Source organism: Bufo gargarizans, chromosome 6 (genome assembly GCF_014858855.1).
Source record: "Bufo gargarizans isolate SCDJY-AF-19 chromosome 6, ASM1485885v1, whole genome shotgun sequence".
NCBI classification, from domain to species: domain Eukaryota; kingdom Metazoa; phylum Chordata; class Amphibia; order Anura; family Bufonidae; genus Bufo; species Bufo gargarizans.
The window spans coordinates 254,298,623-254,442,801 of record NC_058085.1 but is presented as its reverse complement, the minus strand read 5'-3'; the positions used below and the strand labels follow the sequence as shown (position 1 = coordinate 254,442,801).

Genomic DNA, 144,179 nt, shown 5'->3' with positions numbered 1-144,179 from the left:
AAACCCAACAAACCGGATGGCGGAAAGACTTCCGACGGTGGGCCAATGGAAGACCCTGATGAATCATGCAATGAATATGGAAAAAATAGTGTATGTACATAGAAAGTGTCCAGGGAAATTCCAGAAAGTGTGGGGGGAGTGGTGTTCTTCGAATCACTCCTTACAGTCTATGCATTTGCATTCCGTATCGGAGGATCCCAATGCACCGGGTGTCTGAATACTGGTCTGCAGGTCCGTAACACTTATGGATGCTATGTTGTGGTAATATTGTTGGTACTTACCTAACGCACTATGTATCATGACTGTATTGTGTGGAGTTGGTGGCTCCCCTGCGTGGGCGGCCACTGCTCCGGAATGTGATGAACCATGCTTGTTGTTAAGCTTCAATAAAACGAGTTTAAAAAAAAAAAAAACAACAAACCATTTTTTATACCTTCACAAACTTCTATCGAGACTTATACAGATCTAATATAACGGTTTCCGAAACGGAGATAGCCACATATCTAGAAGAGATTTCCTTCCCCAAGCTTACTACATCTCAAAGTACCCAATTAGATCAACCTATATGCTTGGAGGAGGTACTACAGGCTATAGCAGATCTCAACAATGGGAAATCCCCAGGCCCAGGCGGGCTCCCCAAAGAGGTTTATGCTAGGTATTCGGAGGTACTATCTCCCCAACTGCTGACCACTTTCCACTCGGCTTTGGAGATGGAGCACCTACCGGAATCACTTAGGGAAGCCACAGTAGTACTTCTACTCAAACTGGACAAAGATCCTCTAGACTGCAGGTCCTATAGACCCATAGCACTACTAAACGTGGATTATAAAATCCTAACCAGAATTTTGGCCACTTGCCTTAACTGAGTAATCCTCTCATTGGTTCACGAGGACAAGACAGGCTTCATGCCAGGGAAATCCACTACAGAAAACATAAGAAGGGTACAGGTGGTGACACAGCTGGGACATTCTATGAACGCAGACTGGGCACTAGCCTCACTGGACGCAACCAAAGCGTTTGATTCCATAGAATGGCGATATCTGATTGGCTGTCTTATAAGTTATGGATTTGGACCGCAGCTCCTCAGATGGGTCAACAATCCGACCAGTAAGCTATTGGTCAACGGAGAACTGTCAGACAGCTTCCACCTTTATAGAGGGACGAGACAGGGCTGCCCCTTATCGCCACTCTTATTCGCCCTGGCAATTGAACCCTTGGCCTTTAAGGTGAGGAGTAGTAATATAACCGGATTAACCATGGGGGAGAGGGAGTTTTGCATAGGATTATACGCTGACTACATGATTCTATATCTGTGATCACCTGACTCGACTCACAATAATGTGGTGAACCTGATAGATGAATTTGGGAATTACTCAGGCCTGAGAATTAATTGGGAGAAATCGGTGTACATGCCACTGGGCAGAGCAGAATGGAGTGGACCCTCTCAAGTTTCTCAGCTGAAAGTGGTAGTGAAAATCATTATACTCCCAAAAGTTCTTTATGCTGCTCAGCACCGAGATGCATATACCCAAATCAATTTTCAAAGAACTAGATGCCATAACTAGGATATTTATATGGGGTAGATCCCGACTCCTACCAACATGCATGCTGAGCCCACTATATACTTCTCCTGGAGCCAAATGGCTACTGCCAGTAGCTATTTGGCTCCAGGAAAAGTATATAGTGGGCTCAGCATGCATGTTGGTACTTGCATCCCTGGATCCGATGAAAGCTGTAATGGCACCGGACGGGGTTAAAAGCAGAGTGTGCTTGGCGTGCATGCTGTACCTGCGCTCCCTGGACTTTGTGTGGCTGTCATGGCCCATAACAGGTAGGAACTAGTGTTAGGGACCACTCATGGAGGCGATCTTGACGTGGTGAGTGGCTTATTACGCTTTGGCCAAAATGAACACCAATGCCTCATTCAACATCCAGCATAGAGGCAGGGCAGAGTGCTGGTTGCAGAGTGCGATTGCATTTGTGTTTTTGCGTTTGTATCTGTAATTCGCCATAGTAATGTGCACCTGCATACAGGGTTGTGCGGGCTGAACCCCCCACATTTTTCTCATTGTTAAAACTGTATTATGAATACTTTGTTTCATGTACCATGTAATTCGGACCATAAAGGTCTTGGACCTTCCATGCATACTTTGAATTTGACAACATAAGGGTATGATGATGTTGTATTCCTATTTTTGTTACTAAAGACAGTTTAAAAAAAAATTAAAAATTCTAATGTGCACAGATTTAGAAATTTTTTAACTCCATAGGAATATATGATGAATTATTTATGATGCATATTTTCACGCAAATGTATTCTGCTACATGTGCAGGCACCTTTCCAGAGAGCGGTATAGTAATAGTAGGACAGAGTAGGGAATATGGATTTCTTTAAAGCTTGGGTGACCTTTTGATTGAAAGAAGGTCTCATAGGTCTTGTAATGTAACTACTTCATACACGCATCTACAATGTCACTACAAATCTAATCACATTTTTGACACAATGATTTGTAGTTCTCATATGCAGCCACCAGGGGTAGACAAAAGACTTAAAATTCGTCTGTCATTGGCAAGTCTACTTCAGTCACTGGCACACAATTAGGGTCTATTCACATGTCCGTATGAATGTTCCGGATCTGTTCCGCAATTATGCGGAATGGGTGCGGACCCATTCATTTTCAATGGGGCTGGAAAAGATGCAGACAGCACACAGTGTGCTGTCCGCATCCGCATTTCCGGTCTCTGGCCCCGAACTTGCGGTCCGCGGCTCCACAAAAAATAAATAAATAGAGCAATCCTCTATATAGTGCCGGCCATGAGCGGTGTCCGCAATTTTCGGACCGCAAAACACTACGGACGTCTGAATGGACCCTTACTAAGGCCTGCTTCACATTTGCAGTAAACAATTCCGGCAGGCTGTTCCGGACGGGAATAGCCTACAGGATCCGTGAATACTGGGCGGTGTCGAGATACTGCCTGGCACCACTCACTATAATGGGGACCGGAGGAGATCCGGCCGCAACCCAGCAAATAAGCCGAGAAGCGACCGGACGAAAGCTGCTGCACACAGCGGTATTTGTCAAGCTGCTCCTCGGCATATTTGCTGCTTTGCGGCTAGATCTCTGTCAGTCCCCATTATAGTGAATGGGTCCGGACGGTGGGTAGCGCCCGGTATTCATAGATCCGACAGTCTGTTCCTGGCCAGAACAGCCTACTGGATTTGTTTATCACAAAAGGCCATACTTAATTATACCTAGATCTTGTGATAAAATGTACTCAATTTGGTTAAGAAAAATCCATTGTACCTGGCTCACCAAGGATGTGTGGCTTAGCAACAAAATGTAGCACAAAATTCTATCACAAGTAAGCCTACCAATAAGTGGTATCAAAATAGACAAAATGGTCTATTTATACACTAAATTTACCATCCAGCCTGAGCAACTGTGATCAGTTTGGCTCATCTGTAGAATGTCTACGTTTACACTATATCTACAGGATTAGTAAATCTATCCCATTTACAGATCACAATGACTGATCCGGCCATAAAGTCAGTGTAAACAAAACATAATTCTGTTTGATGTGTTATACCACACACAAATAAGTACAGATAATGCAGTATGTAACCTGTAGAACATCACAGATATCTCCTAGTGATAATGTCAGGTGATATCAGTTGTCCTGATACAGAAAGTGAACCGAGCTTCATAATATGACGGGGTGATCCATGAATTAACACTATCCTCTGGCTAGGTCAATATCAGATCACTGGTGGTCCGACTCCCGAAACCTCAGACGATCAGATGTTAGAAGAGGCCCAGAGCTCCGTGAGCACCACAGCCTCCTCCTAGACTATATATGTCACCATACATCGGTCACGTGGCCTAGTTGGAGCTCAGCCCCATTGAAGTAAATGGGGCTGAACTGCAATACCAAGCACAGTCGCTATACTATGTACAGCGGTCGCTTTGATGATGATGGCATTGTGCTACCTCTGCCTGCCTGCCTCTGATAGGTTCAGGCCTAGTACCTGTGGTTTATGAGCGTGAACGGCAGGGCAGGGAGACATCAGCAGCATTCAACTGTATTGTTATCCTGAGGACAGCAGTACAGATAAATTTTGAGAGGTCCTAGCAATTAGCAAGGAAACAATGCTGGATGCTACAGCAGTCCAGCGTACCCTCTCACCCTTGGGGTATACGTGCTGCAGGTTGAGAAGCACTGTCCTAATGGACACATTATTGACAGATATCAGTCCTAGAGGGCCTCTTTGGTATGTAGTGGAACAAGAGGTAGGCAGTATAAAAGCCAGAGAATAATTAAATATTAACTTCTATAGGAGAATATTGTGCAACAGATATAACCAAATGCTCCTGTGGTAGGAGCACAGCTGTCAATTAAAATTAATATCTGGTGTTAAAGTCGTTGTCCAGTGTCAGGATATTGATGATCTATCCTCAGGATAGGTCATCAATATCAGATGGGTGGGGGTCTGAGACCCGAAACCCTGACGATCAGCTGTTAGAATAGCCCAGTGCGTTGTGAGCTCCTCTTCCTAGGCCATGTGACATCACTGTACATCAGTCACATGGCCTAGTTGCAGCTCACCCCCATTGAAGTTAATACCAAGCACAACCGCCAGCTGTGCTCACCAGACGACAGCAATAGCTCACTGAAACAACTGATTGGCGTGGGTGCCGGGAATCGAACCCCCGCTGATATTGATGACCTATCCTGTTCCTGTCCGCATCCAATCCACATTTTTTGTGGATCGGATGCTGATCCATTCATTCCAAAGGGTCGCAAACAAGGTGCACAGCACACCGTGTGCTGTCTGTATCTGCACGTCTGTTCCGTGGCACCGCACCGCAAAAAAAATAAAAATAAAATAGAATATGACCTATTCTTGCAGACAAGGATAGGCAATTTCTACAGAAGTTAAAAATAAATGGTAGCATGCACTCAGCTGGGATCTGTGATTTGCGTATCTGCAATTTGCGGACCGGAAAACACTTATGGCCATGAGCATGAGCCCTAAGGCCCCATGCACACGGCCGTGTTTCACAGCCGTGTGCGGCCGTGGAACCGCGGCCTGGATCCCTCCTGAGAGCAGGAGAGCACGGCGTCACTGGTTGCTATGACGCCGTGCGCTCCCTGCTGCCGGCACAGTACAGTAATACACTGGTATAGATCATACCAGTGTATTACTGTACTGTGCCGGCAGCAGGGAGCGCACGGCGTCATAGCAACCAGTGACGCCGTGCGCTCCTGCTCTCAGGAGGGATCCAGCCCGCGGTTCCACGGCCCGCACACGGCTGTGAAACACGGCCGTGTGCATGGGGCCTAAGGCTGGGGCAACACAGCAACATATGTCAAGCAGCATCAAATCTCAAAAGTTGAGCCACCAGAAACATTTATGTAACTTGTCTGCAATTTGCTGCTGGGCAACTATTTCAGAGCTGTGATTGGCTTAGGCCTCTTTCACACTTGCATTGTTAATTCGGGTATTGACATCTGGTCGTGGATCTCAAAACCAAAATTAAACAGATCTGTTTTTATTTTGCACATCAGGATGCATCCGTTCTGTTAGGATGCAGTGGTGTGAAATCAAAAGGGATCCATCACTAAATACATTAAAAGTCAATAGATGGCGGATCAGTTTTTTTAGGCTCCTAAAAAAAACGGATCTGTCACCATTGACTTACATTGCTTTTTTTTGTTGTTTTTTTTCTTCTTCAAAATAGTTACAAAACATTTAGAAAAAAAGAGCTTACAAACATAGATAATGAATGTTAATACAATCCTAACAAACTGATGGACAGTAAAATTAACCCCTTAAGGACACGGCCATATTTCACCTTAAAGGGCTTCTGTCACCCCACTAAACAGTTTTTTTTGTGTACTTATAATCCCTATACTGCGATTTATCCATACATAGATTTAGTTAAAAACGTACTTTTATAATATGTAAATTACCTGTCTACCAGCAAGTAGGGCGGCTACTTGCTGGTAGCAGCCGCATCCTCCTATCATAATGACGCCCCCTCCGCATGTTGATTGACAGGGCCAGCAAACGGGATCGTTCTCTGCTGGCCCTGTTTGCATTCAAAATCTGGCGCCTGCGTCACATCTACACCTGGCGCAGGCGCATTGAGGATGGAGCGGCCGAGCGAGCGTCCGCCTCTCAGTGCGCCTGCGCCGATTGAAGATAGGTACGGCGCAGGTGCCAGATTTTGAATGCAAACAGGGCCAGCATATAAAAATATGTTTAGTGGGGTGACAGAAGCCCTTTAAGGACCAGGCCATTTTATGCAAATCTGACCAGTGTCACTTTATGTGGTGATAACTTTAAAACGCTTTGACTTATCCAGGCCATTCTGAGATTGTTTTTTCGTCACATATTGTAAAAAAAAAAAAAAATTTTAGTTATAAAAAAATACAAAATTTACAATTATTATTACTTTACATTCCCCATATGTCTACTTCATGTATGGATCATTTTGGGAATGCTATTTTATATTTTGGGGATGTTACAAGGCTTAGAAGTTTAGAAGCAAACCTAGAAATGTTCTCAGAAATTTTCAAAAACCCAATTTTTAGGGACCAGTTCAGGTCTGAAGTCACTTTGTGAGGCTTACATAATAGAAACCACCCAAAAAAGACCCCATTCTAGAAATTACACCCCTCAAGGTATTCTAAACTGATTTTACAAACGTTGTTAACCCTTTAGGTGTTGCACAAGAGTTATTGGCAAATGAAATTTGAGAAGGTACGTAGGCCTCCAAAAATTTGGCCCCGAAGTGATCGATGACCGGCCTGATTTTGTACAGGCGGTCATAGGCAGGATCACCTCGTCGGGGGGGACATGCTGCATTATATGCATAATGCAGGCATTTCCGGATGGCCTCAAACCGGGAGCGTGTCATGGCCGTACTGTAAAGTGGGGTTTGGTAGAGGACGTTCCCACTCCAGTACAGCCTGGCACTAGGTTTTTTGACTAGGCCCATGTGCAGCACGAGGCCCCAAAATGTCCTCATATCGGCTGCACTGACCGGGGTCCAGCCACCGGTCCTAGCCAAAAAGGAGCCCAGGTTTTGATCGACGAACTGTTGGGCGTACAGGTTCGTCTGCTCCACCATTAGATTTACCAGTTGGTCACTGAAAAAAAGACTAAAAAAGTTGTATTCAGTGAAGCCCACTGTGTAAATCTGGATTCCTGGTTGTCCAACAAAATCCAGAATCACAGGCTCAAATCGCTCTGGGGTACACCAGCCAAGTTCACCTGCAGGGGGCTCAGGTGGACTGACCTGGTGGGCCGGAAAACTAGTACGAGCCCCAGAGCTGCTCGTACTAGGGTGGGCCACAGGGCCCCTAGCATGGGGGTCCCCTCGATCCGCCTGGAGGCGTCTTCGCCGCCGTGGAGGCTCATCATCGCTTGATAATGAGGAGGATGCGGATGACAAAAGGACATCCTCGTCCTCACTGGGGCTCTCGGAGGCAAGGAGGGCGTATGCCTCCTCAGCGGGCCATAGGGGAGTGTGTGTCTGCGTGTGTGTAAATCTTTATTAGGTGTGCATGTGTGTGGGGGCACGGGTGTTCCCAGACTTTTCCCTAAACCTAACAGGGAAAAATAACAAAAAAGAAACTAACACAAAAAAAAAGCCCCAAAAAATGTGAAAAAGAAAAAACGAATTCTAACTCACTGATCAGCCGTCCGAAGCTGATCAGCAGTGGGGTGGGTGATACACTAACTGTGGCCGGACGCTAAAGAGTGGGGGTGGGGGGGGGGAATTTGCGCTTGCACACCCCCAAAGAAGGGTGAAAGGGGGGAGGGGCAAGCTGCAGCACCCCTGGGGGGGTCTAGGGTCACACAGCTGTGCTGTGGACCCCAGACACCCTAAGAGGATAATGCAACAGTAAAAACCTTAACTCTCCCTGCCTGAAGTAAACTTTTCCCTAACCTGTCCCTAACCTAGTGTTTCCCAACCAGTGTGCCTCCAGCTGTTTCAAAACTACAACTCCCAGCATGCCTGCACAGCCAAAGGCGGAGGATCGAAAGAGGGGGTGCTGGGCACAGATCAGGGGGTGCACTGTGGAGATCGGGCAGCAGGCTCCTCTCTCTGCGAAGTCCAACGGCCGAATGGAGGTGGAGAGGAGAGAACGGGGGAGATAACCCCCGCCCGCCCCGTGCAGCCAATCAAAAGAGATCCTGTGAGGTGATGTCACAATCACCTCACAGGATCTAAGGATGGTGATTGGTGGTGTATTATCACACCACCGATCACCATACTGTTCCGGGTTATCGGGTCACCAGAGACCCGAATAACCAGGAAACGCAGCAAACCGCAGGTCTGAATTGACCTGCGGTTTGCTGCGATCGCCGATGCGGAGAGGGTCACAGGCATTGCCCCTAGGCATTGTGCCATCACTCAGTTCCGGCGTGGCGGTGATCGGAACTGCACAGGACGTACGGGTACGCCCTGTGTCCTTAAGTACCAGGACATCAGGGCGTACCTGTACGCCCTGTGTCCTTAAGGGGTTATATATAGATCTGTAGATTCTGACCTATTATATTTTATCCCATAATCCCACCCAACCCCCTTTTTGGCTGCTGTCGCTGGTACCAAGGACTCCGCCCCCCCCACGAGCTCATCCTAGTGCAACCCAATTGTGATACCCCATGAACAAAGAATAGACAATCCGCCTTAATTCTGAGACAAATCAAAAAAATCTAACAAAAACCCGTTCACATACCGTCTCTCCTCCTCGTCTCGACTTTATTTGGCACATAGTCAATCTCCACTTCAAGCAGCCCTTCAACCATGTTAATTGGACACCAGAAGAAAGAGAATTCTCTGGTGTATAAAAGCCCAAAATTGCGGACACCATGTCCGGGGCAGAAGACTGGGGAGAGTCCCTTTGCAAGGCTATAAACACCTGCTCTCAAAACCACTTTATCATACTACACTCCCAAAGATAATGTATATATCCAACATTGGGACTGCCACACTTCTGGCAAAAGAGCTCCCGGCCTCTATTCTTAGGAAACTTAGCCTGCATTTGAGGTGTACATTGTTTTTAGTGACAGATCAGTTTTTATGACCGGATACAAAACTGCAGCTTGCAGCGGTTTTGTGTCCGGTCACAAAACGGAATGTTGACGACATCCACATGCATCCGGAAAGGATCTCTTCTGTCGGATCTCAATACCGGAAAACAACAATGCAAGTGTGAAAGAAGCCTTAAAGAAACAACCGAGTTGCAAAAAAGTCACAGGCAAGTGCCATAAATTGGCATGTTGCACTAGATTAGCATTGTGGTCTATGATGGCAAAGTCACATGTGACCTGCGACAGAAAATCCAACAATGTTGGACTTTCTGCTATTGTTGTGTTGCAGTTTCGGCATGTTGCACTGCCACACCGTTGACAACATTGACAATCGTTAGATACAATGTCGTGCAACGTATGTTGCCGTGTAGCTCCAGCCTAAATCTGGACAGGACTCCTAGAAGAGACAGTGAGAGTCCTGCTTGCTCCACCCACTCAGGTTTCCTTATGAAAACTGCAGAAAAAACACAGTATAGTTGCAATACATAAATATACCAGATAGACGGTCATACACACAAAATAAAAGTCAGCTAAAAAGGCAGATTTGTACCAATTAAACTGTTGATTTACTATTATATGTGAGCTATCGTTCGTGATGGCCAATCACTTGTCACTTTCTGCAAGTGCCTTACACTAAAAAAAAAAAAAAAAAAAGGGTATTTATTGCCCATACTTGCTCCATTAATTTGTATGGGATTAACAGCACTATCTATGTCAGTCCCACAGAAATGAATAGAATGATACCTGTGCACTACTGCTCCATGTAGAGAGGGAACTTGGACACTCCGTTCTCGGGATCCTGTGGATAGGTGATAAATATTTTTCATAGGATAACCCACTTTAAGTGCATCTCTACTACTATGTGTGAACATACTCTTAGTGTACAATGCATTCGTGAAGTCGTCAAAACCTTTCACTTTTGTTCACATTTTGTTCTGTGGGTGCCTTGTGCGAAAATAAATTTTAAAAAATCTGGTTTTCCCCATCATTCTGCACTCAACACCCCATAATGAGAAACTGAAAACAGACACACTCCTGTCTATATAAGGCTTCACAGCTAACAATGCATATCAGAGCAACAACCAAGCCATGAGAAAGAAAGAACTGCAGATACAGGATTGTGTGGAGGGACAGATCTAGAGAAGGATACAAAAAATTCTGCTGCACTGAAAGTTCCCAAGAGCACAGTGGCCTCCATAATTATTACATGGAAGATGTTTGGAACAACCAGGACTCTTACTACAGCTGACTGCCCCACTATACTAAGTAACCAGGGAGATGGGCCTTGGTAAGAGAGTGGACCAAGAACCTATTGGTCACACGGGCTGAGCTCCAAAGATCCTGTGTGCAGATGGGAGAAACTGAGAGGTCAACCATCGCTGTAGCACTCTACTAATCTGGGCTTTATAACAGAGAGACCAGAAAGACGCATATTATCAGTAAAAGACACATGAAAGTCTATCTGGAGTTTACAACAAAAAAACACCTAAGGGACACCCAGACTGGGAGAAATAAGATTCTCTGGTCTGATGAAACCAATATTGAAAAGACTAAACTTTTTGGCCACAATTCTAAATGTTATGTCTGGAGGAAACCAAGCACTACTCATCACCTGCTCAATGCCATCCCCACAGTGAAGTATGGTGATGGCAGCCTCATGCTCTTAGGGGTTTTTCAGAGGCTGGGACAGGAAGACTGGTCAGGTTAGAGGGAAAGTTGAATGGATCGAAGTACAGAGATATTCTTAAATGCATTCTTCATACCAAACAACAGAACGATATGCAGTGTACCCTTATCGAAATAGCAGATAACAGGGAACAGTTATATTCATCTCTTTGCATCCTAGCAGAGGCAAGAATGAAAACCTCAACTATGTTAATGTAGACATCATAAGAATGACAATAAAAAGGGTACAAAACCACATTGGAAAACACAAGGCAGGAATAAATGTACATGTGGCTTTTTTTCCTGAAACAATGGCTGTGGAGCTGCTTCTTTTTTCCTGATTCTTAAGAAAGAGGAACAAGAGAATGTTCCTTAAATTACTTCTGTATAAAACCACACTGTATGAAAACTCACAGAGCGGCATGCTTTATCGCATATTTTATCTTTACCATGAGAGAATATGGTGCCTCTTTGGTGGAACAATATAGCATGCAGCACTATATTTGCAAGTCATAGTGACAGATCTCTCTGTGGATACCATTATATGTCAATGGGGACTGTCATGGAACAAAACCTGTAGAGCATTGTGGACTTTTTATAAATGGAGTCATACCAACAGCCTAACAGAGTGAAGGATTTTTTCATTCTCCTTACAGAAGTACAGGACAGGACCAGAAATTTCTGAAAGAATTCTATTGCATGTTTTGCACATGTTTCATAAATAAGACTAGCACTAGCCATGGTGTATCATTTCAGCACCATGTCTATGGTAGTTTTTATTAAAATGGTTGTCTACTCCTTTACTATTAATGGTCTATCTTCAGGATAGGCCATCAATAGGTGATCAGCAGGGGTCCGAAAGTCCACACCCCTGCTGATTAGCTGTTTCAGAGTAGCTCCGCTGCTGGAACTACATAGCTCCGTCCCTTGCGCAGTGGATGGAGTTTGTAATTGCATTACTGCTCCCAATCACTTCAGTGGGAGCAGCACTGTATAACCAGATCTGTCCACAACACAATAGACGAAGCTATGTTGTTCCAGAGCTGACTTACGACACAAGAACTACTGCAGTTGAGCAGGGTACAAGGTGTTAGACCCGTGACGATCAGCTATTGATGGCCTATCCTGAGGATAAACCATCAGTAGTAAAGGAGTGGACAACCCCTTTAATGTACTCCAAATGCAACAGTGATATGAGTATAATATGTGATAAATGGATCATGCACATGGCCACATTATAGCTCCAAAGAATATACAAATTATATGGAGCTGTAATACAACACCAATATAGGTATATGGGCCTCAATGTCCATACATATGCCCCCCATTTTATACAAAAGAATTATTGTATGAAGGATTTTGTATGAATCCAATACAAAAAAAATCAGAACATAATACTTCATATAGATAAATGTAAATAGGCACACCTCCTACTGGAATGATATGTCAGAATACCCTATGCGATATCAAAACATCTACCCAATTTATTAGATACAAATTAAAATAAAATAATGTATACAGTATACAAGTAGAACAAAAAGAAAGATAAAAAAATATAAAAATGTATAAAATAATGATCTTGAACAGATAGATAGCGATTGTAATTTACATGACACAATAATAATTCATCCTAATCCATTTCATTCCTAAAAAAAATCTTCTCATATAAAAGTCCAGTGATGCCACCAAAACAAACACACTAGATGTTAAATTCCTAGGATATAATTGATGTTTCCTGGTACTCAGACCTCATGATTCATACAAAAACTGATATAATTGAGTTCATATTAATTAATCTGAATGCATGATTTGCAGAGTAAGAGATGGTTTGTAACAATGTTTCAAAGGGGTTCAAAATAGCAAAGTGTCCGATCCATATATTTTAGGTGGTTAAAATTAATATAGTGGCAGTCTGTCACAGGAATAGAGCTCCAATATTTGTCTGTAACTGTTTGAATGTAGAGATTATATTGAATGGCTGCGCAACACAGTGCTTAACTCAATAGTTGCTTGAAGGCAGAAGCACTGATAGCTGTGAAGTTTCGTGACAGAGCGCTTAGGCTACTTTCACACTTGCGGCAGAGGAATCCAGCAAAACGTATGCCACCTGATTGCATTTTAAGGCCCCATGCACACGGCCGTGTTTCACAGCCGTGTGCGGGCCGTGGAACCGCGGCCTGGATCCCTCCTGAGAGCAGGAGCGCACGGCGTCACTGGTTGCTATGACGCCGTGCGCTCCCTGCTGCCGCCGCAATACAGTAATACACTGGTATGATCTATAGTGACGCCGTGCGCTCCTGCTCTCAGTAGGGATCCAGGCCGCGGTTCCACGGCCCGCACACGGCTGTGAAACACGGCCGTGTGCATGGGGCCTAAGACGGATCAGGATCCTGATCCGTCTTAAAAATGCATTGCAAGAACAGATCCGTCTGTCCGTTTGTCATACAGACAAATGGATCAGTTTTTTAGATTTTTCTTCACATTTTAAATGTGCTGCGCATGCGCAGACCAGAAAGACGGATCCGGCATTCCGGTATTTTGAATGCCTTATCCGGCACTAATACATTCCTATGGAAAAAAATGCCGGATCTCGTATTCAGGCAAGTCTTCTGTTTTTTTGGCCGGAGATAAAACCGTAGCGTGCTGCGTTTTTTTTATTTTGCCTGATCAGTCAAAAAGACTGAACTGAAGACATCCTGATGCATCCTGAACTGAATGCTCTCTATTCAGAATGCATGGGGATAAAACTGATCAGTTCTTTTTCGGCATTGAGCCCTTTGACGGAACTCAGTGCCGGAAAAGAAAAACGCAAGTGTGAAAGTACCCTAACCTTTGAGGCTTGTGCGGAGCGGGGATCGACTGTGGGGCTGTGCCCTCACCCCTATCTTGTAAGTGTGTCCTTATCGCTCCTTTCTATTGCTGGTAGCAGTCTTCCAACCTTCAGCGCGCCTTCATATACACGTCCAAGTTGGTTATGCTGTGTTACATAGTTGCATCAGCTGATTACGTTGAAACAAATCTCTTTTATAGCGATGTCGACATCAAACGTAATTTGACATATACACCGCCAGACGCGTTAGGGAGCTTCGGCTCCTTCCTCAGTGGCTATCTGGCAGTATATATGTCATATTACGTTTGATGTCAACATCGCTATAAAAGAGATTTGTTTCAATTAATCAGCTGATGCAACTACGTACCAGCAATAGAAAGGAGCTGCAAGGAGCGATAAGGACACACTTACAAGATAGGGGTAAGTGCACAGCCCCACAGTCGATCCCCGCTCCGAACAAATCTCAAAGGTAAGCGCTCTGTCACGAAACTTCACAGCTATCAGTGCTTCTGCCTTCAAGCAACTATTGAGGTAAGCACTGTGTTACACAGCCATTAAATATAATCGCTACATTCAAACAGTTACAAACGTACCTGACAAATATTGGAGCTCTATTCCCTGACAGACTGCCACTATATTAATTTTAACCACCTAAAATATATGGATCGGACACTTTGCTATTTTGAACCCCTTTGAAACATTGTTAACAAACCATCTCTAACCCTGCAAATCATGCATTCAGATTAAATCATATGAACTCAATTATATCAGTTTTTGTATGAATCATGAGGTCTGAGTACCAGGAAACATCAATTATATCCTAGGAATTTAACATCTAGTGTGTTTGTTTTGGTGGCTGAAAAATCGCGCATGTTCCCGCAACGCACCCGCACCTTTTCCCGTGTGAAAGAGGCCTAAAAGGCCAAATCTGTGCAAAGATGTGGATTCATTGTCATCTTCTGTCAGGTAGTCACACGTTATGATGGCAAAGGCAAAAAAACTCTCCCTTTTTGAAAGTGGTCGGGTTGTTGAACTGCATAAGCATGGTCTCTCACAGCGCGCCGTCGATGCTGAGGTGGGACGCAGTAAGACAGTCATTTGGAATTTCTTAAATGATCCTGAGAGTTATGGAACAAAAAAGTCAAGTGGAAGACCCCAAAAAATTTCACCAGCACTGAGCCGGAGGATCCAATTAGCTGTCCGTCAAGACACTGGATGGTTCTCGACCCAAATTAAGGCCCTTACTGGTGCTGACTGCAGCCCCATAACCATCAGACAGCATCTGAGACTGAAGGGCTTCAAAAACAACAAACGTCTTCAAAGACCTCGTCTCCTTGAACGCTACAGAACTCCTCGTTTGGACTTAGCAAGAGAGCACCAAACATGGGACATTCAAAGGTGGAAGAAAGTTTTATTCTCTGATGAGAAAAAATGTAACCTTGATGGTCCTGATGGTTTCCAACGTTACTGGCATGACAAGCAGATCCCACCTGAGATGTTTTCTACGCGCCACAGTGGAGGGGGCACCATAATGGTCTGGGGTGCTTTTCCTTCAGTGGAACAATGGAGCTTCAGGAAGTGCAGGGGCGTTGGCTATGTCCAGATGTTGCAGAGAGCATTCCTCATGACTGAGGGCCCTCGTCTGTGTGGTAACTACTGGGTTTTTCAACAGGACAACGCTACAGTACACAATGCCCGCAGGACAAGGGACTTCTTCCAGGAGAATAACATCACTCTTTTGGCCCATCCTGCGTGTTCCCCTGATCTAAATCCAATTGAGAACCTTTGGGGATGGATGGCAAGGGAAGTTTACAAAAATGGACAACAGTTCCAGACAGTAGATGGCCTTCGTGCAGCCGCCTTCACCACTTGGAGAAATGTTCCAACTCACCTCATGGAAACGCTTGCATCAAGCATGCCGAAACAAATTTTTGAAGTGATTAACAATAACGGCGGAGCTACTCATTACTGAGTTCATGTTTGGAAGTTGGATTTCTGTTTTGGGGGGGTTTTGTTTTTTTGGGAGGTGTGGTCCTAAACTTTTGATCAGCTGAAAAACAGCCTGTTTCAGTTTATTCGTTGTTTTTATTAAATTGAATGCTCCAATTTTTTTTTGGTCTCACTCCCATTTCTTCTTGTTGTATGTTGAAGCTCTACTTGGAACCTTGTTAAGATCCAGCCATGCTAAATATGATTTTTTTGCAATTTTTCAAGTGGTCTTAAACTTTTGATCAGGACTGCATGAGAAGGTTGTTTTTAGGAATGAAATGGATTAGGATTAATAATTATTGTGTCATGTAAATTACCATCGCTATCTTTCTGTTCAAGATCATTATTTTATACATTTTTTTCTACTTTCATACATTATTTTATTGTGATTTGTATATAATAAATTGGGTAGATAGCTATATATATCTGTATATAATACCGGCGCTGGCATACAGAGAGGGTGGGGAGGGTGAGGATTATTACATGTATATGCACAGGACGCTAATTACAAGATCTTTACCTGTTATCTGATGAATAGTCGTTCCGTGATGTGGTGTGATCCCGTTGTTACAGGAAGCGCTGTATAGATCTGATGAAACGCTTCTTGCTCTAACTCTTACCTAGCACTCTGCCCCGGCCAGTAGCTAGCGCACACGTGGAGGAGACTGCAGGGATGAGTTCAGGAGCGTCTTCGTGTGACGTCCCCTGTAAAATGTGCAGAAATTGTAGGACGACTAGACAATATAACCCCATTTTGGAAATAGGAGATGATCCAACCACCTACAAAATAAAAAATTATATCACCTGTGACACCAAAGGGGTAATATATTTCATCAAATGCCCCTGTCAGAAAATCTATGTGGGCAGAACTAAACACCAAATGAAAATTAGAATACAGGAGCACATCAGGAATATAAATAAAAAATTTGATGGACACCCATTATCCAAACACTATACAGAATATCATGGCAGTTCATTCACAGGTTCAATCTTTGGCGGTATTGAAAAAGTTAGAACAGATATGAGGGGTTGTAATTATATCCAGCAAATGTCACGCTGTGAAAGTAAGTGGATATTCAGATTAAATAGTCTGGCACCAAAGGGCCTAAATCAGGAAATCAAGTTATTTGCATTTAAATAGAGACATGGACCCCATATAACAATGGGCTGGGATAGCGTAAAGTGAATAGTGGTGTGCCCCTAGGTTCCTGACCAGACACTGCAGGAAAGATTATGGGAATGGAAAACCTATTTAACCCCCAGGACTTTAACCAAGAACTATCCCTGACGAAGGAACCCGTAGGTTCTGAAACGCGTTGGATGGAAATTTGTCCTTTGGAGGCACCCAGAGCGAAGTTGTGACGTCACACGAAGACGCTCCTGAACTCATCCCTGCAGTCTCCTCCACGTGTGCGCTAGCTACCGGCCAGGGCAGCGTGCTAGGTGAGAGTTAGAGCAAGAAGCGTTTCATCAGATCTATACAGCGCTTCCTGTAACAACGGGATCACACCACATCACGGAACGACTATTCATCAGATAACAGGTAGAGATCTTGTAATTAGCGTCCTGTGCATATACATGTAATAATCCTCACCCTCCCCACCCTCTCTGTATGCCAGCGCCGGTATTATATACATATATATATAGCTATTAGCCACCTATTTAAGGTGAGAGCAGGTTGGACACTCACCCCAATACTAGGCAGCGGCAAACAAAGTGATAACATCAGCTTCAGAGATATATCTAACGGCAGCGCAAGTGTCTCTGTTCATCATAAACTAAATTGGGTAGATGTTTTGATATCGCATAAAGTATTCTGACATATCATTCCAGTAGGAGGTGTGCCTATTTACATTTATCTATACTTTATTCCTTCGATGGTTCCCAAACAGATAGTGCACCTGCCATATCTCCTTTGTGTATAGTGTGAGCCACGCCAGTTGATTACAATTCATAATACTTCATATGCCATATGTACACAGGTATACTTCTAGCAGAGAATACCTGCCTTCATATAGCACCTGATGCAGTTTATACAGCAACACGTGATTCTGCAGTAATCATAAGGCCGAAATACAACTAAAACCCACCTAAAGTCAAGGTCTGAGCTCTCCAGACTGAACATCAGTAGCACTCCTCACAAGTGTGCAAGGTTATATCCATTTGCGCATATCCTGGCATACATAGCAACCCTGCAGGAAAAGAAAATGGCATCCACTTTTACACATCGGTATATCACAGATATGCTCTCCACGGACAGCAGTTGTATTTATTGGTTTTAACCCCCTAATTGCTTTGTTTGAGCTCTGAGAAAAGGATATAACAGTTGAGCCTAAGCAGAGCTCAGGGAGGAGGGTGAGGGGAAGAGCTGCTTTAACCCTTCATATCTCAGGCTCTGTAGGAGATAGAGATATGGAGCTGATTGATATAAGAGAGGGAGATAGCTAACGTTCCCACTAGAGTCATGAGAAAGATTGCTTTTTCTGTGCTATTGCAGGTTGTCAGCTCTCTCAAGGCCCCCTCACCTCCCACAGGCTGGCTAAGATCACAGCCAGCAGTAGAGGGAAAGACGCTTCATGTCTCATGCTCTGTAGGCCTTGCTTATATGCTGACAGTCTAAGCTTCAACCCCTTACCAAAGCCATGTTTTTTTTTATTTTTCTGTTCACATAGACAATTGAGGGTTTGTTTTTTGCATTGTATATTCTAATAGCACCATTTACTTTTCAAACTTCTTGGGGACATATGACGTACCGGTACGGCATGATGTGCTGGTACTTAAGGACACATGATGTACCGCTGCGTCATGTATAGTTCCGATCACTGCCGCATGGCGGGCGGTGATTGGAACCCGGTACCTGCTGAAATCAATCAGCAGGCACCGTGGGACAATGCCCAGGGGGGTCCTGTCGGCGATCGCAGCAAACCGCAGGTCAATTCAGACCTGCGGTTTGCTGCGTTTCCGTGTTATTCAGGTCTCTTGATGACTCGATAACCCGGAAAGGATGGTGATGTGATAATACACCACCGATCACCGTCCTTAGATCTAGCGATGATGATGAGCCCCCAAGGCGGCGGAGATGCTGCCAGGCAGATCAAGGGGACCTCCATGCCAGGGGCCCATGCTAGTACAAGCTCTGGGGCTCGTACTAGTTTTCCGGCCCACCAGATCAGTCCACCTGAGCCCCCTGCCGGTGAACTTGTCTGGTGTACCCCAGAGAATTTTGAGCCCACGATTCCTGATTTTGTTGGCCAACCAGGAATCCAGATTTCCACAGTGGGCTTCACTGAATATGACTACTTTAGTCTTTTTTTTCAGTGACCACTTTGTAAATCTGATGGTGGAGCAAACGAACCTGTACGCCCAACAGTTCATTGCTCAACACCCGGGCTCCCTTTTGGCTAGGCCTGGTGCCTGGACTCCGGTCAGTGCAGCCGAGATGAAGAAGTTTTGGGGCCTCGTGCTGTACATGGGCTTATTAAAAAAAAAAAGTGTCAGGCAGTACTGGAGTGGGGACGTCCTCTACCAGACCCCACTCTACAGTATGGCCATGACACGTACCAGGTTTGAGGACATCTGGAAATGCCTGCATTATGCAGATAATGCAGCATGTCCCCCCCAAGGTGATCCTGCCTATGACTGCCTGTACAAAATCAGGCTGGTCATCGATCACTTTGGGGCCAAATTTGTGGAGGCCTATGTACCTGGAAGGGAGGTCGCTGTTGATGAGTCTCTCATTGCTTTCAAGGGGAGACTCATTTTCCGCCAGTATGTTCCCTCTAAGCGGGCGAGGTATGGCGTGAAGCTGTACAAACTTTGTCAGAGTACCTCAGGGTACACTTACAAGTTTCATGTGTATGAGGAGCGAGATTCCCTTATTCCATCCCCAGAATATCCCCCCACTCTGGGTGTTAGCGGGAAATTTGTGTGGGACCTTATGCACCCACTGCTAGATAAGGGTTACCACCTGTACGTGGTACAGGCGGGAGTACCTCAGGAACTGGAGGCACCCGGATCGTCCCTGGCCAACACTTTCCAGGTGTGGTCCCCCAAAAAAGGTGCAGAGTGTGTCCCAGGAGGGGGATACGGAAGGACACCATCACTCAGTGTGACACGTGCCCCGATCATCCGGGCCTCTTGGTTGCTTCAGGGAGTACCACACTTCGATGGAGTACTAAATTTATAATCTCCTTCCCCAATTTAGCCACTGACTATTGAAAAAAAAAAAAATATGGTTTTCAGACTTGAGACACCCAAAAACATTTTTTCCCCCAAAATTATATTTAGTAAAACTAAAATAAATTTAAAAAGTTGACATATTAGGTATCGCCGCGTCCGTAAGAATCTCCTCTATAAAAATACCCTATGACCTTACCCCCCAGATTAACACGGTCAAAAAAAAAACGGTGCAAAAAAAGGTCTTTTTTTGTCACCTTACATAACAAAAAGTGCAATAGCAAGCGATCAAAACATCATATAGCCCCCAAAATAGTGCTAATAAAACCGTCCTCTCATCCCGCCAAAAAATGAGCCCATACCTAAGATAATCAGCTAAAGAAACTTTAAAAAAAACTGACTCTTAGACTATGGAGATACAAAAATTATTATTTTTTGTTTATAAAAGGATAATATAGTGTAAAATAGGGCTGCACGATATGGAAATTTTGTGCGATTGCGATTAGGGCCCTAAAAATTGCGATACGGTATGCGATGCGATATTTTAAGGGAATTGTGCTAGAGATCTATTTGCTTGGATTTTCAAGGCAAAAGCACACACAAATTACTGATAATGCTGAAATGTAGTTATGCTTAACTCAAGAACTGAAATGCACAGTGTTTTTCAAAATAAAACATCTTTTACTAAATTAAATAACATTTGCATTACTGCAAAAGTACAAAATACAAAACTTGCCATTTTCTTAATAGCACTGCACAGAACAGATAAATAAAATAGAATAAATAAAAGTACATTTGTTCATTAAAATAACGACTTGCCTCCAGCCCCTCCTCCCTCCCCATACTGTAACTGATGTATCGCCGGCCGCGCTGTGCAGCATAGCGTCCGGCGATACATCCGTGTCAACCACGTAAAAAGTCAACCATCGCTTTATAAGGCGCACTGCCATTTTCCCCCTACTTTTGGGGGGGAAAAGTTTGTCTTATAAAGCGAAAAATATGGTAATATAATTGCAGCATTTTTGGGTCGGCCAATTGGCGATTGCGATATGGCAATTAATTGCGATTGCTTTGGCGATATATTGTGCAGGCCTAGTGTAAAACATAAATAAATGTAAAAAGTAGACATATTAGGTATCGACGTGTCTGTCAGAATCTCCTCTATAAAAATACCCCATGACCTAACCCCCCACATTTTCCATTTTAATCAATTTTTCCGGTAACAAAGCAAGGGTTAACAGCCAAACAAAACGTAATATTTATTACCCTGATTCTGAAGTTTACAGAAATGCCACATTTGTGGTCGTAAACAGCTGTATCACTAAAAGGCAGGGTGCAAAAGGAAAGGAACGACATATGGTTTCTGGAAGGCAGCTTTTGATGGGCTTTTTTTTTTTTTTACATCATGTCCCATTTGAAGAACCCCTGATGCACCCTAGAGGAGAAACTCCATAAAAGTGACCCCATCTAAGAAACTACACCCCTCAAGGTATGCAAAACTGATTTTACAGGGGGCGTGGCCTGCACGTTGATGGCGCCGGCCGCATAGCGCTTCTGCTCCGGGCTTGACCGCTTTCCAGCAGCTCACAGCTATTACTCCTGAGCTCTAAAGTGACCTACAGTGGCTGCAGGCATGGGGAGAGTTCGGAGGCGTCCTGCTCCAGTGAAATTGACCGAGTTCTTCGGCAAGCTGACGCCAGCGGAGCCCAACCGGAGTGGGACTCCACCTCAGGCAGGCGCGCCGGCCTCTCCGTCGGGAACGCCATCGCCGCCTACGCATGGTACTGCAGACAGACAAGGGCCTGTGCGAGATTCCCTAGATGGCTCCCAACTTAACGCAGATATTATGCGCTCCATGCTGGAGAACCTGCGCTCCTCAATGAAAGAGGACATGATGGGAATGCTGAAAGACCTCCGAAAGGACATTCAGAGTATTGGGGAACGTACGTCCCACCTGGAGGTCAAAATGGCCGAATTCGCGGCTTCTCATAATACCCTCATCGATGCCCAGGAGGCTATGGAGGAAGACATCGCTAAACTCACTGCTAAGCTGCAGGACCTGGAGGATCGTCACAGACGAAAAAACGTTAGAATACGTGGGGTTCCTGAGTCTGTGGAGACGAATGAGCTGGAACACCTCCTACAGCAACTGATTAAAGCAGCGTTGCCTGAATCCACTGAAAGGGATTTGATAATCGACCGCATTCATAGAGTGCCTAAGCCCAAGGGGCTCGATCCGTCTCTACCACGCGATGTCATCGCTAGGATCCATTTTTATACCATTAAGGAAGCATTCCTGAGGGTACTACGACAGAACCCGACCCCATCGGAAGAATTTACCGGTATTGCGGTTTTCACTGATCTATCGGCAGCTACCCTTGCGAAGAGGAGAGAGTTTGCGCAGGTTACTGCAATTTTGCGGCAAAAGCAAGTAAAATATCGATGGGGATTCCCGGTAAAGTTACTGGTCACTTATAACGGCGGCCTGCAGGTTTTCAACTCGCCGCAGACGGCCAACCGACGAATGATTGAATGGGGCCTTATCACTGAGGACTCTCATCGGGCAAAAGAACCTGCCGCAAGACCAGATAAGATCCCTCCGGACTGGGACGTTGCCTGATGAGTGAGTTTAACCCGATCGGGAGTAACCATTCTATTGTTTGTATTTGTTGGCGGTAGCCCGCAGCGGGGAGCTTATTTCTCTGCCCTATCTGGACTCTACTGTTCGGTCCTTGGACCGTGTTCTTATTGGTCGGGCTAGTTAAGCCTTGCTGACCATGTTGTATTTCCATTTTCTTTGTTTTCTTTTCCCTATGTATTGTTTTTCTTTTCTTTATTCGGTTGGTTCCCGTGAGTATGATATGTTTACTGTACGCCATGTATGTGCTCGTTATGAGGGCGGGTATGGGAGAATGGTGCAGCGTATGTTAAGGGTACTTGTCTGTATAACTAATGGGGGTTAAAGTCTTCTCTCTTAACGTGCGGGGACTGAACACTCCGTTTAAGCGAACGCAACTTTGGTCTGATGCCCTGAAGGCTAAATGCGATGTGCTTTTTGCTCAGGAGTCGCACTTACTAGAGAAAGATGCTTTTAGATGTAAACATAAAACTTTCCCTGTGATCTATCACTCACACTCTAAGAAGAAGAGGAAAGCAGGGGTGTTTATCGGTGTGAGATTGTCAATTGCTTTCTCCCTGAAGAGATGTGTGAAAGACACTGCAGGGAGGTACGTTATTCTGATTTGTACACTGGATGGGAATCCATTTACATTGGTTTCAGTTTACGCCCCCAATGTCGGACAGTTGGCCTTCTGCAGGAGGTTGTTCAACAAGGTGGAAAAAATGGCGGTTGGGGAGGTGGTAATGGGCGGAGATTTTAATGTCCCGATTAACTCTGAATTAGACTGCAGGTCAGTGCAGGGGCGTAGGCGCCTGGAGTTACAAACGACGCTATATGAATCTGCTTTCCATGATATATGGAGGTACCAACATAGCGACGAGAGAGACTATACTTTTATTTCCACCTCACATCTATCTCAGTCTCGTATTGATTATATTTTGGTGTCCAAAGGCCTCCTGCATAGGGTCATCAGCGCCGACATTGGGGGAGCGACGTGGTCTGACCACGCCCCTGTGAGTATTGTTATTGAGGACGGTCTCCCTAACCCTCCCAACCCTCAGTGGAAATTGAATACCTTCCTTCTTAAATGCCCTGAAAGAGTTAAAAATAATTACAGACACATTGAAAGAGTTTATGCAGTTTAACGATATTCCTGAGACTAGCACGAACCTCTTATGGTTATCTCATAAGGCGTTTATACGGGGAATTCTGTTGCAGCTTGCGGCTAGATTGAATAAGAGCAGGCACTGCAGTCTGCAGAAAAGGCCCATAAACTCAGCAATAACCCCTCAACATTAGCTTCTCTGCAGGAGTGTAGGAAGGCGCTCAGAGCCATTCTTCTATACCGGCAGGAAATGGGCATGAAACGTCTGCACTCTAATTTTTATCACTCGGGTGATAGAGCAGGGGCACTGCTGGCACGTAGGTTAAAGAGCAGAGCAGCTGCGGCTAGGATAACCACATTAAAATACAGAAGTAGTGTATACACGCATCCCCAGGAAATTGCAGACGCCTTTGCGTCGTATTATTCTTCCCTATATAACCTAAAGTCAGATGATAGCACGATACAGCCGTCGTCTGAATTAATAGCACAATTTTTAGACTCTATTAAACTCCCCACAGTGTCTGCGGATGCATTGGCTGCATTGAACAGTCCAATCTCAGACACGGAAATTCTTGCGGCAATTAAGGCCTCACCGTCCAATAAAGCCCCGGGGCCAGATGGGCTCCCAGTGGAGTACTATAAGACTTTCCGAAGTACGCTGCTCCCTCACCTGGTCAAGCTGTTTAACACATTCATGTCTACAGGGAATGTTCCGCCAGAGATGTTATCAGCCACGGTAGTTACCTTGCCTAAACCAGGGAAGACCCCAGATGCCCCCGAGAACTTTAGACCAATCTCCCTGCTGAACGCAGATCTGAAATTGTTTGCTAAAATAATAGCCTCTCGTCTCAATGTAGTTTTGCCTGCTCTGATTAAACATGATCAAGTGGGCTTTGTGACAGGAAGGCAATGTAGGGATGGCACAAGACGGATGATTGATTTAATTCAGATTGCAGGGTGGTCCAGGGCCCCCACGATTTTTGTCTCTCTGGATGCTGAAAAAGCGTTCGATAGAGTGCACTGGGGGTTCCTGGACCATACCCTTCGGAAATTCGGATTTGGAGGGCATATACTTCAGGCAATTCTGGGGTTGTACACATCACCTACAGCAAAAGTGTTAGCATCGGGTTTCCTGTCAGCGCCATTCCAGATTACTAATGGGACTAGACAGGGGTGCCCATTATCACCCCTGATATTCGCACTAGTGATGGAACCCCTGGCGGAAAAAAATTCGTACCTGTGCTCGGATCTCGGGAATTAAGGTGGGGAAACAGATGCATTCTATAGGGTTATATGAGGATGACGTTATCTTGACGCTCTCTGATCCTTTAACGTCGCTTCAGGCGGTTAATGAAATCTTGGACCAGTATTCCTCGATATCGTATTACAAGCTGAACGTTGGCAAAACTAATGTCTTGCCCATCAATGTGCCTGTAGACTTACAGCAGGAATTATGCGGGAAGTTCCCCTACAATTGGAATGCTGAGTCAATACGATATCTGGGGATTGAACTGACAAGCTCATTGGCAGAACTGTTGCCTCTTAACCTTAAGTCCTTGAGATCCGATATACAGAAGGATTACTCCAATTACAGCAAAGCTACTCTTTCATGGATGGCAAAAATTAATACAGTTAAAATGTTGGTTCTGCCAAAGATATTATACATCTTTAGATGCATTCCCCTAAAAATTCCTAAATCCTGTATTAAGGAATTACAATCGGATATGCTCCACTTTATTTGGGGAGGTACCCGTCCAAGGATTAACAAAAAAGTGCTCTATCCAGCCCTGCACGCGGGTGGTTTGGGTGTCCCGGACTTATATAGCTACTATCTGGCCAGCCTATTGGATCAGGCTATGGAATGGTGGGCGCCTAAAACGTCTCACGGGTGGCTTAGCATTGAGGAGAACTATGTCAGAAGGAGATCCCTAAAGTCAATTTTGGCGGCTTACTTGTTAAAACCCTTCGTATTCTCTATGCCCTTAAGTACGATGCAAGCAACCATATTTGCATGGACCCATGTTTTCAAACCTAAAACATCCTTTCCCTTGGAGAAAAAGCATCTTCCCATCTCGGCTATTGAATATCATATCCCTACACTTCAAGTCACTAGTTGGCTTAATTGTGGAATTAATTCACTGGGGGACCTATTTGACCGCTCCACTCTGAAAGCGTTTGAGACACTACACTACACTTATTTGATCCCAAATTCCCTCTTTTACCAATATTTACAATTGCGGCATTTCCTCTCCTCCCTCACAGTTGGTGGGGAGGGGGATGAGTGCAAGACACTAGCTAAATTGTTGGAGGGGGGAACTACCTCTCACTCCAGCCTTTCATTCTGGTACGTGTTTTTGCTGTCCTCAGGCAAACATTGCAAACAACCTTTTATGGTTAAATGGGAGGCTGAAATGGGGAAGGAATTCTTACTGAGAGACTGGTCGGATGCTATGAATTGGTCCATGAAGTGCATTAACCATACTGAGCAGAACAGGAAAGTCCAACTACGCTGGTACCTCACACCGGATAGGTTGGCCCATTCTACCCCTGGCTACTCTCCGATGTGCTGGCGGGGTTGTGGTCAGATAGGTTCCCCATTCCACATGTGGTGGACATGCCCCAATCTTACTGAATTATGGGGCTCAGTCTCTAAGGTTTTGGCAGAGACATCCGGGATTGAAGACATATTAACTCCTGAGTTGGCAGTTCTGGGTATAGGACTAGGGAACATACCTATTGAATTTAGAGGAGTAGTAGCACATGTCTTGTTTGCTGCGAAGAAAGTAATCGCTCGCCAGTGGAAAGATGCTAGGTCTCCATTAATTAATGATGTTATCAAAGCAGTGAATTTTCATATGCTTTGTGAGTTCACATTTGCCACGTCGGTGAAGGAAAGGATAGCGTTACACAATAGGTGGTTGTGTTGGTTGTCCAGCCCATTTGCAGATACTCTGCCTCACTACCTTCTTTAATCACGCTCTATGTATGTATTCATGATCATGCTCCCTGGGGCGTGGACATCCGAGATCTGTCCCTTCCCTTTTCGATGCAAGAATATGACTGTCTGATAATGTACGTTATTGAGATGTTCTTTGAACAAAGTGTCATATGCAGCACCACTAATGTGAGGGGAGGTTATTGTCTCTACTATTGTTATTATACATGGCTAGTGCAGTTCCATACTGTCTGATTGTCATATTATTAGTACTCATATGTGGAACCCCTTTTGTTTATTATTTGTCCCTGTTTCTGTCTGGATATTATTATTTATGTACATTTTTCTTTCTGTAACTTGTCACTGTGTTTATTGGAAAATTATCTTCAATAAAAAATGTTATTGATTAAAAAAAAAAAACTGATTTTACAAACTTTATTAATCCTTTGGGTGTTCCTCAACAGTTTATGGCAAATGGAGATGAATTTCCGAATTTCTATTTTTGGTAACCTTACCTCACAAAAATGTAATATAGAGTAACTAAAAATCATATGTACCCTTAAAATAGTCCCAACAAAACCGCCACCTTATCCCGTAGTTTCCAAAATGGGGTAACTTTTAGGGAGTTTCTACTGTAGGGGTGCATCGGGAGGCTTTAAATGGGACATGGTGTAAAAAAAAACCAGTCCATCAAAATCTGCCTTACAAAAACCACACAGCGATCCTTTCCCTCTATGCCCTACCGTGTGGCCGTACAGTAGTTTACGACCACATATGGGGTGTTTCTGTTTGGCTGTTAACCCTTGCTTTGTTAGTGGAAAAAATTGTTTAACCCCTTAAGGACTTGGCCAATTTAAGTGCTCATAACTTTAAAACGCTTTGAATTACCCAGGCCGTTCTGAGATTGTTTTTTCGTCACATATTGTACTTCATGACACTGCTAAAATTGGGTAAAAAAAGTTAATTTTTTTGCATAAAAAATAAAAATTTTACCCAAAATTTTGAAAAATTAGCAAATTTCAAAGTTTCAGTTTCTATACTTCTGTAATACATAGTAATACCCCCAAAAATTGTGATGACTTTACATTCCCCATATGTCTACTTCATGTTTGTAGCATTTTGGGAATGATATTTTATTTTTTGGGAATGTTACAAGGCTTAGAAGGTTAGAAGCAAATTTTGAAATTTTTCAGAAATTTCAGGTTTGAAGTCATATTGTGAGGCTTGGATAATAGAAACCTCCCCAAAATGACCCCATTCTAGAAACTACACCCCTCAAGGTATTCAAAACAGTTTTTTCAAACTTTATTAACCCTTTAGGTCTTCCACAAGAGTTAATAGCAGATTGAGAAACAATTTCGAAATTTCAATTTTTGGGAAAATTTTCCAGAAAACACCCCATATGTGGTCGTAAACTACTGTTTGGCCGAACGGGAGGACATAGAAGGAGGGGAACACCATATGGGTTTTGGAAGGCAGATTTTGCAGGACTGCTTTTGTTTATACCATGTCCCATTTGAAGCCCCCTGTTGCACCCCTAGAATAGAAATTTCAAAAAAGTGACACCATCTAAGAAAGTACACCCCTCAAGGTATTCAAAACTGGGTTTACAAACTTTGTTAACCCTTTAGGTGTTCCACAAGAGTTAATGGCAGATGGAGAAACAATTTCAAAATTTCTATTTTTTGGAAAATTTTCCAATATAATCAATTTTTTCCAGGAGTAAAACAAGGGTTAACTGCCAAACAAAACTCAATATGGGTTGCCCTGATTCTGCAGTTTGCAAAAACACCCCATATGTGGTCGTAAACTACTGTTTGGCCAAACGGAGCACATAGAAGGAGGGGGACACCATATGGGTTTTGGAAGGCAGATTTTGCAGGACTGGTTTTGTTTATACCATGTCCCATTTGAAGCCCCATGCTGCACCCCTTGAATAGAAATTTCTAAAAAGTGACTCCATCTAAGAAAGTACACCCCTCAAGGTATTCAAAACTGGGTTTACAAACTTTGGTAATCCTTTAGGTGCTCCACAAGAGTTAATGGCAGATTGAGAAACAATTTCAAAATTTCTATTTTTTGGAAAATTTTCCAATATAATCAATTTTTTCCAGGATTAAAACAAGGGTTAACTGCTAAACAAAACTCAATATGGGTTGCCCTGATTCTGTAGTTTGCAAAAACACCCCATATGTGGTCGTAACTACTGTTTGGCCAAACGGGAGCACATAGAAGGAGGGGAACACCATATGGGTTTTGAAAGGCAGATTTTGCAGGACTGGTTTTGTTTATACCATGTCCCATTTGAAGCCCCCTGTTGCACCCCTTGAATAGAAATTTCAAAAAAGTAACTCCATCTAAGAAAGTACACCCCTCAAGGTATTCAAAACTGGGTTTACAAACTTTGTTAACCCTTTAGGTGTTCTACAAGAGTTAATGGCAGATGGAGAAACAATTTCGAAATTTCTATTTTTGGGAAAATTTTCCAATATAATACATTTTTTCCAGGATTAAAACAAGGGTTAACTGCCAAACAAAACTCAATATGGGTTGCCCTGATTCTGTAGTTTGCAAAAACACCCCATATGTGGTCATAAACTATTGTTTGGCCAAACGGGAGGACATAGAAGGAGGGGAACACCATATGGGTTTTGGAAGGCAGATTTTGTAGGACTGGTTTTGTTTATACCATATCCCATTTGAAGCCCCCTGTTGTACCCCTAGAATAGAAATTTCAAAAAAGTTACTCCATCTAAGAAAGTACACCCCTCAAGGTATTCAAAACTGGGTTTACAAACTTTGTTAACCCTTTAGGTGTTCCACAAGAGTTAATGGCAGATCGAGAAACAATTTAGAAATTTCTATTTTTTGGAAAATTTTCCATTTTAACCCTTACTTTATTACTGGAAAAAATGGGTTAACAGCCAAACAAAACTCAAAATGGGTTGCCCTGATTCTGTAGTTTGCAGAAACACCCCATATGCGGTCGTAAACTACTATTTGGCTAAACGGCAGGACATAGAAGAAGGGGAACGTCATATGGTTTTTGGAAGGCAGATTTTGCTTGGACTGGTTTATTTACACCATGTACCCTTTCAAGCCCCCTGATGCACCCCTAGAGTAGAAACTCCATTAAAGTGACCCCATCTAGGAAACTACGGGATAAGGTGGTTGTTGTTTTGGGACTATTTTAGGGGTAAATATGATTTTTGGTTGCTCTATATTACTCTTTTTTGAGGCAATGTAACAAAAAATTAAATTCTAAAATTGTTTCTACATTCGCTATTTAGTTTTGTGGAACACCTAAAGGGTTAACATAGTCTGTAAAGTAACTTTTGAATACCTTGAGGGGCGTAGTTTCTTAGATGGGGTCACTTTTTTTGGAGTTTCTAGTCTAGGCTACATCAGGGAGGGGGGGGGGCTTCTAATGGGACATGGTGTAAAAAAAAAAAAAATGTCCATCAAAATCTGCCTTCCAGAAACCGTATGGAGTTCCCTTCGTTCTATGCCCTGCCGTGCGGCTATATAGCCATTTACGACCACATATGGGGTGTTTCTGCAAACTACAGAATCGGGGCAATAAATATTTAGTTTTGTTTGGCTGTTAACCCTTGCTTTATTACCGGCAAAAAGGATTCAAATGGAAATTTTGCCCAAAAATTGGTGTTTTGGCACCGTTTTTATTTTATATTTTTAACACCGTTCATCCGAGGCGTTTGGTCAAAAGTTATTTTTATAGAGACGACTTTTACGCACGCGACGATGCCCAATATGTATGGCTCTCAGACTTTGGAGACACTAAGCAGGCATCCTAAAACTGCGGCCCTCCAGATGTTATAAAACTACAATTTCCACCATGCCCCGCTGATGGCTGTAGGTTGTCTGGGCATGCTGGGAGTTATAGTTTTACAACATCTGGAGGGCTGCAGTTTGAGGATGCCTGCACTAAAACTTATATTTTTTGGGGAAATAAAAATTGTTTCCGTGTCTCCAAAGTCTGAGAGCCATAGTTTTTTATGTTCTCTAGTGGACTGTTGGGGATTATAAAAATGTAGTACTCCATGGAAGTGTGATACTCCCTGAAGCAATCGATAACGCAGAGGCCCGGATGATCGGGGCACGTGTCGCACTGAGTGGTGGTGTCCTTCCGTATCCCCCTCCTGCGACACACTCTACACTTTTTTGGGGTTCGTCCCTTCTTTAGGGGACCACACCTGGAAAGTGTTGGCCAGGGACGATCCGGGCGCCTCCAGTTCCCGAGGTACTCCGGCCTGCTCTTTCTCGGTCCGAAAAGATCAGGGCCTCGAGGACTCCCTCATAGAACTGGAGGAATGTCCCTGTGCTGCCAGCGCTTCGGGATAGTACAAAAGAGTTGTACATGACAACCTGCACCAGGGGGGTCTGGGGTCTGATAGATGGATCAAAGAAAGTTTTGAATAAAAGTGAATTTTTTTTTTTCCTAACTTTTCCCTTCTTTCCCTGTCTAACGGTGCCTCTCCCTCACTGACCCTAACCTACCTGGGTGGCGATGGGTGCAGGAGGGTGATGGATGGCGATTAGGGGGACTCAGGGGCTGGTGCTGGACGATGCTGCCGGGTGCTCGTGCAGAACAGGAAGAGGAGGGGAGAGAGGAGCGCAAGAAGTTTGAATCTCGCGCCTCTCTTCCCTGCACCAATCAGCACCCTGGACAGCAGTGTTCAGCACCAGGGCCAGCACCGCCTCTCCAAATCTTCGCACTCCGATTGGTGGTGTGTAATCACGCCACCGATCGCAGTCTTTTTCCAGTTCATCGGGTCACAGGACACCCGAATGGACCGTAAACGCAGAAAACCCGATTTAAAGTTAGGACGTACCGGTACGCCCTGAGTCCTTAAGGACTCGGGAAATAGGGCGTACCGGTACACCCTGCGTCCTTAAGGGGTTAATACAGAATGCTTAGTAGAAGGTTAAAAAAAATAAACAATTAACTCACCTCCTCCAATTGATCGCGTAGTTGCGAGTCTCCTGTTCTTTCTTCAGGACCTGTCAAAGGACCTGTGGTGACGTCCATGTGGTGATGGATCATGTGATGTATCATGTGATGAGCACAGTGATGTCACCACAGGTCCTTTGACAGGTCCTGAAGAAAGAACAGGAGATCGGCAACAACGCAATCAATAACCTTCAAATGACATTCTACTAAGCATTCTGTATTAAAGAATGCTATTATTTCCCCTTATAACCATGTTATAAGGGAAAATAATACAGTGAATATACTTTCATCCTAGTAACCATGAGTGAAAATTGCACCGCATCTGCACTTGCTTGCGGATGCTTGCGATTTTCACGCAGCCCCATTCACTTCTATGGGGCCTGCGTTGCTTGAAAAACGCACAATATAGAGCATGCTGCGATTTTCATGCAACGCATAAGTGATGCGTGAAAATCACCGCTCATGTACACAACCCCATAGAAATGAATGGGTCCGGATTCAGTGCGATGCGTTCCCCTCACGGACTTGTGAATGGACCCCTCAATAGAACCGTACTATCCTTGTCCGTAATGCGGACAATAATAGGACATGTTCTATTTTTTTTTTGCGGAATGGAAATATGTAAACATAATGCACACTGAGTACCTTTCATTTTTTGCAGACCCATTGAAATGAATGGTTCCGTATACGGTCCGCAAAAAAAACGGAACGGACACGGAACGGCCCCCTGTGGATGTCACTGTCAAAGGGGTGGGGTGCTGTGGGACTCATCGTTAAAGGGGCAGGCTGCTAAAAAGGTCAAAGTTAAGGGGGTGGTGTGCTGTGGAGGTCCCATTTTAAGGAGATAGGGCACTGTGTGTGGAGGGGTCAGTGTTAAGGGGTGGGGGGCTGTGGAGGTCACTGTTATAGTGGATACTGTCGATATCTTTAATTGACACACACAAACATTCAATGAAATAGATAAAATATACCCGAACTAAGCCGGGTCCGTCAGCTAGTATACATATATGTGTGAGGTACATTCTCCTCTGTATATATACATATATGTGTGAGGTACAATCTCCTCAGTATATATACATATATGTGTGAGGTACATTCTCCTCTGTATATATACATATATGTGTGAGGTACATTCTCCTCTGTATATATACATATATGTGTGAGGTACAATCTCCTCAGTATATATACATATATGTGTGAGGTACATTCTCCTCTGTATATATACATATATGTGTGAGGTACATTCTCCTCTGTATATATACATATATGTGTGAGGTACAATCTCCTCAGTATATATACATATATGCGTGAGGTACATTCTCCTCAGTATATATACATATACAGTACAGACCAAAAGTTTTGACACACCTTCTCATTCAAAGAGTTTTCTTTATTTTCATGACTATGAAAATTGTAGATTCACACTGAAGGCATCAAAACTATGAATTAACACATGTGGAATTATATAAATAACAAAAAAGTGTGAAACAACTGAAAATATGTCATATTCTAGGTTCTTCAAAGTAGCTACCTTTTGCTTTGATTGCTGCTTTGCACACTCTTGGCATTCTCTTGATGAGCTTCAAGGGGTAGTCACCTGAAATGGTTTTCACTTCACAGGTGTGACCTGTCAGGTTTAATAAGTGGGATTTTTTGCCTTATAAATGAGGTTGGGACCATCAGTTGCGTTGTGCAGAAGTCAGGTGGATACACAGCTGATAGTCCTACTGAATAGACTGTTAGAATTTTTATTATGGCAAGAAAAAAGCAGCTAAGTGAAGAAAAACGAGTGGCCATCATTACTTTAAGAAATGAAGATCAGTCAGTCCGAAAAATTGGGAAAACTTTGAAAGTGTCCCCAAGTGCAATCACAAAAACCATCAAGCGCTACAAAGAAACTGGCTCACATGCAGACCGCCCCAGGAAAGGAAGACCAAGAGTCACCTCTGCTGCGGAGGATACGTTCATCCGAGTCACCAGCCTTTAGAAATCGCAGGTTAACAGCAACTCAGATTAGCGACCAGGTCAATGCCACACAGAGTTCTAGCAGCAGACACATCTCTAGGCCTTTATGGTAGAATATCTGCTAGGAAACCACTGCTAAGGACAGGCAACAAGCAGAAGAGACTTGTTTGGGCTAAAGAACACAAGGAATGGACATTAGAACAGTGGAAATCTGTGCTTTGGTCTGATGAGTCCAAATTTGAGATCTTTGGTTCCAACCACCGTGTCTTTGTGCGACGCAGAAAAGGTGAACGGATGGACTCTACATGCCTGGTTCCCACCGTGAAGCATAAAGGAGGAGGTGTGATGGTGCTTTGCTGGTGACACTATTGGGGATTTATTCAAAATTGAAGGCATACTGAACCAGCATGGCTACCACAGCATCTTGCAGTGGCATGCTATTCCATCCGGCTTGCGTTTAGTTGGACCATCATTTGTTTTTCAACAGGACAATGACCCCAAACACACCTCCAGGCTGTGTAAGGGCTAATTGACCATGAAGGAGAGTGATGGGGTGCTACGCCAGATGACCTGGCCTCCATAGTCACCGGACCTGAACCCAATCGAGATGGTTTGGGGTGAGCTTGACCGCAGAGTGAAGGCAAAAGGGCCAACAAGTGCTAAGCATCTCTGGGAACTCCTTCAAGACTGTTGGAAGACCATTTCAGGTGACTACCTCTTGAAGCTCATCAAGAGAATGCCAAGAGTGTGCAAAGCAGCAATCAAAGCAAAAGGTGGCTACTTTGAATAACCTAGAATATGACATATTTTCAGTTGTTTCACACTTTTTTGTTATGTATATAATTCCACGTGTTAATTCATAGTTTTGATGCCTTCAGTGTGAATCTACAATTTTCATAGTCATGAAAAAAAGCTCTTTGAATGAGAAGGTGTGTCCAAACTTTTGGTCTGTACTGTATGTGTGAGGTACAATCTCCTCAGTATATATACATATATGTGTGAGGTACATTCTCCTCGGTATATATACATATATGTGTGCAGTACAATCTCCTCAGTATATATACATATATGTGTTGAGATACAATCTCCTCAGTATATATTGTGACACAGTGAGGGGTTGTGTCTGGCAAGGCAGGTATTTTCCTCCCAGCATATGCAGCTGAGCTGGTTTCCAGCCAGGTGAGGTCAAATACCGGACTGGAGTTTAAGTGCAGGTCCGGGTTTTGCCAGCACCTGGCTGTCCTTAAATAGGCAGCTGGGCTCAGCAGAGATGTCTCTGTTTTTGGGGATCTGAGGATTTGTGCCGTGCTGGAGGGCTGAGAGACACAGGGTGGGGAAATTGGCCCCCTAAAGCCTGCTGTGGACTACTCGAGGCAGAACTGCCAGCAAGGTGACTTATGTTATATGAACTTTCCATTGTGTGTGAATTAACACCAAGACTGTAAAGTTACGTGCTGTTTTGCGCAATTGCCTCAATTGTGAATAAACACTGATGTTTTGAGTTAAGAACTTGTATTTTGCCTCTGTACTGTGCCCGCTTACCCTATCTACCAGAGCGAAACCCCACAATTGGTGGAGGATGCGGGCAAAAGCAGTGAGGTTGGCGTGAACATCGATATTTTTGGTTTCTGCATTTTTCAGGCACGGTTGTATGACGTACATTAAACCAGCTGTATTACAACCAGTGCCCCACGACAAAAAGGAGGCTGTTGTTAAGGTCCTCATGGAGGCTAATCTGCAGCAGCGAGAGACCAACCTGCAGCAACCCAAGGCTAATAAGCAGCAGCAGGAGACTAACCAGTTGCTGCTACAACACGTGATGGCTTTGCAGACAGCAGGAGCAACCCCAATCGTCCACGATGCCCGGAAAGCAGTCCGTGCCGCGATTCCTAAGATGAACCCCGCAGATGATATTGAAACCTACCTGGCGGTGTACGAGAAAGTGGCCATCAGGGAAAAGCTACCCCGTGACCAGTCGACTAAGGTAGTCACTGCATTCCTGGCATCCGATTCCCAGCGGGTGTATTTCGACTTGCCGAACGATCAAGCCTGCGAGGACCCAATATTATGACTTACTCTACCTCTTGCAAAGTGGCTACAGCATGATGTGTTGAGTCCCACAGCTATTCTGGATAGACTACTGGCTGATATGTTCTGGAGGGCTCTGCCACCCCTTCTCCAACACTGGCAATGCCCTAGAAATGGTGGACCTGGTGGAGCACTACAAGGCTACTAAGACTGTTACAGGGGGTTATTGGAGGGGGGCAGTCAAACCCCGTAAATCTTCACCCCAGACCCGGCAACTTGTACCAACCAAACCCACCCGGGGTGTACCCTCTACGGACCTGGCTCCGATAGTCTGCTGGCTGTGTCAGGAGCCGGGCTATGTAAGAGCTGACTGTCCCCATCAGGTGGAACCCATGAATACTAACTATGGCTACCGTCAGTCGCTATATGCCAAGAAGCTGTGTGCAGCAGGTACCCCAAAAACTCTAAACCACCTGTGACAGGTGGAGGTAGGAGACACTCCAGCGGAGGCTCTGCTGGACTCAGGTGTCCCTAGTAAGGGCTCCTCTGGTACAGTCAGCAGAGTATACTGGTGGGAAAGTCAGGGTCATGTGCATCCATGGAGACTTAAAAGACTATCCCACCGCCCTGGTCTCTCTAACCACAGGGGCTGGCAGATGGACTCACAAAGTGTCAGTTGCCCCAAATCTACACTACAAACTTATAATAGGGAGAGACTTCCTAGTACTGTGGCCTGCTATGAGACAGGGGTAACCCTAGCAGAGTGGCCCGGCTCAGGGGGGAGACCAGAACCCTGGGAACCTGAGACCGAAGGGCCAGCGGTAGGGGTGACCGCCACTTCGGTGGAAGAGGGGGAGACAACCCCGCTAAGTGGGATGGTGGGAAATGTGGAGGACTTGCCGCCGGGTCCTGAATTGGCAAACCTCAATGTCTACAGGGATCATTTTGGTACCGCCCAACATCGGGACCCAACCCTATCTCGCGCCTGGGAAAATGTGTTAATAGTAGATCGTGAACCACAACCTGAGGCAGAGTCAATGCTTCCCGTTTTGTAATCACTGATGGTAATTGGCAATTGATCCTTTCTAATGTATATAATGTATCACTGAGGGCAAGGACCTAAAACTTAACTTTAGCTATCATCTGGTCACACAGTTGGCAGATTGAGAGTTTGTATTAATTCTACTCGCACCTCAAGCGGCTTGGTATGTATGATCCCATTTGGTATCTAATGGAAACAACACAGGACGCAGTGATGCAGGTAATATCAGTCCATGCATTGTGTCACAGTATGACTGTCAAACAATTGTGATTATGGTCTCATTGATTGGTTTGTTTATAACCCCTCTGTTTCAAACTCAGTATTTCATAAATATATGGTGCATGTAATATTAGTTCCTGCTCTGTTGTATAGTATGAATGCTAAGGGACTGTGACTAATGTTGTTTCTATCTGTTGGTTACAACTCTGCCGAATTGTTTTGCCATAAACTCTGTATCTTAGGAGTACATGTGTGTACCACTGGTTCCATTTTTGTGTATTTTGCCCCTATATCAATGCGCTGTTAGTCCATTAAGAGACAGCACACTTTTTCTGTATTGACCCATTTAGGTATTGTCCCCTGATGAACCCTCTGTTGCATTAAGAGGGGGAAACAAGGGAGGTCGGGGGTGGCGAATATTAGGAAGGTACTGGCTACATTGGACTGGGTCGGGCGCCGCCCTCAGCCAGCCTGGGCCCCTATTTTGTTGGCTTTAGATGCAGAAAAGGCTTTTGACTCAGTGCGTTGTGACTGGTTGGGGGCGGTGCTAGACAAATTCCAGATTGTTGGGGATGTCCGTACTTTTTTGGGAGGTCTTTATTCTAGGCCGGCTGCGCGCATTCACACGGGAGGTTTTTTGTCTCGGGTTTTCCCCCTTCAGAGAGGGACTAGACAGGGCTGTCCGCTTTCCCCCCTTCTTTTTGACCTAGCCATCGAGCCTTTAGCCAGATTTCTAGAGGATTCTGACTTATACAAGGGCATTACCATAGGCAAGAAGGAGGTCAAACTAACCTTGTATGCTGATGATCTTTTGATTTTCATGGATACCCCCCAGCGTCACTTGGGCCCCTTAATGGAGTTTCTGAGTTCTTTTGGGTCCTTTTCGGGGTATAAAATTAACTCGTCTAAAAGTGAGATTCTTGAGCTACACGCCGCTAACCCACCGCAGCTTTGGCGGGATGCCGGTCTCTCTTTATCTGTTGTTAAGAAACAGGTTACGTACTTGGGGGTCAAAATCGGTAAGCTCCCGGGGTCACTGTATTTGCTAAATTATCCTCCCCTCATAACGAAAATAATTTCTGAACTAGAGAGATGGCATTCACTCCCCTTATCTCTGCTGGGGAGATGCCAGCTCATCAAGATGATGAGTTTTTCTAAGCTGCTCTACCCTCTCCAGACGCTTCCGATCCTACTGAAACATACAGATGTCAATGCACTAAATAAGGCTTTTACCAAGTTCTTGTGGTCTGGCAGGCGCCCTCGTATCTCTCTTTCGAAGCTTATGCTATGGAAACCAGAGGGAGGAGTAAAATTCCCGAATATACGGGGATACAATCTAGCATGTCTCATGCGTCACGTGTCCGACTGGGTACACGACACAGATCTTTTCTCTAATAGGGAGGTGGAACAAAACCTGGTTGCCCCATGGAACTTGGTGTCGTGCCTTCACTCTAACCTGTCTGCATTGCCTGGGGATATTAAATCTTCGCTTTTATTGAGAGATACGATAGCAACCTGGAAGGCGGTTAGGAAGACATTTAACTTGCCTCATGCAATCTCCAAATGGATGCCGTTATGGGGTCATCCGGAGTTCCCTTCCGGAACTAGTTTGAGACCTCCTGAGCTGTGGATATCTAGGGGTTTGACTAGGGCGGAACATCTGATGCATCTGGGAGACAAACGCTGGCTGACTCCAAAAGAATTGAAGGAAAAATACGCTCTGCCGGATTCCCATTTCCTGCAAATAATGCAGATTGTGGGTTTCTGTTCACATAGATTGCGTGATTTGTCGAGGGAAGCGACCAAAAATTCCTTCGATGAAGTCCTCAGTTTCTCCCCCCAAACGGTTTCATTCTCTAGGCTGTATAGGGCCTTCTCAGGAAATTTCACGAAGGTCAAGGCTTCCACACTTTTTAAGAAATGGGAACACATCACCATGGATGATGAGATTGGGGTTAAGATCCTGGAAGGTTGGAGTAAGGTACGCCAGTGCGTGGTAGGTGAGACTTGGCGTGAAACCTTTTTCAGGATGATGCACCGGGCAATCTATGGTTTTAACTTTCCGGCCTCTCCCCAGTTTCCGGATCGTATCACACATTGTCCCAATTGTAAGTTGGCGGCTACGGATTTCTGGCATGGCATTTGGACGTGTCCTGAGGTTGTCAAATTCTGGGCCGCTGTGATAGATTATATTAAGAAGAACTGGTCGGTGGAATTGTCTATGGAACCCCAGGCCCTGGTCTTTCATTATATCCGCCCGGTGAAACAGACTCGGATCCCGATTTTGTTGCACTCAGTCTTATTAGTAGCCAAAAGAGTCTTGCTCCAAAGATGGCTTACAGATGCCATGCCAGACATTCCTGATGTGGTCTCTGAATTGAAAGTTCTTTTGGGATTTGAAAGGATTGAAGCGTCTAGGCACAAAGAAGGTTCAGCTTCCAAATTCTTTAATAAATGGCGTACTTTTATTGCCGCGCACTTTAGTCCGCCAGAGACTAGGGAATTGGTGAAGCCCTTTCAGTATACCTCGTGGTATCTTAAAGCTTCTCTGGGTAATACCCTGGGACCCCTGGCAGTATAGTCCTGCCTCCCCCCCCCCTCCTCCCCCCTATTTCTGTCCTTCCCCCCTCTTTCCTTTCTTTCTTTCTGGTTTTTATTTGCTTTTACTTCTTTCAGAAAAATTGGAAAATGCAGTCAGATTCATGTATACTATACTCATGTTCCTCATGTAACAGTTTGTGCCCCCTGGTTTTCTCTGGAACCCATGCGGGGAAAGTGTGTGTAATGATTGATATGTGGGTACATGACCCGTGCCTTGTTTCTTTTTGATGAATCTGCTTCAAATAAACAGAATTTAAAATAAAAAAAAGAGGGGGAAACGCGTTGGAACCTGTGAAATTGGGATATATCTTGTAGCAGGGTCTTTTCAAGGACAGTTCAGTCCTATGTACGCGGACAGAGTACACCTACCATTAAGGTGTATCTCTGGGCTGAGCAGCTGTGGAGGGAAAGTTTAGGGATAGTTATTCCCTGTATCCCAGTTTCTCAGTCTTTTACCGCCCCTCGTTTACCGTTGATAGCTTTCTACGCACCAATTAGGATGCTTTATCCAAGTTGTCATTTTATTTTATTGTAATTATAAAAAAAAGTTACGTTTTAGATCCTTGCCCTCAATGATACATTTCCCCGTTTTGTGGTTCATCAGGATATGTTGTATCGGGTAAACCAACTACGGGGTGAGCCTATTGAACAGTTGGTGGTCCTTAAGGCTTATTGCAAGCTTGTGCTAGATCTAGCCCACCAACACGTTCTCGGGGGTCACCTGGGGCTGCAGAAAACTCAGGATCGTATTCTACAGTGGTTTTACTCACCCAGCATATTTAAAGTGGAAGAGTTTTGTAAGTCTTGCCCGACCTGCCAGATAACTAGTCCCCAGCCACATTTCCGTAGTCCCCTAGTACCTGTCCCGAATATCGAAGTACCGTTTGACCGAATAGCTATGGACCTCATAGGCCCTGTACCGAAGTCCGCCAGAGGGCATCAACACATCTTAGTCATTCTAGACTACGCCACTCGGAACCCGTAGGTGGTGCCACTGCGACAAACCTCAGCCAAACTCATAGCTAAGGAGTAAATCGAGATGTTGAAAAAGGTAGTGTCTAAAGATGGGAGGGACTGGGACCTCCTTCTGCCCTATCTCATGTACACAGTGCGAGAGGTACCCCAGGCCTCTACTGGGTTCTCGCCCTTCGAACTGCTATATGGCAGACAAATAATATAATATAACAAAAACAAAGACAGGTGCACTCTGCGGTCTTAAGCCCTCAAACTGGTGTTAAAATTGAGAGATTAGCCAACATGTTCTACATGAGGACATGTCTGAGCCTGAGCACCGCGCCAAGGTTTCTCAAGTAGCTCAGGACCTAACGCTAAACCTACCTGGGTCGTATGGGCAATACCAGGAGCCAGTGGTGGAGGGCTGAGAGCCACACGGTGGGGAAACAGGCCCCCTAAAGCCTGCTGTGGACTACTGCAGGCAGAACTGCCAGCAAGGGGATTTATTTTATTTGAACTTTCCATTGTGTGTGAATTAACACCAATACTGCAAAGTTACATGCTGTTTTGTGCAATTGCCTCAAGTGTGACAGGGCTCCAGATGGCGACCAAAATGGTCGCCAATGCGACTTCGAATTTACAAATAGCGACAAGCCTTTTAAGTCTTGTCGCCATTTGCGACTAGACCCGCCGCCGCAGCTCTGAATACAGCGGCGGGGCACAGGAGCTGATAGTTCTCTTCCCCGCCGCAGATGTTCTTCTCAGCAGCGCAGTGGAGGAGTCTCTCCCTCCCCCCTGTGCTGCCGCCGCCAATAAGAAGAGAGACAGGAGGAGGAGGGGCTGTGGCAACTGCGCCACCAATGAAGATAACTGACCTGTTAATACAAATACAGGAGGCAGGTGCCGGAATCAAATAGCCGGCACCCGACCTCTATGACAGGGAGCTGCGATCCGCGATCTGCGGTACCCCCCCACCACCCCAGTATAATAAACATTGGTGGTGCAGTGCGCCCCCCCAACACCCCAGTATAATAAACATTGGTGGCGCAGTGCCAATGAGGGTTAAAACATTTTTTTTTTATTAACTCACCTCCTCCAATTGATCGCGCAGCTGCCGGTCTTCTGTTCTTTCTTCAGGACCTGTGGTGACGTCACTGAGCTCATCACATGGTCCATTACCATGGTGATGGATCATGTGATGTACCATGTGATGAGCACAGTGATGTCACCACAGGTACTTTTGACAGGCCCTGAAGAAAGAACAGGAGACCGGCAGCTACGCGATCAATTGGAGGAGGTGGGTTAATTTTTATTTATTTTTTTAACCCTTAATTGACCTTCTACTATGCATTCTGTATTAAAGAATGCTATTATTTTCCCTTATAACCATGTTATAAGGGAAAATAATACAGTGAATAGACTTTCATCCTAGCAACCATGTGTGAAAATCGCACTGCATCCTCACTTGCTTGCAGATGCTATGCGATTTTCACGCAGCCCCATTAACTTCTATGGGGCCTGCGTTGCGTGAAAAACGCACAACATAGAGCATGCTGCGATTTTCACGCAACGCACAAGTGAAGCGTGAAAATCACCGCTCATGTGCACAACCCCATAGAAGTGAATGGGTCCGGATTCAGTGCGGGTGCAATGCGTTCACCTCACGCATTGCACCCGCGCAGAAATCTCACTAGTGCTGCAACGATTAGTCAATGTAATCGATAATAATCAATAACTGGATTCGTTGCCGACGAATCCAGTTATTGAATAATCGTCCGATTCGTTGCTATGCGGGCGGTTTACTTTAAGTCACTGAATCTTTATTTTACCTTACAATGACGCTCCAGTAACAGGCACCGGTGTAACGTCACTCATTCATGTGACGTGCCTGCTCCGCCTCCTTCATTCATAAAGTGGGCGGAGCAGGTGCATCACGTAAGTGAGTGACGTTACGCCGCCGTCCGCTCTGCCTGTTACTGGAGCGTCATTGTAAGGTAAAATAAAGATGCAGTGATTAGTCTGCTGTGAGCAGCAGGGCCGGGGCTGTTATGGGGAGGGGGATCGGTCTATGGCACTGCTATGGGGAGGGGGGATTGGTCTATGGCACTGCTATGGGGAGGGGGGATCGGTCTATGGCACTGCTAGGGTAGGGGGGATCGGACTATGGCACTGCTATGGGGAGGGGGGATCGGTCTATGGCACTGCTATGGTGAGGGGGATATGTGCACTGTTATGGGGAAAGGGATCTGTGCACTGTTATGCCCATAACAGTGCACATATCCCCTTCCCCATAACAGTGCACATATCCCCTTCCCCATAACAGTGCACATATCCCCTTTCCCATAACAATGCACATATCCCCTTCCCCATAACAGTGCACATATCTCCCTCTCCATAACAGTGCACAGATCCTCCTCTTCATAACAGTGCACAGATCCCCCTCTCCATAACAGTGCCACCCACAGATCCCCCTCTCCATAACAGTGCACAGATCCCCCTCTCCATAACAGTGCCACCCACAGATCCCCCTCCATAACAGTGCCACCCACAGATCCCCCTCTCCATAACAGTGCCACCCACAGATCCCCCTCTCCATAACAGTGCACAGATCCCCCTCTCCATAACAGTGCCACCCACAGATCCCCCTCTCCATAACAGTGCCACCCACAGGACCCCTCCATAACAGTGCCATCCACAGATCGCCTCCATAACAGCGCCACCCACAGATCTCCCCATAACAGCGCCATCCACAGATCCCCCCCATAACAGCGCCATCCACAGATCCCCCATAACAGTGCCATCCACAGATCCCCCCATAACAGTGCCATCCACAGATCCCCCCCATAACAGTGCCATCCACAGATCCCCCCCATAACAGTACCATCCACAGACCCCCCCATAACAGCGCCATCCACAGATACCCCCCATAACAGCGCCATCCACAGATCTCCCCATAACAGCGCCATCCACAGATCCCCCCCCATAACAGCGCCATCCACAGATCTCTCCATAACAGCGCCATCCACAGATCTCCCCATAACAGCGTCGTCCACAGATCCCCCATAACAGTGTCGTTCACAGATCCCCCATAACAGTGTCGTCCACAGATCCCCCATAACAGTGTCATCCACAGATCCCCATAACAGTGCCATCCACTACTTGTTTTATTATGGCCTTTGAACATAATTTTTCAAGTAAAATCATATAAACCTCTTTGTTCTGTAATTTTGGTGCTTTTTCCCGATTAATCGATTAAAATTATCGACAACTAATCGATTATTCAAATAATCGTTAGCTGCAGCCCTAAATCTCACCCATGTGGAAGTGGCCTAAGGGTGAATAGGACAAGGGTTCCAGCCCCTAAGGGGGCTAATAGTAAGTAAAAAAAACAAAAAAAAAACAAACAAAAAAAAAACAAAAAAAACACTAAGGCTACTTTCACACTTGCGGCAGTGTGATCCGGCAAGCAGTTCCGCCGATCTGGATGAGACTGAAAGCATTTGTGAGACGCATCCGGATGCGGATCCATCTCACAAATGAATTGCAAGAACGAATCACTCTCTCCGCTTGTCATGCGGGTAGACGGATCCGTCTTGTATCTTTTTACACATTTTTACCGGTCTGCACATGCACAGACCGGAAGGACGGATCCGGCATTCCAGTATTTTGAATGCCGGATCTGGCACTAATACATTCCTATGGGGAAAAATGCCGGATCCGGCATGTCTTCCGTTTTTTTCACCGGAGATAAAACCGTAGCATGCTACGGTTTTATCTTTTGCCTGATCAGTCAAAACGACTGAACTGAAGACATCCTGATGCATCCTGAACGGATTAGGCCTCTTTCACACTTGCGTTGTCCGGATCCGGCGTTTAGCTTAAGGCCGGATCCGGATCAATGCCTTTCAATGGGCATTCATTCCGGATCCGGCCTTGCGGCAAGTCTTCAGGATTTTTGGCCAGAGCAAAAAGCGCAGCATGCTGCGGTATTTTCTCCGGCCAAAAAACGTTCCGTTCCAGAACTGAAGACATCCTGATGCATCCTGAACGGATTTCACTCCATTCAGAATGCATTAGGATAAAACTGATCAGGATTCTTCCGGCATAGAGCCCCGACGACGGAACTCTATGTCGGAAGAAAAGAACGCAGGTGTGAAAGAGCCCTTACTCTCCATTCAGATAGCATGGGGATATACCTGATCAGTTCTTTTCCGGTATTGAGCCCCTGTGACGGAACTCTATGCCGGAAATGAAAAATGCTAGTGTGAAAGTACCCTAAAATATTACGTTTAAATCCCCCCTTTCCCAATTTTACATATAAAATATATAAACAATAAATAAACATATTACCGTACATAGCGCTGCGTCCGAAAAGTCCAAACAATTAAATTATAAAAAAATATCTCCTATGCGGTGAGCGCCGTAACAGACATAAATAAATAAAAACCATGCGATTTGCCATTTTTTTGTCACCTTGTCACCCCAAAAAATGGGATAGGACTGTTCTATTAAGGGCCGAACATTTCATAAAATGCGAAAAGCACGCGACTTTTTTTATTTTTTATTGCGTGGTATTGAGTATCGCAATACTTTTTTATGGTGACGAAAGCGAATCAAAATTTTGGTATTGAAACAACCCTACGCCGATCTGATACAGTCAAAATCCTCAATATCGGCCGATAATATCGGTAAAACCGATAATCGGTCGATCCCTACAGTACAGACCAAAAGTTTGGACACACCTTCTCATTCAAAGAGTTTTCTTTATTTTCATGACTATGAAAATTGTAGATTCACACTGAAGGCATCAAAACTATGAATTAACACATGTGGAATTATATACATAACAAAAAAGTGTGAAACAACTGAAAATATGTCATATTCTAGGTTCTTCAAAGTAGCCACCTTTTGCTTTGATTACTGCTTTGCACACTCTTGGCATTCTCTTGATGAGCTTCAAGAGGTAGTCACCTGAAATGGTTTTCACTTCACAGGTGTGCCCTGTCAGGTTTAATAAGTGGGATTTCTTGCCTTATAAATGGGGTTGGAACCATCAGTTGCGTTGTGAAGTCAGGTGGATACACAGCTGATAGTCCTACTGAATAGATTGTTAGAATTTGTATTATGGCAAGAAAAAAGCAGAAAGAAAAATAAAAAAAAAGTAAAGAAAAACGAGTGGCCATCATTACTTTAAGAAATGAAGGTCAGTCAGTCCGAAAAAAAAGCATGCCACTGCAAGATGCTGTGGTAGCCATGCTGGTTCAGTATGCCTTCAATTTTGAATAAATCCCCAACAGTGTTACCAGCAAAGCACCCCCACACCATCACACCTCCTCCTCCATGCTTCACGGTGGGAACCAGGTATGTAGAGTCCATCTGTTCACCTTTTCTGCGTCGCACAAAGACACGGTGGTTGGAACCAAAGATCTCAAATTTGGACTCATCAGACCAAAGCACAGATTTCCACTGGTCTAATGTCCATTCCTTGTGTTCTTTAGCCCAAACAAGTCTCTTCTGCTTGTTGCCTGTCCTTAGCAGTGGTTTCCTAGCAGATATTCTACCATGAAGGCCTGATTCACACAGTCTCCTCTTAACAGTTGTTCTAGAGATGTGTCTGCTGCTAGAACTCTGTGTGGCATTGACCTGGTCTCTAATCTGAGCTGCTGTTAGCCTGCGATTTCTGAGGCTGGTGACTCGGATGAACTTATCCTCCGCAGCAGAGGTGACTCTTGGTCTTCCTTTCCTGGGGCGGTCCGCATGTGAGCCAGTTTCTTTGTAGCGCTTGATGGTTTTTGTGACTGCACTTGGGGACACTTTCAAAGTTTTCCCAATTTTTCGGACTGACTGACCTTCATTTCTTAAAGTAATGATGGCCACTCGTTTTTCTTTACTTAGCTGCTTTTTTCTTGCCATAATACAAATTCTAACAGTCTATTCAGTAGGACTATCAGCTGTGTATCCACCTGACTTCTCCACAACGCAACTGATGGTCCCAACCCCATTTATAAGGCAAGAAATCTCACTTATTAAACCTGACAGGGCACACCTGTGAAGTGAAAACCATTTCAGGTGACTACCTCTTGAAGCTCATCAAGAGAATGCCAAGAGTGTGCAAAGCAGTAATCAAAGCAAAAGGTGGCTACTTTGAAGAACCTAGAATATGACATATTTTCAGTTGTTTCACACTTTTTTGTTATGTATATAATTCCACATGTGTTAATTCATAGTTTTGATGCCTTCAGTGTGAATCTACAATTTTCATAGTCATCAAAATAAAGAAAACTCTTTGAATGAGAAGGTGTGTCCAAACTTTTGGTCTGTACTGTACATGTGTGAGGAACATTCTCCTTAGTATATATACATATATGTGTGAGGAACATTCTCCTTAGTATATATACATATATGTGTGAGGTACATTCTCCTCTGTATATATACATATATGTGTGAGGTACGGTGAGGTACATTCTCCTCTGTATATATATACGTGTGAGGTACATTCTCCTCAGTATATATACATATATGTGTGAGGTACATTCTCCTCAGTATATATACATATATGTGTGAGGTACATTCTCCTCAGTATATATACATATATGTGTGAGGTACATTCTCCTCTGTATATATACGTGTGAGGTACATTCTCCTCAGTATATATACATATATGTGTGAGGTACATTCTCCTCAGTATATATATATATATGTGTGTGTGTGTGTGAGGTACATTCTCCTCAGTATATATACATGTCTGTGTGAGGTACAATCTCCTCAGTATATATACATATATGTCTCAGGTACTCTTTTCTCAGTATACATATGTATATGAAGTAATTTTTCCTTAGTATATATATATATATATATACATGTTTGTGTAGAGGTGTTGCTTTACTACTACAGTACACCGACATCTCGTGGCCGCCACGGTTCCATAGACGGTTGAGCAGTTACCGGGCAGATCAGTCACTACAGCTCCCTTCAGGCCGCCGCCACATCCGGGTACGTAACTCCCCCCGCGCCCAGCTCAGATTGGTTGTGGCACGGGCGGAAGTGATGTTGTGGTGACCGGGGAGGTGGGAGTGCGCGCTTCCGGCTGCGTGCAGTGGTGTCAGGCGGCGGCCGGATCGGACCCATAGCGGCCAGAAATGGACATAGAGCGGGAGTTCCAGGAGGCGGACAGGAACAACAGCTGGAACTCCGTGTACCAGGTGAGGAGGCCTGGGGCCTGGCAGTCACATGACGTTCCCACTGCACCTGGTATGTTACACATTCCTCCACTGACAAGAAGGGGTTAATGACTGACAGCTGTCAATCACCCTGCAGCTAGATGATGCCCACGTCCAATCCCCACATGTCACACATCGGTACCCCCTGTAGTTATGTAGTATTCACACAGCACACACTGTACCGGAATCTCACCGACTGCAGGAACTATAATAAGTGTTACACCATGACAGTGACCTGTGTTAACAGTAATAATATCGCTGTTATTGTACTGTATTAATTGTACAATATCACACACTGGAAACGTAGTAACAGTGTAATAGGACTGAAGTGGAAATGTACTGTGATGGTATAATATTACACACTGGAGATATATAGGTAGCATATCACACTGGAAGTGTACTGTAATAACTGCACACTGCATATGTACTATAATAATGGTATAGTATCACACATGGACATTTATTGTAATAATGTAACACTGGAAATGTATAATAGTAATGTCACATACTGGAAATATACTGTAATGGTTTATCATACTGGAAATATACTGTAACTGTGCATAGTTACAGACTGAGTGTGCTGTAATAATGGTATAATATCACAGACTGGAAATGTACTGTACTAATGTTATAATATCACACCCCGGATATGTAATGATGGTATACTAACACAGACTACAAATGTTATGTAATATAACACTTATAGCGCCCTGTAATAATGGCATAATGACACAAATATAAATATAATGTAATCATCGTATAACATGACACATTGTACCGATATATACTGCATGCACTGTAATAAGTGTAATATTATTGACAGTGTACTGTAATAGTGGTATAATATCACACCCTGACAATTTACTGTAATAACGGTTTAAGGTCACACATTGGGGATGCACGGTGGTAGTGGTATAATGAGAGACTGGAAATGTTCTGTAATAGCGTCTTACAACACGCTGGAAATATACTGTAATGGTATAATATCATACACTGGTCTCATTACACCATAATAACAGTATAGTTTTACATGGTCCTTATACCACATGCATATAACGCACTAAGATAATTCTATTACACACTGCTGTTATAACTTCATTTCAAGCCCACACACTTGTAGTACTGCACACACTTAATGCAGAGTAATAACACACAGCATACTGAGAACGTACTGACATAACCGTATTTATATTGCACACTGATGTATTGGGAAAATGTTATATCACAGGCTGATGGGCTAGTTTAAATAGTTTACTGCAATAACAATCTCGTACTTTTGGTGAACTGCAATGCTGATAATGTGCCGTAATAACGCTGTTTTTATAACACACATCATTCTGTTATTACAGCATTTTCCACATTCGTGGTGTACTGTAAAAACATTCACACGCTGATAGTGTACTGTAAAGTTATGTAAGGCACAGTTACTGTAATAACGTTCTCACACACTGCTACTGGTCTCCTTATACTGTAACAGTGGTTTTTATGGCACACATTATTGTTATATTATCCACTGATATAACTGGAGTGTTATTATAGTATCATTCAGTAGCGGGATCTGGTAGGTGGCGGATTATTAAATGCGCTTGATTAAGGCCCCATTCACAGGTCCGTAATTTAGTTCCGCATATTGTAGAACGGAATTGCGGACCCATTCATTCCTATGGGGCTGCCCGGATACGGAATTGCGGACCTACATTTCCGGGCCCGCAATTCCGTTCACGAAAAAAATAGAAAATGTCCTATTCTTGGAATAGGCATATTCTATTAGTGCCGGCGATGTGCGGTCCGCAAAATGCGAAACGCACATTGCCGGTGTCTGTGTTTTGCGGATCCGCAAAACACGCTACGGACTTGTGAATGGACCCTTGCAGTGATAATGCAATTTTAAACCTCCAGTTGTAAGGAGAAATTATTGTATATTACTCTACAATGCTGAAATTGCAACGCCAAAAAGGAAAGGTTGTGGAGTTACGGAAATCACATGATCCATAGACATGTTAATGATATGCAAGTGCTAAAAAATGGAAACAAAAGTACTCAAAGCATCTTCATTTGTTCAGTGCAGAATATGAGTTCGACATACAGAAATACAGGCATTTGCACACCTGGCATGCTATTATTGAGGTTTTTAATGGTTGTCTGAGGTATGATCTGCCACTCTGAATGCAGTTGGGCACGCTAATCATCAAGATCTGCTGCTGGCAGCTCCCTTTGCAAATGCTGACAAATTACGTCCCAGATGTAAATGGATGGGAAACAAGTTCGTATACACTGCAGGCCATGGTAGCATGTTTAGGCCACAAATGCTGCTCACAGTAACACAATCAACATGAAGCCTGGCGTTGTCCTGCTGAAAATGGCTCCTGGGCTGGCACACTTTGGAGAAATGACTGTGCCACTGCTTCCATGACCAAATCATTGTAACACTAGCTGTTAGTGTACCTGAAATGAAGACTGGAGGGGTTTAGGCTACGCCTTAATCCTGGGAGTAGGGCAGGTGAGACGTTCCCTTGTGAAGGACTCTTCATGGCGTTGTGCATGTGGTCTCCAGACCAGCTATCATTGCATTTGAGACAAAAATGGGACCATCGCTGAAGAGGACAGACCTCCATTTCAGCCCCCATAGCTGTCTTGTCAGCCTTTGCGATCAGTGGCGCAAAGTCAGTGGAAAAACTGTATCTGGACGTCTGGCTCATATCCAGTGTTGAGCATAATGCCTTCTGGTGGTTTGTTTAGACCAGGCATGCTCAACCTGCGGCCCTCCAGCTGTTGTAAAACTACAACTCCCACAATGCCCTGCTGTAGGCTGATACCTGTAGGATGTTCGGGCATGCTGGAAGTTGTAGTTTTGCAACAGCTGGAGGGCCGCAGGTTGAGCATGCCTGGTTTAGACAATGTTTGCTGCCCTAGGCCTAGGATCACTTGCAGCACAGAATGGATCACTAAGCGCCATTCTTCTAATCAGATGATCCATCATAGAGGTTCCCCTCTGTGCACCTTCTTGCTGTTACTGGGACCTGAAAAGTTAAGCAGTGCTGACATCTCGGCCTAGGTACATAGCATTCTGCCATAGTGATAAACCAAGGTCTCTTAATTCAAGGTTTCTGTCATTCTCGGTCTGTGACAAGTGGCGATAACTGGCACGTCAACAAACGGGAGGCATCGTACAGTCATCCCACATGACCTAATCTGAATATTGAGGTTTCATGTGCCTAAAAAACTTTGCTTTTGATATGCTTTTTATGCCCCTCGCAGATGATGCAGATTGGAGCTAGGTGCTTGAAAATTTGATCATCTGCAGATCTTAGCGACACCTAGTACTTCCTCGATTTGCATAACCTTACGGCTTGTCCTTCTTGGTGTTACAATTTCAATGTTGAGTAGTGTATAATTGATCACTAGAGGTTAGTCTCCTCCTGATCAGTCAGAACAGTGATGTCTTGGTGGCATCATCCCGATTTAATATTTGTGTGTGGACGTCGGTATAGTTAGTGATTTGGTTCTACATAAGGTCTCCACTACAGCACCCGGTATACTAATGCTATTGTCCCACACCATCCTAAATATATAAGAATGTTATGATGTCACACACTGCAAAATATATAATAATATTACGTTACACACTGTCTGAAATATATAATAATGTCACACGTTGAAATATATAATATTGTTATATCACACACTGTCCTTCATGTGTAATAATGTTATTATATGTATAATAATGTCACACTCCATTCTCAGTGTCTAATCACGTTGTTGCGTTATATACTGTACAATAATGTGATGTCTCACAGTCCTGAGAATGCTATTTTATTATGTCACTTACTGCCCTGAGTATATAATAGTGTTATTACGTGACGTACCATCCTGTGCATATGGTATTATGTCACACGTGCCATCCTAAGCTTATAATAATATTACGTCACACACTGTCCTGAGCGTATGTTATTTGCTGGGCTGAGCGTATAATTGCCATATTACATCACACGCTATTCTGAGTGTAGAATAATGTTACTACCTCACATCTCCGGAGCATATAATCATTCTTCCAACATTGAGTGTTGATATTGTATCATGTTTTTTTCATTGTCCGCTGCTTATTTAGAGGGGTTTATGTTGTAACAGCTAACATCTTTGGTCTGTGTTTGTATAAGGCTACTTTCACACTAGCGCTTGATCGGATCCGTTCTGAACGGATCTGATCATATTAATGCAGACGGGGGCTCCGTTCAGTACGGATCCGTCTGCATTAATAACTTAGAAAATTTTCTAAGTGCGCAAGATGCCTGAGCGGATCCGTTCAGACTTTCAATGTAAAGTCAATGGGGGACGGATCCGCTTGAAGATTGAGCCATATGGTGACCTCTTCAAGCGGATCCGTTTCCATTGACTTACATTGTAAGTCTGAACGGATCCGCTCGCCTCCGCACGGCCAGGCGGACAGCTGAACGCTGCAAGCAGCGTTCAGCTGTCCGCCTGTCCGTGCGGAGGCGAGCGGAGCGGAGGCTGAACGCCGCCAGACTGATGCAGTCTGAGCGGATCGGCTCCATTCAGACTGCATCAGGGCTGGACGGAGGCGTTCGGGTCCGCTCGTGAGCTCCTTCAAACGGAGCTCACGAGCGGACCGACGAACGCTAGTGTGAAACTAGCCTAACTTGTCTTTGGCCGTGTACTGGTGTAGACTGAATTTTCCTACAATCCAGTATATTACTGGGAGTGAGTGAGGTCAGTGGCGGTGTTGGTCCGTCGCCCCGTGTGGAGTCCGGTATTGTTTCTTGTGTTTTGTCATCAGATACTTTGTCATCTCCATTCATCATCTCCCCTGAAGGTCTGTGCACATCAGGATCCCTTTGCCTCTTTTGTTGAGGCATCCGGCCGACTCTACCACACATCAAGTAATCTCAGGTGACCGGCTGGTTAACCCTTCACATGCTAGCAGCGACATAGGCAGGTCACAGCCTATGCAAAATTCAGCAATAGGCAACAAGGACATGCACAAGTAGTAGTGTCATTGGGCACCCACAGTTTGGAGGCCCCTCCTATAGGTTAAAGGGGTTATCCCACTTTGCGTTTTTATACTTACCTGCTGCCACCGTGCGTTCACTTCCTGGATTCTGGCTGGGGGCGGGCTTCATCTTGATTGAAGTCTTCTCCCGGCCGGGCCGCGCGCTGGACTGAACGTGCACGCCGCCGCGCATGCCCCATGGTGACTTATTTCTGGCCAGTATAGTACAGAGCCGGCGTGCGCGTTCGCAGCTCTGTACTATTCTGGCCGGGAAGAAGTCACCGTCGCGCATGCACGTTCAGGACAGCGAGCGGCCCGGCCGGGAGAAAAGAAGGAGTCTTCTGGGCAAGCGCGACCATCGGTATTTTGGAGAGGAGCGGTGGTCGTAAACAGGGGAGACCGAGTCACAACAATAAGGTAAGTGGGGATGAATTTTATCCTAATCGGTGGGAATTTGTTAATAAAGTATATTTACAAAAATGATCACTGTCAAATCATTAACAGATTTAACAGTGATCATTATGATGGGATAACCCCTTTAATGAGTTGTCAGTATGTCCCTTGCTCCTGACCAGGCTGCATTCACATAAATGTATTTTGTTTTGGTGTCCGCTCCGTTTTTTTTTGTTTTTTTCCGGATTGGATGAGAACCCATTTATTATAATGGGTCCACAAAAAATGCGGACAGCTCGCTGTGTGCTATCCGCATCTGTATGTCCATTCCGTAGCCCCGCAAAAAATGTAGAGCATGTCCTATTCTTGTCCATTTTGCTGACAAGGATGGGCATTGTTACAATGGATCTGCAAAAAAACTGATGCAACACAGATGTCACATGGACGTCATCCGTATATTTTGTGAACTGCAAAATACACGCGGTCGTGTGAATGTAGCCTAATATTGTGTTGTGCAGCCAGTATTTCACTAAGGCTTCATGTAGGGCTGCATTTAAATCGAGTAATTCGACACAAGAAATTGGATTCGTTTGTGTCACGGGACCACAGAGTGGGATTGAAGCGATTGCAGCCGACACTCTCCATACCAGTATGACAATCCCTCAGGCAGCTGCTCTCAGCCAATCCCAGTGCTTCTCTCATATATATACCTCATGTGAGAGCAGACATAACAGGCCCACTGACTGGTTAGGCTACTTTCACACTAGCGTTCGGCTGTCCGCTCGTGAGCTCCGTTTGAAGGGGCTCACGAGTGGACCCGAACGCTTCCGTCCAGCCCTGATGCAGTCTGAATGGATGCGGATCCGCTCAGACTGCATCAGTCTGGCGGCGTTCAGCCTCCGCTCCGCTCGCCTCCGCACGGACAGGCGGACAGCTGAACGCTGCTTGCAGCGTTCGGGTGTCCGCCTGGCCGTGCGGAGGCGTGCGGATCCGTCCAGACTTACAATGTAAGTCAATGGGGACGGATCCGTTTGAAGATGCCACAATATGGCTCAATCTTCAAGCGGATCCGTCCCCCATTGACTTTACATTGAAAGTCTGGACGGATCCGTCCGAGGCTATTTTCACACTTAGCTTTTATATGCTAATATAATGCAGACGGATCCGTTCTGAACGGAGCCTCCGTCTGCATTATTATGATCGGATCCGTTCAGAACGGATCCGATCGAACGCTAGTGTGAAAGTAGCCTTAGTGGTAAGACGAATGCTGATTGGCTATAAATGGATTGGTGGCGGGGCTTAGCACAGCCAGTTAGTGTAGTGGTTTCTGGTTAGTGTGGCTTGCTGTACATTAGTGGGACTGGTGACTACCTGCAGTGCATCACCCTGTGTGCTGTGTGGGCCCTAGCTGCTGTCATGGGGTTGTCACTGTTACTGCCCGAGGTAGGTGATGCTTTGTGTTTGCATCATACAATAAGCTATAGTTAAAGAAGTAACCTGTGGTCTTAAGTGCACTACAAAGCCCAGCAAGCGCTCAGCTATTTATGCCATGCAGACACTGAACAGATATTGTATTGGGGGGGGGGGGGTGTTGACCCTTGCAGTATAATGTCACCATTTGCCCCACCCCATGCAGTATAATGTCTCCTTGGCCTCAGCCACCCCAGTATAATCCTCCCCATGTAGTATAATGTCACCTTGTCCCCAGCCGCCTCATACAGTATAATGTCACCTTGTGGCCCCATGAGGTAGAGTGGAGCTGAAGGCACGGGGGGGGGAGGGTGAGCTGATGGCACAGGGGGATAGTGGAGTTGATCGCACAGGGGGAACGAAGGGTGTTGGGAACTGATGGCACGGGGTCTGATGTGTTTTTATAAAAGAAAACTCTATTAATTCATTTCTTCTTATTAGAGTACTTGATTAATCGTAAAAAAAAATTATTGGTAGAATACTCGATTACTGAAATAATCGTTAACTGCAGCCCTAGCCTCATGCTTATGAACATATTTTGTTTCCGTGTCCGTTATGTGTGGTTTTTTTTTTTTTTTGTTTGTTTTCGGATAGGATGTGTATCCATTCATTTCAATGGGTCCGTCTGCTGTCGACATCCGTATGTCCGTTCCATAGCCCCGCAAAAAAAGATAGAACTTGTCCGTTTTTCAGACACGGTTAGGCGTTGTTACAATGGATCCGCAAAAAAACAGATGCAATACGGATTCCCAATGGACGTTATCTATATTTTTTGCGGATCTGTGTTTCGCAGACCGCAAAACACATACGTCATGTTAATGTAGCCTAAGGGGTAAAACTTTATGCAACCTTAACAAAAATTCCAACACCGTCACAGTTCTTGAAAGCCTACAGCTTTTACACCCCTAGGGAATCATTGAGGTCACATGACAGCTATTTCGCTGCACTGTCTCTAGTCCAGGCATGTCCAATCTGCGGCCCTCCAGCTGTTGCAAAACGACAACTCCCAGCATGCCCTAATAGCTGTAAGCTATCCAGGCATGCTGGGAGTTGTAGTTTTGCAACAGCTGGAGGGCCGCAGTTTGGACATGCCTGCTCTAGTCCATACTGAGGGCAGGTCACATGACACTGAAGCCTCTTCAGTCTGACCCTTCAAGGGGTATTTAGAGGGCCGACTCGGTTTTGTTGTCGTTGATATCTGCCCATTGTATAAGATCATGGGGTACACGCCTCAGATGTGTTGTGTGTTGGACCATTTTTACATAGTTTTGCTCCTCTTTTTGGGTGGGCTTAGTTTTTACATCTCGGTTATTGACTATCTTTTCATTGATTGCACTCGTCCTGCGCTTGCGCTGTGACATTGATTTTCTTTAATGGATTTTACTCAGCACGACTGTGACAGTGATTCCGGTCGGTCGAGTTACGGCCCCATTGAGGTCTCCCCTCAGTGCTACTTGGGATGTTCAGCTGAGATATGGCCCAGTCTATTAATGGCTGGTATTGACTGTGTGTCCCAGGTGAGTTCCTCGTGCTGCAGCGCTCTGCTGCTCCCGTACGGGAACATTGTCCGCAGCTGCTCATTATTTGTGTATGTGGCACATGGTATCTTATTTATGCAGTTTGGTTCTCCTAGGGTGATTAACTGGTTTGTGCCAAGTTTATCAGTGGTTAAAGGTCCAGACCTCCTGTCAGAAGAGCTTTGGTGCCTATACTTCTATAACATCACTTTCTGCTCCAGAGTCCCTATGATAATGCAGATTTACCAGGAAGTATTGTCATGGGGTACAAAGGCGCAAGATTTCACCCTCTGATCACTCATAAGTATACTTTAAAGTTACTCGCACATGATGCAGATTACGCATGTTTTTAGACAAATCTCACGTACAAGTTGCTTTTTTCTTGTGTGTGGAAAGTGACCTACTATGTGGACTTTGAAATCCGTAGTATGTCAGTTTTTGAGCAATATTTGGTGCTGATTTCACCCTTATCAATGGAAGGGTGAGATCTGCGGCAAAATTGCGCCAAATCCATATCAAAATCCGTAAACAACACGTGGATCTGGTGCAGAAACACACATGAATACACAGAAATTTGTGTGCAGGTAGCATAAAAACTATTTCCTTCAGTCAATAGTTTAGCCTGTGTTTACATTTTCATTTTGGAGATCCAGCTGTTGTCCCACCAATACCTGACATTTATGGCAGAAGGCAGCCAGATCACCGCCGGACCTTATTGCAGTCAATGGGGATCCGACTGTGAAATGGAGGATCCGGCAGGCTGCTCTTTGCCGAAACAGCTTGCCAGATCTCCTAACGGTGATGGGAACGAAGCCTCATTCGGCTATTTGAATATTATCTCTGTGATAACCAATAATGACTGTGATTATGGTGCCCATAAGGACCGCCACCCAGCTTTCCGCAGAGCCCGAATTACCTTTTCAATCTGTGCTGTACTGCACATTAGTTCACGATTTTTATTTATGAACTAGGAGGCTCAGAATGAACATTTATTAGCTCCATCCAGTGCAGTGGAATTGTATATGGAATAGGGGAAGATCACAGAAGAAAGAACATATGGTATAAAATGAAGCTGGGATTTAGTGGGGATTTTGATGTTTGGCAATCACATGATTTTTTTGACACGACAGATGATTGATATATATTAGTAGGGAGTTCAGGGCAGCACACCTTGTGAAGCAGCTTTGTAGCGATGGGTGCCAGCGGTATTGCACTTAACCAAAGTGATGATCAATAGAATAAATAAATACACCGACCGAAACGTTGCATGGGTGAATAAAAGGATCCCACTATTTTCACCTATAGGAAGTGCTGCGGTGTATTTGTTTATTATATTTATATATATATATATATATATATATATATATATATATATATATATACAGACGTGGACAAAATTGTTGGTACCCTTTGGTCAATGAAAGAAAAAGTCACAATGGTCACAGAAATAACTTTAATCTGACAAAAGTAATAATAAATTAAAATTCTATAAATGTTAACCAATGAAAGTCAGACATTGTTTTTCAACCATGCTTCAACAGAATTATGTAAAAAAATAAACTCATGAAACAGGCATGGACAAAAATGATGGTACCCCTAACTTAATATTTTGTTGCGCAACCTTTTGAGGCAATCACTGCAATCAAACGCTTCCTGTAACTGTCAATGAGACATCTGCACCTCTCAGCAGGTATTTTGGCCCACTCCTCATGAGCAAACTGCTCCAGTTGTGTCCGGTTTGAAGGGTGCCTTTTCCAGACTGCATGTTTCAGCTCCTTCCAAAGATGCTCAATAGGATTGAGGTCAGGGCTCATAGAAGGCCACTTTAGAATAGTCCAATTTTTTCCTCTTAGCCATTCTTGGGTGTTTTTAGCGGTGTGTTTTGGGTCATTGTCCTGTTGCAAGACCCATGACCTGCGACTGAGACCAAGCTTTCTGACACTGGCTAGTACATTTCTCTCTAGAATTCCTTGATAGTCTTGAGATTTCATTGTACCCTGCACAGATTCAAGACACCCTGTGCCAGACGCAGCAAAGCAGCCCCAGAACATAACAGAGCCTCCTCCATGTTTCACAGTAGGGACAGTGTTCTTTTCTTGATATGCTTCATTTTTTCGTCTGTGAACATACAGCTGATGTGCCTTGGCAAAAACTTCGATTTTTGTCTCATCTGTCCACAGGACATTCTCCCAGAAGCTTTGTGGCTTGTCAACATGTAGTTTGGCATATTCCAGTCTTGCTTTTTTATGATTCGTTTTCAACAATGGTGTCCTCCTTGGTCGTCTCCCATGTAGTCCACTTTGGCTCAAACAACGACGGATGGTGCGATCTGACACTGATGTTCCTTGAGCATGAAGTTCACCTTGAATCTCTTTAGAAGTCTTTCTAGGCTCTTTTGTTACCATTCGGATTATCCGTCTCTTAGATTTGTCATCAATTTTCCTCCTGCGGCCACGTCCAGGGAGGTTGGCTACAGTCCCATGGATCTTAAACTTATGAATAATATGTGCAACTGTACTCACAGGAACATCTAGTTGCTTGGAGATGGTCTTATAGCCTTTACCTTTAACATGCTTGTCTATAATTTTCTTTCTGATCTCTTGAGACAGCTCTTTCATTTGCTTCCTCTGGTCCATGTCGAGTGTGGTACACACCATATCACCAAACAACACAGTGATTACCTGGAGCCATATATATAGGCCCAATGGCTGATTACAAGGTTGTAGACACCTGTGATGCTAATTAGTGGACACACCTTGAATTAACATGTCCCTTTGGTCACATTATGTTCTGTGTTTTCTAGGGGTACCATCATTTTTGTCCATGCCTGTTTCATGAGTTTATTTTTTTACATAATTCTGTTGAAGCATGGTTGAAAAACAATGTCTGACTTTCATTGGTTAACATTTATAGAATTTTAATTTATTATTACTTTTGTCAGATTAAAGTTATTTCTGTGACCATTGTGACTTTTTCTTTCATTGACCAAAGGGTACCAACAATTTTGTCCACGTCTGTATATATATCCTGCCACTGAGCATTGCACAGTTATGACTGTACCTTGAACATGATCAGGAGACTTCCCCTTCTGCAGGGGATCCGTTGTTGCCATCCTTGTGTGGTCACACACCGGATACTGGTGATGACCCTTCACGCTGCTATTACGTAGTAATGTTGCAGTCTGGTGTTCCACATTGTCGACATTGCTGATGATGCAACGTTCCTCGTGGTATCGTACAGGAAATTGGATCTCTATGATTGCACTGCTACACCAGGAGATGATCCGTATTACAGTACATGATAAAGAGTGGGGGCATGAAAGCTGAAACAGTGGTCATGCTTGCACACTATAGGAAAAGGCACTAGCCTATGTGAGCTCCCCGGGCCTCAGCCACCAGAGAGGCCGGCACTTTTTCGTATAGGGTACAGGCCACCGCTCATGCTCGTAACTGTGGAAATGAGCAGTGTATAATGTGATGGAAAAATGAATCCAGCCAGCAAAGAAGGCAATATGGATAATAACAATACATTAGTAAGTGCCTTGTATTAACTTTCTCTGCATAATAAATGCCATTTGCTGAAGTGACACAACCTCTTTAAAGGAGCCAAAACTAATCCAGGTCAAACTCGAAAAATTTGAATATCTTGCAAAACTTCATTTATTTCAGTAATGCAACTTAAAATTAGAATATTGTGAAAAGGTTCAATATTCTGGGCTCAAAGTATCACACTCTAGTCAGCTAATTAATCCATACCCCCTGAGCAAAGGGTACCGGAGATTGTGACTTTGGGGGTTTCAAAAGCTATAAACCATAATCATCCAAATTATAACAAATAAAGGCTTGAAATATCCCACTTTGCATGTAATGAGTCTCATATGTTAGTTTCACCTTTTAAGTTGCATTACTGAAATAAATGAACTTTGCACGATCTTCTAATTTTTCGAGTTTCACCTGTATTAGCTTTACTATAATCTGTTTAACGGGGTTGTCCAGGGTGAAACTATTATGGCAATGGGCTCAGGGTGGGTTAAGAATTGAATGGATACTCTCCTCACTCACTCCCATTGCTGCCGTTCTGATGCTACATGGGTCTGCACTGCATCCAGTGATTGTCTGAGGGGGGATATCCAAGCATTGGAAATGGAAGTGGTGAGCAACGTGAACTCTGGCAACGAAAGGGATCAGTGAGCCAGCTACCACCATTTATTTTTTTGCTGGAAAACCAAGGGTACATTCGCACAACCGTATGTATTTTGCAGTCTGCAAAACATGGATCTACAAAATACTGATGATATCCATGTAATTTTTGCATTCATATGTCTGTTCCGCAAAAGATAGAACATGCCCTATTCTTGGCTGCAAATGCAAACCATGGACCCATTTGAAGTCAATGGGTCCGCAAAAAAAAAAAAAAAGATGCAGCGTGGACGTCATCTGTATTTTTGTGTGAATGTACCCTTATTTTGCTTTGAGTTGAAGACCTGAGTTATCTGAAGCCCATCATACACCATAGGCTATTATTGGCTGACATGTGCTTCTGGGTCCGTTTGGTCGTGACGCAAACGATGGAGCACCATGCAGCCTGCACCTTGATGCGGATGGAGCACCATGCAGCCTGCACCTTGATGCGGATGGAGCACCATGCAGCCTGCACCTTGATGCGGTGTGCACACAGCTGCTGTATGATATGCGATCCGCAAAACAGACACGGTCGGGTGTTTGGGGAGTCTCCGATTTGATGTCCGTACAAATGATCGGGTGCTTTGAATTTTAACACCCGATTGCTTTGTTCTCCCAGGAGAAGAGCAGCCACCAGAGGTGTATGGCAGCGGTTTTCTCCTCTCTCTTTATTGAAAGCGTATACACACTTGGCCAAACCAAGTATATGTGTATGGCAGGAGAGTCAGGGGAGAGTGCATGGATGCCTAATGATTGCTACAGTGTATGCTCAGCAACCAGACCTCATCTCAGGCTGCATTGTCAATGCATTTTTTATTTATTTCTTTTTTTGCAGTAACTTAGGGTAAGGGCTCATGCATACGACCGTATGCCCTCCAAGACATACGGTCCGAGAGCGGGCCATATGTCCTAGAGTGACATATATGGAGCGCACAGCATCATATGTTACTATGATACTGTGCGCATCGGGTCGCCCGCGAGGTTATTGTCCTGCACTTATATGGTCATATGAGTGCAGGGCAGTAGCCCCACGGGCGGCCCGAGGCACCCAGTTTCATAGTAACCTACGATGCTGTGCGCACGATGTATGCCGCTCCAGGACATGTGGCCCGCTCACGGACTGTATGTCTCAGAGGGCATACGGTCGTGTGCATGAGCCCTAAGAGTCATCCCACAACAGCACGGGTCGCCCACTGTAAAGGGGGAATATTAATTACCAATATTTATGCAAATATCAATACTTAATATTCATAAATAAGAGTCGTCTATTTATACCTTTATTAAAGATAACACTTTCGCTATGCCTTAGGCCTCATCCGTGGCCGTTGTGCAGTTTTCCGGTTTTATTTTTTCGTGGACCCATTGACTTTCAATGGGTCCGTGGAAAAGTCGGAAAATGCACCGCTTTGCAGCCGCATCCGTGATCCGTGTTTCCTGTCCGTCAAAAAAATATGACCTATCCTTTTTTTGACGGACAACGGTTCACGGACCCATTCAAGTCAATGGGTCCATGAAAAAACACGGATGCACACAAGGTTGGCATCCGCGTCCGTGGTCCGTAGGCTACTTTTACACAGACGGATCCGCAGATCCGTCTGCATAAAAGCTTTTTCAGAGCTGAGTTTTCACTTTGTGAAAGCTCAGATCCGACAGTATATTCTAACACAGAGGCGTTCCCATGGTGATGGGGACGCTTCAGGTTAGAATATACTAAAAGAACTGTGTACATGACTGCCCTCTGCTGCTCCCCTGTAGTTAACTCATTGGTGGCCAGTGCGGCCCCCCCCCCCCCCTGTAGTTAACTTATTGGTGGCCAGTGCGGCCGCCCCCCCCTCCCTCCCCTGTAGTTAACTGCGAGCTGCGATGTCTGTGTCCGGCCGGGAGCTCCTCCTACTGGTAAGTGACAGGTCTGTGCGGCGCATTGCTTAATGACTTGTCACTTACCAGTAGGAGGAGCTCCCGGCCGGTCACAGACATCGCAGCTCGCAGGTAAGTATAATGCTTCTACAAATTGCTAAGTAACCATGGCAACCGGGACTGCAGTAGCGTCCTGGTTGCCATGGTTACCGATCGGAGCCCCAGCGATTAAACTGGGACTCCGATCGGTACTCTCCGCTGCCACCAATGATAGGGGGGAGATTTTAATTAGGAGGGGGAGGGAGGGGGGGGGCCCACTGGCCACCAATGAATCTACAGTACTACAGGGGAGGGAGGGGGGGGCCTGCCCCCTGCTGCCTGGCAGCACCTGCCAGGCAGCAGGGGGCAGTCATGTACACAGTTCTTTTTAGTATATTCTAACCTGAAGTGTCCCCATCACCATGGGAATGCCTCTGTGTTAGAATATACTGTCGGATCTGAGTTTCACGATCTAACTCAAATCCGATGGTATATTCTAACATAGAGGCGTTCCCATGGTTATGGGGACGCTTCAAGTTAAAATATACCATCGGATTTGAGAAAACTCCGATCCAATGGTATAAAAGGGACTCCTGACTCTACATTAAAAGTCAATGGGGGACGGATCCGTTTGCAGTCGCACCATATTGTGTCAATGTCAAACGGATCCGTTCCCATTGACTTGCATTGTAATTCAGGACGGATCCGTTTGGCTCCGCACGGCCAGGCGGACACCAAAACGACTCTTTTTTTTCATGTCCGTGGATCCTCCAAAAATCAATGAAGACCCACGGACAAAAAAAAACGGTCACGGACCTACGGACCCCGTTTTTGCAGACCTTAACCCCTTAAGGACACAGGACGTACCGGTACGTCCTGACTTAAAATCGGGATTCCGGCGCCGCGGGGGTTAATCGGAACGGGATGCCGGCTGAAATCATTCAGCCGGCATCCCGTAACAACGCAGGGGGGGGGGTCATTTGACCCCCCAGTATCGGCGATCGCAGAAAACCGCAGGTCAATTCAGACCTGCGGTTTTCTGCGTTTCCGGTCCATTTGGGTGTCCTGTGACCCGATGAACCGGAAAAAGACTGCGATCGGTGGCGTAATTATACACCACCAATCACAGTCCGTGCATTTGGAGAGGCGGTGCTGGCCCTGGTGCTGAACGCCGCTGTCCAGGGTGCTGATTGGTGCAGGGGAGAGAGGCGCGAGATTCAAACTTCCTGCGCTCCTCTCTCCCCTCCTCTTCCTGTCCAGCACCCTGACCGTGCAGCATCGTCTAGCACCAGCTCCTGTGTCCCCCTACTCGCCATCCACCACCCTCCTGCACCCATCGCCACCCAGGTAGGTTAGGGTCAGTGAGGGAGAGGCACCGTTAGGCAGGGAAAGAAGGGAAAAGTAAGTTAGGAAAAAAAAAAAGAAAAAGTACTTTTATTCCAAACTTCCATCTATCAGACCCCTCACCACCACTTTTTTTTTTTTTTCTGCGTGCGCTGACTGGCTGGCACTTTTTAGCGTCCGTCCACTGTTAGCGCATCGCCCGCCCCACCGCTGATCAGCGTTGTACCGCTGATCAGCAAGTTTTAACTTTTTTTTTTTTCCTAACACTTGCCCTTTTTTTTTTTTTTTTGCCTTTTTTAGTACGCGAACACCCGTTGCCCCCACACACACGCACATATAATAAAGTTTTCCACACACGCACACCTACACGCACACACACCCATGGCCCGCCGGATGTTCTTGGTCGAGGAGGCATACGCCCAGATTGCCTCCGACTCTGAGAGCCCCAGTGAGGATGAGGATGACCCCACATTCCTTTTATCATCAGCATCCTCCTCATCATCATCGGATGACGATGAGCCACCAAGGCGGCTGAGACGCCGCCAGGCGGAGCCAGGGGCCCCGCATGCTAGGGATCCTGTGGCCCACCCTAGTACGAGCCGCCCTGGGGTTCGTACTGGTTTCCCGACCCACCAAATAAGTCCACCGGAGCCCCCTGCCGATGAACTTAGTTGGTGTCCCCCAGTGGACTTTGAGCCTGAGATTCCGGATTTTGCTGGCAATCCTGGAATCCAGATTCCCACAGTGGGGTTTACTGAAATAGACAATTTTTTATTTATTTTTTTTCAGTAACCCACTGGTGAATTAGATGGTGGCGCAGACGAATCTGTACGCCCAACAGTTTGTCGCTCAAAACCCAGGCTCATTTTTGGCTAGACCCGGTGGCTGGACGCCGGACATTTTGGGGCCTCGTGCTGCATATGGGTCTAGTCCAAAAACCCAGTGTAAGGCAATACTGGAGTGGGGACGTCCTGTACCAGACCCCACTGTACAGTATGGTCATGACACGCTCCCGGTTTGAGGCCATCCGGAAATGTCTGCATTATTCCGATAATGCAGCATGTCCACCCCGAGGTGATCCTGCCTATGACCGGCTGTATAAGATACGGCCGGTCATCGATCACTTTGGGGCCAAATTCATGGAGGCCTACGTACCTGGAAGGGAGGTCGCAGTTGATGAGTCTCTCGTTGCGTTCAAGGGGAGACTCAGTTTCCGCCAATATATTCCCACAAAGCGGGCGAGGTATGGCGTGAAGCTATACAAAATTTGTGAGACTACCTCAGGGTACACTTACAAATTTCGTGTGTACGAGGGCCGAGATTCCCGTATTCAACCCCCAGAATGTCCCCCCACTCTGGGTGTTAGCGGGAAACTCGTGTGGGACCTTATGTACCCACTGCTGGATAATGGTTACCACTTGTACGTGGATAACTTTTATACCAGCATTCCCTTGTTCAGGTCCCTTGCCGCCAGATCCACGTTCGCTTGTGGGACCGTGCGGAAAAATCAACGCGGTCTCCCTGCCTACCCCCTCCAGGTACCTATCCCCAGGGGTGAGACCCGTGCACTTACCAGTGGAAACCTGTTGCTGGTCAGGTATAAGGACAGGAGGGATGTCCTTATGCTGTCCACAATCCACGGTAACAGCACCACCCCATACTGGAAAGAAGGGACGAACCCAAAAAAAGTGCAGAGTGTGTCACAAGAGGGGGATACGGAAGGACACCACTACTCAATGTGACACGTGCCCCGATCATCTGGGCCTCTGCGTTATCGATTGCTTCAGGGAGTATCACACTTCCATGGAGTACTAAATTTTTATAATCCCCAACAGTCCACTAGAGCAGTGTTTCCCAACCAGTGTGCCTCCAGCTGTTGCAAAACTACAACTCCCAGCATGCCCGCACAGCCAAAGGCTGTCCAGGCATGCTGGGAGTTGTAGTTTTGCAACAGCTGGAGGCACACTGGTTGGGAAACACTGCACTAGAGAACATGAAACGCTATGGCTCTCAGACTTTGGAGACACGGAAACAATTTTTCTTTCCCCCAAAAATATTAGTTTTAGTGCAGGCATCCTCAAACTGCGGCCCTCCAGATGTTGTAAACCTATAACTCCCAGCATGCCCAGACCACCTACAGCCATCAGCAGGGCATGGTGGGAATTGTAGTTTTACAACATCTGGAGGGCCGCAGTTTTAGGATGCCTGCTTAGTGTCTCCAAAGTCTGAGAGCCATACATATTGGGCATCGTCGTGTGCGTAAAAGTCGTCGCTATAAAAATAACTTTTTACCAAAAGGCTCGGATGAACGGTGTTAAAAATATAAAATAAAAACGGTGCCAAAACACCAATTTTTGGGCAAAATTTCAATTTGAATCCATTTTGCCGGTAATAAAGCAAGGGTTAACAGCCAAACAAAACTAAATATTTATTGCCCCGATTCTGTAGTTTGCAGAAACACCCCATATGTGGTCGTAAATGGCTATATAGCCGCACGGCAGGGCATAGAACGAAGGGAACTCCATACGATTTCTGGAAGGCAGATTTTGATGGACATTTTTTTTTTTTTTTTTTTTTTTTTTTTTTTTACACCATGTCCCATTTAGAAGCCCCCCCTGATGTAGCCTAGACTAGAAACTCCAAAAAAGTGACCCCATCTAAGAAACTACACCCCTCAAGGTATTCAAAAGTTACTTTACAAACTATGTTAACCCTTTAGGTGTTCCACAAAACTAAATAGCGAATGTAGAAACAATTTTAGAATTTAATTCTTTTGTTACATTGCCTCAAAAAAGAGTAATATAGATCAACCAAAAATCAAATTTACCCCAAAATAGTCCTAAAACAACAACCACCTTATCCCGTAGTTTCCTAGATGGGGTCACTTTTATGGAGTTTCTACTCTAGGGGTGCATCAGGGGGCTTGAAAGGGTACATGGTGTAAATAAACCAGTCCAGCAAAATCTGCCTTCCAAAAACCATATGACGTTCCCCTTCTTCTATGTCCTGCCGTTTAGCCAAATAGTAGTTTACAACCACATATGGGGTGTTTCTGCAAACTACAGAATCAGGGCAACCCATTTTGAGTTTTGTTTGGCTGTTAACCCATTTTTTTCCAGTAATAAAGTAAGGGTTAAAATGGAAAATTTTAAAAAAATAGAAATTTCTAAATTGTTTCTCCATCTGCCATTAACTCTTGTGGAACACCTAAAGGGTTAACAAAGTTTGTAAACCCAGTTTTGAATACCTTGAGGGGTGTACTTTCTTAGATGGAGTCACTTTTTTGAAATTTCTATTCTAGGGGTGCAACAGGGGGCTTCAAATGGGATATGGTATAAACAAAACCAGTCCTGCAAAATCTGCCTTCCAAAACCCATATGGTGTTCCCCTCCTTTGTGCTACCGTTCGGCCAAACAGTAGTTTACGACCACATATGGGGTGTTTCTGCAAACTACAGAATCGGGGCAACCCATTTTGAGTTTTGTTTGGCAGTTAACCCTTGTTTTACTCCTGGAAAAAATTTATTATATTGGAAAAATTTTCCAAAAAATAGAAATTTCAAAATTGTTTCTCCATCTGCCATTAACTCTTGTGGAAGACCTAAAGGGTTAATAAAGTTTGAAAAAACAGTTTTGAATACCTTGAGGGGTGTAGTTTCTAGAATGGGGTCATTTTTGAGAGGTTTCTATTATCTAAGCCTCACAATATGACTTCAAACCTGAACTGGTCCATAAAAAGGATTTGGGATTTTGAAGATTTCTGAAAAATTTCAAAAGTTACTTCTAAGCCTTGTTGTAACATCCCCAAAAAATAAAATATCATACCCAAAATGCTACAAACATGAAGTAGACATATGGGCAATGTAAAGTCATCACAATTTTTGGGGGTATTACTATGTATTACAGAAGTAGAGAAACTGAAACTTTGAAATTTGCTAATTTTTCAAAATTTTTGGTAAAAATTGTATTTTTTTATGCAAAAAAATTAACTTTTTTGACCCAATTTTAGCAGTGTCATGAAGTACAATATGTGACGAAAAAAACAATCTCAGAACGGCCTGGGTAATTCAAAGCGTTTTAAAGTTATGAGCACTTAAAGTGACACTGGTCAGATTTGCAAAAAATGGCCTGGTCCTTAAGGTGAAATAGGGCCGTGTCCTTAAGGGGTTAAAAAAAAACCGGCCGTGTGCATGAGGCCTTATGCTAATCACTAAACTAGCTGCAAGCACCTAACTGAGCTAGCTACCGCTAATAACAACACGTTACACAGTAGGTACAAATAACACACAGTATTTATTAACACCTACAGTACACAACGCACGCAATGTGCTAACAATACAGTACTAAACTACACTACACAATCCCAAATTCCACCCACAAACTAACTATACAGTACACACACATACATTAGCAGCCCACCCAACCTGGACTAAAAACTATCCCTATGAAAAAGGGTTTAAGGTGGCGCTGCAAGGGTAAATGCAGGCCACAGACACAGGGTTGCAGGGGTTAACTCAGAATAGGGAGCAGCTGCTCCTATAGGGTTAGGGTAGGGTGTTGGTGAAGGGTAGGGGTACAGCAGGCAGGGGAATAGTAGGGGTTAATGGTAGGAACAGGGGTAAAGGTGGAACAGGAGTAGGGGTATATAAGGGTTAAGATAGGACAGGGGATTGGTGGTTCAGGGGGATGTGGGATAGAATATAGGCAGATAGTGGGTAGAGGTAGTGGTGATTGTTGGTGGGATAGCGGTATGCGGAATAGGATAAAATGAGGGTTAATCGTTGGTGGGATAGTCGTATGGGGAATAGGATCGTTGGTGGGATAGTGGTACTCGGCCCTCCAGGTATGCTCGTTGTCCAGGGGGGATCCTCTTCAGGGGGGGCAGCTCGGCTCTTCCTTCTCCCAGTTCTATTGAATCGGAGTTCTTTGAAGCATGCAGGATGACTGGACTCTTGTCCGGTAATTCTGATGCAATTAACCAGATGGCATCAGTGTGAATGCTTGGGGCACATTCACACTGATACCTCTGGTTTCAGGTGAATCAGGGGATATCACACGGAGCCTATGGACTATAAGGGGGCACATGTATAAGGAGATGGATGTATAAGGGGGCACATGTATTCCCCACAGAGGCCACAATGAGCTTAAGGACAGATGTGTGCAGATGTTGGGCACATCATCCTATAATGTGCCTATCTATGTATGCGTATATATTATACATGCATGCATGTGTTTGCATGTATGTATATATCTCAACACCCACCAAAGGAATAATCATTGCAGCGTCCACCATCTGTCATAACGGATTCTTACATAACCCCCAACTTGAAACACAAGTTTGCTCATCCCTATAAAGCAGCAGCAAAAATCTCTTCACTGTCCTTATTGTTGGATGCATTGTGCTACTGCAGGTGAAATGCATTATTCACAGACAGCAAGTGGAGCTCTTGAAAAGTTGTGGTTTTATCATATGATGAAGCTTTATTTATATAAAAGCAGAAAACGTTTACTGTAGATTACAGAAGAGGAATTCCATCTGATAATTATCTGATATACCATAGCTGAATGTCACGTAGTATCATGTGTGACCGGCCTGTGAGACAATGGGGAAGATTTATCAAAATTGTTGCAAAGGAAAACTGGCTTAGTTGCCCATAGCAACAAATCAGATTGATCCTTTCAATTTCCAAAGGAGCTTTGAAAAATAAAAAGGTGGAATCTGATTGGCTACTATGGGCAGCTAAGCCAGTTTTCTTTTGCACCAGTTTTGATAAATCCCCCTCATTGTCCCCATGGCGTTGGCTTTGCACTTGCGGCCTCTTGGACTGAGGTCAGGAGCCTCTAATATGGGAATGAAACAGCCTGTGCATGCACCGATGTGAGATGATTGTCAGATCCCATAATTACCACACATAGATTCCTTGTAAGATTTATTGCGGATTCGTTGTAAGGCTATTTTCACATGTGCGTTTTCAATTCCGCTTTTGAGATCCGTCATAGGATCTCAATAGCGGAAGAAAATGCTTTAGTTTTGTCCCCATTCATTGTCAATGGGGACAAAACTGAACGAAACGGAATGCACTAAAATGCATTCCGTTCTGTTTGGTTGCGTCCCCATGGCGGACAGAATAACGCTGCACGCAGCGTTTTTTCTGTCCGCAATGTAGTGCCGAGCAAGACGGATCTGTCCTGACACACCATGTAAGTCAATGGGGACGGATCCATTTTCTCTGACACAATAGAAAACGGATCCGGCGTGGCTGTAGAAGACATAATACAACCGGATCCGTTCATGACAGATGCATGTGGTTGTATTATTGTAACGGAAGCTATTTTGCAGATCCATGATGGATCCTCAAAAAATGCTAGTGTGAAAGTAGCCTAAGTTGTAGATTTAAGAAAGTCCAAGTATTTTATGGGAATATCTCCGTCTTTTTTTTATTTCTGGATGGTATTTATACCTATGTGTCAGTAGAACACAGCAATAGGTCCGCCACTAATATACAGAGCAGAAGGTCTATTAGGTGATCACTTACAGATGGGGAATGGGACCTAGTTAGGGATGCTGAAGGCGTGTACACGCTGATCAGTTTGTAGGGACATGCCCTTCTGTTCTGCATCAAGCTTAATAACCTTTAAAGGTGAGTGCAGCGCCTCATTCCCTGGGTTTGGCCTCTTTTGAAGTCTTGCAGTTGGTGTGGAGCGGCGTATGTCGGCTTTTATTATGACTCCTCTGTGCTGGTAATTGAGTCTGAACTTTCAGGAGGCACAGATGTGGGGTCATCAGGATGCTGAGACATTGCCGCCTGTCATCACCTGTAGCTCTGTGCCAGTAATGCTGGTGATGGCACTTCCCATGTGTCACCTCTCCTGCTTCCTCTACACGCAGGGGGCGTCTTGTAGTAGATATTGCGCCGCCATGATTGCTTTTTATAAACCTATATCTAAAGTGTAATCTATATACCATAAGAAGTCCCACTATATCCATTGCTTTAAAGGGAACCTGTCACCTCCTAAAAACATCCCAAGCTGGCAGCAGTACCTGAGAGTAGCCAGCAGCAGGTTTGTAATTATCCTTTTCTTCCTGTAGGTAGTTAAGCAGAAGCTGCAAAAGCGATATATAATCCCCTGCCGGCGCGCTTCTCCAGTCAGACTTGAAGTCACTGTAACCACGCCCCCTTCCCTGCCCCTTCGCTGTGACTCAGAGCTGCAGTTCGGCAAAGCCAGCCGAACTGTCTTGCATAAGCGCTGTCAATCACAGCAAAGGGGCAGGGAAGGGGGCGTGGTTACCGTGACTTTAAGCCTGACTAGAGAAGTGCACCGGCAGGGGATTAAATATCGCTTTTGCAGCTTCTGCTTAACTACCTGCAGAAAGAAAAGGGTCGTTACAAACCTGCTGCTGGCTACTCTCAGGTACTGCTGCCAGCTTGGGATGTTTTTTAGGAGGTGACAGGTTCCCTTTAACCGCCTCCGGACCGCCTAACGCAGATCCGCGGTCCGGAGGCGGCAGCTCTGCGCAGAGTGACGCATATACGCGTCATCTCGCGAGAGCCGTGATTTCCTGTGAACGCGCGCACACAGGTGCATGCGTTCACAGGATCGGAAGGTAAGACACAGGATCTCCAGCCTGCCAGCGGCGATCGTTCGCTGGCAGGCTGGAGATGCGATTTTTTTTTTTTTAATCCCTAACAGGTATATTAGACGCTGTTTTGATAACCGCGTCTAATATACTCTGATAGTCCCTTTTGCTTGGATCGACCACCAGAGGACACAGGTAGCTCAGTAAAGTACCACAAAACAACACTACACTACACCCCCCCTGTCACTTATCAACCCATGATCACCCCATATAGACTCCCTGATCACCCCCCTGTCATTGATCACCCCCCTGTAAGGCTCCATTCAGACGTCCGTATGATTTTTACGGATACATGGATCGGATCCGCAAAACACATACGGACGTCTGAATGGAGCCTTACAGGGGGGGTGATCAGTGACAGGGGGGTGATCACCCATATAGATTCCCTGATCACCCCCCTGTCATTGATCACCACCCTGTAAGGCTCCATTCAGACGTCCGTATGATTTTTATGGATCCACGGATACATGGATCGGATCCGCAAAACACATACGGACGTCTGAATGGAGCCTTACAGGGGAGGTGATCAATGACAGGGGGGTGATCACCCATATAGACTCCCTGATCACCCCCCTGTCATTGATCACCCCCCTGTAAGGCTCCATTTAGACATTTTTTTTGGCACAAGTTAGCGGAAATAGATATTTTATTTTTATTTTATTTTTCTTACAAAGTCTCATATTCCACTAACTTGTGTCAAAAAATAAAATCTCACATGAACTCACCATACCCCTCACGGAATCCAAATGCGTAAATTTTTTTAGACATTTATATTCCAGACTTCTTCTCACGCTTTAGGAGCCCTAAAATGCCAGGACAGTATAAATACCCCACATGTGACCCCATTTCGGAAAGAAGACACCCCAAGGTATTCCGTGAGGGGCATATTGAGTCCATGAAAGATTGAAATTTTTGTCCCAAGTTAGCGGAAAGGGAGACTTTGTGAGAAAATACAAAAAAAAAATCAATTCCCGCTAACTTGTGCCAAAAATAAATAAATTCTATGAACTCGCCATGCCCCTCATTGAATACCTTGGGGTGTCTTCTTTCCAAAATGGGGTCACATGTGGGGTATTTATACTGCCCTGGCATTTTAGGGGCCCGAAAGCGTGAGAAGAAGTCTGGGATCCAAATGTCTAAAAATGCCCTCCTAAAAGGAATTTGGGCCGCTTTGCGCATCTAGGCTGCAAAAAAGTGTCACACATGTGGTATCGCCGTACTCAGGAGAAGTTGGGGAATGTGTTTTGGGGTGTCATCTTACATATACCCATGCTGGGTGAGATAAATATCTTGGTCAAATGCCAACTTTGTATAAAAAAATGGGAAAAGTTGTCTTTTGCCAAGATATTTCTCACCCAGCATGGCTATATGTAAAATGACACCCCAAAACACATTCCCCAACTTCTCCCGAGTACGACGATACCAGATGTGTGACACTTTTTTGCAGCCTAGGTGGGCAAAGGGGCACACATCCAAAGAGCACCTTTTAGGATTTCACAGGTCATTTTTTACACATTTTGATTTCAAACTACTTACCACACATTAGGGCCCCTAGAATGCCAGGGCAGTATAACTACCCCACAAGTGACCCCATTTTGGAAAGAAGAGACCCCAAGGTATTCCGTGAGGGGCATGGTGAGTTCCTAGAATTTTTTATTTTTTGTCACAAGTTAGTGGAAAATGATGATTTTTTATTTTATTTTTTTCTTACAAAGTCTCCTATTCCACTAACTTGTGACAAAAAATTTAAAATTCTAGGAACTCGCCATGCCCCTCACGGAATACCCTGGGGTGTCTTCTTTCCAGAATGGTGTCACTTGTGGGGTAGTTATACTGCCCTGGCAATTTAGGGACCCTAATGTGTGCGAAGTAGTTTGAAATCAAAATCTGTAAAAAATGGCCGGTGAAATCCTAAAGGTGCTCTTTGGAATGTGGGCCCCTTTGCCCACCTAGGCTGCAAAAAAGGGGCACACATTCCAAAGAGCCCTTTCGGACTTCACCGGTCATTTTTTACAGATTTTGATTTCAAACTACTTCTCACGCATCTGGGCCCCTAAAATGCCAGGGCAGTATAACTACCCCACAAGTGACCCCATTTTGGAAAGAAGACACCCCAAGGTATTTTGTGATGGGCATAGTGAGTTCATGGAAGTTTTTATTTTTTGTCACAAGTTAGTGGAATATGAGAGTTTGTAAGAAAAAATAAAAATCATCATTTTCCGCTAACTTGTGACAAAAAAATAAAAAGTTCTTTGAACTCACTATGCCCATCAGTGAATACCTTAGGGTGTCTACTTTCCGAAATGGGGTCATTTGTGGGGTGTTTGTACTGTCTGAGCATTGTAGAACCTCAGGAAACATGACAGGTGCTCAGAAAGTCAGAGCTGCTTCAAAAAGCGGAAATTCACATTTTTGTACCATAGTTTGTAAACGCTATAACTTTTACCCAAACATTTTTTTTTTATCAAAGACATGTAGAACAATAAATTTAGCGAAAAATTTATATATGGATGTCATTTTTTTTTGCAAAATTTTACAACTGAAAGTGAAAAATGTAATTTTTTTGCAAAAAAATAGTTACATTTCGATTAATAACAAAAAAAGTAAAAATGTCAGCAGCAATGAAATACCACCAAATGAAAGCTCTATTAGTGAGAAGAAAAGGAGGTAAAATTCATTTGGGTGGTAAGTTGCATGACCGAGCAATAAACGGTGAAAGTAGTGTAGTGCAGAAGTGTAAAAAGTGGCCTGGTCATTAAGGGGGTTTCAGCTAGGGGGGTTGAAGTGGTTAAAGTGCGTTTGTATCGTTTTAATGTGTGCACCTCAGCTGTGCGGGTCACTGTACTTTGTGAATCTGCACTACTCCCTTCTTGCTGATGGTTTCACAAGTGTGTAATGTTATTGACACCTGTATGATCGTCTCATACCCACATCTGAGACTCTAATCTGCCTTGTGTTATATCCCTGAGCCGTACCCCAGAAATCCCCCCGCCTCATGTAATGCTCCTTAACTATATACCAAAATCCTCTCTGCCACATGTAACATCCCCAACCAACATCCCAGAATCCCTCTGCCTCATGTAATGTCCCTGACCAAAAACCCAGAATCCTCTCTGCCCGATGTAACGTGCTTGACAAGCATCCCAGAATCATCTCTGCTCCATGTATCATCCCTGACCCACATCTTAGAATCCTCTGTACCTCATGTATCGTTCTTAGCCCATACCCCACAATCCTCTCTGCTTGTGTCAGTGTATTACACCCTGCATGAGGTTATATTGTGCTCAGACGCTCCTTAAAAAATCTTTTATCCTCCATGAATCATTGTGAGGGGCCTGTGTCAGAACCTGCTCATACATCAACGCTCCTCACACACAGCAAGTCCAGACCCAGCAAAGCAGTCCCTATCCTGAGGGTAATCTCCTATTTTCATGGCCTGTGTGTGTGTGTGTGTGTGTGTGTGTATATATATATATATATATATATATATATATATATATATATATACACATACACATGTACTCTGTCCAAAGATCCCACACTACTTTCTATCCTGAATGGTATTGAAAATCTTTTTGGAATTCCCATCCTGTTCCCTCTCATCTCGCCTTAACTGTAGGTTTGCATTTAGTTTATGAAGCTGGAGGTTCGGGGTGCACAGAGCTATAGTTCCTTCCCAGATGGGATTATGTATTGTGTGTAATAGCCATGACCATCTTACTTGAAAACATGGGTAGTTTTTACCCATCAAGCAGTGTGTTGTCCTGGGATATTGTGGAATGATTACCTTATGATCTGTTCAGTTATCACCCAAATATGAGAGGAATTCATCTTGAGGCCATTTATTCTCTCTCAGGTGATCTAAATTTAAAGGGATTGTGTCACTTCAGCAAGTGGTATTTATCATGTAGAGAAAGTTAATACAAGGCACTTACTCATGTATTGTTACTATTAGGGATGAGCGAATCGACTTCGGATGAAACATCCGACGTCTATTTGCATAAAACTTTGTTAGAATACTGTACGGTGCGGGAGCGCCGTACAGCATTAGAATGTATTGGCTCCGATGAGTCAAAGTTATTACTTCACGAAGTCTTGAAAGACTTTGCGTAATAACTTCAAAAATTCATTTCTACAGTAAAAAAAACTTTCACCGAACTCTGGTTCGGTTCCAAGGTACCACTTGGTACTGATCCAGAGTTCGGTAAAGTTTTTTTTATAGTAGAAATTAATTTTTGAAGATTCCTCTTGGTATACTTTGAGGCAGTAAGACTGACTTAAACAGGTTTTCCCACAAAAAATATTCTACAGTTTTCAAACCAGCACCTGGCTCTGAATACTTTTGTAACATGTTATTAAAAATTTAGCATAGCCACTGAGTTATTCAATAAAATGTATCTGTATAGCGCCACCTGCTGTTTGTTTGTTTTTTTATTTTTTTTATTTCTTTGACCTGCTCACTGAGAAGGCCACACATGCTCAGTTTCATCCTTCAACTGCCTCCTGAGCTGTGATAGGGAGAACATGGACACGCCCCCTGAGCTCCAGCAGAAAAGACACTCCCCCTGAGCTTTCAGCATGATATAAATCTAGCAGAGAAAATAATGTGGATCCATGTGAGGTACAGGGCTGGGCCTAGATTTGTTAGGCTACTTTCATACTAGTGTTTTGGGTTTCTGTTTGTGAGATCCGTCATGGGCTCTCAAAAGCGGTTCAAAACGGATCAGTTTTGCCCTAATGCATTCTGAATGGAAAAGGATCCGCTCCGAATGCATCAGTTTGCCTCTGATCATTATCCATTCCGCTCTGGAGGCGGACACCAAAACGCTGCCTGCAGCGTTTTTCTGTCCGTCCTGAGATGCAGAGCTAGGGCTGGGCAATAAACCGGTATTAACGATATACCGCGGTATTTAGAAACAGCGATATTGTAATTTCTTAATTACTGCTGTATTTTAGTGACGTCATAGGGGCAGACACACGTCACAGTGCTGAATGTCTCTATAACGTCCGGCGTACATTACAGCCGGCACAGTGGAGAAGGAGAGAGTCCCTCCCCACTGTGATCCGGCTGCCGCTGCACGACCAGTCAGAAGGTAATAATAATGAGGAGGAGGAGAGGGGCTGTGGCCACTGCGCCACCAATGAGAATTGCCCTCAATTCAAATATAGACTGCGTGTGCCGGCCGTATCCCATACCCGGCACCCGGTCTCAATCACAGGAAGCGGCGATCCTTTGAACCGAGGCATTTACCCCTCAAATGCGGCACCTCAGGGGCTAATGGGCACGGTTCAGGCGGGATCCCTGTCATTAAGGCCGGATGCCGGCTGTGTGATATGGCTGGCACCCGCAGTCTATATTTGTATTTATGAGAATAATTACATTCATTGATGGCACAGTGCGCCCCCTTCATACCCCAGTATTATAAATTATAATCATTGGTGGCACAGTGCACCCAAGCCCCACTTATAATCATTGCTGGCAGTGGCTACAGGGTCCCCTCTCCTCTTCATTGGTGATGCAGTGGCAGCTTCTGAGCATTGAAATCTCAGGGCTCCAGTCGGTTACCATGTCAGCCAGGACGCTACTGAAGCCCTGGCTGCCATGGTAAAGTCCTAGATCCTATTGGGGTGAATAGGACAAGGGATGAAAAGATCCCAGGTTCTAGGCCCATAAGGGGGCTAATAGTTATTAAATAAAGTAAAAAAAATGTAATTTTAAATCACCCCATTACCCACTTTACATAAAAAAATATATATAAACAATAAAATAAAATAAATTGGGTATTGCCATGTCCGAAAAAGTCCAAACTATTAAAGTATAGAAAAATATCTCCTATGTGGTGAGCGCCGTAACAGGAAAAAAAAAGTAAAAAACACTTTATTCTCCATATTTTTTTAGTCTCCTTCTCCCCTAAAAAATAGGATAGGACTGTTCTATTATGGACTTTTTTTGGCATTTAATTTTTCTTTTGCGTGGTGTCGAGTATTGCATTACTTTTTTATGGGACGAAATTGAATCAAAATTTTGGTATTGTGACAACCCTAGTCATGGGAGTATAAGTCCTTTAGGTCACAAGGAAATGGCATCTAGTGTCTGTAAACCCCCAGGAGACTGGCGCTGGATAACAGTCACTGCACTCTGGGGGCTTCTGCACAGACAGGCCGGGGCTGAGAACAGTCGCTGCACTCTGGGGGCTGTTGCACAGACAGGCCGGGGCTGCGGTAATATGTCTGTAGTGTGTAGGGACTAAGACCCATATGGGAAGCGCCAGTCTTTAGTAAATGGCCCCCAATGTTTTATTTGACTGAAAAGCATCTTAATGATGCCATGGTGCCCTTCCTGACAATGTGCACCTATAATGGGCACACTCTGAACAAACCACTTATCAGGGTTTTCCACTAGGATGTCCAATTTCCTATGGGAACGGTGAAGATGGCTGATCGCTGCTATCTCCACCACTCCTATAGAGAATGAATGAAGCAGCAGAGGGGACGGCCGCTTCATCAGATTTGGGGGGAACGGTGATCAACTAAGAGATATTACTGCATGGGGGCATCAAGGAGACATTATAATCTATGGGGGCAACAAGGAAATACGAGTACAAGTTTTGAGGTTTTTTTTTTTTCTGGTTTTTTTTCCGTGGTTTTTGCAGACCACAAAATGGATACAGCAATGTGTATGAGGCCTTATAGGGAGAGCTAATGCAGAAGCTGCTGCTGTGCCCAGTTCTTCCATGAAAGGGTTATTTCCATGGTCCTGGGATGAAGAGATTATTTTCTCTAACCCAGTACCAGCTCCTTACCCCCTGGCAGCGCAGTCATCCTCCGGTGGCAGAAGCTTGTCCTTCCCTTCTGTTTTCCCTTGGGTTAATATTTGACTTGAGCACATTAGAATTTCTGCAAAACCCATCGAGTTTGACCGTGTGAAGCGGCTAGATCCGGAAATTAGGGGAAGAGGTTGCACATCTGCTGTGTGTGGGGGAGAGGATGTTCTGCCGCACACTTCAGAGAAGTCTCTGACCTTTGCTGGCACAAAGGTCACCAGTAAAGTTGGAAGGAAGCTGCCGGGTACTTGCACTTTCACTGCAGAGAGGCTGGTAGTGGAGCTTGTGAGTGAAAACGAGATCACCGGTCATCTGCAAATGTGCAGCAGTCACTGGACCTGTAACTTCAGGAGTTCGTAGTCCTTAGGGGATACTCAGTAGAGTTATGTGAACATTGCAAAGAATAACAGATAAACATTTAAAGGGGACCCGTCAGTTGGCTTACACCCCCTAAACCACCACCCCTGTGTTTTTGTGCCCTTTAATGGATTTAGCATCATGTCTAATATTGCATTGTATAAAAACTGTTAAAATCATCTTAGTGCTGTATGCATATTGCCTGCTACTTGTAATGTGAGTGCTGCCATACTGGGAAGTAGCCATGACTAGTGGGCAAGCGCAGTGCACTTCTCTTGGCCTCACCTGTGCATTCGCTGAGTACATCTTGCTTCACTGCTCATGCCTAGGAGATACGGCTTCAGCCTGGACTGTGTGACTTTATGGCACCACCCAGATGACTTGACGCATGTACTGTGCATATGGCACATGGATGATTCCAACTTTTTTTTTTTGCTTGTGATATCATACAGGTGATGTGAAAGCGTGATGCTAAAGCTATTAAAGAGCACAGCAACATAGTCGAGGTGGTGGATTAGGGGGTGTGCACCTACTGAGAGGTTCCCTCCTGTTACCACAGCGGATAATAATGTCAGTATTCTTTGACCATTATTTCATTCACTGTCTATGGGAATGCAGAGTATTGGGTTCAACTATAGTAATCTCATCATGTAGTGAATTGAGCATTGATCACAAAGAAGTATCATCATGGGCTCCCATTTTCATGATCGGGGGTCCCAGTAGTGAGATTCCCCACAGTCCTGCATTACTTGTCTTCTGGATAGATGATGCACCAGTGCTCCAGACTAAAATAAATACCTAGGAGCCATTGGCTACTAAACGGAAAAATTGAGTCACCAAATTTAAATACATATAATTATACCGTATGTTGCATGTAGCCTGCACTACACTGTATGTTGCATGTAGCCTGCACATACAGTACAGACCAAAAGTTTGGACACACCTTCTCATTCAAAGAGTTTTCTTTATTTTCATGACTATGAAAATTGTAGATTCACACTGAAGGCATCAACACTATGAATTAACACATGTGGAATTATATACATAACAAAAAAGTGTGAAACAACTGAAAATATGTCATATTCTAGGTTCTTCAAAGTAGCCACCTTTTGCTTTGATTACTGCTTTGCACACTCTTGGCATTCTCTAGATGAGCTTCAAGAGGTAATCACCTGAAATGGTTTTCACTTCACAGGTGTGCCCTGTCAGGTTTAATAAGTGGGATTTCTTGCCTTATAAATGGGGTTGGGACCATCAGTTGCGTTGTGGAGAAGTCAGGGGGATACACAGCTGATAGTCCTACTGAATAGACTGTTAGAATTTGTATTATGGAAAGAAAAAAGCAGCTAAGTAAAGAAAAACGAGTGGTCATCATTACTTTAAGAAATGAAGGTCAGTCCGAAAAATTGGGAAAACTTTGAAAGTGTCCCCAAGTGCAGTCACAAAAACCATCAAGCACTACAAAGAAACTGACTTACATGCGGACCGCCCCAGGAAAGGAAGACCAAGAGTTACCTCTGCTGCGGAGGATAAGTTCATCCGAGTCACCAGCCTCAGAAATTGCAGGTTAACAGCAGCTCAGATTAGAGACCAGGTCAATGCCACACAGAGTTCTAGCCGCAGACACATCTCTAGAACAACTGTTAAGAGGAGACTGTGTGAATCAGGCCTTCATGGTAGAATATCTGCTAGGAAACCACTGCTAAGGACAGGCAACAAGCAGAAGAGACTTGTTTGGGATAAAGAACACAAGGAATGGACATTCGACGATTGGAAATCTGTGCTTTGGTCTGATGAGTCCAAATTTGAGATCTTTGGTTCCAACCACCGTGTCTTTGTGCGGCGCAGAAAAGGTGAACGGATGGACTCTTCATGCCTGGTTCCCACTGTGAAGTATGGAGGAGGAGGTGTGATGGTGTGGGGGTGCTTTGCTGGTGACACTGTTTGGGATTTATTCAAAATTGAAGGCATACTGAACCAGCATGGCTACCACAGCATCTTGCAGCGGCATGCTATTCCATCCGGTTTGCGTTTAGTTGGACCATGATTTATTTTTCAACAGGACAATGACCCCAAACACACCACCAGGCTGTGTAAGGGATATTTGACCATGAAGGAGAGTGATGGGGTGCTGTGCCAGATGACCTGGCCTCCACAGTCACCGGACCTGAACCCAATCGAGATGGTTTGGGGTGAGCTGGACCGCAGCGTGAAGGCAAAAGGGCCAACAAGTGCTAAGCATCTCTGGGAACTCCTTCAAGACTGTTGGAAGACCATTTCAGGTGACTACCTCTTGAAGCTCATCAAGAGAATGCCAAGAGTGTGCAAAGCAGTAATCAAAGCAAAAGGTGGCTACTTTGAAGAACCTAGAATATGACATATTTTCAGTTGTTTCACACTTTTTTGTTATGTATATAATTCCACATGTGTTAATTTATAGTTTTGATGCCTTCAGTGTAAATCTACAATTTTCATAGTCATGAAAATAAAGAAAACTCTTTGAATAAGAAGGTGTGTCCAAACTTTTGGTCTGTACTGTATATATCTACAGCAAGGGAGCTATGGAGCCAGCAGATCTCAGGCACTGTACATGCACAGAGCAGCCTATACCATCCCATTCTTGTGTACAGGGAGGAGAAGCCTCTGTTCCTCCTCGGCCTCTCCAGAACCAATAGACCCAATCGGAGCTGCCACTACAGTGAACGCGCGGCGTACCCCCAGCACAACACCTACCCGCCTGTCCCGCACCAGTCCTGGGAACACACAGCTACAGCAGCAGGACACAGGCGATGCTGTCACACGTCCAACTAGGGGTTAACCACGGCCTGTCAAGGTCACATAACTAATACACGCCCCCTTTCACAGTCAGGGTCACGGCCTCTTAAAGAGGCCAGACTCTGCTCGTGCTGATGATACTGCAGAACACCTAGAGGAGCCCCGCATCGGCGATCATTGCTGCAGAGCGGCTCCTGATGTGAACGATCCTGTCTCCCGTGATTGAACTGCAGAGTTGCAGCAGTGGGTCTAGTAGTCGCAAATGGCAACAAGACTAAAAAGTCCTGTCGCCATTTGTAAATTCTAAGTCGCATTGGCGACCATTTTGGTCGCCATCTGGAGCACTGTGCAGGTTGTTCATTTACCAACCCCTCTAACGAACTCGTGGATGATGTTATTATTGTATCGGCTACAGACTTTGTGGTCAGACTGCTGCTCACCAGCCTTGCCATGACACTAGGGCTGCTGTAAACGATTATTTCAGTAATCAAGTATTCTATTGATTATTTTATTTTTTTACGATAGAGTAATCTCATAAGAAAAAGTGAATTAATAGACTGTTTTCCTTTATAAAAACTCATCAGACCTCCTACACCCTTTGTTCCCCCTGTGTGATCAGCCCAAGTGCTATAGCGCCTAGTGCCATCAGCCCTTCCATGCCATCCATTGCCATATCCCCCAGTGCCATCAGATCAGCCCGTCCGTGTCCCCCAGTGCCATCAGATCAGCCAGTCTGTGTCCCCCTTCAATGTCATGTCCCCAGCTCCAGTTAAATAAAATGCTTACCTTTCCTGTAGGGGTGCCGCTCCACAGCTCCTTACTCTTCTTCGCGCGCTGCACTGGATCCTGGCGTCACGCAGCGTCGGGTCATAGTGCGTGCTTACGTGCACTTTGACCTGACGATGTGTCAGGATCCAGTGCAGCGCGGTACGGGCCGGCAAGTGACCACAGAGTGGTAAGTAATAGCAAGCGCTTCACTCCCGCTCCGTGGTCACATGACACAAATGAATCCTTGATGCAAAAAATTTACATCGATGATTTTTGTGTGTCAAATTACTCAATCAAGTAATCGTTTCAGCCCTACATGACACATCTTATTCCACCTTCAAATAATAAAATCCCATAAGATCCAAGAACAGAAGACTATGGCTGTGATGTACTGTTCATGCCACTGTGACTGCTGAGACCTGTGATTAGCTGCAGTGGTCACAGGACCAAGTTGCTTCCTAGTCCTGTGGGGACCATAAGTGGCTGTGAATGGAGCAGCAACGGGACTGTGGACAGGGGAGTGGCTTTTATTATTCAGGGGGACAGGGGAGGACCCCAGGGGTTCTCGGCCCTAAGACTGGACAATCCCTATAAAGCCTAACATTGTGGCTGCCTGTAGCAGCCACTAGAGGGAACTAGGGAGCTTACTGCATACCGTGTCATTACTGAGTGCAGTAATACACTCGTATACGAGTGTATTACTGTAGCAACCAATGACACCGTGCGCTCCTGCTGTCAGCAGGATGGCAGGCCGGGATACCACAGACCATTCACGTCCATGTTCCACGGCCGCGTGCATTCGGCCTAAAATAGTATATAGTAGGCTTCTATGCTAGAGACGACTGCAGGTTGTCAGACTACAGAGCACGCCGTTTTCTGGCTTTTAGGGAAAGCTGCTGATAAACTGAAGTGTGAATGGTAGTATTTACTTTATGGGTCTGTGTGCTATGCAGGTACAGTCCAGATAGCAAACGGGCGGAAATTCCCATTGTCTGAATTGGGTTTAAAGGGCATCTGTCAGCAGATTTGTACCTATGAGACTGGCTGACCTGTTACATATGTGCTTGGCATCTGATGGCATCTGTGTTGGTGCCTTGTTCACATGTGCCCACATTGCTGAGAAAAATTATATTTTAATGTATGCGAATGAGCCTCTAGGAGCAGCGAAGGCGTTGCCATTACACCTGAAGGCTCTGCTCTCTCTGCAACGGCTGTGCCCTCTGCAGTTTGATAGGGTCAGACAGTGAAAATGTCATCGCGCCTCGCCCTGTCCATTAAAGTGGAGAGGGTGCAGCAGTTGCAGAGAGAGCAGAGCCTTCAGGTGTAATGACAATGCCCCTGTTGCTCCTACAGGCTCATTTGCATATATTAAAACTTCATTTTTCTCAGCCATGCGGGCACATATGAATATGGGACCAACACAGATGCCATCAGATGCCAAGCGCACATGTAACAGGTCAGCCAGTTTCATAGGTACAAATCTGCTGACAGATGCCCTTTAAGTCAGGAAAGCATCTAGACATTTCTGTGTTGGACCGTGCTGCTGTTTCTTCACTGAAAAAAAAACTTCCTTCCAGCATCAAACCATTCACATCCCTGGACATAGGGGAAAACACCAAACTTCCACGTGTAAGCTCCTCTTATTCAACACACTTCTGTGGAATCTCAAGAGGGCGCACCGATAGTGAAGTACTGATAACTCAGGTCTACTAAAAGTGGTTTATTGTACTCCAAACAAATTCTTTTAAAAACGCATATCAAAGTTGTTAAGACACTAATCGTCCTCCTGCCCAACCCGGGTTTTGCTTTCGCGTTTCATCAGGGTCGGGTATCCAACCCCTTATGGGGATGTCTTAAATTCGGTAAAAGTGTACCACCCTTTTTTTTATCCTCCACCAATAAATGCTTATACGCTCTTTAAAACACATACGCATAAAATATTTTATATATATATATATATATATATACACACACACACACACACACACACACACATAAAATGCCAGTATACCATCATTTAATAATTTGAACTAAGACAAAATAATCCCTATATTAATAATTCTGTCTAATACCCAGCCTAAACCCAAAAATAACTGGCAAGGGACTATCTTCCCATACTTCTAGTTTTATTCAAAAGAACTCTCCAGCATCATCTACCACGTGATCTGATCATGCGAGGGGTTCTGCCCTATCAATAACTACACATCTCCCATTCATTAAAAGATCCACGCTTCCAACTCCAAAGTAAATAATCCTGGCATTATGTAGCCCTCGGCGGTACATTCAAACTAAGCAAGGTCTTCTTAGATATACATAAGTATATTATGAAATCAAACATTGCCAAGTACCATATTAATAAGCAGGCACCTCCCCTCAAAAATGCAGAGCGTGTGAATGGAATCATTCACACTCAGCTGTGTAATAAATTAAGATTTTTTTCCCCAAAAACTGGGACAATGACTGTATCGAGGCTTTCAAAAGAGGAATGTTAAGAGAATTGGAGAATTTAGATACGAGACCCAGACAACATAATTTGACTAGTGAAGAAAAAAATGGCATTAAAAAATCTTGAAAAAAAACACTAATATTGTGATAAAACCTGCGGATAAAGGAGAGGGAGTGGTAATAATGGAGATGCAGAGATTGATATTGGATGAAAAGACATATCGAATCCTGAGAAATAATCCCCTAATTGAGTTTAAAGGGAAGATGTATAAGCTTCTTCGGGAAGGTTATAAAAAGGAAGTCATAAAAGAAGAACTTGATTATCTGGCGATTAAACACCCCAGTGATTTATGACCTTCCTAAAATTCATAAAAGATTGCAAATCCTCCCCCCCGGAGACCCATCATTGCAGGGATTAATTCTTTAACAAGCAGACTGAGTACGTTGATTTTTTTTTATATTTTTTTCTGCAGAGATATGTAACACAGGTTCCATCATATTTAAAAGATTCTAGAAGTGTCATAGAACTGGTTGATAATTTAGGGATTAGTAGTGCTGATAGGTGGTTGGCTACAGCAGACGTAACCCTCTATATGATTTCTCCAAAAACTCTGGGTCTCAGAGGGGTGGAGGAAGCATTGACTGGGGATCCCCTTATGAACAACCTGCAAAAGAAATGTATTTTATATTGCCTAGATTTTTGTCTCTCATAATTATTTTATTTTTAAAAACACTTATTATTTACAGTGCACTGGGATGGCGATGGGGGCGAAATTCGCCCCAAGCTTCCCCAATTTATTTATGGCCCTCTGGGAAAAAGAGAAAATCAGTCCTATTTTTTATTTTTTTATTTTATTTTTTTATTTTATTTTTTTACGCAGAAAGGGGAGTTGATATCGTGGCGACTCTATATTAACAGGCAATCATCGATATAGCAAGGGGAGAGGCAAGGTCTGGAGGAATTTATTTCATAACTGAACATGAATGATTGCAATCTCCGATTCACTATTAATATCAGCGCTACTTCAGTAGATTTTCCTAGATTTTCCTGGTAGATATACCATAATTGCACAGAAAATAGAGATTTTAGAGATCAGAGTCAGGTTATTAAGGAGCGCTTTTTGGAAAAGAAATATGATGAAGAAGTTTTAGATAGATACAGTAATGATATAGAAGGGGGTGTAAAATTAAAAGAACAAAGGGCTACAAAGAAAAGTAAGGATTTTAGGTTCACCTTTCTCACTCAGTACAACACTAACATGGGTTTACTTAAAAACGCCATTCGGACAAACTGGGGTGTCTTGAAAAATGACCCTATTTTGGGAAAAGAAAACCCAAAATGTCCAGAGGTAATTTTTTATTTTTTTTAAAGCCCTGAACCTCAGGAATCGCCTGGTATATAGTGCGGCACCTCTAACTACTGTGTTGAAAAAAGGGAATGTGGCCTCTGCCTTCCATGCAAAAATAGAAGTAAAGAAAATTTAAAAAGAGAAGTGATGACAGTTTGTTCCAATAAGAAAGATCAGTTGTTTTTTTTAAATAAAAGGTAATCTCACATGTGAAAGCGCAGACAAGAACACTTCAGAAACATCAAGAAAGGATTATAGACACATAGTGTCTCCTTATTTTAAGAATGCCCACCGAAAGGATTAGCCTTCACTGATATAGAATTGGTGAAAGCGCATGAGCGGGGATGGGACTCCATGGCGCACGTTAATCGAAAAGAGGTAGAATGGATGTTTAACCTAGTTACGCTCCAACCGCAAGGGCTGAATGTTGAGTACGATTTAAAACGCTGCTTGGTTTGAATGCACCGCGAGCTACACAATGCTGGGATTATTTACTTCGGAGTTGGAAGCGTGGATCTTTTAATGAATGAGAGATGTGTCGTTATTGATCGGGAAGAAACCCTCGCGTGATCAGATCACGTGGTAGATGATGCTGGAGAGTTCTTATGAATGAAACTAGTGAAGTATGGGAAGATAGTCCCTTGCAAGGTATTTTCTGGTTTATGCTGGGTATTAGACAGAATTATTAAAGGGGTATTCCAATCACAATGATCACTGTTAAATCTTGTAATGATATTACAGTGATCATTTTTTGTAAATATAATGTATTAGCCAATTCCCACCCTTCTAGATAAAATTCTTCCCCATCTTACCCATTGTTGTGATTGATTCTGTTGTCTTAGTTCAATTTATTTATTAAATGATGGTATACTGGTATTTTGTATAAATATAATTTTATGTGTTTTAAAGAGTGTATAAGCTTTTATTGGTGGAGGGTAAAAAAGGGTGGGACACTTTTACCGAATTTAAGACATCCCCGTAAGGGGTTGGATACCCGCCCCTGATAAAAACGCAAAAGCTAAACTCGGGTTGGGCAGGAGGACGATTAGTGTCTTAACAACTTTGATATGCTTTTACAAAGAATTTGTTTGTGAGTACAATAAACCACTTTTAGTAGAGTTATCAGTACTTCACTATCGGTGCGCCCTCTTGAGATTCCACAGAAGTGTGTTGAATAAGAGGAGCTTACACGTGGAAGTTTGGTGTTTTCCCCTATGTCCAGGGATGTGAATGGTTTTATGCTGGAAAGAATGTTTCTTTCAGTGAAGAAACAGCAGCGCGGTCCAACACTGAAACGCACGGATTGACTTTTGTGAACTTGACCCACTTCACATTTGTACCTGCAGCGCTAACAATACAGGCAACGTATTTGAGGGAAACTTTTATTATAAGGAAAGCATCTGGAATTTTCCCCTTCATTCACTGTCACGATTGGCCTTTTATATTTCCAGCGAAGTGTGTTCAGATCTATTTTCGGATTCCTCATTTCTCAGGTTATTTTTTTTATATTCTGGAAAATAAGAACATTCACTTCCCCCAAACTTGGGGAGAGCTTCTGTGTTTACTGCTGCCTCCCAAATAATCACTGTACATTGTTTATAAAGAGCCTAATGGAAAAATAACATCCAGCTGCTTAACCCCTTCAGGACCCTGCCATTTTTCACCTTAAGGACCAGGCCATTTTTTTTAGTAAATCTGACATGTCACTTTATGTGGTGATAACTTTAAAACTCTTTTACTTATCCAGGCCATTCTGAGATTGTTTTCTCATCACATATTGTACTTCATGACAGTGGTAAATATGAGTCAAATTTATTTATAAAAAATACCAAATTTACAAAAAAGTTGGAAAAATTAGCAAATTTCCAAATTTCTTTTCCTTTACTTTTAAAATAGATACTAATACCTCCAAAAATAGTTATTACTTTACATTCCCCATATGTCTAATTCATGTTTGGATCATTTTGGAAATGTCTTTTTTTTTTTTGGGACGTTAGAAGGCTTAGAAGTGCAGAAGCATATCTTAAAATTTTTAAGAATTTCCAAAACCCAATTTTTTAAAGGACCAGTTCAATTATTAAAGGGAACCTGTCACCGGGATTTTGTGTATAGAGCTGAGGACATGGGTTGGTAGATGGCCGCTAGCACATCCGCAATACCCAGTCCCCATAGCTCGGTGTGCTTTTATGCTTTTATTGTGTAAAAAACCCGATTTGATACATATGCAAATTAACCTGAGATGAGTCCTGTACGTGAGATGAGTCAGGGACAGGACTCATCTCAGGTTAATTTGCATATGTATCAAATCGTTTTTTTTAAACAATAAAAGCACACAGCTATGGGGACTGGGTATTGTGGATGTGCTAGCGGCCATCTAGCAACCCATGTCCTCGGCTCTATACACAAAATCTCGGTGACAGTTTCCCTTTAAGTCACTTTGTGGGGCTTGCATATTAGAAACCACTCATAAATCACCCCATTTTAAAAAACTACACCCCTCAAGCTATTCAAAACTGATTTTACAAACTTTGTTAACCCTTTAGGTGTTCCACGAGAATTAAAGGAAAATGGGAATAAAATTTTAGATTTTAAATTTTTATCTACCGTATTTTTCGCCCTATAAGATGCACCGGCCCATAAGACGCACCTAGGTTTTTGAGGAGGAAAATCGGAAAAAAAATATTTTGAACCAAAAGGTGTGCTTTTGGTGGGTTTTGAACTAATTGTGGTCTGTGGGTGGCGCACTGTTATGGGGGGATCTGTGGGTGGCGCACTGTTATGGGGGGATCTGTGGGTGGCGCACTGTTATGGGGGGATCTGTGGGTGGCGCACTGTTATGGGGGGATCTGTGGGTGGCGCACTGTTATGGGGGGATCTGTGGGTGGCGCACTGTTGGGGGATCTGTGGGTGGCGCACTGTTGGGGGATCTGTGGGTGACACTTATGGGGGGATCTGTGGGTGACACTTATGGGAGGATCTGTGGGTGACACTTATGGGGGATCTGTGGGTGGCTCTTATTGGGGTCTCTGGATGGCACTGTTATGGGGATCTGTGTATGACAGTTATGGGGGGGATCTGTGGATGGCACATATATAGCATCTTATGCTATGTGTCATCCACAGATCCCCTCCATAAGTGTCCCTGTAGTAAATGACCCTCAATACAGGGGGTGGGGGTCGCATCTGCTTTTATAATGACAGCGCGGCCCGTGCAGTGACTGTTTTCTACTACAAAGGCCCCGCTCACTGTATAATCATATCTCTAATAGTTAATTGTTATGTATATACCGTAATCGCATAATCAGCGCCTGTATACTTACAAGCGCTCGGTAGGTAGCAGAGAGGCGGGAGGAGGCAGGCCAGGAGGACGGTCGCTGGCAGCGTGAGTCACTACGTCATGCGCCCACGCCGCCTGCTTCATTCATAAAGTGGGCGGCGCAGGCGTGTGACGTAGTGACTCATGCTGCCAGCGCCCGTCCTCCCGGCCTGCCTCCTCTCTTCTCTCTGCTACCTACCGAGCGCTTGTAAGTATACAGGCGCTGATTATGCGATTACGGTATATACATAAAAATTAACTATTAGAGATATGATTATACAGTGAGCGGGGCCCATGTAGTAGAATACAGTCACTGCACGGGCCCCACTGTCATTATAAAAGCAGATGCGACCCCCAGCCCCTCCTCCCTCACAGCTGATACGCGCGGCATCTCGGCGGGTGTATCATTGAAAATTCGGCAAAATCAGCAGCATTCGCCCTATAAGACGCACTGCTATTTCTCCCCCCAAACAAAACTCAAAATCTATTACCCTGATTCTGGAGCTTACAGAAACACCCCATATGGGCTCAAAAAATGATGTATGGGCTCACAGCAGGCTTAAGAGTGGAAGGAGCACCATATGGCGTTCTGAGGTCCCCAGAAATTAAAAACCCTAAGAAGTGACCCCATTTTGGAAAGAGCACCCCCGTACGAACATTTTAAGTGGTGCAAAGGGTACAGGTGTCTCGCAGAAGGCAGAAACACTTGTTAAAGGATTTCTAAGCACACATGTGTGAAAACGAAAATTTACTAGCAGACCCCAATTTGACTTTCACAAGGGGTTAAAGGGAACCTGTCACCTCAAAATTGCATATAAAACCGCCAGCATTACTTTATAGTAGCCACCAGTCTGTTATTAATGATGTGTTTGATCCGGTAATCTGATGCTCCATACATGACAAAAACGATGTTTTAATCGCCATCAGCGCTTTCTCGCCAGTCAGTCTGAAGTCAAGGGGGCAGCAGCCTTCTTGCTTCAAGTCAAGATAAGCACTGCCCCTAACCATCCCCTCTTCTGTGTGATTGACATCCTGCAGTTCGGCCTGGGATCACGTTAGTCTCACTCATGCGCGGTGCGCTCCTTGTTACTGCACGATCCCGGCTCCCGCAGTTAGCTGGGTTTTATGAACACACCGCGCATGCGTGAGACTAACACGATCCCAGGCCGCACTGCAGGATGTCAATCACACAAAAGAGGGTATGGTTAGGGGCAGTGCTTATCTTGATTAGAAGCAAGGAGGCCGCTGCCCCCTTGACTTCAGACTGACCAGTGAGATAGATTAAAACATTGTTTGTCTTGTATGTAGCATCAGTTTACCGGATCAAACGCATCATTAATAACAGACTGGGGGCTACTGTAAGTTAATGCTGGCAGATTTGTATGCGATTTTGAGGTGACAGGTTCCCTTTAAAGGAGAAAATGCATCCCAGTATATGTTCCCCATTTTCTCCCCATTCAGGAAACACCCCATATGTGCTTGTAGCCTGCTGTATGGGTGCACAGCAGGCAAACAGCAAAATATGGATTTTGCTGGCAGGCCTGAATTGGCAGACATGCATTTTAGGTGCCATGTCGCATTAAAAAAATTCCTGAGGTCCCCAAGAAGTTACCCCATTTTGGAAAGAGCACCCCCGTACAGGTGTTTCACAGAAATGAATATGTAGTGGTTGGTGAGAAAGTGAATCTGTAAGCTATGCGGACTAAATCGGAGATATAAGGTGGTAAAACTACAGGGTACTTCATGGGTGAAATTAAATTATTACTCCATGGATGAGTGGTAGAGTTTAAAACACTCCTGCATGCACAGGCCAGGTTTTTCAGGGCAGGTTTCGCATTGGTAAATGGTGTCTTTCCTTATCCCCCTTTTGGAAAACACCCTGCATCTTTTTTGGGTCCTTCCCTTCCTTGCTCTCTGGGGGACTTGACTTGGAAAATGTTGCTTTGGTACAACACGGGCCTCATGACTTCCTGAAGTACTGGGACCCGCCCCTGCCTGGCTTTGAAAAATTAGGGCCTTGATAACCACCTCTTGGAACTGAAGGGAAAGTTCCTTTGTGGCCTGAAGATTGAAATAGATTCTACGCATTGCACATTGCCACCTGTACAATGTGTACGGCCAGCTTTTTGTACCACACATTAGTTTTTGGTGTGGCACTGTAGGGCTTCTGAAGTTGATCTGAAAGATCCACCCCTCCCATGTTCCTGTTGTAATCCAGGATACAAACTGGTTTGGGGGTAGTGGTTGTGGTACCTCGTACAGGAGCAGGGGAGCTGGTGTTAGTGTGAATGGTGGTCAGTACAAGGACGTCCCTCTTGTCCTTGTACTTAACCACCAGCATGTTCTCATTGCGGAGAGCCCTACTTTAACCCATTCTCATTGGTTGCCCTGCCAGGGATCTAGGGAGGCCTTTCTGATTTTTGCGCACTGTGCCGCAAGCCAAGTACCTCTGGCAGTTGGGGACGTGAATAGGGGTATGCTGGTATAATAGTTATCCACATAGAGGTGGTAACCCTTATCCAGCAGTGGGTTCAGAAAGTCCCACACAATCTTCCCACTAACTCCTAGGATGGGGGGCATTCTGGGGGTTCTATATGGGAAACTTTCCCTTCGTAAATGCGGAACTTGTGGGTGTACCCAGAGCTACTCTCACAAAGTTTGTACATCTTTATGCCATACCTTGCCCGTTTGCTAGGCAGGTACTGGCGGAATCTAATCATCCCTTTGAAGAGTAATAGGGACTAGGGGTGGGCGATATAGGCGATATGAATTTGGGCCACGATATGGATTTTCGCCATATCGCCTATATCGCCGGACCGCGATATGATCGCGCGCACCATTTTCTCCTGAGCCGGCCGGCACAGCGGAGGGAGGAGGAGGAGGGAGTCCCTCCCTCCCCGCTGTGCGCGGCTGCCGCTGAACACTAATGAGGACAGAGTAGGAGGAGGAGGGGAGGGACTGTGGCCACTGCGCCACCAATGAATGTGCCGGCCATATCCCACAGGGTCCCCCTCCCCCCCCCCCCCCCCCATCATTGGTGGCAGTTTGCAGTTCCGATCGGAGCTCCAGCAGTGTAATGCTGGGGCTCCGATCGGTTACCATGGCAGCCAGGACGCTACTGAAGCCCTGGCTGCCATGGTATGTTAGTGAGTAGAGAGCAGCGCATTATACTCACGTGCGCTGTGGCCGCCGGTCACTCCTTCTTCTGTCTGTGCGGCGGATTTCTAATGCTTACAGCATTAGCAATGCGCCGCACAGACCTATGAGAAGAAGGAGCGGCCACGGCGCACGTGAGTATAATGCTGCTCACTAACATACCATGGCAGCCAGGGCTTCAGTAGCGTGACTCCTGGCTGCCATGGTAACCGATCGGAGCCCGAGCATTACACTGCTAGGGCTCCGATCGAAACTGCCACCAATGATGGGTGGGAGGAGGGGGACCCTGTGGCCCCTGCTACTAATGATTAATACTGGGGAGGGAGGGGGGGTTGCGTTACCAGAGGGGCAGATCAGAGGGGGAGGCAGATCAGAGGCTGGGGGAGGCAGATCAGAGGCTGGGGGAGGCAGATCAGAGGCTGGGGGAGGCAGATCAGGCTGGGGGGGCAGATCAGAGGCTGGGGGGGGGGCAGATCAGAGGCTGGGGGAGCAGATCAGAGGCTGGGGGGCACATAAGAGGCTGGCGCCATGGTCAGCTCCCTGCTGTTGTGTGCACATAGCACAGGGCAGCAGGGAGAGTGTAAAGTCCTATTCACCCTAATAGAGCTCTATTAGGGTGAATATGACAAGGGTTCTAGCCCTTAAGAGGGCTAATAGTTAATAAATAAAAAGTAAAAAAAAAAAGTTTAAACACCCCCCCCCCCCCCCCATATAGAAAACAATATATCGCAATATATATCGCACATGCTTAAAATTATATCGCAATATAGATTTTAGGCCATATCGCCCACCCCTAATAGGGACTCATCTACACAGACCTTTTTATCAGGGTTGTACACCTCAGCAAACTTGGTGTTAAAGTGGTCAATGACAGGCCTAGCTTTGAACAGACGGTCAAATGTTGGGTCGTTTTGGGGTGGGCACTGTGTATGGTCATTGTAGTGTAGGGATTTCCTAATCGACTCAAATCGCTTCCGGGTCATAGTGTTACTGTAAATTGGAGTCTAGTAGAAAACGTTTGAACTCCTATATTGTCTAACGTTTGGCTTCTTTACAATGTCTATATGCAGCAGGATTCCCCAAAACTTCATCTCTGCTGCACTTACTGGGGTCCAACCTAGGGGTCTAGCATATGCCGATGTAGGGTTCTGATCAATGAATTGTTGGGTGTATAAATTGTTTGAGCCACCATTACATTTACAAAATCTTCAGAGAAGAAGATTAAAAAAAATATGTAGCCTGCACTGTCTATCTGTATTCCGGAGCTGCCCTTAAAATCTGTAATTTGGGGCTGATAAACGTCAGGGGGTGGGGTCCATATGGGCTCACTCTAGGGGGCTGCCTCAGCTGTTGTTCTGGGGCGGCTTCTAGAGGGTACCTCATCAGATGATGATGATAATGATGGAGTACAGGAATGTGGCATCCCCTTCTACCTCACTGGCAGACTCAGTATCTGAGGCAAGCATGGCGTATGCCTCTTTAGCTGAGTATACTCATTGGGATAGACGGGCTATTTTTATTTTACTACAAAGAAAAAATATGTGGGATTCAGCTTGCACAACCCTGTATGCAGGTGCAGATTGCTATGGCGAAATACATATTTTTTCTTTGTAGTATATATTGGAGGCGTGGCGATCTCCAAGCAGTCATGCACACCTGACCAGTTAGTATGCCCTGGAGGCTGGTTTTAAAGTCAGTATAAAACTGAGTCTGCTTATATAGCACCTACCAGTAGCCATTTGGCTCCAGGAGAAGTATATAGTGGGCTCAGCATGCATGTTGGTACTTGCTTCCCTGGATCCGATGAAAGCTGTAATGGCACCGGACGGGAATAAAAGCAGAGTGTGCTTGGTGTGCATGCTGTACCTACACTCCCTGGACTTTGTGTGGCTGTCATGGCCCATAACAGGTAGGAACTAGTGTTAGGGACCACTCATTAAGGCGACCTTGACGTGGTGAGTGGCTTATTACGCTTTGGCCAAAATGTACACCAATGCCTTATTCAACATCCAGCATAAAGGCAGGGCAGAGTGCGATTGCATTTTGTGTTTTTGCGTTTGTATCTGTATTTCGCCATAGCAATCTGCACCTGCATACAGGGTTGTGCGGGCTGAATCCCCCATATTTTTTCTTTGAAATATGAAAGAGTCTTGAGCATACCCCTTTAACTCACTGCGCCAAACACTAAACAGGACGGCGCAGGCGCAGGATTTTACTTTCAAAGTGCAGAGCAGAGATGTCCATCAAACCAAAATGGGTGTGCCGAACTGTGAGGAGACGGAGCCTCTAGGTTTTGTACTAATGTATTATAAATGTAAATTATAAATTAATAAAGCCCTTAGTTGGTAGTCAATTTATAATTTACATTTATAATATACTAGTGCCAAATGCCAATCAAAGAAAATCGGGGAGGGTGAGTATCGGAAACGCTTTCTGCACTGCTTCCCAGCTCCTGGCACCCGATGCATACTAGTGCGCTCTTCCATAATGGAAGCTTTATACGCATTATCAGTATATGGGCAAGGTTAGATACTGATACCGATAATGTACAAAATCCTAAATATCGGGCGATAATATAGGTACTTCCGATATCAGTTGATACCTAATATATGAGAGAGATAGTTAACTACACAAAAATAAAATAAAAAAATCTGCACAGTAAACTGAGCAGACCAGTCAGAAAAATGGATGTTTCTGATCAGCGCTCAGCAGGTGCAGGACGCACGCACACAGGTATTATGTGGGTGCAAAAATCGACACTGGCACATCCTAAAATTGATTTCCATTTAACGCTAAATGTATTTTTACACACAAAAAAAAGAAGAAAACGGAGCACAAAAGCGATATATTGTAGGGAGTTCAGGGAAGCACACCTTGTGAAGCAGCTTTGTAGTGATGGGTGCCAGCGGTATTGCACTTAACCAAAGTGATAATCAATAAAAATAAATAAATACACCGCAGGAAGTGCTGCGGTGTATTTTTTTTAATTAATATATATATATATATATATATATATATTATAATATAATATAATTCTATGATTCGCTCTGGTAGTTAGGACTAGCAGATGCAGTATAGAGGTAAAGTACACAGTTCTTGAATCAAACAGCAGTGTTTATTCACACATTGGTGTATAACAAAATACAGATAAGGTGTATCACAAAACACAGGTGGTTTGGTGTTTGTTCACACACAAGGAAGTCCATAAACAATAAGTCAACTTTTCTGCTGGGTGTTAGTGTTAATTCACAACCTGTTAGCAGTTCAGCCTCATCAAATCCATAGGTGGCCTCTTCGCCTTTAGGTCCCTTTCACACGAGCGTGATTTCTGCGCCTGTGCAATGCGTGATGTAAACGCATTGCACCCGCACTGAATCCTGACCCATTCATTTCTATGAGGCTGTTCACATGAGCGGTAATTTTCACGCATCACTTGTGCGTTGCGTGAAAATCGCAGCATGTTCTATATTGTGCGTTTTCCACGCAACGCAGGCCCCATAGAAGTGAATGGGGCTGCGTGAAAATCGCAAGCATCCGCAAGCAAGTGCGATTTTTCACGCACGGTTGCTAGGAGACGATCGGGATGGAGACCCGATCGTTTTATTATTTTCCCTTATAACACGGTTATGAGGGAAAATAATAGCCTTCTGAATACAGAATACATAGTACAATAGTGCTGGAGGGGTTACATTTTTATATTTAACTCGCCTTAATCCACTTTGCTGATTGCAGTCAAAGGACCTGTGGTGACGTCACTCCTGTCATCACATGATCCATCACCATGGTAAAAGATCATGTGATGGACCATGTGATGACCGGAGTGACGTCACCACAGGTTCTTTGACTGCAATCAGCAAAGAGAAACAGAAGAGATGCCGGCTACGCGAGCAAGTGGATTAAGGTGAGTAAAATTTTGTAATTTTTTTTTTATTTTATTTTTTTTAACCCCTCCAGCGCTATTGTACTATGCATTCTGTATTCAGAATGCTATTATTTTCCCTTATAACCATGTTATAAGGGAAAAAAAATACAATCTACAGAACACCGATCCCAAGCCCGAACTCCTGTGAAGAAGTTCGGGTTTGGGTACCAAACATGCCGATTTTTCTCACGCGCGTGCAAAACGCATTACAATGTTTTGCACTCGTGCTGAAAAATCGCTCATGTTCCCACAACGCACCCGCACATTTTCCCGCAACGCCCGTGTGAAACCAGCCTTAGAGGGGCCTGAGTCCTCGAGCCCGGTTCAAACCTCAAATCCCAGCACAGCCCTCAGTTCACAGCACACAGACTCCTGAGCTCCACTGTCAGAGGGAGGTAAATCCACCCCATCTGGCAGTGCTAGCTGGTTTTTATGCCTGGCAAAACCCAGCCTGGAACATGGGAGTAGTCACTCACCTGGAACTTTGACTACTCCCAGTAAGAGCCATCCTGGATAAGCTCGTATTTACAAAAGCCTATACAGGCAATGAAAACCTATCTTGGCCCGGGTCGAATTAATACTTCACTTTTATTAGATACATTGTTAAAAAGTGTCACTATACATTGTGAATCACATTTGAAGAAAGCACACAGACAAAAACACACAAAATAACTACTGTGGTATTAAAAACACAGTTGTGGCCCACCGCAAAAAATACTGTATGTCATCACATAGAGGCGATATATTGGGTCGCTGGCTCTAAAGTTGAGGACAGCAGTATTAATTTTGTATATCGACAAAAAATGATATTGATTTGGGATACTGGTGAATCCACTACTTTGCCAGCATGCAGGCCTCTTGACAAATACACCTTGGACTAAAAGGTGAATGAACCTAGTAGTGCCAAGGAAATAGCTGTGACCAAGACACACTCGCTACTTGTCCATTAGCAAGATATATGACCGCATGTTAGTGTGTCCATGACTACACCAATTGCTTAGTACCCATAGGCAACAAATCACGATTTGTGACACACCAGATGTATCGGGGGATTTATTGCATCCACCCACTATACAAATAGGCTTGTTCTAAACAAACCAAAAGACTACTTGGTGTCAATTGGGTATATTCTAACGTCCCAAAAACCCTGCTACCAACAGATCTGGTTAACAGCACAGAAGGTGGCAATTGACTGATACTACCCTCTGTTGAGGAGGATTTATTGCATCTGCCTTCAACAAACTTGGGACTTTATCATGGTGCAGTTTCACACTAACCAGAGGCGATCGCTGTACTAATGTGGTCTATATTAACATTGGCCTGACCAGATTAATGTCAGTGCAGTCAGACTGATGTGTGCTGTATTTGACTAAAGACCACCGCCAATTAGTACTGTTAGTACAAATCGGATGGTATACACAAAGCTGGCAAGACTGCTGTCCTCATACAAATGTGACCAGTCATTTACGTGAGACGGGTCACTACTGATGATTATCAAGTGGGGGCCACATAACTGCTAATTAAAACCTAAAACTGCCCCCCGACATGTTTCGCCAGTCTCGCTGGCTTCCTCAGGGGTAACGGGCAGCAATGAATAAACTCGGCACCGGAGGCCTAAATGATGTACCTTGTGATTGACAGGATCGACTAGCCTATCCATGGCATATGTAGAAGAGTACCAGTGCCAATCGCTGTGAGAGGAGCGGACCGGCGTCATCTCCCCGCGCCACACCTCTCCATCGACGTCATCACAGCGTGACACCGCCACAGGGAGCATGCGCCGGAGCTCCGATTTCAGCTTCTCACCAGCGCGGCTCAATGCGCATGCACTGCGCGGCAGAAGGATGCGCACATACTTCTAAATGAGCCGGATCTCCCAGCAAGGCTCAGTTATGTCAGATTTATCCTCACAGAGGTTCGAAATGATGATATCTATTATCATAAGAGCAATAATTGGTAATACTCATGACAATAGATGACAATGTATGCTCTTTATGATCTAGAATTTTGAACTGGTGCAGAGAATTCAAAATCATTATTTTAGTATTATGTCTGTACATAAATGAACTAATATTCAGAATACTTGATAGTAGAGTGATTACATAGCTAATCAATTCCAAAAGCTTATTAATATCTTCTAGTATTTATAAGAAGGCAGTAAATGCGAATCCTTCGTTCAAACCCTTTGGACTCAAGCTATCAAGGCGGTAAATCCACCTGGTTTCCTCTTGTAAAAGAATGGCGTCCAAATCACCTTTCCTTGCTCCCAAAGTTTTTTTGCAGATGCCCCAAAACTTCAGGACCTTATGATCACCACCATGATGACTTCTAACATGTTTCGAGATGGATGTGTCTGCAAGCGTATTTATACTGCTAATGTGTTGACACATCCTTCTCCTAAATTCTTGGGAGGTCTTGCCAACGTAGATTTTGAGACAAGGACATTGAATTGCATAAACGATGCCTTTAGTTTTACAATTGATGTATTGTTTGATCTGATATTCTTTTTTATCAACAGGATTTGTGAAGGACCGACATTTTCTCACAAGCGGGCAAAAGACACAGTTGCCACACGGGTAAGTGCCAGTGACATTTGATTTCAACCAAGTTGTCTTTTGTGGTTCTGGACGAAAGAAGCTGTGAACTAATACGTCCTTTAAATTTTCCATCCTGGTCCACTTAGGAAAGGAATACCCATAGGACAATACATCAGGGCCCGGAGGAACTGTTCTGACGATGCCAACTTTGAAAAAGAGAGTAAGACCCTATACGATCGGTTCCGAGCTAGAGGCTATCCAAAAAAAGTCCTACATCATGCCTATGCTCGGGCAAGGAGGACCAGCAGAACGGAGCTTCTGACTAATTCACCCAAGGCCTCAAAGATGCCTATTGTCAGATGTATAGGCACCTTTGATGCACAAAACAAAAAAGTGTTCGGGATCCTCAGGAAGCATTGGCATGTCCTATGGGCTGACAATGATTTGAGGGCTGTTATTACAGCTAATCCCAGTGTAACTTACCGCCGTGGAAGAAATTTAAAGGACGTATTAGTTCACAGCTTCTTTCGTCCAGAACCACAAAAGACAACTTGGTTGAAATCAAATGTCACTGGCACTTACCCGTGTGGCAACTGTGTCTTTTGCCCGCTTGTGAGAAAATGTCGGTCCTTCACAAATCCTGTTGATAAAAAAGAATATCAGATCAAACAATACATCAATTGTAAAACTAAAGGTATCGTTTATGCAATTCAATGTCCTTGTCTCAAAATCTACGTTGGCAAGACCTCCCAAGAATTTAGGAGAAGGATGTGTCAACACATTAGCAGTATAAATACGCTTGCAGACACATCCATCTCGAAACATGTTAGAAGTCATCATGGTGGTGATCATAAGGTCCTGAAGTTTTGCGGCATCTGCAAAAAAACTTTGGGAGCAAGGAAAGGTGATTTGGACGCCATTCTTTTACAAGAGGAAACCAGGTGGATTTACCGCCTTGATAGCTTGAGTCCAAAGGGTTTGAACGAAGGATTCGCATTTACTGCCTTCTTATAAATACTAGAAGATATTAATAAGCTTTTGGAATTGATTAGCTATGTAATCACTCTAACTACTATCAAGTATTCTGAATATTAGTTCATTTATGTACAGACATAATACTAAAATAATGATTTTGAATTCTCTGCACCAGTTCAAAATTCTAGATCATAAAGAGCATACATTGTCATCTATTGTCATGAGTATTACCAATTATTGCTCTTATGATAATAGATATCATCATTTCGAACCTCTGTGAGGATAAATCTGACATAACTGAGCCTTGCTGGGAGATCCGGCTCATTTAGAAGTATGTGCGCATCCTTCTGCCGCGCAGCGCATGCGCATTGAGCCGCGCTGGTGAGAAGCTTAAATCGGAGCTCCGGCGCATGCTCCCTGTGGCGGTGTCACGCTGTGATGACGTCGATGGAGAGGTGTGGCGCGGGGAGATGACGCCGGTCCGCTCCTCTCACAGCGATTGGCACTGGTACTCTTCTACATATGCCATGGATAGGCTAGTCGATCCTGTCAATCACAAGGTACATCATTTAGGCCTCCGGTGCCGAGTTTATTCATTGCTGCCCGTTACCCCTGAGGAAGCCAGCGAGACTGGCGAAACATGTCGGGGGGCAGTTTTAGGTTTTAATTAGCAGTTATGTGGCCCCCACTTGATAATCATCAGTAGTGACCCGTCTCACGTAAATGACTGGTCACATTTGTATGAGGACAGCAGTCTTGCCAGCTTTGTGTATACCATCCGATTTGTACTAACAGTACTAATTGGCGGTGGTCTTTAGTCAAATACAGCACACATCAGTCTGACTGCACTGACATTAATCTGGTCAGGCCAATGTTAATATAGACCACATTAGTACAGCGATCGCCTCTGGTTAGTGTGAAACTGCACCATGATAAAGTCCCAAGTTTGTTGAAGGCAGATGCAATAAATCCTCCTCAACAGAGGGTAGTATCAGTCAATTGCCACCTTCTGTGCTGTTAACCAGATCTGTTGGTAGCAGGGTTTTTGGGACGTTAGAATATACCCAATTGACACCAAGTAGTCTTTTGGTTTGTTTAGAACAAGCCTATTTGTATAGTGGGTGGATGCAATAAATCCCCCGATACATCTGGTGTGTCACAAATCGTGATTTGTTGCCTATGGGTACTAAGCAATTGGTGTAGTCATGGACACACTAACATGCGGTCATATATCTTGCTAATGGACAAGTAGCGAGTGTGTCTTGGTCACAGCTATTTCCTTGGCACTACTAGGTTCATTCACCTTTTAGTCCAAGGTGTATTTGTCAAGAGGCCTGCATGCTGGCAAAGTAGTGGATTCACTAGTATCCCAAATCAATATCATTTTTTGTCGATATACAAAATTAATACTGCTGTCCTCAACTTTAGAGCCAGCGACCCAATATATCGCCTCTATGTGATGACATACAGTATTTTTTGCGGTGGGCCACAACTGTGTTTTTAATACCACAGTAGTTATTTTGTGTGTTTTTGTCTGTGTGCTTTCTTCAAATGTGATTCACAATGTATAGTGACACTTTTTAACAATGTATCTAATAAAAGTGAAGTATTAATTCGACCCGGGCCAAGATAGGTTTTCATTGCCTGTATAGGCTTTTGTAAATACGTGTTTAATTAACCTTGCCCAGGTTGGTCCTGTAATTATGGATTTTATCCTGGATAAGCTATGACAGCCATGCTAAATCTCACGGTGTCAATTAGCAAAAGCTGCTGCTGAGACACAAAATACCATCCACGATGATTCCAGATACCTTCTTACAAAAGATAGAGAGATTTTATATATATATAACCAAAAGTTTGGACACACCTTCTCATTCAAAGAGTTTTCTTTATTTTCATGACTATGAAAATTGTAGATTCACACTGAAGGCATCAAAACTATGAATTAACACGTGGAATTATATACATAACAAAAAAAGTGTGAAACAACTGAAAATATGTCATATTCTAGGTTCTTCAAAGTAGCCACCTTTTGCTTTGATTACTGCTTTGCACACTCTTGGCATTCTCTTTGATGAGCTTCAAGAGGTAGTCACCTGTAATGGTTTTCACTTCACAGGTGTGCCCTGTCAGGTTTAATAAGTGGGATTTCTTGCCTTATAAATGGGGTTGGGACCATCAGTTGCGTTGTGGAGAAGTCAGGTGGATACACAGCTGATAGTCCTACTGAATAGACTGTTAGAATTTGTATTATGGCAAGAAAAAAGCAGCTAAGTAAAGAAAAACGAGTGGCCATCATTACTTTAAGAAATGAAGGTCAGTCAGTCCGAAAAATTGGGAAAACTTTGAAAGTGTCCCCAAGTGCAGTCGCAAAAACCATCAAGCGCTACAAAGAAACTGGCTCACATGCGGACCGCCCCAGGAAAGGAAGACCAAGAGTCACCTCTGCTGTGGAGGATAAGTTCATCCGAGTCACCAGCCTTTAGAAATTGCAGGTTAACAGCAGCTCAGATTAGAGACCAGGTCAATGCCACACAGAGTTCTAGCAGCAGACACATCTCTGTGTCTAACAACTGTTAAGAGGAGACTCTGTGAATCAGGCCTTCATGGTAGAATAGGAAACCACTGCTAAGGACAGGCAACAAGCAGAAGAGACTTGTTTGGGCTAAAGAACACAAGGAATGGACATTAGACCAGTGGAAATCTGTGCTTTGGTCTGATGAGTCCAAATTTGAGATCTTTGGTTCCAACCACCGTGTCTTTGTGTGACGCAGAAAAGGTGAACGGATGGACTCTACGCAACGTTTCGGCTCCAACATGAAACCTTTCTCAAGCTTGAGAAAGGCTTCATGTTGGAGCCGAAACGTTGCGTCACCAATGAGTGAATAAACCACTATTTTCCACATTATCCTGGAGTGCTCCTCTATTTTTTGGACTAATAGATAGAGATATATATATATATATATATATATATATATATATATATATATATATACATATATATCTCTATCTATATTACAATGAATATAAAGTCTACACACCCCTGTTAAAATGTCAGGTTTCTGTGATGTAAAAAAATGAGACAAAGATAAATAATTTCAGAACTTTTTCCACCTTTTAATGTGACCTATAAACTGTACCACTCAATTGAAAAACAAACTGAAATCTTTTAGGTAGAGAGAAGAAAAAATATAAAAATAAAATAATATGGTTGCAAAAGTGTGTACACCCTTAAACCAATACTTTGTTGAAGCACCTTTTGGTTTTATTACATCACTCAGTTTTTTGGGGTATGAGTCTATCAGCATGGCACATTTTGACTTGGCAAGATTTGCCCACTCTTCTTTGCAAAAACACTCCAAATCTGTCAGATTGCGAGGGCATCTCCTGTGCACAGCCCTCTTCAGATCACCCCACAGATTTTCAGATTCAGGTTTGGGCTCTGGCTGAGCCATTCCAAAACTTTAATCTTCTTCTGGTGAAGCCATTCCTTTGTTGATTTGGATGTATGTTTTGGGTCGTTGTCATGCTGAAAGATGAAGTTCCTCTTCATGTTCAGCTTTCTAGCAGAAGCCTGAAGGTTTTGTGCCAATATTGACTGGTATTTGGAACTGTTCATAATTCCCTCTAGCTTAACTAAGGCCCCAGTTCCAGCTGAAGAAAAACAGCCCCTTGGCATGATACTGCCACCTCCATGCTTCACTGTGGGTATGGTGTTCTTTTGGTGATGTGCAGTGTTGTTTTTGCGCCAAACATATCTTTTGGAATTATGACCAAAAAGTTCAACCTTGGTTTCATCAGACCATAACACCTTTTCCCACATTCTTTTGGGAGACTTCAGATGTGTTTTTGAAAAATGTAGCCTGGCTTGGATGTTTTTCTTCGTAAGAAAAGGCTTTCGTCTTGACACTCTACCCCATGGCCCAGACATATGAAGAATGTGGGAGATTGTTGTCACATGTACCACTCAGCCAGTACTTGCCAGATATTCCTGCAGCTCCTTTAATGTTGCTGTAGGCCTCTTGGTAGCCTCCCAGACCAGTTTTCTTCTCGTCTTTTCATCAATTTTGGAGGGACGTCCAGTTCTTGGTAATGTCCACTTGATGATGACTGTCTTCACTGTGTTCCATGATATATCTAATGCTTTGGAAATTCTTTTGTACCCTTCTCCTGACTGATACCTTTGGGCAATGAGATCCCTCTGATGCTTTGTAAGCTCTCTGTGAACCAGGCTTTTTGTGGTGGGATGTGACTATGAACATTTCAGGAAAGGCCAACTACAGCAGCTGAACTTTATTTGGGGTTAATCAGAGGCACTTTAGGCTACTTTCACACGGCCGTTTCAGGGTCCGCCTGTGAGATCCGTTTCAAGGCTCTCACAAGCGGCCCCAAACGGATTAGTTTAGCCCCAATGCATTCTGAATGGATAAGGATCCATTCAGAATGCATCAGTTTTGGCTCCGTTCCGCCTCCATTCCGCTTGCAGCGTTTTGGTGTCCGCCTGGCGATGCGGAGCCAAACGGATCCGTCCTGACTTACAATGTAAGTCAATGGGGACGGATCCGTTTACATTGACACAATATTGGTGCAATTGTAAACGGATCCGTCCCCCATTGACTTTCAATGTAAAGTCAGGACGGATCTCTTTGACATACACTTTTAGACTTTTTTTTTTTTACTAAGTTATGCAGATGGATCTGTTCTGAATGAATACCATTGTTTGCATTTATAGGTGCGGATCCGTTTGTGCAGATACCAGACGGATCCGCACCCAACGCAGGTGTGAAAGTAGCCTAATATGATGGCAGGTGTATGATGACTCCTATTTAACATGATTTTGAATGTGATTGCTTAATTATAAAAAATTTAAAAAAAATTGTGTGTATATATATATATATATATATATATATATATATATATATATATATATATATACACACACTAAAGAAAAGAAAAAAGAAACAGCACCAAAAAAATGAGCCCAGGTGCTGAACAGTGGATTACTGACTGATCAGCGCTTGGTGTTTACAGCTCATACACAGAAAAGGTGGGTGCAGAGCAGGAAAAAAGAAGCCAGATAAGTGACAAAAAAGTCACAATTTGTTTGCTGTAGGCAAAATCGGACGAGGGGGGGGGGGGGAGATAGGAACAGGGATTAGGGTTGGATTAGGGATCTGGAACTGCTGCAAAAAAAAAAAAACAGCAGCAGATGTTCCAGATGTTCTTCTTTTCACATGGTGGTGCACCACAAGTCCCTGTGCGTCCCTGTCCCCTGCCAGCCCTCGGAGGAGACTGGTGCTGACTAGTTCAGCATCGGTCACCTCCCCATGACCTTCCCGCCCCGCAGCTTTGCTTTGCTTTTGCTTTCGGCGTTGCGATGTGCCGATCTTCAATGACTGGCCAATCGTAGCGCTTGAAGCTGCAGGGTGACGGAAAGACACCATGCTCCCCTTACCCGGCATGGATGCCTGCCGGTAAGAGCCGTCATGGTGCCCTGATTCCCCCGCGATCCTTCCCCAGCACCCAGCGGACCTTGTGCCTTACATGTACAGCGCTGGGCCTTAAGTCACGTCCAGCTGCGCCGTACATGTTGGTGCGGGTCCTTACGGGGTTAAAGGAGCCCTTAACATGAAGTCAAGACCGGCACCCAACATCAGCCTCATCCATGGATGTAAATATCACTGCATATTTTCAATTCTGGAGTCCCATACCATTGAAGAAAAGTGCTATCGGTTTTCCCCTAGCTTGAACAATATACTCTGTGCTGTTAACTTTTTTAGACTAGGACTGACTATAGTTTCCAGTTATCAGCCATTTCACAATAGGGCGGGGGGGTGACTGTAGGTCTAGTGAGTGCAGTCTATTGACCCCTACTTTCAGGCTGACTGTAAGGTCTACATTGGGATGAATTACACAAAGTGTAGACACTTTCTACTGCCCCACAATCACTAGTTGTTGAGGTCACAGTTATCCAGTGCTGAGAACTTCCTTTTTTTTTTTTTTTTTTTTTTTTTTTTTTTTTTTTATACTGCACTTCAGGGTTAGTGGCACTTTAAATCGTGCAGAGGGCTTGTGTCATTCCCACACTGTGTGCATCGGTTTACATTTGATAGGAGCTGATGCTTTAATGCCCGGAACGTCGGATAATCCCAGACTGAATAGGAGCCGAATAGAATTTCTAAGAAAGCGCTTGCCCCTGTTGTGCTATAATTGCTGATGATTTCCTTGCAGTAGTGAAAATCTATATATTCTAGGGAAGATTATTGATTTCTCTTGAGCAGCTGAAGGTTAAAGCCACAGCCTCGAAGAATCTCAATAAACCTTGGTGTCTCAAGGACTCAGGAGATTAAGTGTTGCTGAATCATGTTGTCCCCTCATCCACTTACATGTCACAGGCAGCTTCTTTGGGGGAAGGCATGCCACAGTGTGTAATGAGATATATGGGGGAGATTTCCTGGAAATGCTGGTCTTTCTATGATAGGACAGTGATGTCAGAGTCTGTGTAGCAGATTAGTCTGTGATTGATTGGACTGTGATGTCACAGGTTGAGGGTAGTGAGGTCACACAGTCCATGGAGAAGCTTTGTCTGGAATTAAACGTTGATCTTAAAAATCATATCCTTACCAGTAGTCACCCCCACCCATCCATAGCAATACATTAGGAGCTACATTGCACTGCTGCAACCAGTGTGATTACACTATTTCTGCTGGATAACTATTTATGCTGTTTTTATTGTCCTCCGCCTCAGGACTGGCCGCCGGCCTAATGTATAAAGCTTTGATTGCAGTGAGTGCGGGGTGATGGCCGCAGCTCCTCTGTCACCTGACTCTTTATATACAGATACTGTATTTTTATCATTTTCTTTCCTTGTGAATCAGATTTCTCGGACTTCGTCAGTTTCCCAGACGTTCCTCCCTTCCTCCTTGGTACCATTCACCCCCACCCATTTCCTCGGGATATATTGATGACCTTCCATATCCAGGTCTTCTGTGCAGTGTCTCTGTGGCTGCACCCATGTCACTGTAAGGTTTTTTTATTGTTTTTTGTTTTGTTTTTTAAGATTGTTTCCTGGCCTTTTTCTTTTTGGCCCTTTTGGCATTTTTTTCATGTGAAAACATGCTCTGGGTGTGGTGTTTTTTCAGCAGTTTTTCCATAGTCTTCTCTATGGTAGGGAAAAAAGCCTGAAAAAAATGCACCATAAAACCCATACATTTCAATTTGTCGAAGCTAGTCATGTATCTCTTGAGACAATTTTGTATAACCTTAGCCATACTCGTAAGTCTAAAGTTGATCAAGCGATTTCAACCAAAATAAATGTTCGTTGGGTGAAATTTAATATCAGATAATCATGTTAGCTGACCGAGCATAGTCTGAAAACTACTTTCCCATATCCATGAACAGATCCGGTTGTATTATATCTGAAATGGCCACAACGGATCCGGCACTAAAACCATTGTAAGTCAATGGGTGCCGGATCTGTTTTCTTTTGTGTCCGAGGATCTGGCACCATTGACTTGCATTGTATTTCATGCCGGATCCATCTTGCTCTGCATCCCATGACGCACTCAAGAACACTGCTTGCAGCAGTTTACTATCCGGCATGGGAACGCAACCAAACTGAACAGAATGGATTCTGGTGCATTCCATTCAGTTTTGTCCCCATTAACAATGAATAGGGACAAAACTGAAGCGTTTTCCTACGGTATTGAGATCCTACGACAGATCTCAATACTGGAAAGGAAAAGTGCAGATGTGAAAGTTGCCTTAGTTGTGCTTGAAATTTCCATCCAATAGCTGGACAACAGATCTTTTGTTCAAATACAGATTAGTCTAAAGTTGATAAAAATTGGTGATTTCACCAAAAATGAACGTTTGTCAGTTGAAATTTAACTAATAATTATTTTAGCTGATGACAGACTATTATCGTTTGAAAATAAGTCAGCTGTGTTTTAATATTTGTATGTAATAGTCGGACAAAAGATCTTTCTTTGAAAGAACGTTCCCAGAAAGCTCTTTCATCCATCCGTTTCATTGCAGGTGTATGGGCAGTTTAAACAAGTAGTAATGGCCTGTGAAAGGAAGGTTCATAGGAATATGTTTGCCAGAATTTGTTTTAAAGAGTAACTAAACTTTTATATACATTTTTGTTAACCTGTTGTCACAATTTAGGGGGAGGGCAGGTACATAAAATGACAACAGAAGGAGAATGACCAGAAACTAGGCCTAATGGCTAGGGAAAGGGAAACTGTCACCACCTAGGAAACCCTAAACCTAGCCCTGACTCCTTTCAGTATGAATAGACCCTGAAGGTGGGAATACAGACGTGGACAAAATTGTTGGTACCCTTTGGTCAATGAAAGAAAAAGTCACAATGGTCACAGAAATAACTTTAATCTGACAAAAGTAATAATAAATTAAAATTCTATAAATGTTAACCAATGAAAGTCAGACATTGTTTTTCAACCATGCTTCAACAGAATTATGTAAAAAAATAAACTCATGAAACAGGCATGGACAAAAATGATGGTACCCCTAGAAAACACAGAACATAATGTGACCAAAGGGACATGTTAATTCAAGGTGTGTCCACTAATTAGCATCACAGGTGTCTACAACCTTGTAATCAGCCATTGGGCCTATATATATGGCTCCAGGTAATCACTGTGTTGTTTGGTGATATGGTGTGTACCACACTCGACATGGACCAGAGGAAGCAAAGGAAAGAGCTGTCTCAAGAGATCAGAAAGAAAATTATAGACAAGCATGTTAAAGGTAAAGGCTATAAGACCATCTCCAAGCAACTAGATGTTCCTGTGAGTACAGTTGCACATATTATTCATAAGTTTAAGATCCATGGGACTGTAGCCAACCTCCCTGGACGTGGCCGCAGGAGGAAAATTGATGACAAATCTAAGAGACGGATAATCCGAATGGTAACAAAAGAGCCTAGAAAGACTTCTAAAGAGATTCAAGGTGAACTTCATGCTCAAGGAACATCAGTGTCAGATCGCACCATCCGTCGTTGTTTGAGCCAAAGTGGACTACATGGGAGACGACCAAGGAGGACACCATTGTTGAAAACGAATCATAAAAAAGCAAGACTGGAATATGCCAAACTACATGTTGACAAGCCACAAAGCTTCTGGGAGAATGTCCTGTGGACAGATGAGACAAAAATCGAAGTTTTTGCCAAGGCACATCAGCTGTATGTTCACAGACGAAAAAATGAAGCATATCAAGAAAAGAACACTGTCCCTACTGTGAAACATGGAGGAGGCTCTGTTATGTTCTGGGGCTGCTTTGCTGCGTCTGGCACAGGGTGTCTTGAATCTGTGCAGGGTACAATGAAATCTCAAGACTATCAAGGAATTCTAGAGAGAAATGTACTAGCCAGTGTCAGAAAGCTTGGTCTCAGTCGCAGGTCATGGGTCTTGCAACAGGACAATGACCCAAAACACACCGCTAAAAACACCCAAGAATGGCTAAGAGGAAAAAATTGGACTATTCTAAAGTGGCCTTCTATGAGCCCTGACCTCAATCCTATTGAGCATCTTTGGAAGGAGCTGAAACATGCAGTCTGGAAAAGGCACCCTTCAAACCGGACACAACTGGAGCAGTTTGCTCATGAGGAGTGGGCCAAAATACCTGCTGAGAGGTGCAGATGTCTCATTGACAGTTACAGGAAGCGTTTGATTGCAGTGATTGCCTCAAAAGGTTGCGCAACAAAATATTAAGTTAGGGGTACCATCATTTTTGTCCATGCCTGTTTCATGAGTTTATTTTTTTACATAATTCTGTTGAAGCATGGTTGAAAAACAATGTCTGACTTTCATTGGTTAACATTTATAGAATTTTAATTTATTATTACTTTTGTCAGATTAAAGTTATTTCTGTGACCATTGTGACTTTTTCTTTCATTGACCAAAGGGTACCAACAATTTTGTCCACGTCTGTATTTATACACCTTAACCTAGGCCCTAGTAACCCTGAATAGCCCTGGGAGTAGTGACAGAGTCTGAGACCACTGGTTCCTTCTCAGTTGAACGAACCAGTGTCTCCCTGAGGCCTAGTAAACAACAAGCAAATGGGAACAACAAAATACAAAGGGAAGTACACTTATTTTCAATAGAAAATGGATGAGCAGGAACTCAGATGAGGACCACACACCAGCTGTTTCAACTCCAGGCAGATAATATCAACTTCATCATATGAAATGTGAGTCCAGACTAAATAGAGGAGCAGTAATGACCACAAGCTACACCTGAGACAAGAGGTGTGGTCATTACCAACAGCAACACTGCAACAAGTGAAAACAGATTGGCTGAACGGTTCTGACAGCCTGTCTCTCAGATCTTCTAACCTCTGTCACTGGAGGGACCGTGACACCTGTCCCTAATGCCCTAATAATTTTGTAATATAGTTTTTATTAATGTTTTTTGTATTTTTAACCTGTCCTGGGGACATAGGGCGTACCAGTACGCCCTAATTTCCCGATCCTTAAGGACACAGGGCGTGATCAGAACCCGGTGCCTGCTCAAATCATTGAGTAGGCACCTTTGCTAAATGCGAGGGGGGGTCCTGCCCCCCCCTCCCGTGTAGGCGATCGCAGGAAACCGCAGGTCAATTCAGACCTGCGGTTTGCTGCGTTTCCGGGTTATTCAGGTCTCTGGGGACCCGATAACCCGGAACAGGATGGTGATCGGTGGTGTGATAATACACCACCAATCACCATTCTGCAATCCTGAGAGGTGATGGTGACATCACCTCTCAGGATCGCTCTCATTGGTCAGCTGGGCGGGTCATTCAAATTACCGCAGCGCTCCTCTCCTCCTTCTCCTTTTGTGTCCGGGAGCTGAGGAGAGAGAGCTGCACGTCTGATCCAGAGCTGCACGATCTCCAGCCAGCACCCCATCTGTGCCCCAGCACCACCCAGGTATTTAGGGAAAGGCTAGGGTCAGATTAGGTTAGGCATGGATATTCAGGGAAAGTTAGTGGAAGAAAAAACCCTGTGTGATCCTAGACCCTTTTTTGGGGCGCAAGCAGTTTATTTTTATTTATGTGTGCGTACGCTGACTGTGGCCGTACTCTTATCGTCCGGCCACTGTTAGTGCATCGCACACCCCACCGCTGATCAACTTCGGACGGTTGATCAGCGATTTAGAATTTTTATTTATTTATTTTTACATTTTTTGCCCTTTTTTTTTAGTATATGTCTGTTAGGTTTGGGGTGAGTTCGCAAACACCCGTGCCCCCACACACACGCACACCAAATAAAGTTTAACACGCAGACACACACTCCCCTATGGCCCGCCGAGGAGGCATACACCCAGCTTGCCTCCGAGTCCGAGAGTCCCAGTGAGGACGAGGATGACCCCACTTTCCTTTTGTCATCCGCGTCCTCCTCATCATCTAGGGATGATGATGAGCCCCCAAGACGGCGAGACGCCGCCAGACGGAGCAAGAAGACCGCCATGCTAGGGACCCTGTGGCCTACCCTAGTACGAGCAGCTCTGGGGCTCGTACTAGTTTTCCGGCCCACCAGTTAAATCCACCGGAGCCCCCTGCCGGTGAACTTGTCTGGTATACCCCAGAGTGTTTTGAGCCTGTGATTCCTGAGTTTGTAGGCCAATCAGGAATCCAGATGTCCACAGTGGGCTTAACTGAATACAACTTTTTTTTGTCTTTTTTTTTTTTTTTTTTTTAGTGACCACTTTGTAGATCTAATGGTGAAGCAAACAACCCTGTATGCCCAACAGTTTGTTGCTCAACACCCGGGCTCCTTTTTGGCTAGGCCCGGTGGTTGGACTCCGGTCAGTGCAGCCGAGATGAGGACATTTTGGGACCTCGTGCTGCATATGGGCCTAGTCAAGAAACCTAGTTTTGGGCATTACTGGACTGGGGACGTCCTCTACCAGGCCCCACTTTACAGTACGGCCATGACACTTTTAGTAAAACTAAAATAAATTAAAAAAAGTTGACATATTGGGTATCGCCACGTCCGTAAGAATCTGCTCTATAAAAATACCCCCACCCCACCCCTCAGAAGAACACAGTGTAAAAAAAAAAAAAAAAGTGTTTTTTTGTCACCTTACATCACAAAAATTGTAATAGCAAGCGATCAAAAAGTCATATGCTCCCTAAAATAGTGCTAAAAAAAAAAAAATGACAGACTATGGAGATACTAAATTATTTTTTTTGTTTATAAAAAGATAATATAGTGTAAAACATAAATACATTTAAAAAAGTAGACATATTAGGTATTGCCGCGTCCGTAAGAATCTGCTCTATAATAATACCCCTCAGATGAACACAGTAAAAAAAAAGTGGTGCCAAAATAGCAATTTTTCAGCAAATTTTCCATTTTAATCCGTTTTTTTTTTTTTTCTAATAACAAAGTAAAGGTTAACAGCCAAACAAGACTTAATATTTATTACCCTCATACTGCAGTTTACAGAAACAACCCATATGTGGTCGTAAACTGCTGTATGACCAAACGGCAGGGCTCAGAAGGAAAGGAACGCCGTATGGTTTCTGGAAGGCAGATTTTGATGGCCTTTTTTTGGCACCATGTCCCATTTGAAGCCCCCCTGATGCACCCCTAGAGTAAAAACTCCATAAAAGCGACCCCATCTAAAAAAAACTACACCCCTCAAGGTATCCAAAACTGATTTTACAAACACTGTTAACCCTTTAGTTCAGGGCTCGACAAATCCCGGGCGCCAGGTCGCCATGGCGACCAGGAATTTGGTCCTGGCGCCTTGGGTATTTGCCATGGCATGAAAATATAATGCAAAATAGGCCCAGCACTCCAGCAGCCAGACGGGCGCAGTATCTCTTTAAGTTCACAGTAGACGCGGCGTCACGCACGAGTCCGCGTCTGGTAGGTCCGCCCCTCTCGCTTCCCGCCACAGACAACAGTAAAGAGGATCGCTACTGCCTCAGGCTCACTGCAGTTAAGAGGACCGCTACTCGCACAGTCTGTCCTGGTCCTTCCTTACCGCTTCCCCTGTGTTCTAATGGGCCCCTTACACAGTCCATGTTCCGCTGGCAGTCACAGTCCCTGCTTGCAGCCTAGAGCGCTTCTGTCCGCTGGGTGCTGGTTGATTTGCTAGCTAGCCGTGCACCCAGCAGAGGAACTTGAGCCGGCTGTGCTGCGGGACTATTGTTGCTGCTGGCCTTGCTGTGACCTGACCTGACTGCCGTGACCGCGAACCAGCATCACCCTCCAGACACCAGTCATCCTGCAGAGAGAGTGACTTATCGTCTCCTCCAGGATTCAGTTTGTTTGAAGATCTACTCTGCCTGCCGCTATGCCACACAGTGACAGCAACAGCAAGTGCACAGTAAGTTAGCAGCAGTGTGCACTGAAATGCCAAAGTTCAGAGTTGGGGGCAGACAGCAGGCACAGTCCATATGGAGGGGCTAAGGTGGCACTGGCACAGTTCATAAAGGGGGGCTATGGTGGCACCTCCTTATGAACTGTGCTTGCTGTCTGCTTATGTGCACCAAGCCACCACTATTTTGAACTGTGCTTGCCGCTGTGCTGCCTATTATATAGTGTGACACCATAGCCGCCTTCCCTCCCATACAGCTTTAGGCTCCATTCACACGTCCGCAAAATGTGTCCGCATCCGTTCCGCAATTTTGCGGAACAGGTGCAGACCCATTCATTCTTTATGGGGACGGAATGGATGCGGACAGCACACAGTGTGCTGTCCGCAGACAGCACACAGTGTGCTGTCCGCATCCGAATTTGCGGTCTGCAACTCCACAAAAAGATAGAGCATGTCCTATTCTTGTCCGTAGCTTGCGGACAAGAATAGGCATTTCTATGGGGGTGACGGGCTGGTGTGTTGCGGACCTGCAATTCGCTGGTCCGCAACACACCACGGACGTGTGAATGCAGCCTTATGAGGTTAAAAAAAAAACCTGGCTCCTAACCTTTTTAGCTGGCTCCTAGATTCAAAGGAAATTTGTCGAGCCCTGCTTTAGTTGTTCCACAAGAGTTATTGGCAAATAGAAATTCTGAAATTTAATCTCTATTTCTGGTAACCTTGCCTCACAAAAATGTAATATAGATAAACCAAAAATCATATGTACCCTAAAAATAGTCCCAACAAAACTGCCACCTTATCCCGTAGTTTCCAAAATGGGGTCACTTTTATGGAGTTTCTACTCTAGGGGTGCATCAGAGGGGCTTCAAATGGGACATGGTGTAAATAAACCAGTCCAGCAAAATCTGCCTTCCAAAAACCATACGGCGCACCTTTCCCTCTACGCCCTACTGTGTGCCCGTACAGTAGTTTACGGCCACATATGGGGTGTTTCTGCAAACCACAGAATCGCGGCAATAAATATAGCGTTTTGTTTGGCTGTTAACCCTTGCTTTGTTACTGGAAAAGATGGATTAAAATAGAAAATTTGCCAATAAATCTGAAATCTGAAATTTTATCTCTATTTGCCATTAACTCTTGTGGAACACCTAAAGGGTTAACGATGTTTGTAAAATCAGTTTTGAATACCTTGAGGGGTGTAGTTTCTAGAATGGGGTCATTTTTGGGTGGTTTCTATTATGTAAGCCTCACAAAGTGACTTCAGCCCTGATCTGGTCCTTAAAAATTGGGCTTTTGAAAATTTCTGAAAAATTTCAAGATTTACTTCTAAACGTTTAACCCTTGTAACGTCCCCAAAAACTAAAATGTCATTCCCAAAATGATCCAAACATGAAGTAGACATATGGGGAATGTAAAGTAATAACTATTTTTGGAGGTATTACTATGTTTTATAGAAGTAGAGAAATTGAAACTTGGAAATTTGCAATTTTTTCAAAATTGACCTTGATAAGTAAAAGCGTTTTAAAGTTATCACCACTTAAAGTGACACTGGTCAGATTTGCAATAAATTGCCTGGTCCTTAAGGTGAAATGAGGCTGTGTCCTTAATTAAGGAGTTAATACACTTTACCCCCCTAAAGCACACGTTTCACTTTGCGCTTAAAATCTACTTCTCTGTACACCGCTGACTGCTCATCGGTGTACAGAGTTGCCATTTTTATCAATAGGGCCGCAGTGCGGGAGGTACGGGCAGGAGCGCATATTGTATCGTATAGTGTTTAAACGCACAGCGAAAGTTCGCTTTAGGGGGGTAACGTGCATTAAAAATACATAGACAACATTAATAAACTATATTACAAAAGCTGTGATTAGGGCAAAAATTTATACAAAAGTTTAGTTACTCTTAAACTGACCTGAAGCTGCTGCACGCAGTCAGGTGACAGTGCAGCGTGGGCCATAAAGGACAGGGGAGTTCGACTTCTGCAGAAACCGCCGAACGTGGAGAGGAGTCGCGGTGCAGGAAAGGTAAGAGGAGTTGATTTTAATCTGATCTTAAGTCTGATGGTGTTCTAGCAAGGAACTTTGATTGGGGAGGGGGGGCTGATTTAAGGTCTGATGGGACGGTCTGACATAGAGGGCAGATCTGAGGTCATTTCGGGGTCTGACATGGAGATCTGATGGGGTTCTGACATGGAGGGATGATCTAAGGTCTGATATGGAGGTCTGATGTAATGTCCCGATATTTATGGGGGTCTCATCTGATATAAAGTCTGATGAAAAAATATTTTTTTCTTATTTTCATACTTTAGAATGTGGGGTGTGTCTTATAAAGCTACACTACTGTAAAGCATCCTGCTCCAGTGTAAGGTTCTGTTAATATATTGCTGTCCTATTGTAGGGGTCACCTGCTGCCGGTGTTGTATGCTATCACTAGACACATTCTTGTGCAAGTTCTTGCCTGGGTGATGGTGAGGTTCCTGCTCCATGCACTGTTCATTTGTACAAACCCTGGAAGAAGTCCAAGATCTCCTCCTGCGATAATGAAGCAAGTCTTGACCTGTGCATCATTCCTGCTGCGCTACTCTCCGTGTCTGGAATGCACTGCACGCATTACCGAGGCTCAGTACATAGGAGGAGGAGAAGCTGGCACATCCAGAAGGCAGGACAAGCTGTCACCTACCTATTCAGCTATTTGTTAGGAATATCACCCAGCTTTCCTGAATAGGAAATATACATAATCATGTTGTGACCCATACATTGTTTGTATCACTGTGTAACCCGGCATATCGGCCACTCGGTATTCTTGGAAAGCTGGTGTGACAGCCATAGTGCCTCTTGCCCAACTTTTTCAGCCACAGAGATGGCTCAAGATGGCTTCTTGTTGCTTGCCAGCCGTGCCCTCTCCTTCTTTATGCCGCCTCGTAACTGTAGTGGCACAGACTTCCCTGGTTACTGTTTTATCAGTGTCCGTCCTTGATCACAGGAGGGGCTGTCACTGCTCTTATGTCTCATGTTATAGATGGGGTCTGTACTGCCCAGTCTTTTGTAAGTTCTGCAATTAATAATGAAATTAAAACAAAAAACTAAGCTCAACCAAAGGAAGGAAGATACCAAAAAATCCTGAGGAAACTATAGCAAAAAAAAAAAAAAGTCCAGCGTGCATCTATAAACGGAGCCAACTTTAATAAAGGGGCAGGCAACTTGTGACCAATGTGTTTGTATGATGGCTATATGGCACTTAACGAATATAGGGGGAGATTTAGGAGATTTATCAAACTGGTGTAAAGTAGAACTGGCTTACTTGCCCATAGCAACCAGATTCTACCTTTCATTTTCCAAAGGAGCTCTGTAAAATGAAAGGTGGAATTTGATTGATTGCTGTGGGCAACTAAGCCTGTTCTACTTTACACCCGGGGGGGTTTGAAAAAAAAATAAAAAATCCACCCATGGCATCAGTGGGGCCGCCCTACACGGTAATACCATAATTAGCCTATGTCAAAACTGATGAAAGGTCCTCTTTAAGTTAGATAAAAGCCAAGTTCAGACATCAAGGAAAGTGACACCACACTGACGCATTTCGTCTCTTCACCGAGTCTTAAAGGGTTTCTGTCATCAGAAAAATCGTTATGTAGCTGGCTAATATTAGCGATGTGCTAATGTCAGCAGTACATAACAGTATGACTAATATCTCCCTGCCTGCCGCCGTTCGCACTAAATAATGACTTTTATAATCTGCAAATGAGCCTCTATGTGCTAGTGGGGTGTTGCTGCAGCACCTAGAGCATGGATGTCAAACTCATGGCCCTCCAGATGTTGCAAAACTACAACTCCCATCATTCCCTGATAGCTATAGTATGCCCAGGCATGATGGGAGTTGTAGTTTTGCAACAGCTGGAGGGCCACGAGTTTGACATCCCTGACCTAGAGGCTCCATCCTCTCACAGTTTGGCACGCCCTTGTAAGGGCTCGTTCACATGACCGTGACATTTTTTGCCGTCCGCAAATAGCAGATCCGCAAAAAAAACTGATGCCGCCCATGTGCCTTCCGCAATTTGCGGAACGGAACAGGAGGCCCATTAAAGAAATGCCTATTCTTGTCCGCAAAATGGACAAGAATAGGACATGCCTCATAATTTTTGAGGGGCCACGGAACGGAGCAATGGATGCGGACAGCGCACAGAGTGCTGTCTGCATCTTTTGCGTACCCATTGAAATTAATGGTTCTGTATAACGACCGCCAAATACGGCCCGTATACGGAACCCAAAAAAACGTTTGTGTGAACGAGCCCTAAAGGTGATTGACATCCTCGGTCTCCTCTGCGCCCCTCAAATTTTGCGCCTGCGTGGTCCATTTTAGTATCAAGCGCAGTGAATGAAGGACGGCAGTAGGCGAGTGTCCTACACTTACTGCGCCTGTGCCTAATACAAAAATGGATGGCGCAGGCGTGGAATTTGCAGGGCACAGAGGAGACCGAGGATGTCCATCACCTTTACGAGGGCGTGCCAAGCGGTGAGAGGAGGAAGCCTCTATGTGCTGCAGCAACACCCCACTAGCACCTAAAAGACTCATTTGCATATATTACAAAAGTCATTATTTAGTGCGAATGGTGGCAGGCAGGGAGATATAAGTCATACAGTTATGTACTGCTGACATTAGCACATCGCTGTCAGCCAGCTACATAACGATTTTTCTGATGACAGAAAACCCTTTAAGGGTGTGGCAGTTTCAAAGAGAGCAGAGCCTCTAGGAGTTAGGCTACATTCACACTAGCAGCAGGACGTTCACCCTGTCGGATCCGTCCTGCTGTTATTTCGCCTTGCCGCCCCTCCATCCCCGTTGACTATAAGGGGAACCGGGGTGGAGCTCCGGCACAGCACGGCGAAAGGCTGCCGGACTAAAAGTACTGCATGTCCGACTTTTTAGTCCGGCGGCCTCTCACTGCGAACTGCGGAGCTCCGCCACTGTCCCCGGTATAGTCAGGGGGGAAGGAGCGGCGAAATAGCGGCAGGACAGATCCGACAGGGTAAACAGCCTGTCGGATCCGTCCTGCGGCTAGTGTGAAAGTACCTTAACAGAAACGCTCCTGTTGCTTCTAGAAGCTAATTTGCATATATTAATTTTTCTCAGCAGTGTGGGCACATATGAACATGGGACCAACACAGATGTCTTCAGCTGCCAAGTGCACATACAACAGGTTAGACAGTGTCATAGGTACAAATCTGCTAACCGATGCCCTTTAAAAATGAAGTTTACAAGAATAATAAAAAATATCCAAATATTCCAGATAATGAGTGAAATGTAAGAAATATAATCAAGGTACAGAGTGTATACAACGAATATTGTCACATAGACCAGAAGGGAGGGGACTATGCCACGGGTCCCCTGAGGAAGGCACAGTTGCTGGTGATACATGTGGGGTGTAGTCCCCTCCCTCCATGTCTGCTAGATGGTAGTACTCTGCTAGTGCCGCCCTCATGTCAAATTGTATTTACAGTGGGAGTATTGGTGTGTAGCTGTACTGACTAGGGATGAGCGAATCAACTTCGGATGGAACATCCGAAGTCGATTCGCATAAAGCTTAGTTCTAATACTGTATGGAGCAGGAGCTCCATACAGTATTAGGGTCCATTCACACGTCCATGTGTGTTTTGTGGATCCGCAAAACATGGACATCGGCGATGTGCGTTCTTCATTTTGCGGACCGCACATCGCCGGCACTTAATAGAACATGCCTATTCTAGTCCTCAATTGCGGACAAGAATAGGACATGTTCTATTTTTTGTTGGGATCGGAATTGCTGCCCCGGAAGTGCGGATATGCAATTCCGGATCCGGGCAGCACATCGTGCTGCCCCATTGAAATGAATGGGTCCGCAATTCCGTTCCGCGGAACGAAATTACGAACGTGTGAATGGACCCTTAGAATGTATTGGCTCCGATGATCCGAGGTTGTTATTGCTTTGCGAAGTCTCGCGAGACTTTGCACAATAGCTTCATAAATTAATTTCTACTGTGAAAAACCATTTCCCGAAATCTGGTTCTTTTCCAAGGTACCACATCAGAGCCAATACATTCTAATACTGTACAGAGCTCCTGCTCCGTACAGTATTAGAACAAAGATTTATGCAAATCGACCTCGGATGTTTCATCCGAAGTCTATTTGCTCATCCCTAATACTGACTCTTCCTCTACGAGTTCCTGAAAACCATCGATGGCCATCGATCATTCCCTTAATCAGATAAAAGGACATTTTTTTTAACTCCAAAATTACTCAAATTCAGAATGTCTCCCGCTGGAGCTGACTCAGCTTGAAACTGCGACAATGCGAATGGAGACACGTGTTCCTGAAAGTAAAAAATCTGTATGGTTATTAATAATGGTTGTAGAGGTATCCTCCATATTCAGATTCATATCTACATTACCGGTAGAACAAACATCAGACAAAAAATATTTTTTTTACAGGTTTTCCTAAAAACCTATTAAGATCAAGAAGTGTCTTATATAAGGTGAAATGATTAGTTGAAGTAAAATTGTGCTGCCCTTGGATAAAACAGCCATTTGCTCCTCAGAGGGTACGACCACACGACGCAGTCACGAAGCTGTAGGGGTTCAACTGGATCTAATTAAAGGAGTTATCCAGGAATTTTATATTGATATGGCCTATCCTCAGGATAGGTCGTCAGTATCAGATGGGCAGGGGTCTGACTACCGGCACCCCTGCCCATCAGCTGTTTGAAGAGGCCGCTGAGCTCACCAGCGCTCTGGTGATCACTGCCGTCTCTTCACATCTTACCAAGCACATCGCTGTACATCGTATAGTGGCTGTGCTTGGTATTGCAGCTCAGCCCCATTGACTTGAATGGGACTGAGCTGCACTGTGACATGTGACAGACGTACAGCCTAGGAAGAGGCCTAAGTGCTAAAGGAGTGCCGTAGCTTCTTCACACAGCTGTATGTGAGGATCCCGGGAGTCAGACCCCCGCCAATCTAATATTGATGATCTAACCTGAGGATAGGACTTCAATATCAAATACCAGGATAACCCCTTTAAACTAATCAAGACACACTGTTTAGTTGGTCTGCATTGTTAGCAGGTGAGCAGTATTGGAGGTGCCGCACGGCCATAAACAGTACAGACTGACTAAACAGTGTAGTCTTATAAGTTTATTTAAAGTGTAACTGTCATGTTTTCATCACAAATACATTTTAGCATATGTTACTGCTGCCGCAGCATTACGCATGAAGCAATCGTTAGTTTCTTCACATACCACTGTTTTCCTTGAGTTTTTCTCTTTGTTGCACCATGTGGTCGTACCCTGATAATTTGGCAGACAGGTTAACACTTTTACCTCTTCTTGTGCTAACATTTGTATCTGCGGCCTTCTCCAGCATTTCCTTCCTGCTAGTCGTCTTTTTATATCCTTTGACATTTTAGAGGAGGAATCACATCAGATGACTGGGACCCTTCAGGTGCAGTGTCAGATGTATGTAATTCAGTGGAGCTGAAGTTGATGAGTTATGTGGTTCCTGAAGTTTTGTTTTTTGTTGTTGTGTGGTGTTTTTTTTTTGTTTTAGTTTTTTTTTCTAAATGGATTTTGGTTCATTGGTTCATTTAGGCCACAAATATACTGTATTCCTCTTATAGTCCTGTAAATACCATAGATATTCAGTTGGTTGAACCTCTATAAGGGTCCATTCACACATCCCTAAGTGTTTTGCGGATCCGCAAATTGCGAATCCCCAAAACACGGACACCTGCAATGTGCAATCCGCAATTTGCGGACCACAAATCACAGACACTATAATAGAAAATGCCTTTTCTGGTCTGCAGTTGCGGACAAGAATAGGACATGTTCTATTTTTTTCAGGAATGGAATTGCGGATCCTGAAAATGCGGGTTCGCATCCGTTCCAGCCCCATTGAAAGTCAATGGTTCCGCAAATTGCGGAACTAATGCGGACCCTGATTACGGACGTGTGAATGGACCCTAACAGTAGTTTCCAAGTTAGCAATTAATAATTTCAATTACTTACTGGCTTCCACATCTCGGCTTACTGTCAATGAACGGGAACAATCTTGATTGCATGAAGAGACAAAACCCAGTTTGATGTTTTCCTGCTCACAAAGCCGCCATTTGCTTTAATATCACATGAGAAAAGTTTGCTTACCCCAATGATAGACGGGATTGGCCAACTGTCTCAGTTATGGAGTACTGCAGATTGCCCATTAAAGGCATGATGTTGGGGATCAAAGGATCGGACGTGTTAAATTGCTCAGGACGGAAGGATGATTTCATTTCATTGACAGCAAGCCGGCATTTCGAAAGTAAACCCCTGGAATACTGATTTCAGCCCCATGCACACAACCATATTTTCAGTCTGCCTCTACGCGTATTTCTACAGGAGTTTTAAAAAAACGACGGCATGCATATGGCCAGGGTTTTGTGGAGCCTCAGTTTGTGGATTGCAAAAAATATATGGTCGTGTGCATGAGGTCTGAATCTCCTTAATGTGCTGACCCAAAGAAACCCCTTTAAGGACCTGTTCATATAAGTTTGGCCTGATTCTCGTGCCCGTCAAGTCAATGTGTCAGCAAAAAAACTGACCGCACACAGGCATGTGCCGTCTGTTTTTGTGGCATGTTGCTTGACGGTTTATTTTTTGACGGACGTGAAAAACAGATGACATACACATCAAATAAACGGAGAAAAACGGAGGCCATACTAATCGCATTCCTCTAGTGTTAGATCTAGTGAATGTCAAGCTACCTCCATAGAAAGTAGATTCTTGGGGAACCTTGAAACCTTCAGGATCTGTCACTGACTCATTTCTGGTGGAGTCATGGGAAGTACTTCCTTTTATACCCCTGAGTTCTGCCTTAGGGTTAATTTTTTTATGACTTGTATCATGGTCATATGTAGAACAAATTCGTTCACACCGGGTTTTCTCAGCTGTACATAGGGTTCCCACCCCAGAATATAGTATAATATAAATGACAGCAATGAGAGGTATTCTTTGATCGCAGTTTATTTTTTGCAGGTAATGTGCGACGTTCATGTGAATGCGTTTTCGGCTATATATTAGCCTTCATCAGACACATATGAAGCAGAAAGATGGATAGCCTAATCCCCACTCAGGAGGACCTACCATTGCCGCTGGAGATGAAAGGAGAATGTGGAGGTCACACAATAGTAGAACAGGTGCTGTCAGCACCAGTGGTTTGTGGTGTTAACTAGGCTGCATAAAAGTGTAACAAACCCTCAGCTGTGAGAAATATTTTGTCAGCATGGTGTTTTTTTCTGCCTCTTTATGTATGTGTCTCTTTTTCAACTGGCCCCCATGCATGACACAACAGGACACATGCGCAGCATTTTCTGCGGGTGGCGCCATTTTGTAGTGTCGGTTTATGGTGCCGTTCACATGGAGATCACATTTGCATTTTTTTATTCCCCCGCGTCTGCTGCATTTTTAGTCTAGTGATCTGGGAGCTCTGCAGCCGTATCTGGTACACAGCCTGGGTGCTGTCATGAGACTGCTCTAATAGATGATAATCTCATTGACCAGGATAATCTACTTTCCAGGAATAGAATGCGATCATCTTTGTTTTACTGAGAAGTCGACGTGTTGTGGTTTACAGCAAGTTCCAGTAACGTCGCTGCTCAAAAGTTTTAAAGGGAAACCGACCTCCATTCTTAAGATGCTGGTTTTACTTTCATTCTTTTAAAGAGCCGGTAACACCCCTAGTTTGGCGCTATTAACAGTGCCAGCACATTATAAGAGGAGCTGCTGATACCAGTCACACCGTACCGGAGACATGAGATATCAAGTAGAGATCAACCCGAGAGATTCCTCAGAAAACCTCACAAGCGTCTTCAGGACATTGTGAAAAGGTGAAAATCGCAACAAAAACCACATTAGAAAGCAATGTTTATTTTGACCATGATTGACGTGGTTTTGCGAAGTGGTAATTTCCCAACTGATTTTTACATTTGTTTCAAATGTTTCACCTGCAAAAAAAAAAGTACATCCCAAAGACATGACGGTCACAGTAAAAGTGCAGATTTTTTTTTTTTTTTTGTGGTTTTCTTAACGTAAAACCAGCCTTAGGTTTCATGCACACGACTGTATTTGGGATCTACATTCCTTGCGGGTTGGACACTCTTCCCATTCATTTCTATGGGGTTGGCAAAAAAATGGACAGCATACGGATGTCATCTGTTTTTTGTCTGCATCCGTGTGTCAGTACTGTAAGGCTACTTTCACATCTGCGTTTTTCTTTCTGGTTTTGAGATCCTAAGAAACGCTTCTGTTTTGTCCCCATTCATTGTCAATGGGGACGAAACTGAACTGAATGCAATGGATTGCACCAGAATGTGTTTCGTTCTGTTGCGTTCTCATGACGCACACAAAAATGCTGTAAGCAGCGTTTTTGAGTGCGTCCTGGGATGCGGAGCAAGAAGGATCTGTCATGAAACACCATGTAAGTTAATGGTGTCGGATCCATTTTCTCGGACACCCATTGACTTAAAATGGTTTTAGTGCCGGATCCGTCTTGGTCATTTACCGGCTTGGTTTATAACAGATGCAACCGATTGTATTATCCTAACAGAAGTGTTTTTGCTGATCCATGACGTATTCAGCAAAAACGCAAATGTGAAAGTAGCCTTAATTATAGAGCTTGTCCTACGTTTTGCTGACAAGAATAATCATTTCTATTGATGTGAGTTAGAAAATTGCGAAGTGCACACAGACGGTATCCATATTGTGTGTATCTGTGGTTTGCAGACCGCAAAATGGATATGGTTGTGTGGTGCAGGAGGCCTTATACAGAGGATTTTCCCAGTAAATAGATGTTGGTGCAGCCGACAGAAATAGTCACCCAGCTTTCCCAGACTCCTGCACCGCGTCTCCCATACTGCTGGGCAGACAGGTCTTTCCCAGACATGGCTTTGTAGATTTAGGAAGAGCTGCACGCTAGAAATCCATGGGTGCTCTGCAGAGCGCGGGATTATGTAGGGACATAACCCCTGCTCCCATACAGCTGAGGAAGGTGCCCCTTCAGGAGTCTGGGACAGTTGAATGGTAAGTCCTATGTGAGGTATATTCTTGGCCAGCTAGGGTGTGTGGCAGGGTAATAGTAAAAAAATTATTCCACCCCTTGTTTATTAGTACATTACTACAAAGTCTCTCCCTCAGAAATGGTCTTCTCCAGGAACTCCCATCATGCCTCAGGAGTTATGTTCTTACTCCGTGTCACCCACTATAATGCACTTTATATGACAACACATAGAGTAGAGCCATGCCCTAAATTTCTGCAGAATTTTGTAGTAACTATCCCCCCCTTCCCCTGCAGCATGTCAGCGCAGGATTACACCGAGTCCTGCTGTTCATTCACACCGTGTACTGTCACACAGCCCTAGCTGCTCCTCCTCACCTTATCCTATATCTCTGATCCAAAATTACAGCCTGTGTTGTACTCCAGAGCTGCATTCACTATACTGCTGGAGAAGTCACTGTGTACGTACATTACATTACTTATCCTATGTTGATCCTGAGTTACATCCTGCATTATACTCCAGAGCTGCACTCAATGTACTGCTGGAGAAGTCACTGTGTCCACACACTACTTTTCCTGCAGTGATCCTGAGTTACATTCTGTATTATACTCCAGAGCTGCAATCACTATTCTGCTGCTGAAATCACTATGTACATGCTTTACATATTCTTGACAAATCCCAGGTCGCCATGGCGATCAGGAATTTTGTCCTGGCGCCTGGGTATTTGCCCTTACATGGCTGCCCCCCAGTAATCCAGGGCGCTCCCGGCCCTCCGCTGCATCTTCGTGGACTTCCCGGACAGTCTGGCAGGGAAGTTACCCGGATGGGTGTGACCACTCGGCAAGAGAGCAGGGTGGCATCGGGGGAGCGGAGGAGGTAGGTAGGACGCAGTGGGTCCTCATCATGTGCGCGTTCCTTCTCCCTGGCTGTAGCGCTGTCCAATCGCAGGGCAGGGAGAAGGAACGCCCACTAGAGAAGCATATGTCTCCTCCCCATTGCTCCGATAGTAATTAGCATATGGAGCAGGAGAGAGTAATACGGCGGGCGAATGGAGCTGCACCCAGGGACGTCTCTGGGCGCCGCTCTGTGTAGCCTGCTACTTAAATTCTGGACCCATATAAGGTCGTCTTTAACACATAATAATACAGGAGGCAGGTGCCGGCTGCCAGTACCCGCCTCCTGTATTAAGGGTTAATTATCATTGGTGGCGCAGTGCTCCCTCCCCCACCCCATTAAAATCATTGGTGGCACAGTGCACCCGCCACAGGGTCCCCTCCGCTCCTCCTTATTGGTGGCAGTGGCAGCTTCTGATCGGAGCCCCAGCAGTCTAAGCCTGGGGCTCTGATCGGTTACCATGGCAGCCAGGAGGCTTCTGAAGCCCTGGCTGCCATAGTCGGCTCCCTGCTGCCCTGTGCACAGAGCACAAGGCAGCAGGGACAATGTGAGGTCCTATTCACCCTGATAGAGCTCTATTAGGGTGATTTAGGACAAGGGATTAAAAGATTCCAGGTTCTGGCCCCTAAGGAGAGAAATAGTTAGTTATTAAATAAAAAGTGTAAAAAATCAATAAAAAAAAAATATTATATTAATATGAAGTATAAATCGCCCCCATCCCAATTACACACATTAAAATATATAAACAATAAATAAATAAACATATCACATATTGCCACGTCAGAAAAGTCCAAACTATTAAAATATTTTTTTTAAAAAATCTATGCGGTGAACGCCGGAACAGAAAAAAATAAATAAAACTGCGCGATTCGCAATATTTTTTTTTTAAAGTGCGGAATGCACGTGGCTTTTTTTCGTTAATTTTTTCGCGTGGTATCGAGTATCGCAATACTTTTTAATGGTATCGAATTCGAATGAAAAATTTGGTATCGCAAAAATGTATATGTGTGTGCGATTCTATGCACTGCCACTGTATATGTGTGCAGTTCTGTACACTGCCACTGTATGTGTGCAGTTCTGTACACTGCCGCTGTATGTGTGTGCAGTACTGTACACTGCCGCTGTGTATGTGTGTGCAGTACTGTACACTGCCGCTGTGTATGTGTGTGCAGTACTGTACATTGCCGCTGTGTATGTGTGCAGTACTGTACATTGCCGCTGTGTGTGTGTGCAGTACTGTACACTGCCGCTGTGTATGTGTGGGCAGTACTGTACACTGCCGCCGTGTATGTGGGCAGTACTGTACACTGCCGCCGTGTATGTGTGGGCAGTACTGTACACTGCCACTGTATATGTTGTTAATGCCCATGTTGTTTGGTTCTAGACTTCTTTATATGATAATTTTAAGGGTTTTTTTTTTGTCGCTGAAAATAAGGCTTTATAAGGTAAAAAAAAAAACGGCTCCTAACTTTTTTTTAGCTGGCTCCTAGATTCCAAGGAAATCTGTCAAGCCCTGACATATTGTATCCTGTACCGATCTTCAGTTACATTCTGTATTGCACCCCAGAGCTGTACTCACTATTTTACTAATGGTTACTGTGTACATATGACTTTACTTAACTTGTACGTATTATGGATTACAGTCTGGATTATATTGCAGAGCCGCACTCACTATTCTGCTGTCACTTAGGCAGATATACAAACTGGTGCCAGTCTTAACAAGTGTCTCAATAGATTTGTTGACTTTCCAGGCAGTCCATGCGTCAGAAATTAAAAATGTTAAATGCGGAGAGAGAATAGAAAATTTGCAACAATGGCGTGCATCATATATTACTGCTTTTTTTTTTTTTTTTTTTATATATACACAAAAGTGGCTTAAAACTTTTGATAATGTTCCTAACTGTGTGTGTATAAAGTTCATTACAGCTGCAGTAGTAATTTTGCAGCTTCAGAGCTGAAATCGCCAGCTCTTCTAGTAGAGATTGGCATTCTGGGAAAGTGTCATCTTTACAGTAAACTCTTTGTAGTCCTCTGAAATGGGGACCACTATCCCCCTCCTGCATTATTGGAGCTCATATTCAACCTGTATTTGGTGTGTATTTTGAGGATGGGTGCAGGGTCCCATCTGTTGTGTGTTATGTAGATCTGCAGCAGCGCTCCACGGTTGGAATGTTGGTATTTTTCGGAACTGTTGCAGGAAGTTGTTCTCGGCTTTTTAGAACGAGCCCCGCTTGCTCAGCCTTCCTGCTCCACGTCCATCTATTACTGTGAGGTTTCCAGTTGTCATTTGCATAAGTGACGCATTTAGTGCCCCAGAGGAGGAAGATCGCTCTGCACTTACCGAAAACTTCCTCTGTATAAATCCTCTTAATTAACTCATTGTGACACTGAGCGCACACAGGGCAGCAGCTTCCATAGATTGCTAGGCGTCATTTATAGCTGTCGTGCTGTCCTACTGAATGTATGTGAGGAGATAAAAAAGGGACAGTGGCTGCGGAATCTGATTACAGATGGTTGGTTTGTAGTCTAAGACCTCCGTTCACATTGGGGCACAAGACCAGCATTTTAGACGGCTAGAGGCGTCTTCATAACTTCGTTGAATCCTCCGCCAGCTCTAAATGTAAGACCGCTTCGGAGCTGCCAACTGTTTTAGACCTGGCGTGAGTAGGGAGAAGTTGCAGATTTTGGCACAATGGTTAGATGCAATCATGCAACCAATTTAGGCATATTTCACTATGATAAATGACCCCCATTATCTTCTGCCAAACCTGCCGGTTTAAGTGGGGTTCACGACTGTCTAATGATTAATGTAAAAAAGGCAAATCGGGCAACATATAGCACATGACAATCTCTTCCTAACAAAGCTAGAACCAGCTCTGTACCTCACATGGATCCAGAGATCTCCCCATTCATTGCTCCAATTGCTCTGCTAGATTTACTAAAGACTTGCATCAGAGGGGAGGGGGTCCTTTCTGCTGCAGCTCTCTCCTCATAACTGTCACAGCTTCTAACAGAAGATATGGCTGATGGAACAGAGCATGTGCTTCCACCTAGGGGTGGGCGATATGGCCTAAAATCTATATTGCGATATAATTTTAAGCATGTGCGATATATAATTTGCGATGTATTGTTTTCTATATTTGGGGGAGGTTTAAACTTTTTTTAAAATTTTTTTTTTTACTTTTTATTTAATAACTATTAGCCCTCTTAAGGGCTAGAACCCTTGTCATATTCACCCTAATAGAGCTCTATTAGGGTGAATAGGACTTTACACTCTCCCTGCTGCCCTGTGCTTTGTGCACACAACAGCAGGGAGCTGACCATGGCAGCCAGCCTCTGATCCGCCCCCCAGCCTCTCCCTCTTATCACCCCCCTCCCTCCCCAGTATTAATCATTGGTGGCAGTAGCCATAGGTGGGCCCCCCTCTCCCTCCCCAGTATTGATCATTGGTGGCAGGGGTCCCCTCCCCCACATCATTGGTGGCAGCAGCAGTTCCGATCCGCTCCGATCGATTACCATGGCAGCCAGGATGCTACTAAAGTCCTGAGTGCCATGGTATGTCAATGAGCAGCATTATACTCACGTGTGCCGTGGCTGCAGGGTGCTCCTTCTTCTGTCTGCTTATAGCATTAGCAATGCGCCGCACAGACCTATGAGAAGGAGCGCCCGGCGGCCACGGTGCACATGAGTATAATGCTGCTCGCTGGCTGCCATGGTAACCGATTGGAGCCCCAGCATTACACTGCTGGGACTCCGATCGGAACTGCCGCTCCGTGGTCATATCGCAGTCCCGCGATATTCACAAAATCCATATCGTGGCACAATTATATTGCATATTGCCTATACCGCCCACCCCTTCTTCCACCTCAGATAGGTAGACCGGGATGAGGAAAATAACAAACAGCAGGTGGCGCTATACAGATACATTTTATTGAGTAACTCAAAGTCTGTGCTAAAAATTTTTATTACATATAGTTATAAAAGTATTCGGATCCAGGGGCTGGTTTGAAAAATGTACAATATTAGTGGGGCAACCACTTTAGCTTCCAAGAGTAGCTTTCTCCTACCTTGTAATTGAAAATACATACATGTTTGGCTGAACAGAGCGTGCATGTGTATGAGGAAGTTGGGAGAACCAGTTGGTGAAGGTGTAATAGCACCTTCACATTGGCGATGCATTGGTGTGCCTAGGAGCTGTAAGGGCAAAGGGGAAGATTTGTAGTAAAAAAAACTCTTCTAATGAGCCCTGCAGCACTGTGAGCAAGATATGATTACTATTATGTCTATGGTTGTATCTGGTATTCATTCATTCTCTAGGGCCGTAGACGCCAACTTGGGCTCTCCAGCCATTGGAAAACTACAACTCCCACAATGCCTTGTCACCCTATAGCTGTCCGTGTAATTGCCCAACATCTGTAGAGTCCCAGATTGGAGACCACTGCCCTAGGGTATAATGTGTAGACCATTAGAAGAACCTATGACCTCAGAGCTGTAAGCACCCCCCACCTTGAGGATGCAGTTACTTACTGGAACGTTATATGTCTGTCTGTGGGTCAGTGATCTATTACCATTTTATCTGCGATTTGATTGTTTTTAACTCTGTATATTCACTGCTAACCTGAAATGCTTTCTGTTCCAGGAAATCAGACATGAAGCCGGCGACTTTCCATGTAAAGTGGCCCGACTGCCCGAGAACAAGAGCCGCAACCGCTATAGAGATGTCAGCCCATGTAAGTGTCCGCACTGACTGCAGCTCATGTCTCCTTCCAGCGTGAGAGCGCTTAAGGACATAAATCACTATGGACATCTGTCACCAAGACCAGGGCCAAGTATCAATGTGAATCATATCCAAACCTAAGATGTTTGCAGATTCTCTGGGGTTATGGAGATGTCTTATGTCATCTTCTCCTCATCTGAAGATGGACAGATAAGTAACTTCACAGAAGCAGTCACTGTACCACAGACCTTTCTCACACTGGAAATATTTCCAGATTTGTTTAAAGGACTACATATTTGCTGTGTATGAGAAGTGCCACCACTTTTCTCATACTATTACTATTGTTTCAGTTATGTCTAACTGCTGCTTGCTGTCTGGGAATGGAGACCAAATACCCAGTTTAATTTAATATTTCTCACAGCTGCTTGTTTGCTACAGTCGCCATCAGCCTAGACCAGCAGTCTTTAATCTGTGGTTCTACAGCTGTGAAACTACAACCCCCAGCATGATCTGACAGAGTTGCAGAGCCACAGAATGGAGACCATTTTTCTATACAAAGTGATCTATGCACATCCACAGCTCAACAAATTTCAGTAGTGTGGGATTAGCATATTTTTCGGACCATAAGACGCATAATCGGAAGCATAAAAAAAATATAAAATTTTTACTGTATATTTCTTGTGTGATATAAAGTTGATACGGTACAGACACAGTACATAAGTCAGTGTCCCATAACATTGCCAGCTACAGTGCCCCCTAACTATGACAGCAATAATGCTTTATTACATTGCCAGCTATAGCGCCTCAGCACATTACTAGCTATAGTGCCCCCGACCATGCCATCCACAGAGCACTGTCGTTATTAGGAACAGCCTTGTTGCCTAAGGCTACCCAGTCAGAAGCAGTAGTAGGAGTCTGGAGATATTGGGATGGATCTGTAGACACATTTACTCTGCTGTATGTACCAATGGGTGAATTATCTGCACACTGAACAGTCACACTTTATAGATATCTGACAGTTCAGTGAGCAGATAACACTCAGAGTATGTATACGGGGCACAGTACCTGCCGCGTCCTCACAACTGCGCAGCCAGGACCTATCAGATAGTAACAGAGCTTAGTCTCTCTTCCTTCTAAAGGTGAATTTACACGCACCGAGGAGCAGCCAATTGTTAGGAAGGTAGCGTTCCTTCCCGACAGTCAGCTGCTTGTTCAGTAGGGGTGAAGCTCTGTATTTACATTCAGCGATCACCTCCACAGTATGACAATGAGTGATCACTGTTGCGATTGCTCATCCTCATACAGCTGCATTGTTTCTGGGCAGCAGATCGCTGTTTAGACCGCATGATCGACAGGATCACACGATGAAGGAGCGTTTTGTTCCCATCGCGGCCTGCTATTGACTGCCAACCCCCCCCCCAGCGGGCTTAAGAAGCGACGGGGAGCCAGGTAAGTATAAACTCTGTGTTAAGGGACCGGATGTATGGGGAGGCATTTTAGGGGTTGAGGCCAGCATCTAAATTACATGTAGGGGCAACTGTAATAACTCTACCTCTGTATCTGCCAACAAATCCCTCCGCACGTACAGGGCAGTGGATCTGCTCAGATCATGTAAGACATTGCTTCAGTCACAGGAGAGATGTGATGACATTTACCAGTGGAGATTTCTGTGGAAATGCTGTAAACCACATTCTGCAAATTTCTTGACTTCACTTATCTGCAGAGAGAAAAACAACGATAAGGCTGAAAACTTTTAAAAGTCCTGACAAAAGTCATGTACAAAGTAGAAAAATTATAAGACGTATTTAACTAAAAGGCCCAGGGCTTGGATACACGTATAAAGTATTCTCATGTATATATTTCCAAGCTGTGTGTCTAAGCTTTCTGTCATTGAGTCTGGTAGATGTAGCAGAGCCAGTACTAGTTGCCCTATATTGCAGCATGCAGCCTATATGTATTTACAGAGTCTGTATCTGCCGGAACCTCCCGACTTGTTGATTTCTCTTGTAGTTGACCACAGCCGGATAAAGCTGCATCGAGAGGACAATGATTATATTAATGCCAGTTTAATCAAGATGGACGAGGCTCAAAGGAGTTATATACTGACTCAGGTGAGAGCTGCTTATGGTGGCTTTACTTGCATCTTCTGGTTTTCTCATGTTCTCGCTGTGTATGATGATGAAGAAGTCACAAATCAATGGTAGAAGGTGAAAAAAATAACCAGTTGTCTCAACTGAGAGAGTGGGTGATAACAGGAAGTCTGAGGGGTGGAGGCTGCACTTAACCTCGAGTGATGGCCATTAGGTTCCTACTAAGTCTTGTTGCCATAAGTTCATTTTGAGGTTCCTTTTGCACTTCCCCCTGCAGCATCCCATATAGGACACTTGTTATAGTTTTGCCCTGTCTTCAGAACTGAGTGTGTTTTCTCTTCTCATCTCTCCTTCGCTAAATGCAGAAGATTAATGCCCTTTTGTCGCTGCACAGGGACCGCTACCCAACACCTGCGGACATTTTTGGGAGATGGTATGGGAACAGAAGAGCAGCGGGGTTGTCATGCTGAACAGAGTCGTTGAAAAGGGATCAGTAAGTATCGCCGCTCTTCACTTCTGCTGCTTGTCAGGAGTTTTACTGGACATTATGCCACTCGCCTGTTCTGCATGTGAAGCTCATATATGGGATGGTGCCATCACTAGGAACTGTGTCTGTGAAGGTTCTCATTCATCCAGGATATGGTGTATCAGTGGTAATAAGTCAGGGCAACTGGGCTTGTATTTTCTCATGAAGATGTTCCACAAGTTATCTGACTGGTTTTCTAAGTTAGAATAACTTGTACGAGAAATATCAGCCATTAAATACTGGTGACTTATGTTGAGCTAGTCAAATGACTAGCAAAACATCTTCAAGAATACATTTTCAAGGACTGACAAGAAGTAGAGTAGATGGTACTCCAGCCGCAGCTCTGCCCTGTACATTCCCCTGTGTGGACTAGACATGTATGACCGTCACATACTGACAATTAATTAGAAATCCTGGATTCTTCTCTAATCACTTTATCTTCAGTCTGTGGGGAAAGTGGACAACAACCAATATGGCTGCCAGTACACCCCCTGCAGGGGCTGTCGCTGAGCTACCCCAGACTCCTAAATAACAGACCGACTCTGCTATAGGGACACTTCAAAAGCCCATTTACTAGGGAATAATGGCACCAGTGGTAGCCTAGGGTCATGTTACATGGAGGTAGAAGTCACCACCATGGTAATTTTCTACACACAAGTTGTTGCCGTATGTCCATACCAGCTATCAGAGGTTTGCCTTTAGGTGGAACCAGCTTGGGCGCACCTTTACTGCAGGTCTGAGGGCATCTGATTTATTTTTCCACCCTTCCACAGATAAAGTGTGCACAGTACTGGCCGAAGAAGGAGGAGGACTGCCCGATGGTATTTGAAGACACAAACTTGAAATTAACCCTACTTTCTGAAGACATCAAATCCTACTACACAATCCGAGTGCTGCAGCTGGAGAACCTCAGTGTAAGTGGGGAGGCAATGCTGAGTAGAAGCCACAGACCCCACCCCCCATCCTTGCCTATCTCCCTCCTCCACATGAATGGATATATCTAAGCTTCCAGTTCTTTGTATTGTCAATTCAATGGAAAGAGGACTGTGGTCAAACATTTTGGAAGAACCTAGAACTGTAAGCTCATAAGACTCTGCATTTTACCTTATAAATACCACAGACTGCCCATTGCAACTAATCAGGGGCCTGCTTTCCTGAAAGATGAAATTTAGTTGGTTGCTCACCGTCCTCTCCTGCCAATCTCACCTTCCACACGTTTGTTTTTCAGACACAGGAGAGCAGGGAGATCCTGCACTTTCATTACACCACGTGGCCAGACTTCGGTGTGCCAGAGTCTCCAGCGTCATTCCTCAACTTCTTGTTTAAGGTGCGAGAGTCAGGATCTCTGAATCCTGAGCATGGGCCCATTGTGGTGCACTGCAGCGCTGGCATTGGACGCTCAGGCACCTTCTGTCTGGCAGACACCTGTTTATTGCTGGTGAGTGATGTGTAGAAGCAATTGTGGAAAAAATGGAACATATTAGATGCTACTGGGAGTCAATGTTTAAGAGGGTAACATGGGGGTAATGACCCATCTGATTCTGAAGACATGTCATAGTGTTTGGTACCTTTTAAAGGGTTTGTGCCTATATTAAAACCTATCATCCATCCACACAATAGGGGATAGCTAACTGATCGAGTGGGTCCAACCAGTCGAAATCCCACCGATCCTAAGAACTCGCCACCACTCAGTTAGTTATTCCCATCCTGTTGATGGGAGATAACTTTTAAACATGACACAATCTTTTTAACTCCTTCCTGACCACCCACCTTAAATTTACAGTGGATTTCGGGACTTTAAACATGGTGGCCGCAGAGGAGCTGAGTGGGCACCATAGCCACGGGTGCCTGCTGTTTTGCAAGGCAAACACACAGACATTGTCCATCATTGTTAATAATGCCGATCATAGACTTTTAACCCTTCGGATGCCATGGTCAGTTGCTACCACGTCATCTTAGTGGTAAAACCTGTGGGGTTGCTGCACTCCTCATCGAGGGAGCCGTTCGTTTTCTGTGGCAGTCTCAGGCCCTCTGAAGGCCCAGGGCCTGCCACAGCAGTGTTCCTGTCCATGGGAACATAATGAATCTCCCATAGGCTGCAATGTTAAATCATTTCAGTCTATGGGAGAAAAGATCATATGATTGCATCCCTAGGGAGACTTAAAAAAAGAACGAAAAAAGTTTATTTATTTTTTAATTTAACAATTAAAATGACCCCCTTTTTCTATAAAAATAAAGATTATTGGCATTGCATTATCCCAAAATTTCTGTACAATTGAAATATAAATTTATTTATAGCATACGGTGAGCATCATAACAGGAAAAAAAAAATCAAAGTGGCTGATTCTGTTTTTTAGTTGCTTAACCATCAAAAAGTCATACACATGCCAAAATGGTATCATTGAAAACCACAAATTGCCTGACGAAAAATGTGCCCTCGCACAGCTCCGTAGAAGTAAATATAAAGAAGTTGTTGAGTCAAAATACAGCAATATTAAGATTTTTTAATTTTTTTTTATTTAGGTATTGAGTTCTGTAGGTTTTAAAATTTTTGGATTTTCATTATCGTTTTCCCAGAGCCATAACTTTTCTTTATTTTTCCGTTTTTATTTTAAATTATTTTTTTTTCGGGACAAGCTATACTTTCTAATGCCGTAGTTTAATATTGCATATGAAGAAAGTGGGAAGCTGGAAGAAAATTCCAAGTGTGGTGAAAAAAAATAATGCAATTCCGCCACAGTTTTATGGGTTTTGTCTCTACAGCATTCCCTATGCGGTAAAACTGACCTGTTACTTTCATTATTGGTCAGTATGATTACAACGTACAACAGGAGACCCAGCACATCAGAAGGAAGCGATGACCTTTCCGATGACCGCATGAGTGTCTTTCCTTACCTGAAAGTGCGTGCTTCTGTTTTTTTGTCATTTAGATGCCGTGGACCATGACATCTAAAGGGTTAGTTGTCTGTGATTGGCATTATCACCGATTGCAGACATTAGCCCTGGGTCTTTGCTGTTTGAAACATCAGAGACCCAGTGGCCATGGTGCCCGCTGCACCATATTTAAAACCCCTTCTTCCACGTACGTGGACTTAAGGGGTTAAAACACAAGGAAACTATATCAATGTAGTACTGGTGTTATCATACTGACCCAGAGAACGAAGGTCACAGGTCAGTAGTACTGCATAGGGCAGTGATGGCTAACCTTGGCACTTCAGCTGTGGTGAAACTATGACTCCCAGCATTCTCCATTTATTTCTATACAGTTCTGAGAGCAGCCAAGCAAGGGGGCATCTTAGGAGTTGTAGTTTTACCACAGCTGGGGTGCCAAGGTTAGCCATCAGTGGCATTGGGCATGCATCCATGGTGTGACCCCAGTCCCCTGGACTGTGGCAAATCGCATACCTGTATGTATGAATACACAAATTAAAATCAATGTGCTGTCCATGGAGAACACATACGGCACCCGTTGGTGATTCACTGACATCTGTATAAGGCCTAAGAGTAGTATATAGAATAGTATGCCATGTCATAACATATGAGTGGTGGGTCGTCATACCTCTAGTATCCCTGACAATTTACAGAATAAAGGGACCAGGTAGATTGGCGCTGTCATTAAGTTCCTTTACAGTTTGTAACCAGTAGCATTGATGTGCAGATAAACACTATAAATAAACCACAATGCTTGTTTAGTGCTTTAGTCCCGTCATTATAAGTATAGTGGAGATCCTGGTAGCCCAACTCCTACAGATCAGTAATCCTATGAACCACAGATATTAGCTAGACAAAGGTTATATTCATTGGTGACTGGTAACTTCCAAGGAAGTCCAGTCTGATGTCTCCTTCCTCTGACCACAAGGTATTAATTTTCTTCTCATTTACTCACAGATGGACAGGAGAAAAGATCCGTCTTCGGTGGACATTAAGCAGGTCTTATTGGAAATGAGAAAGTACAGAATGGGTCTCATCCAGACGGCGGATCAGCTGCGATTCTCCTACCTGGCAGTGATTGAGGGGGCCAAATTCATCATGGGGGATTCGTCAGTGCAGGTCTGAGTTCCCAAGTATACTGACCAGTGATAATTCTAATTACAATTCTAAGTCTAAGGCCGAATGCATACGGCCGTGTTCCGCGGCCGTGAACGGTCCGTGGTATGACGGCCTGGATTCCTGTTGACAGCAGGAGCGCACAGCGTCATTGGTTGCTATGACGCCGCGCGCTTCATGCTGCAGCTGCTCTACAGTGATACACTCGTATGATCTATACGAGTGTATTACTGTAGTGCAGCGGCGACATGAAGCACACGGCGTCATAGCAACCAATGACGCCGTGCGCTCCTGCTGTCAATAGGAATCCCGGCCGGGTTACCACGGACCGCTCTCGGCCATGAAACACGGCCGGGTGCATGAGGCCTAATACAGAAGCAGCTGCTTATAGTGCACATCCAACTCTCAATGCGTCATGTCATTTACAAATAGACTTAGGCTGAGTTCACACGTGCGAGATTTCCGCGTGGGCGCAATGCGGGAGGTGAACGCATGGTTGCTAGGTGACAGTGTATTCACTGTATTATTTTCCCTTAAAACATGGTTATAAGGGAAAATAATAGCATTCTGAATACAGAATGCTTAGTAGGTGATCAATTGAGGGTTAAGAAAAATTTAAAAAATTAACTCGCCTTCTCCTCTTGATCGCGTAGTTCCCGGTCTCTTCTTTACTTCTTTAATGATGAACTACCGACTAAAGGACCTGTGGTGACGTCAGATCACATGGTCCATCGCCACGGTGATGGACCATGTGATTGGAGCATGTGATATGACGTCACCACAGGTCTTTTAGCCGGTAGTTCATCATCAAAGAAGAGACCGGGAACTACGCGATCAAGAGGAGAAGGTGAGTTAATTTTTTATTTATTTTTTAACCCTCAATTGATCACCAACTAAGCATTCTGTATTCAGAATGCTATTATTTTCCCTTATAACCTTGTTATAAGGGAAAATAATAACATCTACACAACACCGAACCCAAACCTGAACTTCTGTGAAGAAGTTCGGGTCTGGGTACCACAGTCGTTTTTTTTATCACGCACGTGCAAAACACGTTGCACCTGCGCGATAAAAACTGAACATCGGAACGCAATCGCAGTCAAAACTGACTGCAATTGCGTACCTAATTGCGCGGGTTTGTCGCAATACACCGGGACGCATCCGGACACGCCCGTGTGAACCCAGACTTATTCTCTGTTGGGCTACTTTCATATCTGCAGTTTAAAATCCGGTAGGCTGTTACGGCAAACAAACAGCCTGCCAGAGTTCATGGTATCCTGTACCGCCAGATCCCTGTTGACTATAAATGGGATCTCATGGGGATCAAGGCAGTTGCATGCATTGGTTTTTGTCCTGCCGAAACCCGGTACTAAAGAGGTTAGCTGTAGAATTTAGCTATACCGGACACGGTGAAATCTAGCAGGCCGTTCCTCTTCCGGATTTTAAAACACAAATGTGAAACTAGCATAGTCATTTACAACTTCTAAAATACGCTGTATTACTTACCTGTGGAGTCTGTATTATACTCCACAGCTACACTCACAATCCTGTGGGCTTCAAAGTTGCCTGTTCAGTGTCTGCACTGAGGGTTTTCAGGACCACCTAGCAAAACAGTGGGTGTCATTTACAAAGACCAACGATTTGCGCTGGTCTTTGTTTCCTCCCTGCGCTGGTGGAGAAGGCTCCTAATTTATGAAAAAGCACAGGCCTCCAGGTAAATTATCAGGTTTTACTCCAGGCGCAAATACTTCTGGTGGTGCGCCTGGAGTAAAACATGCTTTTTTTCAGGCATAAAAAGTAAGTAAATTTGTCCTGGTCCCTGCCACTCCCAAGTGGCGAGGATGGCGTAAAAACTCCCATGAGACAGATGGGGGTCTTTCGACTTCTTCTTTTTATGTCTAAAACTGACGTGGCACACTTTGTAAACGACCCCCAGTGAGTGCACCTGTGGAGATTACTGCAGGATGTAATAGGATGAGTATAGATCCCACCATCAGAATAATTATTGCAGCTCTGGATGTAATTAAGGATCACTCCATTAATTAGTATAGTCCTTTAAGTACAGTTAGTGAGCATATATGTATCCACGAGTAGGGCTCCAGCTATCTATTATTTTAGTGATCAAGTATTCTATTGATTAATCCAATGATTAATCGAGTACTCTAATAAGAAAAAAAATGAATTAAAGGAACATTTTACTCATCAGCTCCCCCCCAGTGCCATCGGTTCTCTGTGCCATCAGCTCCCCCCAGTGCCATCGGTTCTCTGTGCCATGAGCTCCCCCCAGTGCCATTGGTTCTCTGTGCCATCAGCTCCCCCCAGTGCCATCGGTTCTCTGTGCCATCAGCTCCCCCCAGTGCCATCGGTTCTCTGTGCCATCAGCTCTCCCCAGTGCCATCGGTTCTCTGTGCCACCATCTCTCCCCAGTGCCATCGGTTCTCTGTGCCATCAGCTCCCCCCAGTGCCATCAGTCCTCTGCCATCAGCTTCCTCCAATGCCATCAGTTCTCTGTGCCATCAGCTCCCTCCAGTGCCATCAGTCCTCTGTGCCATCAGCTCCCTCCAGTGCCATCAGTCCTCTGTGCCATCATGTCCCCCACTGCCATCAGCCCCTCTGTGCCATCATGTCCCCACTGCCATCAGCCCCTCCATGCCATGTCCCCCACTGCCATCTGCCCCTCCATGCCATGCCCCCCCTGCCATCATCCCCTCCATGCCATCATGTCCCCCAGTGCCATCATCCCCTCCATGCCATCATGTCCCCCAGTGCCATCAGCCCCTCCATGCCATCATGTCCCCCAGTGCCATCAGCCCCTCCATGCCATCATGTCCCCCAGTGCCATCAGCCCCTCCATGCCATCATGTCCCCCAGTGCCATCAGCCCCTCCATGCCATCATGTCCCCCAGTGCCATCAGCCCCTCCATGCCATCATGTCCCCCAGTGCCATCAGCCCCTCCATGCCATCATGTCCCCCAGTGCCATCAGCCCCTCCATGCCATCATGTCCCCCAGTGCCATCAGCCCCTCCATGCCATCATGTCCCCCAGTGCCATCAGCCCCTCCATGCCATCATGTCCCCCAGTGCCATCAGCCCCTCCATGCCATCATGTCCCCCAGTGCCATCAGCCCCTCCATGCCATCATGTCCCCCAGTGCCATCAGCCCCTCCATGCCATCATGTCCCCCAGTGCCATCAGCCCCTCCATGCCATCATGTCCCCCAGTGCCATCAGCCCCTCCATGCCATCATGTCCCCCAGTGCCATCAGCCCCTCCATGCCATCATGTCCCCCAGTGCCATCAGCCCCTCCATGCCATCATGTCCCCCAGTGCCATCAAGCCCCTCCATGCCATCATGTCCTCCAGTGCCATCATGCCCCTCCATGCCATCATGCCCCTCTATGCCATCATGTCCCCCAGTGCCATCATGTCCCCCAGTGCCATCATGTCCCCCAGTGCCATCATGTCCCCCAGTGCCATCATGTCCCCCAGTGCCATCATGTCCCCCAGTGCCATCATGTCCCCCAGTGCCATCAGCCCTCCATGTGTCCCCCACCTCCCCCTGTAATACTTGCCAATATGGAGTCCCCAGGAGAAGGACCGCAACGTATTCTTCTTCCCAACATGCACTGGGACCTGACGTCACACAGCGCCAGGCAGCGCACACGGACTATGTGTGCACGCCAGGCCCAGGACAGTGCAGCGCGGTGCCGACGGGAGACCATGGAGCGGTGAGTGATGGGCTTCACTTCACTCACGCTCTGTGGTCACATGATCAAAACGAATCTGCACCGAGGATTTTTCTGTGTCGATTACATAAAGTAATTGTTGCAGCCCTAATCATGAGGTTCAGGTGGACATGTGTATTATCTAGATGATGGTCGTATCATATTTTGACTGATGATCACTTCTTTTTCTGCTGTAGGAGCAATGGAAAGAATTGTCTAATGAGGATATGGACCCTCCTCCAGAGCACACCCCACCTCCACCCAGACCACCCAAACGCACCTCTGAAATCCTGAATGGGCGGATGCATGACCAGCCAGAGTTTTTATCTCAGCAGGTGGTGGAAGAGGTTATAAGATTGGCGATCAACACGGTGGAGGAGAGCATTCCCGATGGCAAAGCTCATCTGACCTCTCAGCCCCCTGTAGATAGGTAGGAAATGGCAAAACAAATACACAATATGACAACTGTTCGTCTACTTATCAGTGCAGAGCCTCAGCTCAATGTTGCGGCTTGTCTCACTGCGGGATACAGTACCTGAGTTTTTTTTAAATACTGAGCCAAATCACAAAAGTTTGTCTTATTTAGGCTGCCGATTGTTTTAAGGGCCAATAACCCTTATATTGCAGCTGCATTATAAGAGGAGTGGCTGATGTCTGTGAAAAACGCCATAGTCATCCTGTTCCAAGCCTAAAATTGATGATAACAGGGAGCAGTAGATTGAATTTAGCTGTGCAGCAAAGTTGTTGTTTAAGGCCTCATGCACACGAGCGCCCATAATAGACATGCCTATTCCTGTCGGCAAAACGGGCAAGAATAGGACATGTATTTTTATTTATTTTTTGCAGCTTTTGCGGCCCCATTCAATTAAATAAGTCTAGGGCTGCAGTAAATAATTATTTTTGAAATCGAGTATTCTATCGATTAATTTTTACAATTAATCGCGTACTCGAATAAGAAAAAAATCAATTAATAGACTGTTTTCCTTTAGAAAAACTCATCAGACCCTCTGCCATCAGTCTCCAACACCCTTCGTTCCCCCCTGTGCGATCAGCCCAAGTGCATCAGCACTCCCCCCCCCCCCAGTGCCATCAGCACTTGTTCCCCCCCCCCCAGTGCCATCAGCACTTGTTCCCCCCCCCCCCGTGCCATCAGCACTTGTTCCCCCCCCCCCCAGTGCCATCAGCACTTGTTCCCCCCCCCCAGTGCCATCAGCTCTGCCCCCCCCAGTGCCATCAGCTCTGCCCCCCCCAGTGCCATCAGCTCTGCCCCCCCCAGTGCCATCAGCTCTGTCCGCCCCCAGTGCCATCGGCTCTGTCCGCCCCCAGTGCCATCGGCTCTGTCCGCCCCCAGTGCCATCGGCTCTGTCCGCCCCCAGTGCCATCGGCTCTGTCCGCCCCCAGTGCCATCGGCTCTGTCCGCCCCCAGTGCCATCGGCTCTGTCCCGCCCCCCCAGTGCCATCGGCTCTGTCCCACCCCCCCCAGTGCCATCGGCTCTGTCCCGCCCCCCCCCCAGTGCCATCGGCTCTGTCCCGCCCCCCCCCCCAGTGCCATCGGCTCTGTCCCGCCCCCCCCAGTGCCATCGGCTCTGTCCCGCCCCCCCCAGTGCCATCGGCTCTGTCCCGCCCCCCCCAGTGCCATCGGCTCTGTCCCGCCCCCCCCAGTGCCATCGGCTCTGTCCCGCCCCCCCCCCAGTGCCATCAGCTCTGTCCCGCCCCCCCCCCCAGTGCCATCGGCTCTGTCCCCCCCCCCCCCCCCCAGTGCCATCGGCTCTGTCCCCCCCCCCCCCCCCAGTGCCATTAGCTCTGTGTCCCCCCCCCCAGTCCCCCAGTGCAATTGCAACTGACAATACTAGCTAATTCCTCAAGCCGATGTTAAAAGCTGAGAACTTTGCCATTATCTTCCAGTCAGGAACATATCTGAGTCCCTCATGCACCACGTCACGGTGTCTCAGCAGGCCTACCACTCAACTTCCCGTGGTGTGTGAACAAGGCCTGAACAGTGCTAGAAACGAACTCGCAGCCAGGCTCTCTCATGCCTCCATAGTGGTATCACCAATGCACTGTGAGGTAGGATAAAGCTGTGAGCCGCACCCACAACAGACCATGCGACACAGAAGCTGCCAGGTGCAAAAGAACGTTACCAACAAAATGAAGTGGCACATTCCATACACATAAAGAAAAAAAAAGAAAAACACGGGCAGTTTAGTGGTAGGACCCCATGCTTACTGAGACACCATGACATGGTGCATGAGGGACTCCGATATGTTCCTGACTGGAAGATAATGGCAAAGTTCTCAGCTTTTAACATCGGCTTGAGGAATTAGCTAGTATTGTCAGTTGCGTATCATTTTGGTGCATTTTTTGCAGCGATTAATGTCCAAAAGAGCTTTAAAAAAATGAAAATCTTATTGGTTGCTTGGGAAAACTATCAAATTTAGTTTTGATAAATCTCCTCCAATATCTGCTTTAGATAAGTAAAGCCACTGGGTTATAAATGTACTTCTTATTGTATGGAGACTTTAAGACGCATTAATCCCGTTCACACTTCTGCTTCTCTTATAGCCTTCGTCATGACACTGAGCTGAGGAGGAGAAACTTGGGAGACCAGATCCCTTCTTCATCCGATCCCAAAGATACGACCAAACCGGATAGCGCAGAGGACAGAAACGACAGTCAGGAGTGGAAGTCATGGGCGCTAAATGTGTGCGTGTTCACAGTGCTAACTGTGGGGGTGATCCTCTGCTACAGGGTGTGGTACCATTAACGAACACTCTTCCCAGGCTGCATCCAACTTCATCACCCAGGTGCAAGTGAGACGTATTTGGAACCAAATGAGGAGGAGAAGCGGAGCGAAGCTTTTACAGCTGCAATCGCAATGCACTAACGGTGTCTCCGAGCCCTGACGCCCCATGGAGAGGATTCCTCGCATCTCAGGGCATTTCTACATCTATTCAGGAGTAAACACAGATAATGCCAAATATATCTCTATATATATATATTATATTTTTTTTCTTTTTGGAATAAAATCATCATGACAACACATTGTTGTTTCTTTTTGGTCAGGGTCTTTTTTGTTTTGTTTCCTCACCTGTTTTTAAGAGGATGTGAGAGTTTATACGTTTTATTTACTACCGCTCTGTTTTACCAGAATCACAAGTGATTTGTATAAGGTATGTCTTTCTTTTTTTTTTTTTTTCTTTTTTTTTTGGTCTTGTACAAGATTTTTTTTTTTTCATTTTTTTCTTTGATGCCCCAAGAAGGCACCCCCTCTCCTGCCACCTGAAAAAAAAAGTGAACACGTCGGAAGAATGTATTTTTTTTTTATTTGCTTTCTGGGGGCGTCATTTGTAATAATATCAGTTTTGACTATTTCCGGAGGGGTGAAGCCGAGACGTTGTATAGGTTATCTTCTTTCTTTCTTTTTTTTGTATAATTGTTGTGGGATGTGCCTGACGTATCCTCAATGTATCTGTTACAGAAGCTTCGTTGTCGTTTTTATGTTTTGTAGGAGAAGCAGCTATGATATTTTTTGTTTTTGCTCAGGGTAGGCCAAAAATATATATATATATTTTTCTTTTCCTATTTTGTGTTACATGTTGGACTTCAGTTGGTCACATTCTCCTGTAGTTCTGACTGATCCACACTTTCCTGTTACAATACAATAGATCCACCAGCATTTCAGCCGTATGGTGCCTAAGAACTGGAGTTCTAGTCTATTCCTTTAAGCCCACGCATTTCACCGGCTGCCAATAAAGAATGTGTCTCCGCCAGCCGACGTTTTGGTCATGACTGTTCTTTAGATCTCACCTTTGGTGCTCTGGGAGTAATAAACCACTTTGCTGGGACTGAGCCGGGTGCACGGGGCTTATCACCACAGTAGTGTCGGAAGGTCTGTGTCGGTCTGCTCTATGGCTGCTGTGTCAGATTAATTTGTATAAGCTTCTTTTTCTTTCCTTGCCTTTTACATTTATACACAGTACAATGTGTTGGGTTTTGAAACCAACACTGTAAAAAAGGGGAGAAGTTGGGGGATGGGGGTCGATGTTTAATGAACTTTACAATACTGTTTAAACCTGACGCAATACAGAAATGCACTTGTGACACTTGAATGTGTTATGGATTTATGTGCTAATTCAATAAACTTATATCCCCCCTTCCGTCTGCACTTGCTGTGTGGTTTGTGGCCGATCTGTTGCAGTGTTTGTCCCCTGATGCTGATATAGGTGATGGAGCCAGGTAAAGTATTTAAAGGAGTTCTTCGCCTAGATCAGGGGTTTGCACCTCCAGCTGTTGTGAAACTACAACTCCCAGCCTGCATACTTACTCAGAACTCCCATAGTAGTGAATGGAACAGTCTGAGTTGTGGTTTCACAACAGTGGGGGGGGGGGGGGCAGGGGTTGCTGACCCCTGATATAGAATTTGTCCTAGTCAAGGCTGAGAATTGCAGCAAATGAAGGCTGATCTGCTGTCAGTATAGTCCTGTCTGGTTGTTGG

General features: G+C 44.6%; 1 protein-coding gene across 2 annotated transcripts; it reads left to right on the top strand.

Moving 5' to 3' along the window:
• The first annotated feature begins 47,273 nt into the window (after positions 1 to 47,273).
• On the top strand, positions 47,274 to 143,841 carry PTPN1 (protein tyrosine phosphatase non-receptor type 1). Of its 2 annotated transcripts, none has more exons than XM_044298270.1 (9): positions 47,274 to 47,409; positions 129,220 to 129,310; positions 131,308 to 131,408; positions 131,782 to 131,880; positions 132,687 to 132,827; positions 133,142 to 133,351; positions 135,802 to 135,963; positions 139,882 to 140,114; positions 142,247 to 143,841. In XM_044298270.1, exons 1-9 carry the CDS (start codon positions 47,347 to 47,349, stop codon positions 142,446 to 142,448), a joined length of 1,302 nt encoding a protein of 433 aa, XP_044154205.1. In that variant the 5' UTR covers positions 47,274 to 47,346; the 3' UTR covers positions 142,449 to 143,841. The 2 variants fall into 2 exon arrangements, with proteins under 2 accessions (XP_044154205.1, XP_044154206.1); XM_044298271.1 differs by having other exon boundaries at positions 47,344 to 47,458.
• The last annotated feature ends 338 nt before the right edge of the window (positions 143,842 to 144,179 follow it).

What these genes read in the sequence shown, in the direction of transcription:
- PTPN1 (XM_044298270.1), top strand. Translation starts at nt 47,347, where the DNA reads ATGGACATAGAGCGGGAGTTCCAGGAGGCGGACAGGAACAACAGCTGG. An exon ending in GCTGGAACTCCGTGTACCAG is followed by an intron (nt 47,410 to 129,219) that starts GTGAGGAGGCCT and finishes TTTCTGTTCCAG; the next exon opens with GAAATCAGACATGAAGCCGG. An exon ending in TCTCAGCCCCCTGTAGATAG is followed by an intron (nt 140,115 to 142,246) that starts GTAGGAAATGGC and finishes CTTCTCTTATAG; the next exon opens with CCTTCGTCATGACACTGAGC.